Source organism: Phodopus roborovskii, unplaced genomic scaffold (genome assembly GCF_943737965.1).
Source record: "Phodopus roborovskii unplaced genomic scaffold, PHOROB, whole genome shotgun sequence".
Classification (NCBI taxonomy): Eukaryota; Metazoa; Chordata; class Mammalia; order Rodentia; family Cricetidae; genus Phodopus; species Phodopus roborovskii.
The window spans coordinates 22,648,011-22,792,189 of record NW_026126447.1 but is presented as its reverse complement, the minus strand read 5'-3'; the positions used below and the strand labels follow the sequence as shown (position 1 = coordinate 22,792,189).

The 144,179-nt window shown below is 41.0% G+C and overlaps 3 protein-coding genes and 1 long non-coding RNA gene across 4 annotated transcripts; 2 read left to right on the top strand and 2 right to left on the bottom strand.

The window, feature by feature from the left end:
• Window positions 1–48,825: 48,825 nt before the first annotated feature.
• On the bottom strand, window positions 48,826–69,239 carry LOC127224940 (uncharacterized). Its single transcript, XR_007834745.1, has 3 exons — window positions 69,200–69,239; window positions 67,808–67,956; window positions 48,826–48,987 (listed from the first exon to the last, which is right to left on the bottom strand). It is a non-coding gene; the product is annotated as an uncharacterized LOC127224940 (long non-coding RNA).
• On the top strand, window positions 53,038–58,351 carry Cdkn2b (cyclin dependent kinase inhibitor 2B). The gene is made up of 2 exons (XM_051188160.1): window positions 53,038–53,355; window positions 56,821–58,351. The coding sequence occupies exons 1-2, from the start codon at window positions 53,224–53,226 to the stop codon at window positions 57,079–57,081; spliced, it is 393 nt and encodes a 130-aa protein (XP_051044117.1). The 5' UTR covers window positions 53,038–53,223; the 3' UTR covers window positions 57,082–58,351.
• Window positions 69,240–69,761: 522 nt separating the features above from the next.
• On the top strand, window positions 69,762–91,183 carry LOC127224935 (tumor suppressor ARF). The gene is made up of 2 exons (XM_051188159.1): window positions 69,762–70,055; window positions 90,920–91,183. Exons 1-2 carry the CDS (start codon window positions 69,785–69,787, stop codon window positions 91,090–91,092), a joined length of 444 nt encoding a protein of 147 aa, XP_051044116.1. The 5' UTR covers window positions 69,762–69,784; the 3' UTR covers window positions 91,093–91,183.
• A 32,256-nt stretch (window positions 91,184–123,439) lies between these two features.
• On the bottom strand, window positions 123,440–123,931 carry LOC127224938 (NHP2-like protein 1). The gene has a single exon (XM_051188161.1). The coding sequence runs from the start codon at window positions 123,929–123,931 to the stop codon at window positions 123,596–123,598; it is 336 nt and encodes a 111-aa protein (XP_051044118.1). The 3' UTR covers window positions 123,440–123,595.
• Window positions 123,932–144,179: the final 20,248 nt, after the last annotated feature.

Sequence of the window (144,179 nt, the reverse complement as noted above, 5' to 3'; positions counted from 1 at the left end):
TGCACCACCACACATGGTTATGTTATGTGGGTACTGGGACCAAACTTAGGTCCCACCACTTGCAAGACAGGTATGTACCAACTAAGCCATCCCTTTATGCAAACAAAAAAAAATGTTAGTTTTTTCCAAACAGAGTTTCTTTGTGTAGCCCTGGCTGTCCTGGAACTTAGTTTGTAGACCAGGTTGGCCTTGAACTCACAGAGATCCATCTGCCTCTGCCTCTGCCTCTGCCTCTGCCTCTGCCTCCCGAGTTCTGGGATTATAGGTGTACGCCACCACCCACCACCTGGCCACAATAACATTTTTAACTAGATGAGCTTATGTATTTCTTCTTAACTTGGTAGCATGTCTATATTTTGAGTTACAGAGGTAGCTTATGTTGTATTTCCTTTAGATGGCCCTACTCTATGCTATTCTGAAAGAAATCTATTATTTTACTTCTTTGTTTATGTTCAACAAAGGAACAGAAAGTCCTCTAATCTGGTGGCACTAGTATTTGGCTTTTCTAGCAAGTATACCTATCTTAAGAAAGACACAAACTCTCAGAAAACAGCAAGATTGCCATTTCTCCCTGCCTTGACCATTCCCCAGGTACTGTAAAAGGTGGAGCAGAGCCCTGTTCATACAAACACATAAATACCCTGCTCTTAAACACTTCCCAACTATACAATGGAAACGTTTCAGGAATATATTCTCTAAAGACAAACTCCCTTCTCTTTCTGTTTCAGGTGAGTAAAGATTCTCAACTGTTCCTCCTCCTCTGCTGCTGCTGCTGACAGTGGAAAGGGCTGGTCATAGAAGAACCCCCTCAGCCTGTTCCTCCTGGCCTGTCTTCCAGAAGCTACATGCACTGGCAAGCCTGTTTCAGTAACAACATTACCAGTAAGGCTGGTTCTCACCCTCTTCCTACCAAATGGGCTTCTGTTTTTAAGAAACAAGCTTGGAGCATGTCAGTCCTGACTAGCATCTGTTCATCCTCCCAAATGCTGCTAAGAATCCCTGCTTACACGAAACCTTCCGAAAGACCAACTGCTGACACTCAAGACTATTTTCTTCATCATTGTCCTATCCCGTAAATTTCAAGGAAAACAGAATCGTCCAAAAGGCTCATTCCCATTCCCAGTGTTCTGCCAGGTTCCACCTCCCTACAGTGGCATCTATAATAAAAAGTGAGCAGGGATAAAGATGTTAAACAGGTGGTGCTACTAGTCATCCCACTCTGACAAGCTGGGACACAAAGATTTTAGGTTGGAGTCTAGCCTGGGCTACACAGGGAGACCTGGAAAGGAGAGGGGAGGAAGAGAGAAGGAGAGGAAGAAAAGAGAGGGGGTGGAGAGAGGAAAGAAAAGTAGAGGAGGAAAGAGAGGTAGGACACAGTGAACCAGAAGCCAAAGGAAACTGAAACTGGAAGCTTGAGTCCAGTGTGCAGAAACCCAGGGTGACCATATGGCTCTGTGCCAATCCCTCCTCGGAGGTTAGGCTAGGGATAGTTCTAGCATTTTCTTTCAAGTCAGTTTCTTCACACAAGACAAATCTTTCTTGGCTCTTTCTTCTAAATTTGTTTTGTTGCCAGTGTGATATAGGTGCTCATTGACCATGCACACAAAGTGAAACAAAACATCTTCCTTTATAAATAAGTATGACCTTAAAATTTCTAAGACTACAATTTAAAAATCCCCCAGCTACACTCAATGACTACAGACCTATCTTACACTGCATTTTCACTTGCGTGGTCTTATTTCAACCAGTTCTCCAATAGAACAGCCACATGAACATGGGTTTTCAAAACAATTTAAAGTTGACAGACTTTTGTTTAATATAGCCATTGGTGTTTATGCATATAAGATGGTAAGTAGAAAGTTTCTGGTTTGTTTGTTTGTTTTGTTTTTTCACATCAAATAAAACTAATGATGTTAGCCGAGCGTTGGTGGCGCACACCTTTAATCCCAGCACTTGGGAGGCAGAAGCAGGCGGATCTCTGTGAATTTGAGTCCAGACTGGTCTACAGAGCTAGTTCCAGGACAGGCTCCAAAAAAATACAAAGAAACCCTGTCTCAAAAAAAAAAAAAAAAAAAAAAAAAAAAAAAAAAAACTAATGATGTTACAAACAAGTTATTCTGGAGGCTTTCCAAGAACTGCCAATCACTTACTTCCAGTTAACAGAAAATTACACCAGTATATTCTTAGAAATCTCTCTATGTTCTTTCCTGGCTGCACAGTGCTGTGGGGTTGGGGGGGGGCTACTGCTCTTTGAGGTGGTGCATATCAAATACACATGACTTGGTGTGAAAATGTGAGGGGATTTTGGCTAACTCTACATAGTTTCCCAGAAAAAGGCACACAAATTCTTTTAGAAATATTTTTGCAAAGGTATGTAACAGATTTACAATGCCCAGATAACTTTTGCATAAATTATTTTTTGAGATTATAATAAAATTATATCATTTCCTCCTTCCTTTTCCTTCCCAAACTCTCCCTTTTGTTCTCCTTACTCTTTTTCAAATTCATGGGCCCTTTTTTCATTAATTGTTGTTACACACATATATGTATACATATATTTCTAATGTTGCTTGTATGTATATTTTCAGGGCTGGCCTCATCCCTGAAGACTAGCTTTCATGGTACCAGAAGACACTATGCAAGCTTCTGAAGAAGGGAAGCAACCAATAGCCTTACCCAGCTATGACACCTATGGACCACATCAGTGACCAGCATGACACAATAACCTTACAGGTGCAGCAGTGGAACGCATATGTTGGCAGTAACCAATAGCTCTCTAACAAGTCTTCAGGCATGCCCAACATGTCTGGGACTAGAAAACCTGTCAACTACCTGAAGCTCGTGAAGTCACGGATCTTGGAGGAGGACCTACAATCGCCACTTTATTAAACCAGCATAATTCCTAACTACATTCTAAATATCTGTCCTTATACCCACAGATAAGTGTGGTCCTCACCTCTCAAGAAGGAATCCTCTCTTTGCAACAGACCATTACCAAAAAAAAAAAAAAAAAAAAAAAAAAAAAAAAAAAAAACAACCTGCAGACCATCAAAACTGCAGAGTTGTGGAGCCCAGTCTACTCAAGGCTCAAGATGGCTAAGAGCCAGAGAATCATGGAGTTTGCTGTGAGGTGTGTCTCCTAAAAAATGTCAAAAGTTATACCCATAAAGTCTCATGTAAATTTCTTCGAATTATAAAGACACTGTCCTAAATTTTAATGTTTTACAAGGAAAGGATAATTTATTTGGTAAGAAAATAACTGATGCTGACTCTCTGTTTTGCTTTGGGTTTTTTGGCTTTTGTTTTTGTTTTTTGTTTGTTTTAGATTTTATGTGTACCTCTGGGTGCCCTGAAACTTGCTCTGTAGACCAGGCTTCCCTTGAACTCACAGATATCTGTCTTTCCCTGCCTCCCCAGTGCTAGGATTAAAGGTGTGTGCCCGTCTCTGTTTTTAATAGTGAAGGTTTTTTTTTTTTTCTTATACCTTTATCTGAGATTCAGACAGATACTGCTTTCTCGTGTCCTGTACAAAATTTCAAGACAGGCTTAGCCTCACAGAAATTATTAAGAAGAAAAAATATAAGGCTTTAAGAGAGCTATATAAAATAGTTTATAAAAAAGAAAGGCCTGTGACAACACTACTTTTCAATGACAATTATACCATATCACTGCTTATGAACTAAGATAATGACATTATCTATAACTTTACCATAAGGAAATACAAGTCTAGAGAGCTAAATGATGTCTCCAATCACACAAAGTAATATATTAACTAGTGACAAACCCTGCCCCATCACCTTCTGTACAAGGAAGATTATAAATTCATGGTACCTCTTCACGCTGGCTATCAACTTCACAAGTTAGAATGCACTGTGATCCTGATACTTTGATTCTTTGCTACCTAACATAGCAATTGACTGTGGTACAAAGGGAAATTTTACTGAGCATCTGTTGTCTAATAAAATTGACTTAGGTTGTGCTAGAAACAACCCCTGTGTGGGGCAATACTTGGAAGGAGATACCACTATTCTCATGTTACTAAAAGAAAAAATATTAAGGTGTGGAGAACTGAAATTGTCTGTGAAAAATCACCTAGGTAACAATGACCAGAAAGGAAGTTGAGCCTTGGCTCTCCAACTTCAGAGTTCACACCTTAACTAAACTTTCCTAGGGCTTTTCAAGTGATATTGCATCTCACCTTTCAAGCAACAGAACAACTTGAAGGTCAACAGAATAAGTAGACTAGAGCTGCTCTCCACACAGCCAGAGAATTACCTTGCTAATGAAAATTAATTTAAAAATTAAATGCTTGCAATCTCTTTTATAAGACAAAATCAATAACATTGAGGGATAAAATGCCTCTTAGGACAGTTGCATATTCAATACTCAGTTCTGTACTTCCCTACTATGTCTATCTTAGCTTATATGATTATTGAGCTGTTAGGTGTGGTAGAGCACACATAAAAATCCATAGCAGGGGAGGTAGAAGCAGGAAGGTTGTAAGCTGAAGGCCAGCCCGACCCATATAAAGTGTTTCAGACAAGCCTAGACTGCTTAACAAGATGTTGTCTCCAAGTGAGAATATACGAGCTGTTCTGAAGAAGCTTAACACCTCTCTGTTCACCAGAAGCAAATTCTGTTACTCTTTGACTCCCATGCTAGAAGTTTGACACAAACCCAGTGTCTCAGCTCTGCAGAATACAGCTCCATTCATATGCTGTGTGTCACATGTCTCTTGCCTTTGCCTGGGAGGTCTACATCCTTCCTCACTGATCTAAAAAATGTTGGCCCATTGTCCCTTGAAATTTTCCTTCCTCTCTAACCAAATGACTACTCATTTGATTTAGGCCTTCCCACCTGTCTTGACTGGATGCCCTGCCATAAATTATGGCATCTCTGTTGGCATTTGTGGAGCAAGAACCTTGGCATCTTTGTGTCTCTATAGCCAAATACAGCACCTGGAAATGGAAACCATTCAATAAGTTTCAGTGAATGGAACAAACAGATAACCCATGAATTCTAGCTACTCCTAACAAGAACATTATTCTCCTAATCTTTAGCCTAAAACACAATTAAAAGTAATGGGTCACCTTCTTATATCCTAAATGCCTGAAATGATTGACTTACTTTCTTATATTTTCATAAAGTAGAATGATCAAGCTTTCTAAACTATTGTCAGGACAAATCCATCCTAGTTCTGACTATTTAGATTGAGTATGTAACCTATAGTAACCACAGATACAAAGAAAGTAAAAAGGGACTGTGTTGGGGGAGAGGCAGGAACTCTAGAGAAGGGTAGGGAGAAGGAACATGGGTAGGTAACACTAAGGATGTTTTAAAAAGCCATATGGAGTTATATTACTTTATGTGTACTGGAAATTACCTACAATATATATGAATGCATGTGTATACAATTTAAATGAAGTTACACCACTTTGGATGACATTCCCCACAAAAATCCATAGACTTCCTGACAAAATATTCCAGAACCAGGCATAGGTTACAGTTGTTGCTCAGGGGAGTAAAAGGAATTCCCAAAGCCATATAGGCTATTGTCATTTCTCTAGGTGGTATTCCAGAAAATGGAAGTAAAACTCTATTACTGAAGATATTACATGCTTTAGACACAGGATTTAGAGAAACATAACTAGACCTGACCTGGAAGCCTCCCCACTAAGGACTAGCTTTCATGGTAAAAAGTACTAACAGTCCTACTCAGCTGTAACAGATACAAACCACAACAATGGCCCGATAACAAGCTATCCCAAAATGTGCAATAGGAGCCCTTAAATACTAAAGATAGGGCTGGAAAGATAGCACAGCCATTAAAGGCCAGGCTCACAACAAAAATAAAAATACCAGTGATAACAAATAGCCACCTAATTGGATTCAAGGCCTGCTTTATAGAATGGATCTCATGTCTGACCCTGTAAACCTACACAACTATGGATGGCTGGTGAGGCCATGGAACCTACAGAAAAACCTGCTATGTACACCTTCTTAAACCATTATAATTTCTAACTGTGTTTGAAATACTTCTCCTTATACCTACCATATGTGTATTTCTTACCCCTTATCAAAGATGCTTCTTTCTGCAGCCGGTGTAAAGCAACAAGTGGTCAAAATGCAAAGAAAAACTGACTGTGGGGGTACCCGTTCCGATTGACACATCTACAACACACCCCTCACACCTCAGGTTCAGGAAACATTGTGGGAAAGGGGGTCAAAAGGCTGTAAGGGCCATAATATCAGTATATCTGCTGTGAGACAGTATTTCCTATAGAAGACAGAGAAGCTGCACCCATAAAATCTCAACAATATGCTTGCCCAAACAGCAGCTACTGAAATGCCAACACTGATATGGGAAGTCTCACAAGGTCAAATTCCTAGATTAAGAGCTATAGGCAATTAATTAAAGAGGGAGAATTAGTTTTCCCAAGGGGCAAGGTCCCCTGATAGGTTATCCAATCCCAAAGTGATCAGCCCTAAACACATATGCATATGAGCAACAATAAATATATCATCTAGTTGTATTTCTAAATATACAGATGTGAGTAACATTAATAAATAATATGAGGCCGTGAAGTTAAGAAGGAGAAGCAAGAGGAGCAGGAGGAGAAGAAGTTAGAGCAAGGGGGGAAAAGGAAATGAGGCCGATACAGTATTCATATATGGAATTCTCGAAAATTAACAACTATTTATCTGGTTTTCAATGAGAATCCATGAGCATTGAACCTGAGGCACCAGAACATAGAGCAGTACTTCCCATTATCTACTGTACCTCAGACAATCACTGTCTTAGGAGTTCTCTGATGAGAAAACCAGGGTGGATTATATACAGTTAATGGTTTTGCTTGTTTTGGTTTTTGTTTGTTTGTTTGTTTTGAGTGCACAATTTGTACCAGTAAAAGATATTCCCTACCTAGAAGGGGCAATTTGGCTGAAAAGAAAATGCTATGTGCTTCCAGAATTAGATATGTGATCATAATATTCCTTCTCTTCCTCCACTACCAGAGATTTCTCAGAGGCTGTGATGCCAGGGGAGAGATGGGAAAGAACAGTGCTACAGGACAAGGCCTGAGGTGGGGGTTACCACTTTCTATTTCCCATGTGTCTCTTACTTCATCATCTTTAAATGAGGAAAATGGAATCTAAATTTGCCTAAAAGGCCTAGAGAGGTAATAAATGATGAGGAAAGAAAAGAACTTTGCACTTCCCTTTCTTTGGTGTCAGTGGTGTGCATCTGATGGCATCAACTACATACAAGAAAGATCTCCTAAAACACGGGTTCCTGGAATGAAGTCACTGCAGCCTGACCAACTTTGCTTCTAACCTGGCTGTGGCTGCTACCTACCAGAGTCCACCTTACAGGCCACTTAGTAACTTGCCCACCATGTCTCTGCCAATCTTGACTAAAACCATCCATCTTAGTAGAAGATACTTTCTGCTGTGGTTTGAATGTGTCCCCAAAAGTCCATGTATTAAAACTTAATTCCCATTGTGGCATATTTAGAGGGTAGAAACCTCAACCAACTATGTTTCAAGATTCAATCTTTGGAACATGACAGGACTAAATAAGGTCATTAGGGTAAAACCTTCATGATTGAGACCTGATGGCTTTATAGAAATGAGAGAGACCAGAGGAAATAATCATAAAAATACACTACCTGACTCTTGGCAAACGATGTCTTGGCCCACCTTAGAACTCTTGCAGCAAGAAGACCATCATTAGAAGAAGCCTCTTGATCTTGGACCTTCAGAACTAAGAGTGAAAGTAAGTCTCCTTTCATTATTATGCTACCCAACCATAGATATTTTGTTATTTAAAGTAATAAAAATTCCAAGCTGGGTGGTATTTTATTTGGTCGATTATTTATGATTTGAGAAAACAAATTCAGAAATTATGTGTGCTCATTTACTACAAAAGCCCATCCAGTACTCGTATGTTGTTATTACCATTGCAAAACCACAAAGAAACCAGTGGTTATGCCTCTAGAGAAAGCTCAGCACAGGTCCCTGAAGAACAATACCCTTACTTTGCAGCTGTGGAAAAGGTACACTTATAGAGTGCTTTAGTGAACTGTGCTCTCTCAGACCAAAGCTTTGTACATGTGTTACTCAGAGTTCCCTAGAGAGGATATACATAAACACATGAAACAGGATTGAATAGCCTGGCTTCAATAATCCATGCTGGATACTCCCACAACGGCCATTAGCATACCAAGAATCTATAGTGGTTCATTCCAAGATGGAAGCCTTAATAAGGAAAGATCAGGAATGAAGCTGCTGACCAAAACAAGAGACCTGGAAATCCTGTATCACCATGGATCCACATGGAAAAGCTTAGTAAACTAATATTGAATGTCCATAGGGAATGCAAGCAGCATCAAAGGCCTGCTCAGGAAAAATCAAGCCTCCTCATGCTTGCTGGCTTCCTCTTCCTTTTGCTTTTGCTCTGTTCCAGCTTCCCCTCTACCTTAGCTCTGGAAATGCTTAGCTCTGGCACACCCCAGAAGTGTGTTTCCATAACCTCCTAGGCAGACCTTTCCCAGTCCAATCAAGGTGGCAGTTGATTAACCATCACAATACACATTGTCTCATCTGCCTAGGATAACTTCTCCCACTGCCTTGATGATCCCCAGGTGAGCCAGTCAAATGTTGCTTTTCTTTCAGGTACATCTCCGCACAGATACATCCCATGGTCATTAGTTACATCCCTTTGCATCGTGGTGTTTTCCTTATTCCTTAAGGAGTTATTTGTTCAATGTTTTTCTTCCCTGGTGGCTTACCAAGCCCATAAGGTTCAGGGTCCTCTCTATCCTGTGTACTATTGGAGCAGGAAGTACAAATATGGAATAGTCTGATCTCCTTTATTTTATGCAACTTGAGAGAAATGGAGAGATCTTAAGAGGAAGATGCAAAGTAAGATTATTAATTAATATACAAAAAACACAAAAAATTAATATACATTCAGTGATTTAAGTGTCAGGCACTAGGTTAAGATGATTGGCACTGCAAATCATATCAGGATTCAGCTCTGGTTGAAAAACTTACAGTTATTATCTTACTTGAGTCAAAATATAAATGGTTGATAAAGCAGGAACATATTTGGATTCTGAAAATAGAAAAGGGGAAATGAAAGACAAATTGGAGACAAAAGAAATCAACCTTTCTCCTTGACTTCTGTACCTTGTTCACAACCGTAATGCAAAATCTGCTTTTAGATGTGCTTAAACCTGAAAATAGAATATACAGATCTAGGTTTTGGGAATATTGAGATAATTGGGACTTTTTCTATTCCTTCCAAAAGGAATGCAATCGATGGGCCCTGTTGTGTTAGCTGTGAGCTGCATACATTAACAGAGATAATCTATGCCGCCTTCATATCTCAAGCTGCCCACTGGCAGAGATAACTTATGCCACCTTCACATCTCAAGCTCTTCAAAGGTCACAGACATTTAGTTGCTTGTACATGCTCATCTGTTTTATTTTCCTCAAAGTAATGATAGTACCATACTTTAGAGCTGAGTTAGGAAAGGGAAACCAAGGTAGTTGCTTCTGTGACTCATTTTGCTCACACTTTCTGGAGCTTTGTTGTTTGATATCCCACTCTCCTTCTAACCGCACCATCTTGGCCACAGCACCAGGTCCTGAGATGACAAAGATTCAGCCCAGGCTCCTGAATAAGAAATGAAACATTCTAGATTTGTCTTGTTTTGCCAAAAACAAAACAAAACAAAAAAAAAAAGGTAGTCTTTATACTCTGAAAATAACACTCACCAACAAAGAAAAGGGGATTTTAAAAATGTAAAATGTGTTCACTTTTGGAACTTTTAATTTTTTTTTATTTTTGAGATTAAAATATAATTACCCCTTCTCTTCCTGTCTCCTAAACCCTTCCATGTACCTCCCTATGCTCTCTCTCTCAAATTCATAGTCTTCTTATTTTATTTTTTATTCGGAGTTCTTATCACTCAAACTGTTGCAGTTCATAACTCATTAATTCGAAAACTAACTTTGTAGGAGGAGCCAAGGGTGGAGGACACCAAGTGAACACCCACGGACTCAACTAACCAGGGCTCACAGGGGTTCTGGAGACTGACAATCAGAGAGCCTGACAATCACAGAGGCTGATAATCAGAGAGCCTATGTGGGTTCCTAGGTCCTCTGCGTATACCTTATGATCATGCAGCTTGGTGTTCTTGTGGGACTCCTAACAGTAGGAGTGGGAGAAGGTGTCTCTGATTCTTTTTAGCTGAGCTTGGGACTCTTACTCCTACTAGACTGCCACGTTCAGCTATACAGCCCTGATATGAGGATTTGTACCCAGTCTTATTGTATATTGTTGGGTCATGCTCAGTGGATCTCCCTGGAAAGCCTGCTTTTTTTTTTTGGCGGGGGTGGGGTGGGGGGACAGAGAAGGAATTGATCTGGGAAAGAGGGGAGGTGGAAGAGGGGCTGGGAAAAAATTGAAGGAGAGGAAACTGCAGTCAGGATGTAATGAATAAAAGAAGAATAAAAGTGAAAACAAAACAAAAAAAAAAAAAAAAAAAAAACTAGCTTTATAGAGACTCCTCCCCCTTTGGGAACAGAAAATAAGGACTGGTGGCTGGCAAGTAAGAAGAACCAGTTCCATCTGGTTCTCCAACTCTGAATAAAATGAAAGTCATCCTTCCATCAAAAGCCTGCCTACTTCTATTTCTTTCTTCAGTGACTTAACGGTTTTATCAGACAAGCTTTTACTTGCTTGGTTAGAGCAATTCTAGGATATTTTCATGGTTAGTGTGAAATGTACTATTTCCCTGATTTCCTTCTCAGACTATTTGTCATTTGTGTGAAGGAAGGCCACTGAATTTTTGTGTGTTAATTTTGTATCCTGCTGTTTTTCTGAAAGTGTCTTATCAGTTGTAGAAGTTTCCTGATGAGGTTTTTAGGGTCATCTGTGTATACTATCATATTATCTGCTGATAAAGATACTTTGACTTCTGTATCACTTTGATCTCCTTCAGTTGTCTTACTGTTCTAGCTAAAAATTCAAGTGCTCTATTGACTAAGTATGGAGAGAACAGACAACCTTGTCTTGTTCCTGATTTTAGTGGAAATGCTTTGAGTTTCTCTCCTTTTAGGTTGGTTTTGGCTGTGGGCCTGTTGGGTCTTTATTGTGTTGAAGTGTGTATCTTGTTTCCGTGGTCTCTCAAGGACTTTTATCATGAAGAGAGGTTGGATTTTTGTCAAAAGCCTTTTCTGCAGAGTGTGTGTGTGTGTGTGTGTGTGTGTGTGTGTGTGTGTGTGTGTGTCCCTAAATATATAACTACAATCTGCTCAGTTGTGTAATGTAGCTTGTATAATTTATGTTTTTGAGGCTAACCATTTAATATAACATGGGGGGGGCTCATGAAGCCTCATTTCTAGACAAAGAACCACAGGAAACTAAAGAAGGTAGGAAGTGGAAAAATAGTCTTTCCTTGGGAAAAGCACATAAGTTGGCTATTTGATGCCAAATAGTCAGCTCTATATTTTCCATACAGGATCTTACTGTATAGCCACAAACTCTCTAAAACTCATGCTCTAAAACAATCCTGCTTCAACCTGTCAAGTGTGTCAAGTGTTAGGATTACAGGTGTGTGCCACTGTACCAGACTCGAGGGGTTTTTCTAACAGAAGCTGATCCTGAATGAGGAGTGTAATGAAGCTTCTCCCCTTCTGCATCTCTATATTTGTATAAGGACACCTTGTGGAGTCTAGAGTGACATGATAAAGGATAAGCAGGCAGTTTAGGAAATTCTCAGGAGGCCACAGAAGTAGCATTACTGAGAGAAGGAAATGAAACAGAACATGAATTCTAAACCAGCTAATGTTTCCATGGTATGTGTCAACTTTTCATCACCACATGGTAATCACTCTAGAACATGTAAAGGAACTCATGTAAAGGAATATGAAGGGTATCAAAATGGAAAAAATCAGGGAGCTGCACTAAATTCAGACGATTCATTGGAGAAAGATAGTGGTGGGGACAATCAATCTTCTGGGTGATGTTTAGAGCCTCCAAACTAAATTGATGATTGGTCAAATAACTCCTGTGCCCATGGCATACTCCCACCTGGAGCCAAAAAGTGTTCCTTATGTCCAGAATAAAAACCCAGGGACAAAAACACTGAGTAGACATGTATGCATCATGGAGTGTTATAAAGCAAGAGAGTTAAGAAAGCATGCCACATAGGCTTTAATCTCCCCATTAAATAAAAATGTTCTTGTCCTAACAGCTGATGAGGTGTGCTTCACTAAACAATTCATATGGTATATGCCCAATGACTCCAATGAATATGTCTTCTGTAGAACAGATTCTGTGTCCCAAGCATTAAGAGGAAAACACAAGCAACTGACAATAACAGAAAAGGTGATGAAGCTAGTGAAATTGCTTGAGAAGAAAGGAGTCACCATTTACTCCATTGGGGAAGCTTCTTTTCCTTTTCCAAGAAAATTTAACAGCTAAGAATTCGAACACGGTCTGTTAAATTTCAAAGCGGGCACTGTTAAAGGAATGCTCCTTGGATAGGGTCATACTTGCCTCTCCTAAGGAAAATCTGAAACTACTTTAGACAAGCAGAACTGCAATTCCCAGAGTCCAGTGAATACATTTCTGTTAGCACACCAAGGAAGCCTGGAAAACTAGACCACCCTGGCAAACTGCTTAGGGATGTGATTCAGCTCAGTTATTCTATAAAACAATCAGCAACTCTAGGTGCCCTTGGGGCTGGAAAGTGGAACCCGGTGAATGGCCTAGATGACAGTGTGTGCTTTGTACAGACAGACAAAGACATGAAGTCTGAGCCATGAGAAGAACCTGAAGGAGGTGCTCAGCTCCAGGGGAAACTACCAGTCCATATCAAGACTTCAAAATCAACAAAGAGCATTTACCCAGGTGCCAGCTTTGGCTTTGTTACAGGAAAGCCCTAATTGCTTTAGGAAACGTGTTATGATACCCTGAAAAGCACAAACAGAAATGCTTAAATGTGTGAGTAACATTAAAACTTACATATGTAGTGAGTTAAGCTTGTTAAAAGCATTTTGCACAAATGATTGTGTCGAATCTCCATAGCTTCAAGAGCAGAAGTACATATCCTATTATTACTGTTCTGCCCACCTTCCAGGCTTATTATAAGGCTAGATGTGAGATGACTGATAGATGAAAATAGCCTTCTACACCAGCAAGAACTGACCCGGCCCATCTGTTCTGCATACAGAGGTCTTTATGCACGAGAAGCCCATACAGACATGTTGGGAAAGTCGCAGCCTCAGACCCTCAGACATCTCTGTCACCAAATGACTCATTCCATCTTTGTAATATTTGTGGTCACCTAACCCAATTAAAACTCACATCTCTGGAATGCTCATTCACCAGAAGAAAGCAATTGACTTCCCCTGTCCTTAGCTCTATCCTTCCTCTTTGATTGCTCTCTTGAAACAGCCACACCTTAGTCTAGCAGCTTGATCCTTTGGAATTTATGTGCCCTCCCACTGTCACGGAGAGATCTCAGAGGTTTTCATTACCAAGAACTGCTTCACACTCTCCCAACTGATACATCTACAACTCCTGTACCTAAGGCTTAAGGGATAATCTCAAAAGATGGAACAGAAGTATTGTAAGGACCAGAGGACTAGGAAGTTTGCTGTGAGATTTTGTTTAATACAAATGTCAAAAGCTATATCCATAAAGTCTTACCAACACGGCTGTCTAACAACAATTAACAACAACAAAAAGCCATAAATTTCAAAGAAAGCAAGGCAGAATATATGGGAAGGTTGGGCAGGAAAAAGAGGAGGGAGAAACAATGCGATGTAATTATATTTGTAATCTCAAAAATTATTATTGAAAAAATATATATAAAGAATGGCTCTCCACCCAAAATCACAAATAACAAATTACCCCTGCCCTAACCATTTTTTCCAGTGCTTTCCTGACTGTGAATGCCCACACCTACTCTCTAAACTCATGGAGTCCCCCAACTTCCTGTTTCCATTTCCTGAGTCTATCAGCCTTCTAAGTAAGACTACAAGTCATTGGACATTTGATCTAGTCACTCCCCAGCAACCTCAAATCCACCTGTGTTTCTCAATATGGCATTTACACAGCAAACTCCCACCACCAGATCAATGCTATTTTGGAATCTAGAAGGGTTAGCACTGAGTCAACGTTAACCATTCAGATTATTGTCAGAACAAACACACAGTGTCTGACATAAGGACCTCAAGAACTCTCCTCAATCTTTTTATTTGACTAACTCTATTCTCTACTCCCCTGGGTTAAGTGCTGGTTTCAAATAGTCTAAAAATGTGTTTCTCCAAATACCGAGGGACCTTACTAAGGATTACCCCTTGTTTTACATAGACAACATGATTTCTTCTTCATTTCAAAAGCTGATGTTTGAAGAAGAGGAAAATCAGAGGCTTGTGATAAAAGTGATTTTATCCAGATTCCCCCATTCTTGAGACCAGTACATCAAGATGTTCTCAAGACTCGTCCAATGCTCTCTTAGTTACAAAGGTTCACCTCACATTACTCTATTTATACAAGGACTTTGGAAGCTCTGTTAACCTATCCAGATCTCTCTCTAAGCATCATGAAAATTTCAAGTCAACATTTCTACACTGTCTACAAAGCACCTCAAAATCCCATACCAGGATGGAGAGATGAGGAGAGTGCTTGATATACAACCATGAGGACCTGGGTTCAAATCCCCAGAAGCCATGAAAACTCTGCCATGGTAAAGAGCATCTGTGATTTCAATGTTCCTACAGTGAGCTAGAAGGCAAAGACAGAAAATTCCCTGAAAGCTCACAGGCCAAGAAGCCTGGTCTATACAGCAGTGAACAGCAGAGGCTTTGTATCAACAAAGTGGAAGGCAAGGACCAGTATTCATGGTTTTTTTCTGACTACAGCCATGCCATGACTCACTTGGACCCATACACAAATGAAAACCCACATGTGTATATACATACAAATTTTTTAAACTCAAGTCACAATTCGTCTTTCCCTTTCCATCTCTGCCTTTCTGTATCTTACACACACACACACACACACACACACACACACACACACACACACACCTTCTTTTATCGCCCCTGCACTAAAACGCCACCCAAGTTCAAGTCCTTGAGAGAGAAACCTGGTAGTCATCCTTGCTCCCTCCCTTTGCCCAACCCAATCCATCAAGAATATCTACACACATTATCTTCTAATCTTCTCTAAAGTCCAATCCCTTTTTCCTGTTCAAATAATATACAGCAACTGCTCAAATAAGGAAATTAAAGCTGAGAGAGGTCAAGAGATTGCATAATATCACAGAACTAGTAAGTGGCCAAGCCAATTCAGACTCCCATCCGCCTCCAAAACCTATATTTGAAATTAAAGAATTTTACCTCACTGGGGGGAGAGGGGAGAAATTTTTTTTTAAGCCAAAGATACCACTAAGAAATACAAATGAGGCTATTGCAACTGAAGGATGGACAGGAAGGTTCCCTACAGTCAAATAAGGAAGTATCATTTTCATCTAGTGCCAAGTCACATGTAATACAGCCTCACAGTCCAGATGTTTAAAAAAAATATATCAAACAAGAGGATGGCATCACATCCAGACCCAAACATGATGCCAGCATAAATTCACCTCAAATAGATTATTAACTAACTACCTTCCACATGAACTGTGACCAGAAATGAGGTGTTGGGATCTGGTCCCTCCAGGTATCAGAGATACCATGTTCAAGAATGGGATATCTTCAATGTTATCCTAAGGAGCCTTCTTTCTAATCACCAGAAACAAAGAGAAACCCACCCTCAGTGCTAAGAAGGATCCAGCACATTTTATTGTCTGAAAATGATAGAGACAATGACTCTGGCTTTAGAATTGAAGAGAGTGGAAACAAAACGCCAGGCCCTCCTGAACCATCCCTTCATAGGCCTGTTTAACTCAGTACCTATGTGGCCAGTGTCTGCGGACTCCAAGAGGGCTGGTGAGATTGCTTAGTGGGTAAAGGTGTGTGCTCCCACGCCACGCCTGCCTATCTGAGTTTGACCCCTGCAACCCTCTTGGAAATTCTGACCTTCATATGTATGTACCCACATGCATGAACCATGCACACACACAAAGTAAATCAAAATGATTAAAAACTTATAAAGAACCCAAGGAACCCTCCTGAAATTCATTCCCTAGTAAAGTATTCATCTTCATTTACTGACTTCAAAGGTCTTTTTGGAGGGTCTACTAATTAGTTTTTAGTTATCACTATGACAAAAAAAAAATTAGCAGAAGCAATTCAAGAGAGGAGTTGATTGTAGAGTACAGTCCATCCTGGCAGGGAAGGCACAGTGAACAGCTGGGCCTGTGGCAATGAGGACTTGCACTGGTAACTTTTCACAACTTAGCATATCAGGGAGCAGTAGTTATCGCCAAAGTGGTACCACCTCCCAATGCAGCACCCAATGGCTGAGTCAAATTCATGGGGGAGGGGGGCCATTTCACATTCAAATAATAACAAAGAGCTTCGCTGTAAATGCTGAGTATATCCTACAGATCGGAATAATGAAGATGATGCAGTAAGAATAGCTAACACTTTTGAACAGTTGCTAAAGATCTATAGATTTTTTTTTTTTTACCTACTTAAAAAAAACCAGTCTGCACAGCAGTAAAAGTGGGGACTACTATTTCCCATTTTTACAGAGAAAACTAAGACATTAGAGGCAAATGACCATCATCGTACATCTTGTACATATTTAAATGGTTAGGCATACCTAAACTAAAAAAGTGTAGTGAGATATTATTCACTTTGTCCGCAACTGCGGCACTGACCACGCCCACTGGGGGTGGAGACAGGGGCGGAAGTGACCTGGGAACTAGGTCTGAGGAGGAGCCTGGAGTGGCACAAGGACAGGAGAGCATCCTGAGGCATCGTTGGGACCAGGAACCTACTGGTGTTCATCTGTCTATTTTGTAAGTTATTTCTTCCTGAATAAACATCTATTTGGCCTATTTGTTTATCCTGATCCTTATTAAACAACGATAAAAAAGAGCCAAAAATTGTCATTATATGATTTTTTATTCCAAATAAAGAAATAAAGTACCCTTTTAACACAGGACGGCTCTTTGCTTAGTGACAGAAAGGTGCAAACAGGCAATTTTTGTGACTGACAGGCTTAATTAAGCATTATAAAAGCAATTTCATATATATGTTTAAAAACTCCATGTTAATGGCCAAAAAGTCTGTAAATATTTTAAAGACCTCAATTTTTTTCAATGTATTTATTTTATTATATGTGTATGAGTGGTGTTTTGCCTGCATGTATACGTGTATACCATGTGTATACCTGAATGTATGTATTACAGCATTGTGTGCCTGACTGTATGTATGCACACCATGTGCATGCCTGGTGCCTGAGTCAGAAGAAAGTGTCAGATCCCAAAATTATAGATGGTTATGAGCTGCCATGTGGATGTTGCAGACCAAACCTGAATCCTCTGCAAAAACAGAAAGTGCTTTTAACCCCTGAGCCATCTCTCTGACCCACAGAGCTTTATTTTCTGTACTCATAGTGCTGAGCCCTCACTTCCTTATAAATAGAGTTCTTTTCAAACTTAAACATAAAATGAAAGAAAACTGAATTCAAATCTTTATTGATAAGTAGGTTGTTTTCACCAGAGTTCCAGAAATAGGAGGCCTACGAGGGAATGCCAGACTCAGCCTGAATCTCTCTCTGGTCCTCATTAGTGCTGATTGCCAAGTATTTCAGTTTTACCCACCCTTTGTTTGGGGCTCTGTGTCTAGTTCTGACTGACCAATTATATGAAAACATGTTTCAAGGGCTGGAGATATTGTTCTGCAATTAAAGGCATTTACTGATCTTCTATAGGACCTGGGTTCAATTCTCAGCACCCACACTGTGGTATTGAGAATTCAAGGCTCTGACTTCTACAGGCACTGCACACATGTGGTATACAGATATACATGCAGGAAAAACATCCATACACATTAAATAAGATAAATAAGGAAATGTGTTTCACTTCTGTCTTTGGATTTTTACTGGACTTTTCAATGAGGCTACTACATAAACTAAGCTATAAACAAAGTGGTTGAATTAGTCAGGATAAATCATGTTATGCTGTGGTTACAAACAGCCTCAAAATCTTAGTTCATAAAAAAAAAAAATGGAATAGTTCACACTTGTGGCATATGTTCCGCACAGGATCCGCATGGTTTTTGAAGTTGCTATAGTGACCAAAAGATGATTGCTCCATTAGCCTGTGTTCTGGAGAAAGTTCAGCAAGCAGAACCCATGCAGATCCAATGTGAACATGTGCCATTTTTATCAAAATAATCCATGACACCATTACAACCTCCTAATAAAAAGGGCATTCACCTATTTTGGGTTAGGTAGTTATAGAATCAAAATAATTTATCATTTGGGAGGAGTGAGAACAAAGACAAAAATCAAGAACAACTCCTAGTTTGTAGGAAACACTCAACAAAGATTCAACTATAATGGTGAGGGTTGATGACGAACAGGCTTCCAACAGATGGGGATATAATGATTTGGAATAGAAAATTAAACATCAAAGTGAAGATTTTAAGTAGAAACTTTGTTGTGCATTCTCCATGTATTAAGCAATGGAGAGATTTACTCCAAGGTTTGGCAGTCACTAGTGTACAGAGGGTATTCAAAGGTATTGAAAGGCTAGTACCTTAGAACAGAGTTGCTGGCGTCCATCAATGGGGAGAGAGTTCAGGCTAAGAAAAATAAGTCAAGAAAGAGACTGAAGACAGAGAACCAGGAGGGTGTGGAGACAGAAAGACTAGTCAACTGTGCTAATGAGCCTCCTTACTCACCACGTAACCTCAGCTCTCTGTTATTCTTGCCTTGACGGAGATACTCAGGGCTGTCCTCCACTATCTCACTACTCACTCTGCTCCTACTATTCTTTTGCCTGGGAACTTACTCTCCCTATCTGTACTAATTTTTCCTTCAAGACAGAGCAAGAAGGCTTTCATTACACATCGCATGTCCCAGCTCCACTAAGAAAAATGATCTCATACTCCATAGTACTCTACAGACCATTATATGTCGAACTGTATTCTGTTGTATTTCACAGTGGTACATATATCAAGTCATCTGGGAGATACATATATATTCTTTGTGTCCCAATCACACTGTTTTACAGGCCTTGATCTTCATGATATATTCAAATGTATGGTATGCAATAGGTGTTCAGTAGAGATTTTAAATGGATCAAACTAAAACATGTAATTCTCAAATATTCAGAATTATCTTCAAAGGGAAATTACTTTTATCAATTCGGAATTCTGATGATCAGCATGGGATCAGCCATGCCAAATTCAAAGGAACTAGAAGACTCGGGAGACTGGACTGGGAATGTTCTCATGAAAAAAAAAAAAAAAAAACCCACAGTATGTTAATGTGTATGTGAGGTGATGGACTGTTATCTATCCTGCCTTAACTATTTTGTGGTGTCATACATGTATCAGAACATCATACCAGGAACAATAAATATTCAGAATTTTTGTCAACTATGTCTCAATGAAAAATAAGTAAATATTTTAAAGTAACGTGGCAGGGATATGATGAATAACAAATCTGAGTTTAATCACGAGAAGTCAGGGAGCAGAAAGAGTAAGGGCTTTCATCAAGGTCCAACCTGGATTTCATCCTCAGCTGCATCCTGTGCTGTTTACATCATCCCAACCCAATATTACATCATTCCAAACCAATATTTCAGTTTTTCTGCCTTGTTTTTTTCACATAAAACAAGGCAAGAATCTCTCATAACAACTAAATGAGTTATCATAAAAAGAAATTCCCAGCATCAAGTAGGTTTATAATAAGCAGCAGCCACTGGTACTGTGACAAATTCTAGTAGACTGTGTATGGCCTGTTTAACACTGCCCATTGATCATTTAGTCTGATTTAGTATACAGCAAGCCTCTCAGGGATGCCATATGTGCTCTGAATTCACAAAGAACCATCGGTTATCTATGTGGCGAAGAGCATGTACCCTGTAGCCCCATCATGTAGCAGCTGTGTGACCTTGGAGAAATTATTTCCTTGAGCCCAGTTTCTTCATCTGTGAAAAAGAAAGAACAGAAATACCTATCACACAAAACCACTGTGAGGACTGCTAAAGGAACCAATGCCTATCAATTGTTTGCCATAAGCACAAGCACGGGCCAATGTGATGGCTATTGTTTCCAAGGTGTAGCTCTGAACTAAATAAACAAATGAGGGGTTTGCAGGCTGACCAATGTCCAAAGACAAGAATTTGGCCAGATTCTAGGTGTTCTGATGCAAAGACAGCAAGCTCACACCCATGGCCTTCTTCATATAATATGTACCATGGTAATGCTGATGTCTAGACAGGCTGCCCTGGTTCTTCAACTCACCTGTAAGATTCAGCTCTATCACCTGGGGGGGGGGTGTTTCTCAATATTTCTGTAATTGAAAATCTAGACCAAGCCTCTTCTTAAGAAGTGTTAAATATCATTTTAATGGTTAAAAAGGGAAAAAAAAGTATTACACTATAGTCTAGGCTGCTCAGGAATTCACTATGTAGACCAGGCTGGTCTTAAATTCCCACAATCCTCCTGCCTCCATCTCCCAGATGCACCACTAGTTTTTGTTCATCTTACATTGTCATGAAAATGCAACTGTCTCTAACTCCATTCCTTCATTTCATTCACTAACCATTCACTAATTCATTTCATTCAAGGGTATCCTGCTCTAGGGAACATGGAGAGCTCTGAAGATAAAAAAGGAAGCAACTCAGAGAGTCAGACATGATCTATGCCTTCAAGAAGCCACAGTATAACCATAACAATTTCAAGAGCGCTAGAAAAGCACTGAAGTTTGGTTTTTGTAGGAAATAAACTATTATACTCTTCAAGTTTTAATGATAGAAGCAGTAACTCTATTAAGGTCACAAGTACAAATTTATTGGAAAGTCAGAAATAAGAGTAAGGCAGTTCTCTTTATCCAGCTACCAAGGCCTGCCTTGCTTTGTAGACTAAAGACTAAAATAGATCTTATTTCAACATACTACTATGTTTTGAAATAATAATTAAAATCCTATAAGTAGGATTTTAATTAATTCAAAACAAGGTTCCTGAGATTGGCTGATGCACTCCAAAATGTAAGGCTGGTGATGATAGATGGCATGTATGAGCTAAAAATAAAATCCAATGTGAGAATAATTATAACCTGACCTATATTATATGGAAGAAGTTCACTACAGCCACTGACAGTGGCCCTCCATTAAAATCTCCTGAAACACAGTGGTTCTCAACCCGTGGATCAACAAAGATAGAGTTATGGTTGCGGGTTCCTAAGACCATCAGAAATATGTGTTTTTCAATGCTGTGACCCATAGGTTGAGAACTGCTGCCCTACATTTTCCTTGAAATGTATGGGGTGGGTATTGTTTGTGCTAGGGATCAAACACAGCCTCTCCTGAATTAGGGGTTCTTTAAATAATATACACCTAGACTTGCTATAAGAAGACATACTCTCCAGAACTTAGGAGCCTTCCAGAGCCCTAATAGGAAGCTGCCAACTTCAAATTCAGAGCATTAGTTTTAAGAGGCTTTGTACATAATTGCCTTTAGAGAAAGTTCAGACAAATTAACAGATTGTTAAACAAGTTCTTTCACAATAACTACACAGTGGAGTTATGTGAGGTTTACAAAAGTCCCCGAGACAATCCCAAGTTTAACACATTTAAGTTCTTTTAAAACCATAACTCTTTGGGAATGGACTCATTAAAAGCTCGAGTCTGCAAAAGGATCTAACTCTCACTTAACTTGATGAGTGAAAAAAGAGAGCTATAGTAAAACTGGAAAAGATTTCCTTCAGGTTTCAAAGACAGGAAAGGAAAGCCTGAGCTGATACTGGATATTGAGGAGAGAGCAGAAGCACAGAAAGCCTCTTACCCTCAGCCCAGTGTGCCTCTCAAAGGAGGAAGATGAAGCAATTGCAGAGCCCACAAACCAGAGGAAGGAGTGCACAGGAAGGGGGTGGGGAGGAGCATGGGGCTATAGACTCCGAACAGGATGAAGTCAGTCTATGTGAGGTTCAAGAAGCCCAATTAGACAGAATGAACATCCAAGTGTTTCCTGGTGTCATTCACTCGGGACCACATCCTGATTTCAAACGCCATGGAAACAGAGAGAGAAAAGCTGCAAAATGTGAAGGCTTTCAACACTCCCTCTGCTTTTCACTTGTCTGAGCCAATTTGACCCCCTGCCTTGAACTCCTGCAGGGTAGACACTGGACCCAGCTGTAGTGAAGCACTTGGTAGGCAGTACCAGGTTCCCCAGAAAAATTAGACAAGCACATCGACTTGACAAGTTTCATGGAATAGACAGTGCCAGGTAGTTAGGTGCCAACAGCCTGGATTGCTTATTAGAAAAATGGTACCTCCTCCAATTGTCTGACTACAGAGTCTGCGCTGCCAGGAAAACTGCTGCAACAGAATTCAGCTTACTCCCGAGGGGCATCCAGGAGGCTCTCCCTGACAGCCTGCTATTTGCTAAGTGGCTACACTAGGCACTACTGGCAATTTCTATCGACAGCTGGACAGACATTTCCCAACAGGGTTTTCACTTTCAACTGGATTCAAGCCACAATGCATCCACGAACATCTCTTCTTTGGTTATCTAACAATCAGATCTTCTTTAGTAGCCAAGCTCTAGTGTGTGTCACTCTTCTTTCAGAGAATTAGAGAGGAGGAAAACCAGAAAGGCATTGGATAGCTCTAGCTCTGTCTCTAATGAACTGCAAAGCCTTTAGCCAACCAGGTTGCTTTTCTGTTTTCCCTTTGAACCATAAAATGGGATACTCTAAAATGTGACAAGGCTGTAGAAAAAAAATCACAGGAGAAGAGATAGGCAAAATGCTATCGAAGGCGTGTGTGTGTGTGTGTGTGTGTGTGTGTGTGTGTGTGTGTGTGTGTGTGTGTGCGCATATACATATGCTTAAATGTGTATGTGTGGACATTGTGTTTATACAGCAAATTTTAAACACATTTTTGAATGACATAGAAGACACAAACTTGGCAACCATCTGGTTAAGTGCAATCTGAGTATATTTTTTTATTTGCATTAGATTTTTGCCTCTCTCTCTCTCTCTCTCTGTGTGTGTGTGTGTGTGTGTGTGTGTGAGGGTACCAGACTCCCTGGAACTAGAGTTATAGACAATTGTGAGCTGCCATGTGGGTGCTGAGAATTGAAACTTGGTACTCCCGGAAGAGCAGCCAGAGCTCTTGACCCCTGAACCATCACTCCAGCTACTGAATATTAAAAAAATAAATAAAAAATAAATAAATTGTTTTTATGTGTGTGGTTGTATGTCTCAATGTGTGTATCTGTCTCTGTCTCTCTCTCTCTCTTTCTCTCTTATATGTGTATTACATGTGTGTTGGTACCCACAGAGTGCAGAAGAAGGGTACTGAACCCCTGAAACTGGAGTTACAGGTGGCTGTGAGCCACCTGGGTGTTTAGGATGTGGGTGTTGGAAGGGAACTCAGGTCCTCTACAAGAGCAGCAAGAACCCTTAACCACTGAGCAGTCTCTCCAGAACAATCTTGTGTTTTAAAGCATAAATTAATTAATTAATTAATAAAGGTTTAAGGTGTCTCAGTTGTTCAGATTTTTCTTCCCCAAGTTCTAGTCATGGAATCTACATAAGACTGGCTTTTAAATTTCTGTGAGGCCAAAGAAGGTATTTTGAGGAAAAATTAATGACTACGTACATGATATTAACCTGTTTTTAGTGTTGAGCATACACTGTGGAAGCCATGCAGCCTATAAAGAACTTCCAGGCTTTATTTTGTTTCCCCTTCCTCACAATCACATGAGTATGTATTAGTTAACAGACAAGGGGTCCATGCTTCTCTCCTGCCCTTACTCCAGGCTGCAGCACACTTGGCTTGTCAGTAACAGTTGGCCCATGTCTCTGGCTATTGTGAGAGCCAGTCTCAGTGTGGCCTCTTGTGTAAGAACAGATGGTTACTGGTCTGTGGCTTACGGGGGGGGGGGGGGGAAAGGGATGAGGAAGCTTCCTAATTGCAGGGAATCCCAGTGAAAGCACCTTTGGGCCATACATTGAGTTGGAAGGGGTGTGTTTCTAAAGCTAAAGACATTTTAAAGCATAATTTATATGTTGTGAAAATATTAATGAATAGCATATAGTGTAATGTTGATTTCAGTTATCAGAATTTAAAGGGTTAGTCTCCAGGGTATCTTAGATGAACATAGTGACTGTTTGTTGTAAAAAACAAGAAGATAATTTTCTATTTGCATGCAGATTATTTTGTTAGGGATGAAATTGGAAGTCTGGGAAATAGTACTTTATGGGTTGTTTGTTTGTTTTTTATTTGTTTTGCTTATCCAGACAAGTTTTCTTTCCTGGACTATCCTCACTCTGTAGAGCAGGTCTCGAACTCACAGAGATCCACCTGCCTCTGCTTCCTGATTACTTGGATTAAAGGCACACACCACCACCACCCAGCTGGAGGTTTGTACAAAATGGAAGGAACTTTCCCTAAGTCTCCAGCCATCCCACTGAGAATGCTAGTACATTTCATATGTGACAATAAACTGTGTGAGAACTTGCATCCAGTTAAGGTTGTAGTTTCCTGTCTCCCCAAGCTACTACATGTAGTTTCCAAGAAGTCAAACAGATACCCCAGTTGTGTCTAAGGAAGAAGCCCTCTAATCTATTTAACCACAGTGCTTGAGCCTGAAAAGAAGCACGTAGCACACTAGCCCAGACATTAGAAATCATTTAGAAATGCCATTAGGAGAGACTGAAACATCAGAATGGGAATACTAAGACTGCAATAATAGTAGACATATAGACAACCTTTATTGAGCCATTACAGGATAGCAAGCACACTGCTACAACTCTTGCCAAAATTGCTTCCATGGAATCTTATAGCATCTTTATAAAGCAAGTGCTGTTAACATTCCCATTTTCAACTTAGATCACTGTCAAAATAGCCAGCAAAATGACAACAGAGGGTACACTTGAGGTTAGAATAATGGAACATTCTTACATGCCCATGCCTCCCCAGTCTCCTCTCTTCTGAATGCTCTCCTTCCCATCCCACATTTACAAACTCCATTCATTTGTCCTATTGCTGCCTAACATGGGTTGATGACTGGTGAAATACCAAGAAATCACTGAGGAGAAAAAAGGAAGATCTGAAAAAGAAGTGGTCAATGAGATTTAACTTTGAAAATGACCTGTGGCTCTAAGAAAAATGCACACTCAAATGATGAAACTTAGAAATCCCATGAGGAGAGGTAACTGCTAGACCAGCCTTGTGAACAGACACTGGGAAGAGATTATTGCACCAAATGGAAGGAGCAGGGATTTGTGGGAAAACACTGGGTCAGGAGAGGCAGCAAACCAGAGCAGGAGCTTTGGCAGGTGTGAGCACCTTTATCTCTGTGTTCTGTCTGTCCTTTTTTCCCTCCCTCCCTCCCTCCTTCTTTCTCTGTCTCTCTCCCTCTCCCTCTGTCCTGAAGTCTGTTCCTCAAGCTCCATACGAGCATCAGCTTTGAAGGTACACACTGTCTAAGCTGGCTGCTTAGACAAGGGGATGTGTGTATCTGATGACAATACCACGAAAGTTCTACTTTGTAAAACAAGCTTCAGGGCAGGGGTCAGAGTGTTGACACTACCAGAGGATGCAAATTCCACCTGTGCCAGTAACTATCAACATGGAGTTAAATGATCTAACCTCTCGGTTCCACATCCACAAAGTCTAAATGACTGTCTCTCGCTGAGATGAAAGGTTTTGAGGGGGTTAGATATCTGGTGTACAGCATTCAACAGATAGTGGTTTTTCTGTCCTAGAATGCAAACAATCCATGTCTGCCTTATGATTCTACTTATCATTCTCATTTCAAAAATAACTGTTTGGGGCTGGAAAGACAGCTCAGTGGTTGAAAGCATGTGATGCTCCTCCAGAGGACCTGGGTTGGATCCCCAGCAACCTACAAGGCACCTCACAACCATATATAGCTCTAGTTCTAGAGGATAGAGGATCTGATGCCCTCTTTTGACTTCTATGGGCACCAAAGACACACATAGTGTGGACATACATGCAGACAAAATATTCATAAGCATGAGATATGTTCAAATAAAACATATTTTGCCCCACTATTATTATTTACTCTTTTAAAACAAATTATTTGCAGGGGACTAGATAATAAGAAAATATTGGCTAATGTAGGTAAACATCTTTCCAATTAAAACAAAAGGTTTAAAACTGGGACTTGGCATTGAAATGCATACATGAAAGTGGGCCACTTAGTATTCTCTAACTTCAATTCCCAGTGGTGTCCTCAGAAGAATCAAGAAAGTCCAATCAGAGCCCTAAAGAAACTTACACTGGTAACTTTTGCCTTCCAGCTTTTTCCCCAGCCTGGCTAAAAATGTGGGTTAAATGTTTCCTCTCTAACTGACTCACTTGGCAGAAGAAGAAGTCCAGATGCCTGGAAGAATAGAAAGAGGCAAGAAGAAACCCAAACCTGATGGGGAGGGAGACCCAGGAAGAGGGGGTGAGAGCAGCTTGCTGTTTTCTCATTAAGCTGTTTTTTAAGAATGAGGGCAAAAAATGGAAGATGCGCCAGATACATTGACCTTCCCCGTGAATTTGACCTCCAAAATACACTCAAAGTAACCTGCATACCAAGCGGGATTAATAAATAATGCCATGTTTTTAGAATTACTAATAATTCAGATAGATACATGATAATTTTTGTTGGTTTTTTTTCCTTTTATCGAAAATATTTTTTCTCATATAATATATCCTGATTACAGTTTTACCGCCCTATACTAAGTTCCTCCCTACCTCCCTTTACCATCCAGATCCTCCCTTTCTGTCTCTCACTATAAAACCAACAGATAATAATGAAATAAAGTAAGATATAATAAAGTAAAACACAAATTAATACTTTGGAATAGGACAAAACAAACAAAGAAAAGAGCCCTAGAAATGGCACAGGAAATAGATACAATAGACACAGAGACCCACTCAGTCACACACTCGGAAGTCACATAAAACATTAACCTGAAAGCCATAATATACATGCACAGAACCTGTAGGGAATAAAGAGATTGATGTGTGTGAGTGTGTATGTGTGTGTGTATGCATGAAGACAGTAAAAATTAAAATGGTTTTTTTTTTTTTTTTAATAGGAAGAGCTCTGAAATGGCATCATGGGACAAAGAACCTCCAAAGATGCCTTTGAGTTTGTTTTCTGTTGACCAGCTACTTCTGGGCACGTAGCCTACCCTGAAGAGCAGTTTGTTTTCCAATGAGACTGCCTTGGAGGAAACTAAACTCACATTTGCAAGTGGTTATCAATTAGAGACTGCTTCTGTGTTAGGGATGGGTGCATGTGTCCACTTCTCCTTTCAGCTCTGGCGCAGACCCATGCAGGCCCAGTGCAAGCTACCTCAGTCTCTGTGAGTTCGTGTGAGCTTGGAGCATGCCGATTTAAAAGGCCAGTTTTCTTGGTGTCCTCCATCCCCTCTGGTTCTTACAATTTCTCTACCTCCTCTTATGCAGCTGGGTGGAGGGGGGTTGTTTATAGAGTATCCCAGTTAGAGCTTAGTCTCTCACTCTCTGCACATTCTCTTCATATTAGCTGTCTGTGAGTTCTGTATTTGTTCCCATCTGGGCAAGAGGAAACTTCTCTGACGATGGCTGAGCAAGGCACTGATCTATGACTACAGCAGAATGTCATTAGGGGACATTTTATTGCTACATTTTATAGAACAGTAATATTTGGCTTTACCCCAGGTCCCTAGGCTATCTCATGATGGTAACTTTTTTTTCTTATTTTACATATCGACCCCAGTTCCCTCTTCCTCCCTTCCCCCTCCCATAATGGTAATTTTTAAGACATATATACATATATGCATGTGTGTATCAGGAAACCTCAAAAACATTCATTCTCAAGTATATTAACAAATCCAAGGAAAGCTTTGCTTTTGTTAGATCACTCTGAAAAATAAATTGGAGCAATTGCTTGATAAATATGGGAAACAACGTATTTCCTTTTCTTAGGCATTTATAATCTCTGGCTCGCTTAGTTAAGGTTTCTATTGCTGTGTAGAGACACCATGACCTCAGCAACTCTTATAAGGAAAACATTTAATTGGGGTGGCTTCTTACCTTTTTAGAGGTGTAGTTCATTACCATCATGGTGGGGAACATGGTGGTGTGTGGACAGATGTGGTGCTGGAGAAGTAGCTAAGAGTCCTACATCTTGCAGGCAACAGGAAGTTGACTGAGTCACTGGGCAGTATCCTGAGCACAAAAAAAAAAACCTCAAAGCCCACCCCCACAGTAACACACTTCCTCTAATAAGGCCACACCCACTCCAACAAAGCCATACCTCCCAATAATGCCATTCCCTATGAGGTTATGTGTGCCAATTACATTCAAACTCCCATACTAGCTAATGTTTTACAGTTGCTAAGGATAACTATGTCCTGTAACTCCTATCATTTATGCAAATTAAAATATTTAATCAACCTAGTAAATACAACTCTAGATTTTTCATCTTCCCCTTTTTTTGAAGAATTGTTTTATTACTTTTAATTATGTGTGTGGGTCTGTATACGTGCCTGCCAATGCCTGTAGAAGCAAGAGGTGCTGGATCTTCTGGGGCCAGAGTTACAGGCAGTTAAGCACATGCATGTATGTATCAATCATTGTTCTCTGCTCTGCTGTGGATGTAATGTGATGACACACTTCAAGTCCCTGCCATCTTGACTTCCACTGCTATGATGAACTGACTCTACTTGGAGTCAAGAGGCAAATGTTCCCAGCCTCCCCTAAGTTACTCTTGCCAGACTACTCCAGCACAGCAACAGTAAAATAAACCAAGGTGTATGTCTGGAAAGCTCGTGACAAAGAACAGTGAAAAGCAGGGTTTGGGGTCCAGATATGGATATGGTGGTACACAGTGGTAATCCCATCACTCAGGGGGTGAATTAGGAGATTTGGTGCTTAAGACCAGCTGTCAATGAACTCATTGACAGCCTGGGCTAATGTGACCTTGTCTTTACAAAGAATTAAACAAGTTTATGGAGTCCATTATACCATTTAGTAAGTTAAAAAGCAATCAGGCCCCACCAGCCTATGTAAGTAAGACACAGTGCTCAGAAGGAATGCAGTAGAAATCATCTAAGGCATGAGTAGTGCTTACAATTCCCCCTACACTCTAAGGAAAAAAAAATACATATCAAGAAACAAACCCACCACACAACTATCTTGATGGCCATAGCCAAATGACCAAGAAGTAAGTTGCTGTGCAACTCTTAACAATGGTAACACTAACTACAGAACCAGAGGGAAGTTGCCACCAATTTTTCTTGGGGTTCAGATTTTTCCTTTGTAATAATTCTATGTCTCATGACAATGTTTATTAAAATGCTTATTTTTATATTCTCTAAGAAGACTGGAAGATTCTAAAGGCAGGTAGGTGCTGGGTGTGGTGACTCACACATGCAATCCTTAGGAAGCTGAGGTGGGAAGATCACCTCACACTCAAGTCAGTCTGCACCCCATGGTGAATTCCATGTAAACCTGGGCCACAAGTAAGACCATCAAAAGAACAGCAAAAATAATAGTAATAAATTGGCAAGACTGTCTCTGAATGTAGTAAAGACTTCCCAGCAAAGCCCTCAGGGTTCAGCATGAAAAAAGATTCTTGCTGACTAGCAGCAAGGAAGACAAATTAAAAAAAAAAAAAAAAAAAAAAAAAAAAAAAAAAACAGTGGGAAAGGGTGGAAGAAAAAATGTTTTTTATGTTTTATGGTTTTATGCAATCAGTCCAGTGTAACTGGCACCAATCTCTTCATTCTGGGATTATTACTTTGCTTCACAAACAGCAAATGTTGAAAATGTTGAGGACCCCTACTATACCACCATCAGGCATAATTTGCATGTGCTAATCAGGTGTGGAATATCAACTGGCTAAAGGAAAGAGAATTAACCTGAAAACATCATTTCATGTGTGGCTAACAGCTACCCAGTCCTCCCTCCCCTGTCCTCTGCTTCATGCTTCTGAAATGTACGTGCCCAAAGACAGTGTAGACTGAGACTTGCTGGCCCCATGCTCCAGGACCTCTGCATTGGTGGCCAGGGAGGGCAACTTGGAGACTGGGCACAGTGGGGAGATGAATTCCTGAAGAGGTGTGGACCAGATGCCATGTGTTATGTGTTATGCTGGCAGATCCAAGACCATTCTCTGCTAGCCCCTTCCAAGAGCACTAACCCACTTTCTGCTTTGTAAAGACAGGAAGTAATGATTTGAACTGCTGACATCTGTGAATTACAACATTTTCATGACTATTGTAAATACTTGTTACATGCCTATCAAAGCAGAAGAATGCATTGTTCACTCTTCTACATCTAGTGTCGAGTCAGTTCCAGAAGTATTGCCGGTATTCAGCAAATAGTCAGGGAACAAATCAATAAACTTGTGAATGAAGGTTTCTCCCCCAGAGAGATGGGAGATGGAATTTGGAAGAGAAAATAGGAAAAATAAGTTCAGATACTCAAAGTCAGACCATTTATTTCTTGGCTTCTCCCCACCAAGCCCAATAAAACTGAGCTGGTGGTGATCTCACCTCAGAACCTGCTCGACAAGTCCTTTCTCAAGCCAGGCAGGTCAGGCAACTTCTGTACGACACAGCAAACTCATGGATTCCCAGAGCAAATCTGCCCTGCTAAGACAGAGCTGACTGCCCACTGTGGAGTCTGGCCAGTTGTACTGAGATCATAGCATAATGAGCAAGTTGAACTTTAGTCACACATAAATTAAGGCGCAGGGGCAGGGCTACTCCCTACTGCTTCTGGGTGACATTTTTTTTTCCCCTCTGAAAATGAAAAAGTTGCTTTTGAATCTGTGAATTGTTGTAAATAGAGAAAAACATAAGCCAAATGGATTCAGCTTTTTATGGCAAGCAGTCATTAAATGTCATTATTTGGAAGGTTTTGATCTTCTCGGAGAGTCTAGAGTAAGGCTTAGAAGACTTCCTGACTAAGGTGCTTTTAAATTCGTCTCTCAACAAAATCCTGATTTTGAACTTGGGAGAATTTTCTAGGGCCAGTGTCTCTTTTATCCAGCCTTTCTCCCTTTTAAAGGGCAAGTGTCTTTCTGCAGGTTAGCCCTATGGTTTGGAAGACAGCATTTCCTCTGCAGCTTCCCAGCCCAAACACAGAGAGCAATCCCGGGGGATGCAGGTGTTCTGCTCACTCCACCGCCCCCACGCCCAAAAAGAGAGGCTGGCTGGGACTTCTGCTTCAGTTTCATTAATTACAGTGAAGTGTTTCTAAGCTGAAAGATGACATTAAATTTGAGACAGTATGTATGGATTATTTTTGCTTTGTTATAAATGAGAATAACTAACTAGCAAGATTAAATGACTTGGGGGCTTCCCTCCTCTCCTAATGTCTTCCTGACCCAGCCACTAGTAAGACAGGCACAGCTGAAGCTAAAACACAGTAAATTCCAAACATTTGTTATAATTTTACATGAAGGGATGTTAGGAAGTCACCACTATTGATGATCTGACTCACCCTGTGACACAGATTCACCAGCCAAGAACTAAGGTCCAGTTTAGTTAAAATCTTGGATGTGATGCAGGAGCACAAAGACAAGGGAATGTGTTGACTTCACACATGAACAAACCACAGGGCTTCTGTATGTATCTTTACATATATAAATCCCATTATGGAGGGGATACCCTCTTGAAGGAGGGAGCTGTTGTTGCCTTTTTTTTTTTTTTTTTTTTTTTTTATGTCTTTAGACATTTGGCATTTGCGTTACTTTTAACTCAGCAGACAAAGTAACGAGTTTCGTCATTTAATGTTTTTCATTTTTCTGAGTAAAGAGCAGATTGTGTAGCAACTTACTCTTTGAACACATTTTTTCCATGTGATTCAAAGCACAGCAGAACAAGAACAAGACCACACAGCTGAATGCAGCACTGGAGGCCATGCTCCTCCCAGTGACGGAGGACAGGCTACTGTGCTCAGTCACACTATGGCAAACACTTTATGTCCAAGGCTGGAGGAAGAGTGGTACAAGTGCTTTTCTGTTACCAGGGAATGGGCCTAGTAATACAACCTGCCTTCAATTTGGGGCACAGAAGAGTAGAGGGGGATGGGAAGAAATGAAAATCACCCCACATAGTTCCCTTCTCCTCACAGAAAAGAAGCAAGAATGTCTTCCATTGCCCCAGATGAGTTTTTGGTGTTTTACATTACAATCCTACTTCTTATAAAAACATAGGTAACCCCCATTTTTTTTCCTACAAAAAAAAAAAGATAAAATGCATTAAAAGATGAAACCTACAATCCAAATAAAGTTGGGGCAGAAAATATGCAACACAAAGAAGACTGGCATCTGGTATCTTTTTTCAGTCATATTTCAACCGAAGATGTTCAAAGCTCAGAGAAAGCATTATCTATCGCCCTTCACAAGATTTTCCTCGTGCATTATCACAGGCCCTACAGTAGCACCCAAACAAATTTTCTTGTTCTTTTCTAAGTAACATTTCCCAGTACAGAGAATGTGTCCTGTGGCTACAATGCTTGTGTGCTATTGTCAAGGAGTCTTCTGAATACAGTGTGGCAAAGACTTCTCTGTAAATAAACTACAGGACAGTCTGTGTTCTAGCCTGTCTACCATCATCCTCTCTCCTGTCTACCATCATCTCCATTTGCTTTTGGTTTTCACATTGGGTTCTTCCTTAGTAGACACTCATGTCCTGAGAAAGAGGCAGTGCCAGGGAAACACGTAGAGTTGACTAAGAGAAGGCAGAGAAAGCCAAGCTGCTGCTCCTGCCAGTGACAAGATAGAAAGCTGGATTGAAACTGGAAAACCTGGGGAATCCCTACTGGGACCCAGGACTACAGTGTGTGTGGGGAGGTCAGAGGACCTCCTGACCATTTCAGCTTTAAAGAGTTAATATTGGGGGACAGGGAGTGGAGAGGGAGTTAGGAGAAAGAGAAGGAGGGGACAGGAGAACATGTGGGAATAGGAAGACTGAGTCAAGGGAGGAATAGACGAGAGCAAGAAAATAAAGAGAGGGAGAGAGATACCATAATAGAGGGAGCCATTATAGGTTTGAAGAGAAAATCTAGAGAAATGTCCAGAGACCTTCAAGACTGACCCCAACTAACAATCTGAGCAACAGTGTAAAGGCTACCTTAAATGTTCTTCCCTGATAATGAGATTGATGACTACCTTATATGCCATCATAGAGTCCTCATCTTGTAGCTGATGGAAACAGAAGCAGACACCCACAGCTAAACACTGAGCCAAACTCCTGGAATCCAGTTGCAGAGAGGGAGAAGTGATAAGAAAATGGGATCAAGACTAGGCTACAGAAACCCACAAAGACAGCTGACCTGACCAAGGAGGAGCTAATGGACCCCCAGACTGATAGCTGGGAATCCAGCATAGGACTGACTCAAACCTCCTGAACATGGGTCTCAGTTAGAAGGCCTGGGCAGTCTAAGGGACCTCTGACAGTGGAACTAGGATATATCCCTGGTGCACAAAAGAACTTTGGGGGCACATCCCCCATGGAGGGATACTGCCTTAGCCTAGATGCAGGAGGGAGGGCCTAGTCCCTGCTCCAAATAACTTGACAGATTTTGATGATCTCTCCTGGAAGGCATCACCCTCCCTGTGGAGTGGGACGGGGGAGCCGGAGGGCATGGGAGGAAGGAAGGGAAAGGGAACTGGGATTGATATGTAAAATAAGAAAAACTAATAAATATTTTTTAAAAAGTTAATATTGTTCTTGGTTGTCTGACGAAAACATCGCAGGAGGGCTTTGTGTCATAATAATTTACAGTTTACATCTCTACATTCAGGTGAATGTGGATTTGCAGATGTTAAATACCCAGATACAAGGAGGCATACAGATGTGCCAATATCTCTAACTGCCTGTTTCATACTGCATGATAAGGCTAACCGGACTAACAGGCAAATATAGGAATCATGGGTACAGAGAATCCATGTACATAATAAGCAATGCTAATATATTTAGTGTATGATGCATAATTGCTTGGCTTCATAAGGCTTGTCTTGCCCTACTCCTCTGATGATCTGAAATTTTGCCTAGGAGCTCCTCCTCAACATATAGATACCACCCACACCTCCAATTGTAGTCTGGAAGGATGGCAAATCTGGAGTCACTTGGCACCATAAGAAAGCAGCTGCAATACCTTAAACTTGTCGTTTGATTATTCTAAGATTCTGTTTACTAATTTGTACAGATTCCGTTTACTAATTTGTACAGACAAGGCATTATTATCTACACCGAAAGAGCCTCATAAGAATTAAAACATTATTACATGGTTATACAATCCCAGCTTGATCCCCACAGTTTAAATAACATAATTTTTCTAGTGTTACAATAACAAAGGGTAACGAACTGGGTGGCTTAGGAAAGAGAGATCCATTGTATCACCCCGATCTGAAAGCTAAACAGCAGAGTCAAGGAGCCAGCAGCCCAAACTCCCTCTCTAGATTCTGGGGCAGGCTCTCCTCCAGACCACCCTCCTAGTCTGTGGTAATGTCTTGGCTTGTGACATAACTCCAATCTTCAAATAGTATTTTTCTACTTGTGTGTCTCTATGGCCAAAATTCCTCCTCTCACAGGACATTGGTTATATTGAATTTGGGCTTATGCTACCCCAGTATGACCTCATCTTAAGTAATTACATCTGTACTGATCGAGGACCTAGGGACCAGGAATTCAATATGCCAATAGGGAAATAAGAACCACAGTTCAACTCAACAATTAGAGTGAGAAAACTTTGAGAGCCTAAAAATTTGGTAAAATTCATTGAAGTGCTGAGGCCTCAAGGAAACCACACGGTGGGCCATTCCTAAATCATTCAGCTATATTCCTAAGCTGATTTGTTAAGAAAGTATATGAGTTCTCCAAACATCTATGGCAGTCTTCCATTCCGCTTTGATTTCTGTTACCTGTATTTCCTTATTTAGAAAGTGTGGGAAATAATGTGGGCTTCCATTTCTCAGAACCACACAGTGGACAGTTCGTAAAAACACTGCTACCCATACAATTGTACAAAAAAGATCTTGTACAATTGAAACACAATCAAAATAGTGACAGGTTGTTGCTTGTAAGTGGAGATCTGAATCTTATTCCCACATAAAGGTGAGCAGGGCAAAGACAGGGAAAAATCTAAATGGATACAAAGAGTTATACTGAAGGGGGTTGAGCAGGTACTTGCAGAGAAAGAGAGACAGAAACATAGACAGACAGATGGGAGCATGTGTCCAGGTAAGCTGTTAGGTAAGCTAGGCCAGTTATCAGTGATTATCCTCCATTTAGCAAAAGGGTCTAGTCTTTAAGTCTACTTTCAGTGATTCTTGACCTCTACAATTTAGATATGGCTTTAAGTTTTTGCTATTTAAAATATTTTAGTATATTGTCTCCTCAAATTATCTAGCAAAAGAATTATAAATTAAACCCACAATAAATGTTGACAAAGAAGATATTCATGCACTTTCTCAGATAAATCAATGTCTAGAGCTCTTCCAAATCAAGTGCTAGTCCAAAATAATGACATTAGCCATGAGATCACTATTTCTTGAGTACTTAACAGGCAGTCACTATGCCAGACAGTGCTTGTATACTAAAGGAGGAAAACAAATTTTTATCAGCTTTAGAATTAAGTAAAATACAATAAATGGCCTAAGTATTCATATAAACTACCTTTGCCAAATAATGAATTTATTCTAAACATCCTGTCATTTCAAACATTTTAGAATTGAACTTTAGATGTAGGCCAGCTGTAGAATGCTTACTTGGCATACACAAGACCCTGGGGTTAAACCCTAATAAGTAATAAATATATAAATAAAATACACCATCATAAAACCACTCTTGAATCAATATAATATGAAAATAGAAGGGAGACTAGGAGAATGCCAGAGACTCATAGGAGGCAGGAAAGAGGAAGAGAGGGGGAGAATAATAGAACAAGGATATTGTTAAAATATGTTTATATATGACCAAATTGTCCTTGTGAACCTTAATGCTTTGTACAATGAATATAGAGTGGTAAAGAAATTAAAAACAAAGTATTCAGAAGTATTGGCCTTTCTCACTAGACTACTCTCTTGTGGTTTCTTTTTGTTTTGTTTTGATTTGGGTTTTATTTTGTTTTTGTTTTTATGTTGAGACAGGATCTCTGTGCATAGCCCTAGCTGTCCTGGAACTCAAAGAGATCCACCTGTCTCCACCTCCCAAGGGCTGGGATTAAAGGTGTGGGACACCATGCCATGTGTTCTTGTGATTTCTTTAAAGAAGAAATTACATCCTATCCATATCAAACCAGCAGTCATAACATTTGCCTGTCTGTATCAAACTTGTCAAAGACTTAAAAGGAAAAAGTAAAAACATTATTATTTAAAAAAAAAATAATTCCACTATAGCCCCAAACTAAAAGTGACACTCATCGCCAGCAGAGATGCTTAGACTTATCTAATGGTCAGGCTACATGTTCTTCCAAATACAACACTTTAAAGACAGCGCAAAACACGTCACAGACAATTTGAGTTCTATCTTGAAGAGGTTTATCAAGTTTATCATTAAGTCTCATAGATACTTTATGTTTTTGAATAATCATATGTGTAAGTGAGTACATGAAGACACGTTAGTGAATTTAATGAATTTCAGGAACTTGGGAAAAACTTGAATTTCACATCTCTCCTCTAGGTGGCAAACTCAGACCTCCTACACAGTACTGCATTTCCTGTACCCTCCAAAAGTGACATGAAAACTGAAAAGAGACATGTCTTACAGTTATTATAAGCATCTAATTTTTTGTATCTTTAAGCTACCTGTCAAGACAAATCACAGTTAATACGGAAACCATTAAGAAATATGATTGTGTTAGCACCATGAAAAAGAAAACTGTGAAGGGACTGTTTAAAGCACTTATACAGGATTGTTTTTAGTGCTTTCAATTTTCATGCCCCGCTCTTAGGAGAACAGTGCCCAAAGTTCATTATTATTACCCTACCTGTTTGTTTCCTCCCAGCTGTAGAAAAAAATAGTTTTACTAAGTCTGTTGTCTTAAATCAAAGCCCCAAATATGTACTGTTGTCTTTTTTTCCAGACCCACTCTGAAATCAAAGAGCAAAGCTGAATAAGAGCTTATTGTGCTACCCTGCAAGTTGAATATAGAGTAATCATTGAGATAAAAATCCATTCAATACTTTGTTTTTATTTCCTTCCAAACCAGGATATGATTCTCTTCATGATTTAAATAACATCCCTTAATCTCCGCTTCCCTTTGTGGTAAAACAGTCTATATTTTTCTTATACAGGAAGTAAAGGTGGAAAATATCTTGAATGTCATGAAAGCTAAAGAGTGAGCAAGCTAAAATTAATCTAGATGCACATGGAGCAGGAACAGCGTGAATTAAAGATGCCCATCCTGCTTCTAAAAGTGGAGGCAATATGTTAAAAAAAAAGCGGTGACATATTATAGTCTGACAGTTAAATTAAGTGTGTGTAAACAGCTCTTGTTGGAACTAGGAGCCAATGATACAAAGAGTCCTGCCCAAACTTGCCAGGCTAAGAGTCACCTAGCATGGGAAAGGACAGGTGCTGAGCTTGCATGGCAGCTATTACCAGCTATTCCACTTTATAGAATTGTATCTAAGCCCTGTATTTCTTCTTGATCCCACCCAATAAGCTGCAAGTGGATTGTTCAATACAAATCTAATTAAAATTTCTAGCACATTATAGTGATTTCTCTAATACACATTGAGCAATCACCCTGGACCATGCCTTGTACTAGAAGCCATGAATGACACAAAGATGGGTAAGGCATGGTCCACCCCTCCCCTGCCCTTAGAGACAAGTGAGGAGGCCAAATATGTATACAAATAATTGTATGAGAATAGTAGAGAAAGAGAGAGCATCAAACTGCTGCTCTGGATTCTTAGTTTCTTTAAGGGGCTTCCTGCCTTCAAGTCCCTAATGTGGTTTAATGGTAACTTGGCTGAGCAGAATTAGACATGGCATTGCCTTCTTCTGAAATTTTAGTTTCTCTAAGCAACTAGGCCATGGAAATTGAGCCCAAGTAGATATGAACATCTATGATGAAGTCAGAAGAAACACCATCGATTTCTGTTATGAAGAAATCAACCAAAAGCCATTTCAAGTAAACTAAGAAATCACCTAAACAGTCATTAGCAAATAAATGTAAACAAATTACAGAAGAACTATAATTTTGAAAGGATGGAATGTCTGTACCCATCCAGTAGTAAACAAAATGGCCAAAACAAAACCATTTAGGATAGATACTAACCCTGTCATCTGTTGCAACTGAAATACTATCTCATTATACTGTCAGAAATATATTGACCTAAATAAAAATGTATATAATTTGTCTTTTGTTGATATTTGAGTTATTTGTTTTAGCTACTAATTTTCTTATGCTATACATATGTACAGTGTGTAAAAATGCTTAATATTGGCCCTGCCTACGCTATTGGTTGTTTGAGACTCTTTCTCAGAGTCCATTTTTACAAGCACTACCTTCATATTGAAAGTTTTCCATTTAATTATCATATGCACAGTACATTTTAAATGGAAAAATAGCAAAGTTAATGTGGAGCCAATGTGCCTGCTATCAGCCCACAGTAGATCTGCTCTCTCATTTGTCGTTAATACTCATCATAAGAGAAAGAAGAGAAAGCAGAGATGGAAAGGGCTTTTAAAGAGAGGGGGAGAGAGCTGAGCACCTCTTTCACTGGCAGAAATTAATGTTGTAAAGTAAATCAAAGCTTTTACAATTGTTAAATCACTAGCCCAATGCACCCAAAGGATGCCCAACCATACCACAAGGACATCTGTTCAACTATGTTCATAGCAGCATTATTTACAATAGCCAGCACCTGGGAACAACCTAGATGCCCCTCAACTGAAAAATGGATAAACAAAATGTGGTACATTTACACAAAGGAGTTTTACTCAGCTGTGTAAAGAAAAACAAAAACAAAAAAAAAAAAATCATGAAATTCGCAGGCAAATGGATGGGACTAGAAAAAAAAATTATTCTGAGTGAAGTAACCCAGACCCAGAAAGACAAACATAGCACATACTCACTCCGAGGTGGATATTTAGGAGTAAAATATAAGATAATCAACCTACATTCCACAGCCCCAGAGAGGCTAAATAATAATGAGGGCTCAAAGAGAAACTCAAAGATTTCCCTGGGAAGGGGAAATAGATCTCCTAGGTAAACGGGGGGGGGGGGGGGTTAGGGTAAGTGTGGGAGCAAAGGATGATGGGAAGATGAGTAATCAGGCTGGACTGAGGAGTAGAGTAATGAAAGAAACTTCATGATAGGGGTAGGAATTTCGGAGTTAGGGAGAAACCTCATGCCAGGGAAACACCTAGGAATCCACAAGAATGATGGAAGTAGATGCAGAGATCCATATTTAAGCACTGGGCCGAGCTCCAGGAGTCCTCCTGAAGAAAGGGAGAAGGGATTGTATGAAGCGGGGAGGGTCAAGGTCATGACTGGGGAACCCACAGAAGCTGTGGACCTGAGTTCACGGGAGCTCATAGACTCTGAACCAATAGTTAAGGGAGTCTGCATGAGTGTGACAGTTGTGCAGCTTGGTCCATCTGTGAGGCTCCTAACAGTGAGATCATGACCTTTCCCTAGCCCAAGCTTAGCTGGCTTTTGGGAACCTGTTCCCCATGCTGGATTACCTCGCCCAGCTTTGATGCAGAGGGAGGAGCTTGGTCTTGCCTTAACTTGATGTGCCCTGTTTTGTTCACACCCATGGGAGGCCTGCCCCTTTCTGAATGGGGGAGGAGTGAATGGGGAGAGGGCTAGGTGGGAGGGAAAGGGAATATGAGAAGAGGAGGGATGGGGTTAGTATATAAATGAAAAAAAAAAATAATTAAAAAATAAAAAAAAGTAAATCAAGAGCCTCGACCCTGTTCTGTGGCTTCTTTGTCAGAGTGATTGATACAGTTTTCTCTTTTGGCTAAAACTGTCTATTCTAGTAAATTCACATCTATAATGGCCATGACCCACAGGAAAATGTATTAATAAAATAATTTATTTAAAAATAAAAATTTGTTTTATTTTCTTATTCTAAAAAATTTTAATAATAAAATTTTGTTTGTCTTATTAGTGTTTTGCTTGTTTGTTCTGATTTTAGTTTTTGTGTTTTGTGGGGGATGGATTCTTGAAAGAGGAAAAACATACACTGGATGGATAGGGAAATGGGGAGGAGTTGGAGGAAGGGAAAAACATGATCAAATATTGTATGTAAAAAAAAGTTTAATAAAAAAAGTATCACTCACATGAGTCAAATTCATCTCCAGAAATGAGGTGGAATGACACAGTAGACAGCCAGTGTGAGCTATGCAGGATATGGGGCTCAGCCCGAAGGCACAAATAAGCTGGTGGCCTCTCTCAAGAAAAACATAAACAGTCAGGCAGAGGAACAGACACTATGCTAACTAGCAGCAGCACACTACAGATGGACAGGTGTTCCCACCCTCCTGGCACCTCAGACCAAGCTTGACACTCTCAGACTTTCCCACTCAATGCTGCAAATATACAGAAGCAAGAGATAGCAAAATTCACTCTACAACATCTGGAGTATTTTAACTGTGAGCCAGTAAAACAGCCCTAAGTACCCTCAACAGCTCTTGTTAGCTGAATGTAAATGTAAGCAACTTAGTTAGGCAACAACCATCTAAAATCCTTAGAGAAATCAGGATAATAAACTAAGGGTGATAACTACCATAGCTACTGTTGATGATGAACTAACTAAGTACCACTCAGTTCAGTGGGGTTAGACAGGTCACTCTTAGGCAGGTTTCATTAATCTCATTATACAAATAAGATTATGTGGTTAAGTTTTGAAACAAAATAGAACAAAAGAAACAGGTCTAAGGGATCTAGCTCAGATGGTAGTTTGCCACTTACTACGTTGAATAATTTTTGGGGGGAATCCCAGAAAACACTTTAAGCCTCAATATAAATCAAAAACAAAAACAAAATCCATGGATGTAAACAGGAAGTCCTGATAAAACACATTCACTACCTAATGTTGTCTTGGTGCCCTGCAAACAAAATAGGTACTACTGTACCACTGCAGGCTCTTGTTAGACTGATCAGCTGGTATTGATAACTGGAGCGAGAAGCACCTCTCTACTCAAGTACACATGGTAAGCCGAAGTCTGCCTCTTGTGGAGGTGAAACATTCTTACTTGGGAAAGCTTGCTTCTAAGTTTCTAATCAAGTTGAGTTACCAGTTGCAAATAATTGTTATAACATGGGATGCTTTGTGGACAGGCTTGTTTTTAATTATGGGGTTTTTATTGGGGAGGTAAGTTTCAGGGTGAGTCTGCCATCTGGCTTGTCAGCACTTGTTGAGAGCTTCTATGGTGTGTCTCGTTTGCATATGTGCATTTAGAAGTGCTGTTATTAATTTCTGCTGTCATGAGGCCTTAGGTACATGATCCCATTTGTTCAGACACACATTTCCCCCACAGCCTGCTCTATCCTTCCACTTATCAAAGCTTCAGCTTTGCACAGGTGAAATGTGAACATACTCCAAAAGTAAAATATTTTGGGGGTAGTGCAGTGGTTAGAAAACCTGTGGGGGGGTTGGGGAGGGGAAGATGACACAAAGCATAGAAGACTTTTCCCCACAGTCACTGTTAAAGTACCTTCGTAGGGGGAAATACCTGTAGCATGTGGTACTGGTCAGAACCACAAATTTTCCTGCACAGGAAAAGAGAGAACATAAGGGCACAGGCTCTTTAGAGAACAAAGCCACACCCGTGAGAAGATAAAACTCAAAGTGACAGGGACATCGATAGAGCAACTTCAAGATGATTCAACAGCCAAACCCTCGCTAGCACCACCTACATATGCACCTCATGGAACCCGAGCAGGGCATATGCAGAAACAAACTATCGGTGACATTTTATCACTGCAGCAATCTACTCTGTGTCAGCTCCCTTTAAGGATCTGACTGTCCTATTAATTACAAGCGCAGGAAAGAATAGAGCACATAACAAGAGGGAAGAAGAAAAGAGAATGAGAGAACAAGAGAAGCAGCAAAGACGCCCAGTGTCAACTGTAGTTACTGGAACTGTATATGCCTGGGGCCTGGGGCCTGGGGCCAGAGCTGTTCACTTCCCACTTCTACTGGAACACTTCCGACAAGGGTGGGCTAGTATTTTAAAAATGCCCCTTCCCCAAGAATAAACAACAACAACAACAAACCCACCACTACTATCATTAAACATCTGTGAGTTGTTGACAGGGTTCTGAGAATGTCTGCACTGGGGCCAGTGCATCATGGGTGACCTTTCACAGGGCTATAGTCACAGGATCCCATCTGAGGGCAGTTTTAGGGATGGATCACGAGCAGGATTTGTTTCCCTGAGGGATGTGGAGCTGAAGACCTGTGTGCCGCTGTCTGCTGTCCAGACACTGCACTCCTGTTCATGTCAGGTGAACCTCTCCCCCATGGCACCTTGCCTCATCAAAGCCAGAAAGAGTCTTTACAAGAAGGAAATGACAACATTTGTGTAAACTCATCAGGGAAGCGGCGTGTTCTCAAGGCTGTCATGCTCCATTCACAGCACCAAAGTTACTCAAGTGGGGTGCAATTACAGGAGACAAGGCGTTAGGGAGACTGACAAGCACGAACAGCTACAATGTAGAAATTCACACTGTGCGTCACAGTTTGCTCGTGGTCTTATGTCTGGTATATCTTTAATTTAGTACAAAACTCTAAAATTTGGGGGTCTAAAATTTTACTTTTAGTACTGAATTTTCCTGCCTCGATGAAGCTGGTGGTACAGTAGGAGCATTGGGTCCTTGTACAGAAAGCATGATGACATGGGCAATTCCGGTCATTTATTGATTTTTCTCATTTGTGAAGTTAGATAATTATGTCATGCCTGCTTACCTCAAGGAGGCAAACAAGGAAAGTAAGTCAGTATTTTCCAAAGCATAGCAAAGCACTGGAGGTTCCTGAGTCAGTCCTGGGTGATGCATGGAACACTGAGGTGCAAGAGTACAGAGGGGGACAACTTCTCACCCGGGTTGCCTTTGAACTCCAGTACTTCTGCCTCAGCCTCCCAAGTGCTTGGTTACAGGTATCCACCACCACACCCAGCTTATCTGTTGCTTAATATGTGTTGTGGAACACATCATGAAAATATGACACACACAGCAAGCCCATGATCTTCCAGATATTGTTGCTGAAAGTGAGGTAAGAGAGGTTTAAGGAGGTGAATCAGTATGAAGAAAAGTACTTAGAAAATAACATTAAGTTCAGTGTTTGAGATCATGTGTTGCTCTTTCAGGGGACCCAAGTTCAGTTCCAAGCACCCACGTCAGGCAGCTCACAACAGCTCACAACCACTCGGTATTTCCACAGGGATCCCATGCCTCTGGTCTACAGTCACCGGCATTCATGTGCATGCCCACATGTACAGAGGGGGGAAGAGGGAGGGAGAGATAAAGAGGGAGAAAGAGAGGGAGAGGAAGGAGAGAAAGAGAGAGTAAGAGAAAAGGAGGGAGGGAGGGAGAGAGAGAGAGAGAGAGAATTTTAAAATAGTTTAATTTTTAAAAAGTAGCAAGAACAAAAATAACAAATGGTCTGAGAATTTGGCAAACATGGTAGAGCAATACACAACAACTGTGTAAAATAGAAATACACTCCACAAATACACCGATTACTCATTCATTGTGCTTCATGATAGTGGTTTAAAAAAGTATCTGAGCATGTTTTGTTACTGATACAGCAAACCTAACTGCACTTGTGTGCTTAAAAAGTGATCACTTAATGAACTGAGGAGACAGCTCTCAAAAGAAGAGATGAAAATGGCCAGTAAGTACATGTAAAAATATACTATGCTCCTAGCCAGAAAAGAAATGCAATTAAAAACTACATTGGTTCCTTCTCACCCTAGTCTTAATAAGGATCAAGAAACAACAACAACAAATGCTGGAAAATATGCACAGCAAAATGGACACTTCCGCATTGTAGTGGGGAAGGGAAATTAGTCTAGCCACTATTGAAATCTGTACAAAGGTTCCTCCGAAACTTAGAAATCTTTAAAGCTATCTATATGATCTTGCTGTATACCACTCCTGGGTATACACTGCCAGCTCACCATAAAAATACCTGCACACCCACATCTATTGTAGACAAGCTGTGAAGTCAGCCTACATATTCACCAATAAATGAATAAATGATTATTTGCTTTGCTTAGCTTACAAAGAAATGGGTTCCTTATGACTTCTTCATACATATATATCATTATATCTTGTTCTTATCACCCACCTGCCCTTCCACACTATACATCCCCCATTTTGCTGTTCACTTACCCCACCAATAGTCCCCCCTTCTTCTGTTTTCATGTTGCATACCATCCACTATCATTTGTCCCCACTACCACAGTCTCAGGCCTCTTCCCCCTGTCTCAACAGCACTCTTTACACACACACACACACACACACACACACACACACACACACATTTAAATCTAGGTTCCACGTGTGACAGACTTTGACTAATTTCATATAACACAATGATCTTCAGCTGCATCCAATTAACTGTAAATGGAATACCTTCATTCTTCTTTATAGCTGGATAAAATTCCATCATATAAGCACCACTCTGTCTTTACGTGTCTAGTGATGGGCATCGAGGATGGTCCCATATCTTGGCTATTGTAAATGCTGCAGCAAAGCACATATGTGCCATCATCTCTGCTGTGTTCTGACATGGGATCCTTTGGAAATATACCCAAGGGGAGCAAAGCTGGATCATATGGTTGTCTTAGTTTTAATTTTTTTGAGGAACCTCCATTACTGATTTCCGCAGTGGCTGCACTCTTTACACTCCTACAGGCATAGGGTAAGAGTTCAGTTTCTCCACATCCTCATTTGCTGCTTGCTCTATTGATGGCAGCTTTTCTGACTGCGGTAAGAGAGAATACCAATGAGGTTCTCATAGACACGACCCAACATTGAAACTTTAAAACAGATCAGAGAATGAATCGTTCTACTGCAAACACTCAGGCCTGACAAATAAACCAAAAAGACTAAGAAAATCAGTTGCCTCACAGCTCCAACTTCTACCTCACTCCCTCACAAGAAACTAAAAATGAAGTCAGGTGCCCACTACATTTCTCACTCATTTCACTCTGTGACCTCCCTACCAGCAAAATGCTTCACTGAGGTCCCCAAACACTTGATGGCCTCTCGACTGCAAAGTCTCAACATCTCCCTCTTCTTCTGTATGAATGTAGTTTTGACTAAAAGCAGATACACTACAGGGCAGAAATAACTAAAATTCACTAATTCCCCTCCATGAAGAGCTAGATCCATGTCTTGGATCTAGAATTTTAAAGATTTATGTGTGGATTGGCCCAATATAGAAATTAATACTTTCTATATTCAGATTATTCTTAATCCATCTTATAAAAGAATATATTGCAATTTGAACTATGAATCACAATCCGAATCCGAACAGTGTGTTATTAATATCACAACATTTAAACCTGGGTGATTATAAAGTGAACTAAATTAATTAATACAGTGAGCACAATAAAATGGAAATTTGAAGGCACTTGAAAACAGCTCCCTGAACTATTTTCTGAGGGGCACAGACTAAAATAGAAGGGTTACTGTTCCATTGCTCTTCTCAGCCCTGCAAGAAGACCGGTTTCCAAATGGCACAAGCAACAACATTAGGTGTGCACTTCAGTGGTAGATTCACAGTGACATCTACAAAGACATCTACAAAGACGGTCGGGAGATCGAAGACCAGAGGGGAGGTCACACTGTGGCTACCAATATTCCTTACATTCTTTGAAGCATCATAATACTGCAGAGAATCCAGACATAGAAATTCAGAACAGTCCCTTTCTGCCTGGATTTGGATCAAACAATCCATTAAGAATCCTATACAGACAGATTTCAAATTATGTGGTCAAGGTCTCCTCTGTACTGTGTGGTTAACATGATATCCATTCATAAACTCCTTCTCTCATACTCATTCTCTCTCCTCCTTTCTTTCCATCTTGCTTTTATTAATAAACCCAGGGGAGATCATTAGAATATCCTTTTCCCTAACTACAGTCTACCAGTGGTTTTGACACTCCAATGGAAGATTGAGGGAACACAATATGGCAATTTTCTAATTCTAGGATTCATTCTAGGATATCACACTCCTGAAAGATGACATCTTTTGTCAAATTCAACGTAATTTAAATTGCATCATCATTTTTTACATTAAAATTGTCCCAAATTAAGCCAGTTGAAAAGTTCATCACAATCATCCAGATAGTTTCCTAAGTGTACTTAACATATGTTTTTGAGATGAGGTCTCAGTGTGAAGCCTAGACTGGCCTGGAATTTACTGTGTAACCCAAGGGAGGTCTTAAATCAAAGTAGTCCTCCTGCCTCAGCCCCCTGAGTTTTCGGATTATAAGTGTGCACTGTGGCTGACTAATATTTCTTTGATAATTTTTTTCTTTTTTTTTCTTTTTAGAGACAGAGTTTCTGTGTATAACCCTGAATGTCCTGGAATTTGCTATGTAGACCAGGTGGCCTCAAACTCACAGAGATCTTCCTGCCTCTGCCTCCCAAGTGCTAAGATTAAAGGTGTGTGCCACCACCACCCACTGGACTGTTAATTTTCAAGTACAAGTTTAAAAGCACTTGTCAAGTGAAAAATCTTACATTTGTCTCATACACTTTTGTTAACTCTTGACTTTAAGTAACTTGACACTTTCAGTTTAGCACTGTCTAGTTTGATGACCACATCAAAGACTCTGAGACGAGGGTGTCAGAGTTAAAATCTGCTGTCATCATAATGATACTGAACTCTGGCTTACCATGCCCTGTTCAAAGCTTTCACTTCAACTGCATCTTGATTTGTGATGACAACTGGATTTCTCACTACTAAATGCTTGAGTATTTATCTAACTGACAAATGACAAAATCAAAAGAATTTAATGTTGTCTTGATTTTCGTACCAAGTTCCACTTATTGAAAGCTTTAACCCTGCCAATGTCTTTTCAGATGTGCTATCATTTAGCAGTCAACTTAGTAAAGTGTTAGGATAATGGTCTTAGTACTTACTTACTTATATAACACAAATATTTTAATGACTTTACATTAAAACAAGCCAGTTTTAACCTGTTCTATTGTAAGCATAAAACATGGACTGTGTTAAATAATAGATAAACTTTAAATAATGTTTACATTACTAATCTGGAGGGGGGAGTGAAGTGTGGGCCATGCATACCTGCAGAGATTAAAGGACAATTTGCAGGAGTCGGTTCTTTCTTCCCATCATGTGAGTTCAGAGATCAAATTTAGTTATGAGCTTTAACAGCAAGTCTCCTTACCCAGTGAAACATTCCACAGGCCCGATAATCTTTTTTCTTAAAGTGTGACTTTACATTTCTATGTTGTGATTAATTTTGCTGTCCATGCTAGGATGTAAAAGCCAAGGACCTGTGCTGTTTGGCTTGGTGGGGGTGTTGCTTTAAAGACTCAGGAGAATGTCTGGGATGATGGCCACTTAACACACTTGTTGATGATATTAGGTGAAATGAACACACCAACACAGGCCTGTGCCCCATTGTAGGGTGAACTACACTGTAGCTGAACTACATATGCTCACTTTAGAATGAGCTTCATGGCTAAGACATGATGTGATAAAATTAACAAGAAAGTTATTACATGTGTGAGTACAATATACCATGTGCACACTGGAAGGAGTTCAAATCTGCCTAACACGGCTGGGTGGGGTGGGACTGTGCAGGAGGAATGGCCTAAGTGCTAGAGGGAAGCAACCATCCCCTATAGGCAGAAAATTCCTAATTTTACTAAGTAGTTTCTTTTATTCCATCTTTCATTACCAGTACATTATTTAAACATGGCCTTTCAAAGACAGGCACATCGTGGGTTATTTTTGATATTTATCTGATGCTTTTTGTTTGTTTGTTTTGTTTATTTTAGCAATCACTTTGAGGCGATACTTGCCCAAAGGCCTATGCTACTGAATTATTAACTCCCTGGATGTTCATATAGATGAAATTAAATATAATTACCCCAAGTTAAGAACCAACTAAGTAGCCAGGCGGTGGTGCATGCCTTTAATCCCAGCACTCAGGAGGCAGAGTCAGGCAGATCTCTGTGAGATTGAGGCCAGCCTGATCTACAGAGTGAGTTCCAGGACAGCCAGGGCTAAGCAGATAAACTCTGTCTTGTATATAAAGACAAGGACCAAGATATATAGCGATAAGCCTGGAAGCAAAAATGCCCTGCCAACACCCAGTTTGTGGTTTTTAAGTATTATTTTCTACTAAAGGACTGAGCATTCTTGAGAGAAATTGTTGGTTTTATGTGTGTGTGTGTGTAAATATATATATATATATGTGTGTATATATATATGTGTATATATATATGTATGTATATATATATATATGTCAGGAGATGTACAAAGTAACACTAGAACATGCCATTAGAAATCATTAGAAATCAAAGATTTTGAGCTAGACCACTGGCATCATGACAAAAGAATTCAGGAGCCAACTCACAAAAACCACAAACCAAAGACAGAGCCCACACATCAACAAGAATTCTACAGGATTAAAGCACACTATAACAACAGTCTTCAAATCATTAATCATGTTGAGAATATCCTAGAGATGACTCATCAACTTGAGAACTTACAAGTGAATTTGAAAACACTTTAGCGCTTGTCTTGACTTTCCTGTATGATGATGACCAAGCAGTGAAGAGCATGTCCTCTTTTGAGACAGTCCCCCTGGAAAATGAAGACAGTCAAGTCAAGATACCGCTCTTCTTCAACCCCCTAAAGATATGACAAATGATCAAAGAAACCAGTGATGGGTATACGCCTACAATCCTAGCACTTCGGGGGCTGAGACAGGGAGGTCAAATGTCAAAAGGCCAGACTGAGCAACTTTGTGAGACCCTGTCTCAAAAGTCCAGGACAGGAAGGGGAGAGGAGGAGGGAAGAAGAGCATGATAACATAAAAGACACAAAAAGGGATATACTATGAATCCTGTAATAACTATTACCAACTAATGGACTATAGAAAATCAAACCTCCTTGCATATAATTTGAAAAGTCCCATAAATGATTCTCTATTTCTTTCACTCATCACCTGGAAACACTGTACTAGAACATACAAATGACACTTTTATGTCACTACTTCTCTTGGCCTAATTCTATTTGCACTTTTATAGCAAGTCTGCATCTAGTGTCACTAACTATAACATAAATATTCCCAGCAATCTGCATGATATACAATACTGGGACTGATTTTACTCATTCCCTCCTACTGATCTCCAGATTTAAAGCCAGACTACCATTTAGTTTGCCTTTCTCCTCACTTACCAGGATCCACTAGACCAAGGTATAGATGAAACACTTCCGTTGAAGCTATGTTCCAACCCTGCTTCATCTCTCTTTGTGTCTGAGTCACAAACACCAGACTTGCCCTTCATCCTGAAGGCAGCTGGGCTCCAGGAACAGATAAATGCTTAATTACCTCATTCTATTTTTCCAGACAAACGTATTGCCATAACAGTATCACATATGAAATACCATCATTCAGGTCTATTTAAGGGTGTACTATGGTGTGAGCTACCTGAAAAAAAAATGTAGTATAGAAAATAACTGCTTGCCATTTTATTGCATCTTTGTTGTTGAGCCTGCCCCACTGCTGCTATACACTACTTAGTGTGAAGGGCAGAGGTTCTGAAGCCACACAGGAAAGATCCCACCTCCAACTATTAGGTAATATACAGGTTACTTATTTCTCTGATTATTCTGTCTTATCTTTAAAATGACAATATCAATGTATGTTACTTTGGAGATTTATGGAGGTAGAATGTAATAATACTTTGAAAGCATTTGGAACAGGAAACAGAATAAGGGTTTGTTTTGTTTTCCTTCTTTAAAATCAATGGATATTATTCTTTGTAGATGCAATTGCAGATAACACAATAATATCTGGACAACAAGTTGAGCAGGTTTTTTAGGGGGAAAGCCCAATGAGTTTCCTTATGGGGTGTTTCCTGTTATTTTGATTGTGCTTTTAAAACAAGGGCTTGCCATGTAGTCCAGGCTGGCCTCAAACTTGCCACAATCCTCCTGCCTCAGCCTCCCGAATGCTGAGATTCCAGATGGGGGAGAGGAAGGGGTAATAAGCCATCACAATTGGTTTCCCTTGGATTCTGTTCCCTTCCCTTAAGGACCACCCAGAACAGCAGGACAGGTTGTCGCTGTCCTTGGTGCTGGTAGCTGCAATATCTTGCTCCACAAGCATTGCCCCTAACCCAAATGCTTTTCCTTCAGCTTGAGTAAAGCTCCCATTTCATTCTGCTCATTTGCTTTTTCCTTGTACTACTGCGATTTCCTTGTGTTCCCTTCAAGAGAAAACAATTTTGTATTTTCTTATTTATGTTTTAATCCCCAGAAACATTAACTATACACAAAGCAGCTTAGAAATTGGTGCAGAGTACCCTTTACTTAGCAAGTTTCAGAGGAGTTCAAAGCTCATACATTACATGAAGCAATGTGATTGTGGTGAATATTTTAACGACTTCAGGACATGCTGGAGATGCAACCTAGCATGCACCAGGCCCTGGGTTCAGTCGCCAGTACTAAAATAATTAGGCAAACAGATAAAGACTCTCTTCAATAAAACTCCTCTTAAAAATTCTCTGAACTTTCATCCAGAGTTAAACCCCACTCTTCTTTAATACCCAAATATCCAGTAAATATATTTCAGTAAAAATAGCATATTAAAATGTATCTCCATATTAAAAGTTAGAATACAGAACATAGTCAATAAATATACATGGGACTAAATTTAGTTACTGGGTCTATTAGAAAAAAAAAATGGTCCTTGCAGCGTCCTAAAAGACAGACTTCTGGGGCTAGAAAAGATGGTTCAGTGGGTAAAAGAGCTTGTTACATAAACATGAGAATCTGAGCTCAGATCACAGCATCCACATTAAAAAAAAATTGTCCAGCACACAGCTGTCACCACAGTACTAGGGGGAGAGGACAGGCAGAGACAGAATCAGAGAATCTTCCAGGCTCATTGGCCACCAGACTAGCTCAAGGTTCAAAGAGAGACTGCAGTAAGACATGACACTCAGTGTCCTCTTCTGGCCTCTGGTCTCTTCTGGCACACACACATAAATATGCTCATAAATATGCTCATACGTCAAATACACACACACACACACACACACACAAAGCCTTCCGTGTTACATTTAATTGTGGGTTAAATTTCTGAGTAGCAAAGTTTTACTGGTAAAAATATCCTAGACTGAATCTATTTGATTCCATGCATTAATATCAGCCTGCTGGTTTGGTATTTCCACTTGCCAGCAAACACCAATGCCATTCATTCCAGAACCCCCGGCTTCCCATTATCCATCAGTTCTACCTGTGAACACCTGTGACAGCAAATACATTTGGGACTGGTTCCCAAGAAGAAATATAAACAGTTTGTGCACATTTAGCCCAGAAAGAGACTTCATTGCTCTGCTGAAGACTACATGTGAAGTAGTCATCAACAAATAGTTCTACTGTGGGATCTGACAAGGAAGTACCAGAAGATATGTTCCGGAGTTTTTGGTTTGTAAAACAATAAAACACTTGGACTCCCTTGAAGGCTGTCTTCATCAGCACTCTGAACCTATTTTGTAAAGAACTTCCCAGCCATCCTCATGCAGCATCTCCCCAGAGCTGTTTGGCAACATACAACTTGTGGCTCTCTTCCAATTTTTACTGCAGCATCAGTTGTTAACATTTCAAATTTGTAAAACAATATGTTCATCAAACTCCCCAAGGAAGACTAGGGGGAAATGCAACACTTGATCTTTACATCTTCAGAGAAGGGCTTAATGACAGGTTCAGCCTGTTTAACGACAGGCCCAGCACCACGCCCATGTTTTATTGTTTCATTATTCCTGCATAAATACCCCTTATTATACATGATAACTAAAAATCAAATACTTGCTGAAGTGGGTTTAAACAGGTAAGAGGGCAAACTAAGCTATACATATGCAGTGCATATGTGGAACTGGACCTTAGGGGTTTTGGAAGCCTGGCTAGTTATACAATGATTATTGTGGATTCCAGAGACCTTTCCGTTTCTGCCTCCCAAGTAGCTAAGTACAAGCCTGCGTCCAGGGATCTTAAGTTGTTATGATCTAATTTTGTGTATGTGACCTTATCTCTGTCTCTAACACATTATTTTTTAACTTCAGGATTACAAGCACAGCTCAAGGGGGGGGTAAAAAACACGCAAAACAGGATTCTTGGAATGTTTTACTATTTTTTTCTGGCTGGCTAAATGTGAAGACATAGCCAAATATTGCTCTATCTGATGCAAAATACGAAACCCGTTAAATTCAAGTATTGCCTAGAAATGACAGATGTTGTCACTTTCAGACATCTTCAGAAGGTAGGAATTTTTTCCCCTAAACGTTTTCTTTCGACCACTAGATCCCAAGGGAACGATTAACGTCTCTAGAGCGAAACCCGCAGGTCTAGACTAAATAAAGGCCTCTGCTCCGCCTGCTGGGTTTTTTCAAACTTTTCCAAACATCGAAACCCGCTGCGTTGCGTTACCGAGCCCTGACTGAAATCTTCTGCGCATGCCTCTAAGATCTTCCGACGTTGGGTCACCCCGCCCATTCGTGTCTTGACGCCACGAGAGGTGGGCGGTGCCGGTCGATGGGCGTGGTCTGAGGGGGCAGGGCCGACGGCGGTGCCGACCGTCAGCCGCAGCAGCTCATTGCCCTCGGGCTCCCCACCGCGCCCCAGCCTGCTGCGCTCGCGGTGTGGTTCCCAGGCGCTCCGCTCTAGCCGGTGCGCTCCCAAGGATAGACACGGACGCTGCTGGGTCCCCGAGGAGCGGAGGAGCTGCTCACGGACCAGGCTGCGGCAATCTCACGGCCAGCGGAGAACCATCCCTGCCGCTCCGCGTCGGGGCTGCGAGAGGAGGACAAGGGCATGCTGGGCGGCGGCAGTGACGCGGGCCTGGCCACCGCCGCTGCGCGGGGACAGGTGGAGACAGTGCGGCAGCTCCTGGAAGCCGGCGTAGATCCCAACGCCGTCAACCGCTTCGGAAGGCGCCCGATCCAGGTAGCCGGGACCCCAGGGCCTCACCGGCAGGGGGCGCACGAGCGCGGTGCACTCCGCGGCTACAAGTTGTGAATGGGCACCACTTGGGCCGCGGGCTGGTGCTGGTGCTGGACGCACGTACGCCCCAACGTGAGGTTTTGAAAGAGCAAAAATTCTGAAAAGCAATCGGAAGCACTTGCTTAGCTTTTTCTTCCTTTTGAGATGCTGGATCTGGAACCCACGACCCTGTACACGCAGGGCAAGTGTGCTACCCTTAAGCAAATTCCCCAGCCTCCGGATCTTTGTAATGGTGGGAAATTACCAATATTTCTTCTGCCATCTTACAATCATAGTTACAAGGCGGGCCTTCGGGAAGAGAAGAGGGAAAGGAAGGGTCAGATAGAGCGACACGATAAAGATGAGTAGATAGATTACCAGTTACATGGCCTGGAGTAAAGGAATTAACACAAAATTGTAACCTGTGAAGGGAGAGTTTTCGCTGTGAACTTGTAAACAACAGTATGAATCTTTTCTAATTTTTTTTCTCCTCATAAATCAAATCGCATTCACAGAACTAAAGACTTCCCAAACCCAGCACTTAATTCCTTGTAAGCGGGCAGTGATAGTGCATAGTTTTTCACTGTTTAATGCGAACAAGCAAAGGGCTCCCAACAGAACTTTTGGGTCCTTTCAGAATGACAAGTAGGTTCCCTAAATATTCTCTTAATTTGCTCAGTGTTTACTAGTCCTGCTTTAATTAGTATTGGCTTTATTTCTTGAAGATTTGACGCGATGCATTTGTGTTCTGTTGACTATTATGGTTGTCTTTGTTATTCATGTCTCTGTCCCTCTGGAACAAAGGAAATAAGGGCTCTTGTTAATAGTGTGGTTTTTTAAGAAAATAAATATTCATCCCTTTTGAGTTTTTAGAAAAAAGGGGGTGCTTAACAAAAGGATATTTAAATGCAACAAAAATATTGTAAAGTGATTATAAAGACCTTATGAAAATAATTTTTATTTACGATTTTATTTTCTTTACTGAAAACTGTTTTTTTTTTTTTCTTTACTGAAAACTTTTAAATCTTCCTTTGGTGACTGTAAAAATGGCCTTTGTTGTTGTCATATGAATGCCATGTTATATTTCTTGAAGAAAGGAATGTTTCTAATGTTTGTGTGATAAAAACTGACACATGACCACTGCCTCTCACTACATGTAGATTTCAAAGACCGTTGGCCCACAAGAACCAGTGACTGTTTAGGACAATTAGATACCAAAAACTGTTTTACTATTAATTTAGTATTTGCATAGTGCACAAAATAGCTGCTATAGGATTATATCTCCAAAACAACATTTTTCTAAATTATGCATCTTTGTGATTTAATAGCTACCAGCCAAGCTTTTTATTGTATCTTCATATATAAAAATACCACTAAACATCAAATTTTTATACAATGCAAATGAATGTCGATTTCATATGACAAAGTATTGCTCTAAACTTCCCACTGTATGTCACATTAGGTTGAAATGTTAAAAGATGCTCATCATTTACAACAAATAATTTGTTTCTATAATGTATGAGAAGCTTGGAATATGACACCTCTCCTCTGGTCTCCACTTCTAGCTCAAATGATCAGAATACATTAAGTTTTTGAGCACAGGAGTACATGACATTGAAAGAGCGAAACCTTTCTTTTAAACTGACTTGTTTTTTGTTTTCTCCTCTAAAGCACTGTTCTAACTTCTTTAAAAAAATATTTTATTTTGGTATTATATTAATATCCCTTAGAAGGCTGCTTGGTTGTTTTCTAAAAGGATACAGAAAGGGAGTCATTCTGGATGAGGGGAGATAGGGAGGGGCTCGGAGGAGCAAAGGGAGGGGAAACCATAATCAGGATAAATGATGTGAAGGGGAAAAAAGTCTATTTTCAATAAAGGGGGAAAATAAAAGATAAACACCATGACCAAAAGAAACTTGGAGAGAAAGGGGGTTACTTGGCTTAAGGCTTAAATGCTACAGAGTGTGGAAGTGAAGGCTGGAACCTGGAGGGGGTGGAGCTGAAGCAGAGGTCACGGAGGAACACTGCTTACTGGCCTGTTTCTCAGCCTTCTCACACCTGCCAGGACCACCTGGCACACCTACAGTGGACTGGGTCCTCCCACATCCATCATTGGTGGCAATGTCCCACAGATGTGCCTGCACCAGCCCATCTGGAGGAGGCTTTTCTCAGTCCAGATTCCCTTCCCAGATGACTAGCCTTTATCCCCAGAGGGATAAAGAAAGCAGCCTAGAAAACAGTATGAAGTGTTACAAAGTCTGGCTCTGGCATCCTGCCTGCAGTGATGGCACAAAGCTTGTGGGAGTAGCCACCCAATGCCTGGTCTGTTTAAAGGCCCACTCCACAAGATGGAACCCATACACAACACAGCTTGGGCAACCAAGAACCAGAACTAAATATAATAGCCCAGGGTCTTAAGGGAACAGCAAATAGTACTGTTGGGGGTGGCAATAAAAAGACTAATACTGACATCCTACTGTCATATGTCAGTGCCTTGCTCGGCCACCTTCAGAGAAGCTTCCCCCTGTAGCAGATGGGAACAGATACAGAGACCCACAGACAGACATTATGCAGACAGTGAGAGACTTTGGAACACTCAGCCTTAAACTGGAGTTTTCCATCAAGCCCCTCCCTTCGGGGCTCAGGGAACTTAAAGAATGTAGGAGCCAGAGGGGATGGAGGGCACCAAGAAGACAAAGCCCTCTAAATCAGCCTTAGCAGTATGACTGAGGCAGTGTGGCGCACTGGGCCTTCACAGGTCTGCACCAGGTCCTCTGTGTACATATTATGGCTTCCAGCTTAGTTTTTTTTTAAGGGATTCCAGTGTATAAGAGTGGGTCCCTGAGGCTTGTGCCTCCTCTTGGGCTCTTTCCCTCTGTTTTATCCAATTACAGGGTATTAGTTTTTCTTTGTTATATTTTATTTTGGTATTATATCCCTTAGATATTTTGGTATTAATATCCCATAGAAGGCTGCTTGGTTGTTTTCTAAAGGATACAGAAAGGGAGTCATTCCGGATGAGGGGAGATAGGGAGGGGCTCGGAGAAGCAAAGGGAGGGGAAACCATAATCAGGATAAATGATGTGAAGGAGAAAAAAAGTCTATTTTCAATAAAAGGGGGAAAATAAAAGATAAATAAAAAGCCCGGTTCAAAGTGAGCTATAAAATCACTCAAAATAAATCCCTGCTGTCCAATGTTCCATATTACAAATAAGCAATTTGTCTTCCCTTTCCTGTTGCTTCACCTACACAGAGTAAGAGAGATTTTATTTTGAGTTCAGTCTAGGCTTTAACGGTTATGGAGTGGATTACGCAGGCAAATGAGAAACCAGAAGATGGAAACTTTGAGGGCTAGAAACTGCGCTCTATGAAATAGCCCTGCCCCCATCCCTAAAGACACTGAGCGCTCTCTCTTCCTTTCCCCCTCAGGTCATGATGATGGGCAGTACCCAGGTGGCAGAGCTGCTGCTGCTCCACGGAGCGGAACCCAACTGTGCTGACCCCAACACTCTCACCAGACCTGTGCACGATGCGGCTCGGGAGGGCTTCCTGGACACACTAGTGTTGCTGCACAGGGCAGGGGCACGGCTGGATGTGCGTGACACCTGGGGCCGCCTGCCGGTGGACCTGGCTGAAGAGAAGGGTCACCATGATATTGCAATATATCTGCACGCTGCCACTGGAGACTGATGGCAGATTCCCTCAGCTTTCTGTCAGGACTTTTTTTTTTTCTTCACCCCAGCACCATCTAGGCAGACTGGCAAGCACGAAGGGGAGCTGTGTGCAACCTGCAAGTCTTCCCAAACTCAAAGCCTATCCAGGAAGGCTAAGCCAATCAGAAATAACTTCCTAAGTGTTTTCCTGCATCTGGCCCTCTATTCTCACCCTGAAGCCAAAGGGATCACCAATTTGATTTAGTTTTGTGTGATGTTCCAGGGGCCCTTTACTTTTCAGAACTTGGGGTAAAAGAACAAGGGAAGTTCTTGAATCTCCACAATAAGATGTTGCAGTGGGAAGTGGGAATTGGAGAGTGTGGTGCCTGACATCTGGAGGGAGCAGTCAGTACCTTCCCCTGTGAACTGCAAAAGCAGATGACTTACAGGCTAGAGTGAAACCCTGAATCAGAGTAGGTGGGAGGCACTGAAGTGCGCCTGGGGCTTGGAGCCACTGTTACCCGTGGTGGTACACCTGCAAAATGGAATTCTACTGAAACTGGGGTCCCACCCCTGGCTCCCCCTGGAAAATAGTGTTAGAGGACAGCAGATTCCTGCTGTACTCTGTTCAACCTACACAAAGTCCAATGGTGAATGGTAGTATGTAGCAATTTGCTCTATGTGAAACAGTTTAAGAACCCTAAGGGAATTTCCTACATTTGAGCTCTTTAGTAACAGTGTATTGAAGGAATTACATTTTTAACAGTGTATCTTCTGGTCCTCAGCAGAGGTGAGACTGAAGTACTGCTTGTTTTTGTTTGGTTGGGTTTTTGTTTCTTTCCCTTCTTTCCTTCTTTTTCAAGGTCCTGCCTTCTTCTGTAGCTCAAGCTAACCTCAAGTCAGGGTACTCCTGCCTTAGCCTCCTAAGTACTGGGCTTGTAGCAGGCACCCCTTCTGGAGTATGGCTTCATAGTGAAACTATGACAGACACTCCCAGTGGCAATACACAGCCTGCTTTCATCCTTGACCTGTTTACTTCTCTGTTCATTGTTTCCCCTATATAGTGTCTCAGGGGAACTATTCGAGATGTCCTTGGGCTACTTCCTAAAGGTTAGGCAAAAGAGGTTGAGTATGAGCTTACTGAAATTAAATGACAACTTGTGAGCTGCTTTGCTTGTCTACTGAACAAATTGTGAACACACTCTGAGGGGCTTCCATTGTGGCTTGGTTCATTAGAGCATTGAAACAATTGATACATCCTTGTTTTAATAAAGAATAAAACAGTATAGGTAGACTCCAAACTGTGACTAATCTGGCGTTAAGGTATATTTCCAGAGCTGGAGAGATGGCTCAGAGAAACCAAGTTCAGTTCTGAGTAATCTTATCAGGTGGCTCACAACCACCTATAACTCCAACTCCAAGGAAGTTCAATACCTCTGCCTCCACAGGCACCTTCATTCATGTTCACACACACACACACACACACACACACACACACACACACACACACACACACCACTTTTTAAAAAGCTGAAATAAATCTGGGGCTTGGAGTGAGATTCTCAGTGATTAAATGCCTTTGCTGTTATTCTAGACCCATTCAGTGCCCAGCAACCATGTCAGGTCCAGGATATTACAAACCTCTGCAAGCACCCATACATGGCACACATTTGAACATTTACACAACTTTTTTACCAAATTAATGTATTTCTATGGGTTTACCACTAATTCTCCAATGTTAAAAGATTCAAAAGTGCTCACTAGTTCTGTCCTTTATAATATATGAACTCTGGTGGTGATTTCAATAATTTATTTTTAAAATATGCTTAGAGTAAAACATAAGATTTACATTTTATGCTTCTAGGTGTCCAATGTACTGAATATTTGTCTAAGAGAAGAGGAACTAGAAAAGTAATCTGAGAGTAGAGACATAAAATGTTCCCTTTAAACACACAAAACTTTCCTATCAATTCCTTATTTCCCAAATTAATATATTACCAAAGAAAATGAGTTAAGAACTAAACCATATCTTCTTGGGGAAGGGAAACATGATTATTGATACAGTTTACACTGAGCATGTTCTAAAGCTCATTTGTTCCTTCAACACTTAAACCTTTTATGATGTTGCAAAAGTAAGTCAAAAAGCCCCAAAATGTGGGTCTTTTAAAGTTTACAAATAATGGTACTTCTTTGGCTTGAGGAAGAGGAGGCTGGCAAGTCTAGTATCCAGGGTTTTTTGCTTCACCATAATGTGGCAAAAAAGGCAGTATTTGGAAGACCCCGGGAGAGGGCAAGTTTGGCAAGTCCCATTAGTTAACTCATGAGGGTGGAGCCCATATGGGCTAAGCACCTGTTCTAGTCTCATTCTGTTGCTGCAATAAACACTAACCAAAAGCAATTTGGAAAAGGAAGGGGTTTATTTGACTTACAATTTAAGACCTTCAAGGGAAGCTAAGCCAAGAACCCAAAGCAGGAAGTAAAGCAGAGACACCGAGGAAGGCTGCTAATTGGCTTGCTCCTTTGCACTTGCTCATCTTGCTTTCTCCTATAAACCTGGAGTTTCTCCTATATACCTGGAGTAGCACCACCCACAGTGGGCTGGGCCTTCCCTCCTGAACCAATAATCAATAAAATATTCAAAGATTTGCATGCTGGACTGTCTGATGGAGGCATTCCCCGGGTGAGGTTTCCTCTTCTCCAGTGACTCTAATTTATGTTGCACTCACAAAAACTACCCAGCACAGTACCTCCCCTTGGTTTCTACCACCACTCAGCACAGAACCATTGGGGGTTAAGTTGTCAACAAGCTTGAGGCTTGAGGAGACACATTTAAAGGATGGATAGCAGAGGCCCTTTTTACAAATATCACTTCATCACCCTGCTATATTAATTTATATTAACAGGTCATATCCCCTATGTCTTTGCATATGGCTTTCTCTCAGTCTCGTTGTTATGGACCCTGTCATCCTTTATGTGTGCTGCCAAGTTCTGCTTAAAGAACAAATCCTTAAGACTGACACGGTGGCTCAGTGGTTAAAAACACTGGCTGTTCTTCCAAAGGGCATGGGCTGAATTCCCAGTACAAGCACGGCAGCTCTCATGTGTCTAATTCCAGTTCCAGGGGACCTGACACCCTCATCCAGACATACATGCAGGCAAAACACCATAATCATATGCATTTAGAGTACAAAAATGTTAGGATTTCTGAACCCAGTGGGGAATGGTTAAATCAAGCTAGTTAACACATTTATCACTTAAAGCAAGATTATAGTAAGTGAAACAAGAGGCATATCACAAAAATACCAGAGGAGAAGAATGTTTGCTTTTGTCTTTAATTCTAGTGAGTATTGTGGTAAATACAGAAATACATGATCTTTCTTTTATCTTCCAGGGGTGGCTGTTCTCATGTAAAGCCAGAAATACAAACGCTAAATATAGCGTTTAGTAAAACATGATTTTTACTAGTTTTTATAGAATAACTCCTCCCAAAAACTCAAAATTATTATCATAAATCTTTCATCTCTGTCTAAACAGACTTAATTCTAAGTCCTCTAACAAGAGACCCTCCCTGCTCCAGGACTCCACTCCCCAGGATTCTACCTCTTGGTGAGGCCCCAAGAGTCCCCTTAACTCTTTCCTGCCTAGTCTGTCAGCCTTCCCTTCTAGCCCATCTTCATACTTTATGTCAGTCACTGACCTGCAGATACACTTTCTGTCAGGGACCCCCCAGTGGCCACAGTGAGCTGAGACCAGGGTAACCGATGATCACTACCCTCCCTGACATCCATTCTCCCCTCCATAATTACTCTTACTCCAGTCGCAGCCTGCTTGCAGGAGCTCCTCCTTCCATCCTAACCCCCCTCTCTGAAGACTCCATCTCTGGTGCAATCTGTTGCACCCAGCTCCTTCCCACTGCCTCTCTCAGCCTTTTCTCCTAGCCCATCACCATTACTTCTTGTCACTCACCAACCCACACACACTCCACCAGGAAACTCCACAGCCACCACACTTGCCTAAGACCCAGAGTGGATGGTAACATTCCCAGCCAAAGAAGGGAACAATCACACCAATAAAGACCAGACCAGATAGCTATTCCACAGGACACCTCAGACATTATAACGCCAGATGGCTAGACCCAAGCACAAAAGCACAAACATGAACACTGAAGTCAACATGCCTCCAGAAATGCAATTTAGCTGACACAAGGACCTCAAAATATCAATTATGTGTTCAAATACCTTAAATGTTCAAATACCTTAGAGAGGGTGTGAATAAATGCCTTAATGAAGACTGTAAAAACACAAACAGCTGAGTGAATAAAAACATGAAACTAAAAAATGGAATCACTAAAGAAAATTCAAATTGAAATGAAAAATTTAGGGTATGAAACAAATACCTCATAGATATTCCTTCTAGGTGAAGAGTGAGTTATTGCTCTCTCAATGAAACGAAACCCATACCTGACACTGCTAAATGGTCAAGAACCTAAAAGAGAATAAGCCATGGCCAAGGGGAAAACCTACTACTATTCTGCTAAAGGAACATAGCAATAAAACGACTTCTAATGACATACTGCTATACCTATAGATCAGTGCTTCACTCAACACACATCAGTGAAGGTTCTTGCAGTAGATGGGAAATAACACAACAAGGTGCAGAGAGAGATATTTTGAAACACCTGGTCCTAAATGGAGTGTCATCATCAAATTCCTCCCTACAGAGCTCAGGGAGCTATGTGGAAGAGAAGGCAGATTTTAAGAGGAGGGGATAGATGATGTCAAGTGCACTGATGTCCCCGTGAACTCAGGGACTGCGGCAGTATGCACAAGTTCAAGCACTAAGGGTGAAGTCAACAAATGGGTCTCACTCCTAACCAAAAAGCTATCTGCAATTGATTCCTACTAGCAAAGGCAAAAGCCAGTTTTCTTCAATGGAGTCTCACTGGGTTTCTCAGCCACACCTCCAAGGAAAGTCCCCTGCCCAGGAGGCCAATACAACATAAAATCAATGATATTTTTGTGAACTTTGTTTCCTTTCGCTTTGTCATTTTTTTTTTTTTTGTTTGTTTCATTGGTCTTTTGCTTGTTTTGATTTTTGTTTTTGTGGGTTTGGGGGGGTTACTTGTTTTTTGTTTGTTTTTGAGAAAGAAAAAGACAAAGTTGGGTGGGTAGGGAAGTGGGAAGGCTCTGGGAGAAATTAGGGAAGGGAAAAAACATGATCAAAATATATTGTAAGAAAAAAATTGAGCAAAGATTATGGAATGGTCATTTTCATACTGGGCTGTAAGAATGGAAAATACAATTCTAATCATCACTTAAGTAATCAATAGTTGCCAAAAACAGAATGTATAAGAATATATTGTTTTATAATAGCTGCAAAGAAAAAAAATCGCAGAAGTGGTAATATAAACCTCCCATTTGCTTTGTAAAATCCCTTAGCTTCTCCTTTATTGTTTTTGGCCCAAAGTATTTGAATTTGCTGGTTTGATGAGAATGACTCATGAAATTATTTATTTCTTAACACATACATATTTGGCACCTGTTATTTCATTCCCAATTAAAGAAATGGTGGAATAATTCTCAGTGACAACTTAAAATTTAAAAAAAATGACTTTTAAAAATGTATGAATGTTGCACATTGTTTATTAGGTTTTTTTATAAAGCAAAATCAAAGCATTATTAGAAATCAGTTACCACCTGGCTATACTGAAGTGGTGGCTTGTACAAAAAATAATTAGGATAATAAGGCCATCTGACACACAGACAGGTTTGGATGGTGTGTTTGTTGGCAGCACAGGAGCTAAGTTTATCAGGATGTAGTTCTGTTACTTTCAATTGGATTTACAAACCCATGCAAACAAGTGCAGCTAACTATAGTCACAAGCCTTTTTTCCTCATTTCATTATAAAATTACAGAAGAGTAAATAAACCTAACTTCTGTATCTTAGTCAAAATACTACAAACCCTCTCCTCTTAGCTGACTTTCATTCCAAGATGACATGGTAGTTACACTTCAATAACTTAACTCACTTTGGTATCATGGTTTTTCCCCTTTGGGGGAAACGGGTAACTTACTGTAAAAATTTGCAATGACCTAATGATTCTGATTACTTATTTCTGAACTAAGAAATGAAATATATTCAAAATATATTCAAAAGAGAGGTCAAGATTCATAAAATCCCCAAAGACTTTGAACAGCATTACTTAAGAATGGTTTTAGATAAATATTTCTTCTCTGTTATAGCAAACAATGCATTGTCCATTTTATCTTAAGCTAGACTACAGACCTTCAACATGTACTTACCACTAATACATTCCTAACTGCTATTCACAGAAAATATTAAAAACAAGTTATTCATATGTTTATATAATAGTTAACAAAGACTTTAACTGCCTTTATAATTACTCTATTTTTTTAAATGAAAGAACAGCTAATTTCCTTTGATCTTTACCAGAAGATGGTGGATCTTATGGCACGTTAAAAGCTTCACTAGAGCAAATACTTTGCCACTTTAAAAAAAGAAAAAAGCAAAGCAATAAAATTAAATATCCACAAAATTACAGGATACATCTGAAGCAGTCTTGTGTGTAGCAGAAGGCAGTGTCCCCAAATGCAAGGAAGTCTGCTACCATATGTGAATAAGCATCTAGCCACAGCCACATTGTTACTTGATGGGCACATTCCCATCACTAGCATAACTATTGATTCATTTATGAAAACTCAAGTTGGTGTAACTTGCTGTTATTTCAACATTCAATTATTACTACTGATGACTGGATGGACAGATATTATCATATATTTTTAAATTGATTTCAAATTCAGCGATTGCTTGAAGAAACTAACAGCTGAGCCTCAATGGTTTGAAAATATTCTCCCATTCTATTTGTGCTTCTTGCACAGAGAGAGAAGAAAAGCTAGGCAGTGCTTCACATTATTTAATTTAATATGTGGCTGCTAAGCCACATGGCTTTAATTAACAACAATTTCCTTTATATATAAATATGGCAGCTGGATTAAAGTCCTATGCTTTTTGAATCTCTACAAAGCTAACAGTGATGTATGTATGTTGTATGTGTATATATGTCTATATATGAAGAGAGAGAAATTTGTTTATTTGTAAATATTTATTTGCATATCTCAATTAGTAATTATTTTGCCATGAGGTAAGTAAAGATATATAGAGGACACAGGCAAGAGGAAAAACACTGAAATTCTGTGGCCTTGGGGAGAGGAGAATCCTTTATAACATTACAGATCAGTTCATTGAGAATTCTAGCTCTGAACCACCATGCTGCACTGGTTCGCCAAAAACTTAACAGAGAAGTTTGACAAAAGCCAGTACAACAGATACTTGGCTTAATTTTTAATGTCTTTCTCAAGTCTTCTTAGTTCTGATTTTTTTTCCTATTGCTTCTATTGTTTTCGTGTTACTAAGACCCCTAAACCACTTAGTTTCTTCTTTTCTTTCTATGCAGACATGTACAGTAAAGAAAATATTGTAGGGGTTAACTATTCTAAGTTCATATAAGTACACTGAAAATGTGATTTTTGTGATTACATGGCAAGGCTTTCCAATCTATGTTTGTGTAAGAAGTCAAAGAGAAAATGGAAGTTGGAACAGATTCAAATTTCCTATCTGTTCACATATCTGTCTCCTTGCTCTGCCTGAAAACTGTGCCTTCCTGGAGACCTCTTTCTCTTCTGTTCTGATTAAGTAGTACCCAGCTACAGGCAGCAGAGTGGCTGGCCGGGCGCAGCACCTTATGTGGACTTGCGCTAGCTCTCAGGGGACTCCCAAATCAGAGATTAATGTGAAAGGTTTCTGCATCCTCCTGAGAGCTCTAACACTGTTACATCTGGTCTCTTTATCTAATTACGCTGCAAATAATCTCATTGAATGCTACTGCATATTTTATGTTTATAAGAGATAATTAAAAACAAATTAAACTAACAATTTAGTACATTCACAAAAAAAAAAAAAAAAAAAAGACAAGTCAGTAGGTTACCGGTAACAAGATTTTTTTTTCTTCCAAGAAGTATATGCCATGGCTCCTTGTCTGGGGTTTGGCTAAGATGCACTGTGCCTCCTTACTGAAGCACTCCTCAGTGTTCCCCTGCCCACAGGCCACCTGGAGTAGAGCTATTCCCATGCCTGCAAACTATCTGATCATCCTCTACTGCTCCCTAGTCCCTGGACAGCCACTGATATTGTTACCACCACAAGCCTACTGCAGGGTTTGCAGTGACTTTTGATCTATACAAATCTTACAGTAAACAGAAAAAGGGAATGTCTTCTGGGGGAAAGTTCGGATGACACTCCATTCTACTTTCAAGTACTTACTATGTCTATACCATGATGGTGTTGGCCCCATTAGTTATGGAAGGCAACAAGTTTTAAAACCTCTTTCTTTTGAAAAAAAAAATCTGAGCCTTAATCTTGACTCAGAAATCACTGGAAAAATTCATATTTGCTAATAAGCTCCAGGTTTACTCAATGATAACTAACTGATCTATGGTGGTTACTATAATTCTTGTTGATGGCAAACGTTGAAACAGTTAAGAAAAGCAGCAAGTATTAAATAAAACCTAAGACTTTTAAGGGTTTTTGTTTGTTTGTTTGTTTTGTTTTTTCTGTACACCAGGCAGGCCTCACTGGAACTCACAGAAATCCACCTGCCTCTGCTTTTGGAGTGCTAGGATTAAAAGTGTGTGACACAACACGTGGCGTTACTAGCTCAAACTTTCTCAAAAATTTAAAGTATCATTCCATAAACTATACATGTGCTTGTGTGCATGTGTGTAATTTTAAACATGTCTGCCCAGAACATTTAAAATACAAGTAGGATTATGCTGCCCTAATTACTGTCTCCTACTATTGTGGGCTCTTTGACAACTGCTGCCCACACATGTAGAGTAGATGTACTTCACTTTTCACAGCTGTATAGTTCATACTCATGAATGAGTCCTGGTTTTGTTGGTGAGTCATGGTTTTCAGAAAACATAAAATATCACCAATACACCATGTTTTATGTTTATTCTTTTGTCTTTTGGTACTGTATACTATTATAAAGAAACTTTTTTCTGCACTTCCATGATTCACAGAATGAAATAATTTGAAGTGAAACTTCTGCAGCTAAAGAGACATCTGTGTGCTTTCACAATTTTTCTAAATGTGCATATATACATATATATACACACACACACATATATAATTCCCCATGCTTACAGATATGTGTGTATACATATATAACATACATAAACTTTAATACTAGAATTGTTGGTTTAAAGCTTATGTGTTTGTGTATAGAAATACACATATACATCTAACATGCATCTATAAGTATAGTGTGCATGTATGTATATTTTTCACACATTTTAAAAAAATTTCTGGATAGTTACATGAATTACAAGAATGGAACATTTGAATCTAAGAGTACTTGTGTGTATATAATTTTAGTGCATTGTAAAGCTTTTCCAAAATAACTGCAAGTTCTAATAGTATCTGGGAAGACGTTTGCTGACAACATTTGCCACTTACAGTTATATACTTTAAGCATTTCTCCTTCTGTTAATTTACTCCTAACATCTTTTTCATATAGAACATAATTATATTCTTTGCCTATTTTTGCATCTTTTGAGGGCTTAAAGGCATAAAAATTGTTTTTTAAGCTTTGGATGGTTTTGTTTCTTAATCTTTGTGTGTGAGTGTATGTAAGTCCCTGTGTGAGGGCACATATGTGGGGGTCTAGGACAACCTCTAATGTTGGTCTCTTCCACCTTGTTTACTGCTGTATGTATCAAGTTAAGAGGTCCCCAAGGGATTCTCCTGTCTCCACCTACCAGCCAGCTGTACAAAACCAGATTACAGAGGTGGGCTACTATGTCCAGTGTTACATGCGTTCTGGGCATTCAGACTTTGTGCTTGGACTTTTATCTGCTGCACCATCTCCCCAACCCCTATTTTGTGTGTTTTGGGACAATGACTCACAGGCTGGCCTCAAATTCTTGTTCTTCCTGCCTCAGCCTCTAAAACCATCATGCCCAGTTGCTCTGATCAGTTTTGGGTTTTTTTTTTTGTTTGTTTGTTTTGTTTTGTTTTGTTTTTTAACTGTATATGTTCCAAGAGCACATGTATATGCATGTTCCTATGTATAGATGGATGTGTGAGCATGCATAAGTGCCTGTGTGGAGGACAAAGGGTAAAGTCAACCTCTCCACTTTATATATTGAGGTGTGGTTTCTCACTTGAAGCCAGAACTCACTGATTCAGCTTGTCCAGCTAGCCACCTTGCTCAGGGCATCTCCTTTCTTCACCTCTAGCAGTGGGATGACAGGATATGAATCCAATCCTCATGCCTGTGTAACAGCTGCTTTGTCCACTGAACCATTTCCCCAGCCCCATGATGTCTTAGGCTTTGTGGGATTTGAGTTTGAGTGTGAAATGCTAGTTACAGCTCAGTGATGAAGAGTCCACCTGGAACTTTGGGTTCTATTCCCAGAACCCTTCAAAAAAAGGAAAGGGCCCTTACCTGAGGGGGAAAAAATATGTTCCCTAACATTGTATGTTGGGGGGATGTGGTATTTTCTATTCCTCCCTACAGAATGAGTTTGCTAATCCAAAACAATACTGCTTTCTTTTATAAAAGACATAAAGTTGACCAACAGTTTTGGAGTTTTTGTTGTTGTTTATGGTTTTTTAGGATACTGAAAAACAGGAAAGAGAATTTCCAAGTTCCACTGATTGTGTTTGCAAAGTGACTCACAGATAACTCACTGCCAATTGACTCTGCTCTTTGGGGCAACAGACAGACAGCACCACCGAGTCCAATGGTTGGTTCTGCTGAGTCTAGCCTGTACACTTGAAGCCAAGTAGTGTCCAAGGCTTGAGCCTCTTCAGCCTCAGTCTCATCACCTGTAAAATAAGGACAACAATCTTAAATGCAAGGTCAAAATGGGTGATTCGAGTTTGAGTAAAAACATACTATCAGTTCATTACTAACATTTTGAAGAGCACATAGCCAAAAGTCACTTAAGACTCCAACACCTTCATGATTATATCTATACAAATATAAAAATTCACCATTCTTCCACATACAAAACACAGAGAACAAACATCAGGCAACAGGGGATGGAATTTAAAAGTCCAGATTTTTAATTTCACATTCTTCAAAGAAAGGCCATATTCAAGTGGCATTCCTGGAAATGGGAAACTGCCTTATGCCTAGATACCTGGAGGAGGTGAGGAGGGTGGCTGGAGAGTTCGAACTCTCAATGAGGCTTACCCAAGGTGTACATTGTTTTGGGGTTTGCTTTCACCCTACACTGATACTCAGGGGTCCTTACAGGGACCCCTAGAATGTCATTCCATTTAGCCAAGGCATCATTCTTCAGTCCTGGGTTTGAGAGGTTCTACTGCAATACCAGGAAAAAAGCAGCAAGGCCTTAGCTGAGTTGGTTTAGCTGATCCTAAATCTCACTTTCCTCCTGTGTCTAGTGCCGGGACTTGCAGCCTGCTCTATAAAGACCCTGCCAGCTCTCACCCTTATGTGGACTCTACTGCAGCCAGACCACTAGGCCCGAGTTTATAAATGGGAAGCCGAGTCTCGGACCGCAATTCCAGGTTCTGAAAGCTAGACCGGGTCCCACGTCATCTTGCACAGCTGGGCCGCCCAGGCCAGCTAGGATCTCGCCAGTGAACTCGGAACAGGTCCAGACTGATGGCCGTCTGTCCGGTGAGCACCGGACCCCGGGCACCAACGCGCGCGCCTGTTTGGGGCGCCCAGGGCTCGACTTTCCGCTTTCACTAGCGCGGAGCTCCGGACCCGCGACTGACCCAGCGCTTTCCCCGCGTCCCCGACCGCGGCCGGGTCGACTCGGCCCTCCGTTTTACCGCTCCTTCCTCCCCTTCCCCAGCTTTTTCTGTTCTGCGGCTACGGCGGCGGCGGCGGGGGAGGAGGGGAGGGGGTTGGCAGCGGGGAAGGGGGGGGGGACAGCACGGAGAGGGGGAGGGGAGGGACGCGGGGCGGGGAAAGAGGAAGAGCCAGAGCCGCGGATGCTCCTCCGGCGCTCTCTCTTAAAACCGAAAATAAACACGGTCCCCGGGCGGCCGCCTCGTGTCTGCCCGACCACTCGGGGTCCGACAGCGCCGCACCTACCGGTCCGCAGCGGGACGCAGGCCCTGCAAGCCGAAGCTCTTCCTTCAGCGCGGTTCCCACCGGAGGAGCGCAGCTACATGGCGCTCGTGTTCAAAACGCCCGCGAGCGTCCTGATTGGCGGGCTGGCACACGGCAGGCCTCGCTAATCTCCCCTTTTCTCCTTGAAATAGTTGGATTCGGAACCGGGCAGGACTCGCCGAGGGGCGTCAGGCATAGAGGAAGGGGACCGGGACCCGAATCCGAGCGGAGCGACAACGGGCCCGCGCGCGGGGCGTGCCAGGCTGGCCGCTCTGGGTGACGGCTGCAGCCAGGGGCGGGCGGTGCGCACGCGTCCCGCGGCGCCGGCTGTCACCGCGAGGGGTGGCGAGCTCGGCGAGCGGCCGAGGCGGGAGGCGTGCGCTGGGCGGGAGGCAGCGGGACCCCGGATGCGGCCCGCCGGCCCCGCGCGCGCCTCCCTCTGGGCGCCTCTGGGAAGCTTTCCCGCGCGACAGGGGACGGCGGCGCGCAGGGGCCGCGGGGCCGCCAGGGGGCGGGGATGGGCGGCGGGGGGTGGGGCGCGTGGGTCTCGGGGTGCTTCCTAACCGAATGGGCCGGGGGGCGGCGCTTCTCACCTCCCGTGTCACACGGAGGCGACCGCCGGGCGAGTGCAGCGGCTGGAGCATGGGGTGCAGGTTCCTGGTGACTGTGCGGATTCGGCGGCGGCGCGCAGATTGCCCACCTCGAGTGAGGGCTTTCGTGGTGCAGTTCCCGCGATCCTCGCGACACCGGTCAGCGAGCAGCGCACGGGCTGTCGTGGCCCTGCTGTTGATGCTAACGAGGAGCCAGCGCAGAGGGCCGCTGCTGCATCCTGAAGCAGGTAGGAAAGGCCCTCCAAAGCCGCGCGCGCACGGGCTGTGGTTCCGCGTGCTTTCGTGCATCTGCCCAACGAGGTAGAAAAAGAGGACGCGCCCCGGTGCGGACAAGGGGGGGGGGGGTTTCGCTCTTTCCCTTCGGGCGAGTTCCTTGGAGATGGCGCTCTCTCTCCTACATGCTGAGTCTGAAGGGCCCCCGCGCTTCGTAGTCCTCCTCAACCCTGCTTAAAGCTTAGAGTCCTTAAGTTCCTAAACCTGCCGCCTTGGAAATGAGTGGCTCCTGCAGTTCCCCGTTATGCTTTAGTAAACTGCGGGAGTGCGCGCACGCACACACACACACACACACACACACACACACACACACACGCATACATACATATTTACATACATACAAACACATATATACACACTAACGAAGGTTAGGTGGTTTTCTAGCGCTCTTCCACCCCTCCTTGGGGTGGGGGGGGCGGGGAGAATACCTGCTAACGGTCTTGTTTTCTAAGGGTTTGCCTATTCCGCTCCCGTCCACCAGGCCGGCTCACCCATACATGCAAGTGTAGGGGAGGACATGCGAGGGTGGCAGCAGAACATAGGTTGATGTCCAAAAATAGGAGGACAACGCGTCACTGTTTTAAATATAATCAGTAGCTGCTGCAGGAACAAGCAAGCATTTGATTCTCTAAGATTCCTCAGCAAGTATAGACAATGGCTGTCCTTAGAGTTGGAAACTTCTTACTGACTGGTCTAAGTCCCTGAAACTGTTTTGGATAGTGCCTTCATGATCCTCAGACGTAGAATTTAAACGTGCCATCCGGGAGGAATCAGAAGTAGTCATATTTTAAGCTTCCCAGACCACAATTAACATGGGTTTTACTTGAGGCCTACTGCTTGAAAAATAGAATCTGTGGTAGATTTTTCTTTTCCTCACACCTGGTGATCTGGAAGAAAGAAAGAAAGAAAGAAAGAAAGAAAGAAAGAAAGAAAGAAAGAAAGAAAGAAAGGAGAAAGAAAGGAGAAAGAAAGGAGAAAGAAAGGAGAAAGAAAGGAGAAAGAAAGGAGAAAGAAAGAAAGAAAAAGAAAACTATGTAGATACAGTATGCAAAAATCTTAGAGAAACCTGGGTTCCAAAAGTGAAGCTCCCACCCCCTGGGAAAGCTGTTTGTTGCTGTATCAATTGTCTTTTAGGCATGGAAATGTAAAACTATTGACACTACCCAGGAGGGATAGGGTGGCTGGAGCAGTTGCCTTGACCAAAAAGAAAAACAGAAAAGGAAAACTATCAGGTTTGATTTGCTTGGGTTTTGTTTTGTTCTTTGTTTGGGTTTCTCTGTATACTCCTGGCAGTCCTGGAACTTGCTCTGTAGACCAGGCTGGCCTACAACTCACTCAGATATTAAAGGGATGAGAAATTTCATTTCTCCAAAAGTTGGTAGAGAGCATTTATAAAGGATTTCATGACTTTGATTTTATTTAATTTCAAATCACAGGATCCAAGTCATCTTCCTTAATGGTGGGTTTTTTGTTTTGTTTTGGTTTTGGTTTTGCTGGGCATTTTTTCTGTACAGCATATGTTTAGCCTTTGTAATGTGTGGGTTTGAATATAGTTGTTAATGTTATGCTCTATTAAAAAGCAGTTTTATGACTCTAGTTAATATTTCTCCCTCCATAATTATACATATATATATTATTTTTCTTATTTTACATATGGATCCCAGTTCTCCCTCCCTCCATCCCTCCCATGTCCCCCCACCCACCCTCCCATTCCATTTCCCCCACACACTCCACAGGGAGGGTAATGCCCTTCCCTGATAACTAACTTATATGACATCAGCCTTCTGGAAACAGAAGCAGACACCCACAGCTAAACACTGAGCTGAACTCCTAGAATCCAGTTGCAGAGAGGGAGGAGTGATAAGAAAAGGTGTCAAGACCAGGCTACAGAAACTCACAGAGACAGCTGACCATAATTATTTTATATTAATAATTTGGTGCCTTTGGAAATCTGTGGTTAGGAAGTAGAAATTTTTAGCATTTGTAAATGTTGTGATTGTGTATTTTCAGAAATATAAAACACAGTACTGTAGTCACTTAATGTTAAAGTATGGTCTGGAGTTGTATTTTTCTAACAAGCACAAAATCCTGGGAAGACAGAAGTTGTCTTCCCCGTATTTCCAGCACTGGAGAGTGGAATGGCCACGATCAATCCATGGACCAGGGAGCTAACGGGTGTTATAGACAAGGGAACCCAGGACTTAAGGCTGTCTTTTATTTGGACTTGAGTTTTGTGCATGACGATAGACATGGGTCTATCTGCAGTCTTCTACACACCATCATCCAGTTGTGCCAGCACTGTTTGTTGAAGATGCTTTCCTCCTTCTATTGTATACTTTTAGCTGCTTTGTCAAAAATCAGGTGTTCGAGGGTGTGTGGGTTAACATCAGGATTTTCAATTGGCAGAATATGTAAAGTGTAAAAATAGGTTTTTTTTTTTTTGAAAGAAACCATTTATTGTCACAAGTAAAAAACATCAATTTTCAGGAATTATATGTAAAATTACCTAGACATGATTTCATTGTGTAAAAGGCCCAATTATCAATAAGTATCTGATAATGGAACATATGGCATGCATAGAATGTAGGCTAAAAATATGTCCAATTTCCCAACTTTCTATTTGAAACTAAGGATGTAATGGAAATATTTGAAGTGTTAATTGCCAGTGTTGGTGTAATTATGTATTTCATGTTTATATACTCCACTGCAGTTGTACTGTCTTAGGAATATATGTGGTGCTAATGATGTTGAATCACTCAGGTCCTTGGGGTGCAAATGTTTAGACATTTCTCATACAAATTATTGAATATTGCTCCAAAATATGTAAGATGTCAGTACTCTAACATTTTGAAAGTTTCTGTAGATGTGTTCCTTAGAACTTTTTAATTCCTGTGACTGAAAGTGTGTATGATAAACTTCTGTGTGGGAGTGGGGATACAGTTTAGTAGTCTTCTGCAAAAGGGACTGGGCTCAGTTTCCTATACACACAATGCACATTACCATTTACACTACTAAGCTCTACTCTACCCAGTGCCCCTTTATTCATGGCTACTTGAGAACTCTCTACAGCTTCTCCTCCTCCTGTAGCCACCTCAAGGTAAGCGCCTTACAGCTGACTTGAACCAGTATTTCAATATGTACATGATCCCAGTTGATTCTGCTTTCTACATGTAAAACAGGAGAGCCTTACTGTCTGTGTCTCTAACATTTTACAGGTCTGCCGTTCATATTGGTTCATTACTAGACTCACTGTGATGAAAATAAATAACCGCCATTTTCCCTAACTCTTGCTTATAAAGTGATATGAATCATCAAGAAAAAATGTTTTCTAATAGCAAAGCTGAACATTTGGAGCAGTTTTTTCTCTGTCTCATTCTTTCACACAGCAGTACCTTGAGCCACCTCAGACTGAAACCCCACGCTGCTAAAATGCCCTGGACCCTTTGTGTGCTTTACCCCAACCTGGAAGTTTCTGTGATGCTGTGTTTCTGTACTCTGAATTATGTAAATTATGTAAATTATGTAAATTATGTAAATGAGTATTATTTCATTTTCAAAATACAAAAGTTGTGGTATTAAGTATGAATTTTCTCTGACTTTGGAGTCTCACAAAGCTTGTCTCTAATATGGTAAAGATAAACAGTTTTTTAAACATGGTCTCATGTATTTAGCCCAGGAAGGTCCTGAAATAAACATCTGAACACCTTCTGAGTGCTTAGGTTACTAGCAGTGGGCTATCACACCTTGTTTATACAGCTCTGGGGACCAAACCTCAGGCTCCCTCAGTGCTAGCCAGATACTGTGTGAGCTGAGCAGCATCCTCTGCCAACCTCATAGCACAGGATAAGAACTTTACAAATGCCTACCCTTGTATTTAACTGTCCTAAGGGAAGAGATTACCTTCTGGAGAGCGGTACAGGAAGAATGAAAGTTGCCTAAAATTATAACAGTGTGGTGTTAAACTATGGTACAACTATAATCTGGAATGAGATGATGATTAGATTTGGGTATAGAGTTTTCCCCACTTTTCCACTATGTAGCCCTGGCTAACCTGGAACTCACTATGTAGACCAGATTGAGCTCCAACCACAAAGATTTGCTTGCATCTGCCTCCTAAGTGTTCGATTTTTGACACTCAGAGCCCAGATTGAACTGAATTCCCTGTTCTCCCACCTCCTCAGCCACTGGATGATTGTGTGTGTGTGTGTCCCCACTCTGACATATTTTTTTGTGGAACACTCAATATATTTAATACAATGTAAAGTACTTGCCCAAATGTAGGGACTTGGTGAGGGGGTAGATTTTGTTTTTCTCACTATGTAGCCTTTACTGGCCTGGAACTCCCTATGTAAACTGGTCTTGAATTCAGAGACAAGCCTGCCTGTGCCAAGTGATAGAATTAAAGGCCTGTGCCATCATACTCCCCACCCACCCCACTCCTGTCCCCAAACAGGCAATATTTAAAGCAAGACTTGGTGTGGTAAACAAGTTTGCAATTGTTTCCTCAGATTAGGAGGGATGGGGGATATTTATCATCTTCATCATACTTTTGAGTTTTACAAAGTAGTCTCACTTGATATCACTGCTAAACATATTTCATTGTCAAAGCCTCCAGCGCCATAAAATTGCACATCAGGGATGAACTAAGAGTGCCAGATTAGTCAAGAACTGAGTTGTGAGTCTCTCACCTCAATGAAGGTGGCTTTAAAGTTTGGGAAAACTGGCCAGGGCTGTGATTTCTAGTTCCCCAGACTTCAGAAAGGGATACTGCCACTGCTCTCCCCATCTCTAAGGCTCTTGGGTGTTGGGTCCCCTTTCAGCATTGGCATCCTTCCTATTATTCTTTCTCTTTGCTCACTCAGGCTGGGAATCCCTGGTTGGCAGAACTAACCTCATAGAGGTTATCTGGCATCCTGAAAGTCCCAAGAGCACCTGTGGGTAGCCAAGCTCCACATAGCTCAGGTGTCCCTGCCTTCTCCCTCTCAACCCAATCCTAAGAAGTGATGCTAATTTAGCTGGCTGCCAAAGCAAGATCTGCTAGCCAGAATGTAGACCCTGGATCCACTTATCACCCAGGCACTCCTTCAGGTTTCATCTGCTCTGGACTGGTTTCCTCCCCTGAGCTACATCCTCAGATAAGAGTTAATCAGATAGTGTAGGTGTTGGAGGCTTTACAGGAAGGGGAGCATCACTGGACAGCAAGGAGTGGTGTCAGGCAGACTTAGACTCCTCTAGATTTAGACATGATAGGAAGACATTTTATGCCACCAACTCAGCTGTTATTGGATGGTAGGCAAGAGAAAATCAGTTTTATTTGGGAGAACACACACAAGGCAAAGGCATTTCCAAGACACCCCTCCCCCCCAACATACACATACACACACACACACACACACACACACACACACACACACACACACAGACCCTCAGCTTCTGTGTGTCAAGTGCATCCATCCCTTCAAAAGGGCCAGCACTTCTCTTTCTTTTTATAGTGCAAATCTCCCTGCTAGAACGTGCCCCTGAAATAACCAATCAGAAAGGAACATCACTCACTTCTAGGATGGCAAGCAAAATACAGTCCAAGAAAACCTGTAATAAACTTCCTAAAAAATATCCTTCAACTTCAGGCCTTAACAGATCTGCTATGTCAGTGTAATCAGCAAGCCCGAGGGTGGACTTAAAATTGTTGGTGTGACCAAATATCTATGTCACCGTTCTATTTTTTTTTTTTTTTTTTTTTTTTTTTTAAGAGATCAAAGACACTCTCATCAGCTCCTGGCAGTGCATTGCTTCTTTCATGAGCCCCAGGGCAGGCGTTGAATTTCAACAAAACCATGATCAGAAGAAAAAATAGTAAAGTGGGAAGGTTAAGATACAAATCTTGCAAATTCCCAAGGCATCAGAATCCTCATGCTTGATTTTCATGTTAGGAATATCTCATAAGCAAGGAATATTGGCCTTGCTTATGAAAATGAAAACACGGTATCACACAGGACATTTTAATGCTTCTTCAACACATTCAAAGTCTTGTACCTCACCACTGAATCAGTAAATTACTCAAACAGAAATGGGGTGGCTTGGGGATGGAACTCTGAATGCTCAGGTTCAAGCTCCACCCCGGAAAACACTCCCAACCCCCAAGAGGAATTGTGTTCAAGGAAGAGCTACTTTGTAGGAGTTTAGAATTGTCTGGACAAAGCCAGCTAATCTCTTATGCAAATTGAAACTAATAAAACTGCACAGCGTTCTCTTAGGATGTTTGCTTTCTTAATGGAAGCGTGCAAGAAACCAGACATCGGGAGTACAGTGGAGCAGCCTCAGCCTAAAACCTGTTCCTGTGGACCTCTCACTGTCAAATTCTAATCCAGCAGACTTTTGACAGCTCACAAGAATCTGCACTTTGTTTGGGATTCTGTTCCCAAGTGGCCCTTGGATGTGATTTGCAAATGCCAACATTGCTTATTTAAAGCCTCATTTTTGCTTATTTTTAAACTTAGGCAAGGGGTTGAAAGTTCAGAGTTAAGCATACTCTAGACTCCAGGTAGGAGAGTTAACTGAATAATCAAAGAAGGAATTGTTTCACAAAAATGAAAAAGAGACCTTTTGGTATTAGAATTTGCAGGGGTGAGGCTCAGAGGTACCAGATTCGCATGATCAGGGCTTCTGTTAGAGGGGAGGACACAACAGGATATTTTATAAAGCTCACAGCATCAGCAACTTGCATATGGGAAAGCCACAATAAAATTGTTTACTCTAAATACTGTGTCTACTTCACTTTTTCATACCAGGTGAATAAATCTCTCTCCATACACATATGAATAAGGGTTTTATTTTATCTTATTATCTATACCATCTTGGAGTAAAATGAACCTAAAATGCTGCTGTTTAAAAAGGAAGGAAGGAAAGGGTTTCACTGGTTTAAACTGTTTATTTAGAATAAAAAATAAAATAACATGTTACCATAACAGAATGAAGCTGACAAAAGAAAATGTGGGACCTTTGTGTGTCTGTAACAGCCTGTGGTAGGCGAGTGGGAGGGAGGGGGCAGATAACTTGAGCAGGAGGGAAGTGCAGTTTTAAGAAAACTGAAGATGCGATGCCTCCCAAATATCATCATAGTTTTTTCTTAGCCTTACCAGGTGTCTCCTGGTACATTTGTACACTGGTACAACGTTTGTGTTTTACTTTCTCTTCTGAGTGCCACTATTTTCTTGCCTTGTTTCTGTTCAGTTGTCAGATCCTCTGACTAAGCATTCTTGCATCCGATTTAAAGAAACAATAGCCTTCTGACTCAATTCAGTTGAAAATCCTCTCCCATATGAAAAGTAGTGCCTTTTTACTTTGAAATAATTAAGAGCCTGTGTAATGTGAGGTACTTTGAATTTTATATGCTAAGTAGTTGCAGCAAAATATATTCTATGGATATTACATTTCTTAAAAAGAAGCTTATTCAGTCATTCTTCCAAAGCACATACTAAAGGTGTATTTTTTTCCTCAGAGGTGATTATGAGGAGCTTAATAGAGAGATTGTCTCATTTAATTATCTTAGTACTCTTACATTTTTGATGTTTTACTTTCTCTTGTCATGTGTTTAAAGATTAAGGCTCAAGTATATATCACAACCTGTCAAATGCCATTGGTTAATAATGTCTGTATTATTTACCTTGGTTGTCTCTGGAATTAGAACACACGCAACTTCATTTTCATCTCTTCTAGCTATGTGCTATTCTATAAGTTGTTTGGGGGAGAGTTTGGCTGTTATATAACTGAAGTTCTTATGAGTTCCCCAAGTCATTGCATCTCATAAGTTTAAGCTGAAGCCTCATAAATATAAATTACTTGTTCTTGCTTTGATTTAAAAGCAGCAAATGAGAACCTTTGGACAAACACAGGAACAGTTTGAAGCAGAAGAAAGCTCATTCTTGGTATTTACATTGCCTGCCTGCAATCAGATTCTGTTTCTTTCGCTTGCCAGCTGGTGTGGTTTTACAAGGGGGCTCTAGGGTTTCTCTGCTTCCATTTTCTCATCTGGAAGCAGCTTGTGCTATTTATGCATTGAAAAGTAGGTAGAGCATTCAAGACTCACTGCAAATATCCAAATAAGACGTGTATATCAGTCAAGTCAAACATATGTGAAAGCAGTGTAAATTCGCCTACTTTTAAATCTATACCTGGACAGAAGCCCTGTATGAAAGCCTATAGGGTATAATGCTGCTTACTATCTGGATAATATCTATAATTTCCTGTAGTAAAAAAATTGGTGACATTATTAAAGCCAAAAAGTGTGTTATTAGACTGTTTTCTGTCTCAAAAAAAATGTCTGTGACCAGGAACAGTGGTTTCTACAGAATGCACTGGAGGAGATTATTGGATTTCTAATCTCTGCAGTTTACTTAACCTTAGCTTTTAAAGTGTGTGCATGTGTGATGGGATATGTGGAAAGAAATGTTAAAGTCATCTTCAAGACCTTCAAGATGTCTGCAATGTGGAATTCAATATTTTGAATCATTTATTATAACAGTTTGAAGGAGTTATTCAGAATTGGGATTCCAGACATGCAAAATGCACAACATAGCATTCTCCTCATTCTTCCTTCTGGTTATCCTTTCAGAGCAAGGGTGTGTGTGTGTGTGTGTGTGTGAGTGTGTGTGAACTCTACTCCATAAGGAAATTTAAAAAAAGAAGTAGGACATAAACGTTCATCAAAGGTAAATTTTGCATTCCCCTGCTTGCCTAGTTTTCCCTGGGCCAACCTGGAATACAAGGTGAGACTATCTCACAAGTTTCTGCTTGAAATACACAAGGACAAAGTAGTAGGTGACAGCACAGAGGAAACACTGAACACGGTGATCACCCCAGAGTCACTTCCCGTGTTTTAATGACTAACTTTTTCTCTTCAAGTTCTTTTGTGGGAAGACAGGTGCTTCTGTTACCACAAAGCTGTTTTTGGAGAGTTGAATCCCCCCAAAAAGAACTAATCATAACTACTAGAAGGGAGTTGATTTGTTGAATTTTATAGCATCTGCAGCAATATGCAGTTATGAATACGGGAAAATGGAAATTGACTTTGATGGCCTCTGTGAATAACAGGAGAGAACATGTATGTGTTCTGAACTATGTTTTACTTATTGAAAACATTGTATACCTGGATTTTCATGGGTCTAATTTTCTTTACTCCCCACAATGACCTTTACTAAGTAAATTTTATCTTTCCTTTACAGACTTGAGAAAGTTTACATAATTTACTTAAACCTGAGGAGAGAGAGAAAAAAAGGCTCAAAAATTTTTTGCATAATTTATTTAAACTAAACCCAGTTTGCATGGTGCAGGCCTATAATCCCAGTAGTTAGAGAGGCAGGGTCCACCTGGTATATAAGGTAGGAAGGACATTGCTTTTAGGAGAGAGAGAGACAGAGACAGAGATAACATTGGTGAATGATGGATCGGCTTTCTGACTCTGCATTCTCTCTTGATGGGTTTGTCCTGCCATCCAGTACTTCATTTGTATCCCTTCCACAATTATTTGGAGGATATGATTGTCATTCTCACCAGACGCATTTGTCCAAATCAAAGTAATTGTGGCTATCATAGAAAGACTATGGGGAGAGAAAATTATTCAAGAGCTACAGAAAATAGTTCCAAAAAAAAAAAAAAAAAAAAAAAGAAAGAAAGAAAGAAAGAAAGAAAGAAAATAGTTCCAGCACTCAGGAGGCAGAAGCAGGGAGATCCAGAACTGAGTTCCAGAGTAGCCAGTGATAAGTAATGAGACTTGTTTTGCTTTGTTTTTAGTAAAACCTACAAAAATATTCATTAGCTGGGTAGCTGTGACTGTGTACCACCTCTCCAGTTAGTTACAGATCAGTGAATGGTTCCTGAAAAGACAGGTTTGTTATACATGTCAAGAGTCTTATTTCCAGGGCCCTGGGGTAGGGTGGGCAATGGGAAATCATACATATCACTGAAGCATGGCAGTATTATTTATAGCAGCAATTAGAGGCACTCCAAACACATCTAACAGATAGTAAATTGTAACTTGTTGCAAAGTGGTAGAGCTGTTACAACTAGCCTTCATGGTAATCTTTTGGAGAATTGGGAAGGTTTTCATTAGTGGGAGTAAAATCTTTTGAAATTGTACAGAATCTTCAAGGTAAAGACTTAAATGGAAGGGAATATTTTGACATTGTCAATTCTGTGTGGCACAATTTCTTCTTTTCTTCATGCAGCTCATTTCCTGATCTCCCTCCCACCTTCTCTCTCTCTCTCTCTCTCTCTCTCTCTCTCTCTCTCTCTCTCTCTTCCCCTCTCTCTCTCTCCTTCCCTCCCTCCCTCCCCCTCACTCCCTTTCTCCCCCTCTCTTCCCCTCACCCCTTCTCTTCCCCCTCCCTCCCTCTCCTTTCTCTCTCTCTCTCTCTCTCTCTCCCTCCCTCTCTCTCTCTCTCTCTCCTTCCCTCCCTCCTCTCTCTGTTCCCTCCCTCTTTCTCTCCATCCCTCCCTGCCTCCCTCCCTTCCCCTCACTCCCTCTTCCCCCCCCTCTCCCCTCACTTCTCTCTCTCTTCCTCCCTCTCATTCCCTCCCTCTCTCTTGACCCCTCACTCCTTCTCTCCCTCCCTCTCTCCCTTCCTCGTCTCTTATCATTTGAGCTGGAATTTGAGTGTACTGCCACCACCCAGCCCTGATTTTCTATACATGTGAGCTACAATCAGGAAAAAAAAAATTCAAAATGGGCCTATTAAGTGATTTTTGGAGGGACTTGGAGACATAATCTCTGCTGCTGCATTTTTAGTGACAAATATTGTTAAGAAGTACTAGCTTCTTAACAATAGGGATCCTGCTGCATTGGTTCTGGTTCAGCCACTTATCTGAGCCCTTGGTTTCGGGAGAATAACTCTACCACTTTGCTCAGCAAGAACTGCTGAGTTGCACACCACAAGCACTGTACATTAGTCAACAGGAAGGCATATCTGTTTGGGAGGCAGAAGGGGCCTCTCTGAGCTAGAAGCCTGGGGTTTGAACTCCATCATACTGTGCATTGCTATAGAAATACTCTTGGCTTATTTTATTCTCCTTTGTGAGGGATGGATGATAACTTTGTATCCCACAGGAGAGCTGTTAAGTTAGAAATGATGTATATGTAAAACTGGTCGATGTGTATTATGTAATTGAGAATCAATAAATGGTAACCGTTATGATTTTCTTGGCCACTTTGAATGGATTTCTTTCTTCCTTTTTTTATATTTTTGGTTTTGTTTGTTTGTTTTTTAAGAGAGGGTTTCTTTGTGAAACAGTCCTGGCTGTCCTGGAACTCACTCTGTAGACCAGGCTGGCCTCGAACTTCCAGAGATCCATCTACCTTTGCTTCCAGAATACTGGGATTGAAGGTGTGCACCACCACTGCCCAGCTTGAGTAGATTTCTTATTGTCTCTATTTCTGTGTCTTTTCTAATTATATGTCTGGCTACTTATCTTACCATCAGAATAAGGATCCTCATCATTTGTACATATAACCAGATTGTACATGTACACATTATATACATATATACATGTACAATACATACAGTTGTTTTTTTTTTTTTTCATCTTTCTGTTTCCTCCACAATAAGCAGTTTCCCAACAATCAGGATGCATATACATTAAAACAGGTTAGAAAGTGATTATTTTCTTGAACTGAAAAGTTACCCAATGTAACATAAAACCTATTCTTTGAGGTATTTTGATGATAATTTTTTTTATTTTTAATCACACCCCTTTTGTTCACAATTTTAAAAACTCTGCCTATAACATATAACACACTTCTGATTTTTCCTCAAAATGGTCCTGGTATGAGTTGATTATATGTCCAAATTCCAAATCCAGTTAAGAGTTTGGAAACTGAAGTTGAAAATTTGTGACTTACCTACATCATGTCTACAAATGGTGGAATCCTTGCTGTGGTCCTACTTGATTAGGAAGAGAAAATTTATTATAATTTTGAATCAACAGATTAAAAATAATAGTTCCCAAGAATTAACAAGTTTGAGGCTTTTCTCAGAGGTTATCTGTTCTTGGTGTGAAAAATCACATTCCTTGCCAGTTTTCAACTGAGAAAATGTCTCCTTGTCTAAAAGACTTTAACTCAAATTTGACAAAATCACAATAAGAAAGTTCATGAGACACATAGTCATGTATGATTATGATCTTGTCTGCTCTGTTACTTTGATCAAGGGACACTTGCTTCTAGTTGCAATGTCCTCACCTGAGGAAAAGGACAACTGTGTCTCAAAGGGCTACTGTTTTCATTCCAACAAGAAATATGTTTCTCAGTGTGTCCCTGTCAGTGAGCAATGTCACTCTCAGTAAGATTTGTGAGAGGCTTGGATGGTGTCAAATCTGAGTGATAACAGTATTTTAGATGAGAAAGAAACTTCGATCTGAGTACACAGTCACCACTCCAACCAGCTGTATTCATTTCTGCCCTTACTGCATGCTACCATCTGGGTCTCTGGTGAAGGACTAGTCTCTCTTGGTGAGAAAGGACTAGGGAGGTGGGGCTTCCTTACATAGCCACAGAGGAGTCATTGTCCATGCTGGGTCCAGACCTTCCTTGCTTTGGTGGCTCCTTTAGACCCAGGTTCCTGCCCATAACCCTTCACCCATGGTTCAGTGTGTAAATCTAATAAAAGTTATTGGTTCCCCACAGTGAACTTGGTGGAATCTCATGGGTTGTCATTGGACTGTAGGAGAAGGTTGTGTATGTCTCCTCAGAGGAGACATTTTAGGCACACCTCACAACTGCCCCTGCCCTTTCACCTCAATTTCTCCTCAGCGCAGATGCTTTAGTATCTTCCAGAGCCCTATACCTGGTTCACCTGCTTCACTCTGCTTGGCCTTGACCAATCACAGCAGGTTTCTTTGCAGACCCTTCCTCTAGAAATTTGTTCCAGTTTTTGGTTCTCTGGCTGCCCAATACAGCTCAGTGAAATACCCTGTTTTCTTGCATGCCTGTGCCTTTACATATGTTCTCACCTCTGCCTGGAACATCTTTCTCCTTCTCTATCTGAATACACAGAAAAGTCCAGATTTGAACCCACAAGGTCTAACTCCAGAGTTCATTCCTTTAACCTTACCTCCCCTCTTTCTACCTTGAGCCAATACCCTGGTTTTTTATATTTCAGTACATCTGGAGTGTTGCCATCAGGTCCAAGCTGAAATGGTTGAATAAATATGGAGTGTGGTGGATTTGGTTTGTTTTGTTTTCAATAAAAAAGGTTTCTTTTATCACTATCATTTATTCATGATTTATAACAACAGGACCAACTTCCAGAGCAAAGGAGCCATACACAGAGAGTGCTGGATCTTTGATGACATCCAGTTCGAATGCCTGCACTGGTGTATACTTGCCCAAAACCCATTATATTTTCATTATTTAAAAATTTTAAATTTAAATATATTTTGATCATATTCTGACCCTCCCCCAAGTCCTTTCAGATCCTCTTTCCCTCACTACCTCCTCAACTTTAGGTTTATTTTAAAAAATTCAAGAAAACAAAGTAAAACACCACCCCCAAAAGAAAGTAAATGTAACCAAATAAAAGCGAGCACGCACGCGCGCACACACACACACACACACACACACACTTATAGAGTCGATTATATCTTGGTCAACTACTCCTGAACATGAGGAACATGAGATCTACCCTGGAGTGGTTGATATACCTAGAGTGTCATTACATTGTAAAAACTGATTTTTCCCTCCCTTCGAAGGACTAAATTACAGCTCAGTTGTTAACCTTTACCCTAGTGGCTAGGATTTCATTCATTCATTAAAAAATATAACAAAATAAAATATTGTCACATGAATAATAAAAACCCAGATATTAGGATTAAGACTGAAGACCAGAGAAACAAAGCAGCCAGCCACTAGGGAGTTCTCACCCCTACCAATGCTCAGAAGGTGTGATCCACCAAATTCAGATTCAGTTCCAGTCTCCTCATTCATCTCCTGCCTCCTTCTGCCTTACATTCCTCTCTAGTGCTGGGATTAAAAGTGTGTGAGCTCTGTTTATATTTTAGACAGATGCACTGGCATATAGCCCAGGGTGACCTTGAACTAACAAAGATCTCTCTGCCACTGTCTCTAGTGCTGGGATTGAAGGTGTGTGCCACCACTGCCTGACACCTATAGCTAACTAGTGTAGCCAGCTTTGCGCTTTGATCTTCAGGCAAGCTTTATTTGTTAGATCATAAACACCTCTAGAAGTTTGTTCCAGTTTTTGGTTCTCTGGCTGCCCTTCCTCTAGAAGTTTGTTCCACCACAAAATATAAGATAAAACAGCAACTGTCACGTTGAAGTTGGACAAGATAAACCAACAGAAAGAAAGGAGCCCAAGAGAAGAAGAATCAGAGAGACCCACTCATTCACATGCTCAGGAATCCCATAAAAAAAAAACGTGCAACAGGAAGTAACAGTATGAGCACTGCAGACTTGTGCACACTACCTAAGTCTCTGTGAGTTCCCATGAGCATTGATCTGTTGGTTTAGAGGGCCCTGTTTCCTTGGTGTCCCCCATCCCCTCTGGCTCTCACACTCCATCAGCCTCCTCTTCTTCAGGGTCCCCCCCCCCAGACTCTGAGGGGAAGGACATGATAGAGGCACTCCATTTAGGACTGAGTATTCCAAGGTCTCTCACTATCAGCACAGTGTTCAGTTGTTGGTCTCTGTACTTGTTCCCATCTGCTGCAGGAGGAAGCGTCTCTTCTCACCTGACTGAACACGTTCCTGCTGTTTTCAAGGCAGCCCTCTAGGCTTACTCTTTGGTTGCTGTTTGACTTCGTTGTATTAAATGCAGGTGTGAAAGAAAAGACCATCCTGTGGTCAGTGATGGTTGCCATTTTAAATCCTCCATTTTACCTAATATTGCTCGCTCTGCCCATTCACTAAAATGAATAATGCAATAGTGGTGCAACAGGATTGCAGTAGTTCTTAACGTTTGTAGGCATATCAAGTCATTTAAACTCACAGCAGCCCCATAAAACAGGCATCAATTGTGAGCAAGCAGATTGTCCTCCAGTGACTTCACTCCCTCACTTTTGCATTTTGCATACAGAATCCTTCCTTGTCTGTGTCGAATAGAATTAATATTTTTAAGAGCTAGCACCCAATACCCTAACATCAGAAATGTTTCTGAAAAGCCCCCTGGCCCAAGACACTGGTTTCACAGAGCGCGTGGGTCAGAGACTCCAGGCAGGCAGGAGAGTCTCCAGAATGAATTGTTTGAGCTGGCGTTTCAGTGAGATCTTTCTCCTAAATAAAAGAAGACGCAGTCTTTGCCTACGAGGTTAAATACCTTAAGTTTCAATTTGGCGGTGAAAACTACCCGCCCTCGTTTTTTTCTAAGACTGGGCTGTTGCACTGGGGAGGAAGGAAATGGGAGCGATTTCGCGCTGGTGGAGAAAGGACTAGCTCACCAACTCCGGAGACCCACGTGCTTCTCTTTTGCGCGCCCGGAAGGAGTCCAGCGTTAAGGGGTGTCTAGGCACAGTTTGAAGAGTGGGGGTCAGCGTGGGCAGCAGGTGGGGCCCCTCCGATCCTCTCGCACTGCTGCAGCCCCCAACTCTCCTCAAAGTACGCGACGAGTCTTAGGCAGAATCCATCTCCCCACTACCATCCCCTCCCCCGCTGGGGGGGAGGGGGCAGCAACGGTTTCGGGAGTGTTCTATTAGTGTTGTGTACGGGGCGAGTTGCCACCTATAGAGGACTGTGGAGCTACGTCAGGCTCAGTGAGTTTCGTCCCCTAACCTTAAGAGGAAGAAAGAGGGCCCCCGGCTGGTCACGCGAGGATGGGGCGGGCACTGGATCTCCGAGAGGGAGGCGATCGAGAGGGAGGCGATCGAGAAGGGGAGCATTTGGAGCAGCATGGAGTCCTCGGCAGACAGGCTGGCTAGGGCGGCGGCCCAGGGCCGCGAACAAGAGGTTCGGGCTCTGCTGGAAGCAGGGGTTTCACCCAACACCCCGAACTGTTTCGGCCGCACCCCGATTCAGGTAGGCACAGGGTATCTCATCTGCGGTGGGGTGGTAGCTTTTGTTGAAGAAAAGTCAACATTTCTGGTGAGTTTGCAGTGTGACCCTGACTGCAATGGCCTTTCAGTTACCATTTGGCGTGCAAACGCTATTTTTGCTGCCGCCATCCTTTAAACTACCTTGGTATAGTGTACCACTTTGGCATCAGGTTTTCAATTTCTCGTGATTGAGTTATTATTTGTTCCCATATATTGTCAGTAAATTATTTCTGGGTTTGCTTTCTGCTAACTTACTATAAGCTTCAACCTAAAGGGGGAATTATTTCCATCACCGCCCAGTAATATTCACCCATAACCATTATTTCTAGTTCTAACAAAATTCCTGTGAAACAAGTATAATTCTAAAAGCCTGTGCATAACAGGGTAAAGGAAAGTAACACCAGTTGTAACTATGTAATATAGAATACATTTATACAGTTTAAAACATAATAAAAGTGGGACCTTGAGACTATTTACAAGTCAAGTGTGGAGACATTTTGAGACTAGACAGATTGAGTGGTTGTACAAAATAGGTATGAGCCTTTAAAAATAATGGGGTTATAGCTTACAGTTTAAAGCATCTGAAGCTGAAAATATATAAGAGAAGACCTTATTTATTGTATGCAGAAAAGGGGGAAAATCAGGTTGATAGTTTTCACAGCAGTTTAGTAAGGGGAAGAGAAAATCAGTTTGGTTGAGAACCTTAACCAACTTGGTGTTTGAGACAGAAATGCTTTGTTTATAAAAAGAAAAAAATCAGCCAGGTAGTGTCAGCCCCATACCCTTAACCCCAGCACTCAGGAGGCAGAGACTGATCTACAGATCGAGTTCCAGGACAGCCAGAACTACACAGAAAAACCCTGTCTCAAAAAATAAAATAAAACTGAACAACCAAAAAAGAAAGAAAAGAAAAAACAATGACTGAATTGCAGGTATTTTCTTAAAAGGATTTAGGCACACTCTGAGTATTCATTTTAAATTTGATATTTTCAACTTTTCCTTACCATAAAAGATATGAGCAATCTTTAAACCCAAATTTATGAGCAAGGTGGAGGACTTCGATATACACATAGAGCACAGAGTATTTTTTCCTCTTTGTCAAGTTCACTTATAGTTTTCCTGAAAACTAAATTAGTTCCACTTTCTTCAGGGAAAGATTCAACAATACAATGCAACCCACACTAGTCCTGCCACTGTGGTTGTTCTCAATAAGAAAAGTTTGAGGTTGTAAAACAGTCTGTGGCCATCAAATGTTAGTATAGCTCTCTCTCTCTCTCTCTCTCTCTCTCTCTCTCTCTCTCTCACACACACACACACACACACACACACACACACACACACGCGCGCGCGCACACACGCACCACGCACGCACACCGGAGGGGGGGGGTTATCAACAATGAATCCAAAAGGATGACACAGCTTTCTGCAAGTTTCCAGAGCACAGAACAGCAAATTGATTAGATCTTCCTGAGGGGAGCTAAAAACTCCCTGAAGATTTTCAAGCTTATTCTGATGGCCAACTTCATGGATATCCAGTGGGTTTGTTTGCTTGTTTGTTTGTTTTGTTTTTGTTTGGTTTGGTTTTTGGTGACATCACATGCAAGGCAGTTGCTAATATGATTCTCAGGAAGAGTCCTGAGGTTAGAAAAAACTTTCAACAGAAGAGGAGGCAGCTGCATGTAGAGGCGGGTAAACACACAGGTGGGTAAATGGGAGCAGGGGAGCAGGGGTATGAAGCAAAGGGACCTGTGCCTGACTTTGTAGTGATAGGAATAGGTCCAGAGGCTGGTTACCAGTGCTCAGTTTATAATTGTTATTAGACCCATTGTAGGTAAATGCAACAGCACATCAATACATAACTTTGTCCTTAACTTCTTGTAGTCTGTGTGCAGATTCCAAACCTATGGCCAAGTTTATTCTAGTGTGAGCAAGTTTCTTTATTCTATACTCCAGATCAAATTGAACTGTGGCTTCTCTCTACAAAGTGGTATTTGGGGGTTTTCTCTAGGGCAATTTCTGCCTAGTTTTCTATTTTCCCCCAATTAACTTTACAGCACTTTAATTTTCTTATGGCCCTGATTTGTTTATTTAGTTGAGGGAGGGTTGCATGTGGAGGACAGAGGACACTTGTGGGAAATGATTCTCTCTTTCCATCATGAGTCTGGAAAATGGAAGGTCAGGCTTGATAGCAAAACATTTTACCTGCTGAGCCATCTTGCTTACCCTAAAGAGCTTAAAGTTGCCATTGCAAGTAAAAGCAATTTGGGGGAAAGTCTGATGTGACAGCTAATATAACTTTTATTCCTACCTCAAAATTGCAAATAGGTGACCTGAAGTTAACATTCCGAATTGGAGTTGTTAGCATACCTTCCAGCCTCAAGCCAAGTTTGTAGTTTAGCAGCTTATGTCTGGCTGGGTTCTTTATTATTATTTTATTGTTTGTGAAGAGGTATTTTTCCTGAATGTATATCTACACCACATACTGCCATGCCCACCTGAGGCCAGAAAAAGTTGTGGGATCCCAGAACTCACAACTACAACAAAATACTTGTTTTTGTGATGGTCATGGATTCCTTTCTGGTGGATGGAGGGAACTAGATGGTAGAACTCTTTGCTTGGTGTTCACAAAGCCTTGGTTTGAGTCCAGTGCATCCTCTATGGGAATCCTTAATCATCATCATTATTTATTAGTATTATTTTGTGACAGGGTTTCTCTATGTAGCCTTGACTATCCTGGAACTCACTCTGTAGACCAAGCTGGCCTTGAACTCACAGAGATCTACCTGCCTCTGCCTCCTGAGTGCTGGGATTATAGGCATGGGCCACCTGGTTTAGGAATGGTTTTATTTACAAGGCAATTTAAAAATTAAGAGCAGGCCTGTAACACAGTTTCTTTGGAAGGAAGGGGATTGTGCCAGGAGGATTGTTAGTTCAAAGCTAGTCTTTCAAACTTTAAACTTGAGAAGTGGTTTTGTTGTATTACTATTCTAACAAATTACATTTTTTTCTTCTATTGGAGATTTTCTTCTCATATACAGTTTCCTTCCCCATTCTTCCCCATCTTCCCTCCTTTGGTTTGTGTGTGTGTGTGTGTGTGTGTGTGTGTGTGTGTGTGAGAGAGAGAGAGAGAGAGAGAGAGAGAGAGAGAGCTCAGAGGCTAGCTTCGAACTTGGTAAGTAGGCTAAAGTTCTGGTCCCTCTCCTCTATTCACTGGATCTCAAGAATGCAGGTAGACAGGGTTTATGCAGTGTTGGAGTTTGAACCCAGAGTTTCCTTCACATGCAAGGTCTTATAGTTGCTTTAATGACAATAAAGAGTACTTTTATTTAATTGAGAAAAGTTTCCATAAGATTGGCCTGTAGGCAACTGTTTGGGGGCATTTTCTTGGTTTCTGATGTGGGCAGTGCCATCCTGGGCAGATGGTTTCCGTGGCATAAAAAAGAACAAACCAAATAACAAAAAAAAAAAAAACCAGCTGGGCATTGGTGGGTGCACACCTTTAATCCCAGCACTCAGGAGGCAGAGGCAGGTGGATCTCTGTGAGTTCGAGGCCAGCTGATGCACAGAGCTAGTTTCAGGACAAGCACTAAAGCAATACAGAGAAACCCTGTCTAGAAAAAACAAACAAAAACCAAGCTGAGCATACCAATGAGTACATTCTTCATTAGCTCTGCTTTAGCTCCCCCTTGCAGCTTACTGGCTTGGCTTCCCCCCTCAGTGATGAACTATGATACCCTTTCTTCCCCAAGATGCTCTTGGTCATGGTCTTCATCACACCAACAGAAAGCAAACTAAAACACTAGGCAAGCATTTCTCCAATGGACCTAGTTAGCACACATTTAATGACTAAAACACAAAATTATCGTTATGTAACTACAAGAGCTGGAAGTCTAAAACCAGTCCATAGGGCTTTATTCCTTTAGAAGGCTATAAGCCAGAATCTGCTTTCTTTTTCCTAGATTTGGTGGCTCTTGGCCCAGGACTCCTGCACCTTTTCTCTGACCCCTGCATCTCTGCTTATTTCTTCTTTTTGGCAGGATATTTGTGATATCATTGAGCCTACTCTGGTAGTCCAGGACAAAGTATCTCAGGCTCCTAAATATAGTGGTGTCTACAAAGTCTCTCTGCAACATCTTCACAATTTAGGGGATTAATAATTTAAGATAGGAAGGGGACAGTAATATTTTAGGGACATTTTAGACTTCAAGAAATCCAAGTATTCCAGGAAGACAAGGCTAACAAAATTTTGTGAGAATGCTGGCTTTTTTTTTCTTTTTTTAGATTTATGTATTTCTATTATGTATATGAGTGCTCTGCTGGTTTTATGCCAGGAGAGGGCATCAGATCTCATTGCAGATAGTTGTTAGTCACCATATGGTTGCTGAGAATCAAACTCAGGACCTCTGGAAGAACAGCTAGTGCTCTTAACCACTGAGCTATTTCTCCAGCCTCACTGGGTGCATCTTTTGCCAACCACTTATAGTAATTACCACACAATCATTGATGTCTCAAATGAGGCAAGTGCAGTCTTTGCCCCTGGTGATGCTCTACAAGGGTTTCAGAGCCATGAAAGCGTGAGGGAATACCCTTTTATCCTGTGTGTAAGAAGAATGGAATGGAGAGGACAGGAGCAGCTAGCTGGTACAGGAAGCCCTTAAGGGGTAGAACCTTGTGCTTGGTTGTCACCACCGGGTAGTTAGTGTTGAGGCTTCTTAAATAGAGCTTCTATCTCGGGTCCTCCCCGCACTCTGCCTTCACTCCTCTACTCTTCCTTCTTTTTCAGGTGATGATGATGGGCAACACCCAAGTGGCCAGACTGCTGCTGCTCTACGGTGCGGAACCGAACTGCAAGGACCCAGCCACCCTCTCCCGTCCTGTGCACGATGCAGCACGGGAGGGGTTCTTGCAAACTCTGGTGATACTGCACCAGGCGGGGGCGCGGCTGGATGTGTTTGATGCCCGGGGTCGCCTGCCAATGGACCTGGCCCAGGAGGGGGGCCATCGCGATGTCGTACAATATCTACGTGCGGCTGGGCGCAACCCCCAAGGCAGCGGGCCAGCAGGCATAACTTGCGCTCAAACACCCCCAGGTGAGCACGGCTGGTTCAAGAGCTTGAAATCTGAGCGCTTCTAAAACTCATTTACAGATGGAAAAGATGGGCAGGGTCTTCTGGCTGTCTTCAACTCACAGAGCCAAGTTGTGTGACAACCTAAGAAGATGCAATCCAAATGAGCCTGAGAACATGGACTCTGTCCGTAAATCCCAGCTTCACACATCGACTTAACCCCAGTCAAAGCCTTAGCTGCGAGGCAGGAGGGCCAGAGGTCTAGAGTTCGGCTCTGTTTCGGGGAGCCACAGCAGGGCCTCGCTGCTACTCACAGGGCCTCTGTTTCTCGCTGCTTTGCAAACCTGCCAGGAGGACTGATTTCCAAACTTCTAGGCCCTGTCCTTCAGCTGGCAACTTAGTCAACCTTGCTCCTTGGCCTTCTCAGTGGAAAAATTCCTAGCTCGCACCCCCAGTGTTTTGAGGGTATTTGATACGGAGATCTTCTTTCCCGTCTTTTTAAGCTTTCCAATTCATGGTTCAGCTGTTAAGAGCGCACTGCTCTGCCTGAGACAGAGTTTGATACCCAGCACCCACATCAGGCAGTTTACAACAGCCTGGAATTCCAGCTCTAGAGGATTCGATTCCTCTGGCCACAGACCGCACCCAGACCGCGCGTGCGCGCATATACGCATATACACAATTAAACATAAAATTTAAGCTTTCCACTTCTTGGAGACATGGCTAAACCACAAATGAGTATAAATCTTTGCCTTTCAAAGCCTTCAGCAACCGCGAAGCCTTTCTTTCTTGGATATCATCCCTCTATCCCCACACATGAAATTTCATGTTTAAAGTCTATTTGCTAAAGAGAAAATGTTTTTAATTAAAATAAGATATATAAAGCAATACATGGAAATAACACAAATATTTAGTGTGAAACGTGACTTAGAAGACACTACAATATATCCTAGAACAAGAGCGCGGAGAAGTCTCACTCTGGCCCGCTGTAAGTGACGGTGTTGACTGCAGCGTACAGAATCCAAGCTGCCAGCAGGAGGAGGGAGGGAGGCTTTGGGTGATTCCTAATTTGGTGGGTACGATCCCTTCCAGTGCGGACTTCTTCCAGGCAGCATGTGGTTGGAAACTTGTGTTCTGTGTTGAGTAGGTTCAATGAGTAGGTTTCCAGAGGAGTGTGATCAGAATAACGTGATTAGAGAAGCTACAAGAAGAATTCCGGAGTGAGGCTCATTTATGCAAAGGCCGCAGCGGGAACAGATGGGGAGGAGAACTAGTGAGCGTAGGCGGGTCTGATGGGAGCCACGAAGATCTTAAAAGAAGGAAAGTCCATTTTGTCCAACAAGTGACAAGAAGCCGTTAATAGGTTTGGAGGAGGAAGACCAGATGGAAACAACCTGTGAGCGCGCACGTGGGGTGGGGGTGTCCTATGCCTTCCAGAGCCCCTTGTGGTGTGCTCCCGGGATCGAAGGCACCTTGGCAGGGAGGTGATTCTTCACGGGTGCCTGAAGTCTGGTAGGATTCGCCACCCTCTTTCCTAGAGCCCTGGTTTTGCAGCAGAAAAGACACTAGCTCTCAGGACTGCTCCGGCCGCTGACTTAGAGCGGATGAGAAAACCCGGGACTGGGCGGAGGTACGGGGTGGAGAGGAGAGACTGTTGCGGGAGACTAGCGAGGTCCTGGGCTGGGGGACCGTACTGCACACAGCCCTGGGCACGGCAGAGGCAGGGCAGCACTGGCTCCTAGGGCTGCTTTCTAAAGCGGGTCTTTTCTCTTTTGTTTGCAGGTGTCTCGGATTTCGCGGACCACCCCTAGAGTCCTGCTAAGCCCCTCTCTGCCTGCCCCGGTCAGTCTCCACCTTAGATCCACCTCTGGAAAAAAGAACAGCGCTTGGCTGGTCCCGATTCGCGTCTGTGATTCTAGTACGTGGGAGGCTGAGGCGGGAGCAGCTGGAGGCCAGCTTGCTTTACAAGAAAATAAAAGGAAATAATGTTTTTAAAAACGTCAACTGTTTATTTTTAAAACATAGATTTGTCTTCCCCTGTCCCCAAATCCCGTTTCAGCTTCTTCTATTTCTAGATCATTTTACAAAAAGTGTTTTGAAATCAGCTCCGTTTCTTGTGAGCAGCTCTCTGGTGCCCCGCCCCACCCTCTACCCGGTACTGTTGACTTAATAACAGCCGTTTAGCGAAATAAGAAAGTTCAAAAGGGTTATTGACTCTTCTAAAAGTTCCGGCAAATTTGTAGACCCAAGGCTCTTAGCGGGGGAAAAAAAAAAAGTTTTTATCCGTTCATTCCGTCAACCTTTCTTATTAGGACACTGTGCCAGAGACTAACGAATCCTCACACAAAACAGAAGACTAGACATTTTAACAATTTCACTGAGTCACAGACATTATTTCTGATACTTTTGTTTCGTATACTTCCTACTATACACAGATATGCCCGCATCTGAGAAACAAGATTTGTCAAACAAAGTTTGTCTTAAGAAAGATGAGGTGTGCTTAAGATGGTGGAAGGGAATTCCAGGGAGTCTGGGTTTGCACGGTTGTACTTTGGTCATTAACTGACCAGAGGTAGCAAAGTGGTTCGAGTTGTTTTGTTTTTCTTGTTTTGCTTAAGTAGCAAAGCAGACCCCCCTCATCTCACATCTCTTTTGCAGGCTGGGTACAGAGGACTATGGGAATCCTAGCTGGGCTGGGTTCCCTGGCATGATCTATGGTGAGGTTGCCAGCTCTCTACTCCATACACACCCCAGAATGCAATGCACCTCCAGAGCAGGAATAGTGCTGCACTGCTACTCAGGCTCATCAGATCATGGTTGCTACGCTTTTATATAGTATCTGCATCATGTAAACCTATTTTTAAAATGTACAATAAGCGAGTCAAGGTGTCCCACATTTATACTCACTATACCCTAGTCCATTTGAATCCCGAGGCAGGAGATGTGTGAGTTTCAGGCCAACCTGGGCTACACAGTGAAACTCCAAGATGTCATGGAGGAAGATCACAAATGACATTGTTGTCATTTAGTCTCATCTAGTCCCAACATATTCCCGTGACCACTTGATGATCCCTTTCCACACCTGTAGGGTTCTCCCTCCCCACTTCTGCCCCAGAGGTGGAGGTTCCTTGTCCACAGCCTCCGGAAGTGTACAAGGAGCTCCACCTCACTTCGTAGGCCTGGAGCTCTGGGCTCAGCACAGCTGCCCACCGGAACCAGGAACCCAGCAGTAGAAACCAGCTTCGAGCCTCCTGCCCCCTCAGAGCTCAACACACTCACCTGGGAGCAGCTGCTAGGCGAGCAGGGAAAGGCTAGCGTTAACTAGAGGGCTGGGCAGGGAGAGGCAGCTCACAGACCCAGGAAAACTTCAGAACCAGTAGGACTCAGCAAAGGCTGTACCTTGGGAAAAGCCACCCGAGAAAGCAGAATCCTCTGGAGCTTTTCCAGCTGTGAGTTGGCGACCCTGGAAGGGTCCTTCCACCTCCACGTAGCCTTGCTGGAGCCATGCCGGCAGCTTCACTCCCTTCCAGATGAGAAATCGCTTTGCATACAACTACTTATGAAGGAACTTTTAGGTTCTTATAGCTGTAACTTTGTAAGCCAACACACACACACACACACACACACACACACACACACACACACGTTTATTCGGTTTCAGGAGTTGCCAAACCAATGGAAATAGTAAGGACAGATAGATTTAGCTTTAGAAACCAAGACATCAGTCTTTACAGACAGTCAGATCTCATTATAGATGGTTTTGAGCCATCATGTGGTTCTGGGAATTGAACTCAGAACCTGGGAGAGTAGCCAGTGTGCTTAACCCTAAGCCTTCTCTCCAGCCCCCTGTATCTGTTTTGCTACCAATTTTTAAACCAAGTACATAAATTAGCTAATAAAAAATAACACAGGTGAAACAGTGCTGAAAGGGAGATTTTTCTAGAGATGACTACTACATTCCATTTGGTGAGATTTCTGTAACTGTCAAATTGCATAAACAGGAAAAGAAAGAGAAAACGACCCTCAAATTCTGACACACCCAAACCTCAGGCTCCTCATTTGAAAAATGGGTACAAAGCAACTACTTTGCAAGGTAGATGTTTAGGTTGGATACACAGTGTTAATTCATTTTGGAGAAGTACACATACAGACATCTGTGACAGACTTTGAATGGGAAGAATTTAGAATACCTGTAACATCTGCCTTGATGAAACACCATGACCAATGGCAAATTGGGGAGGAAAGGATTTTTATTTGGTTCACACATCTACATCATAGTCCATCATTGAAGGAAATCAGGGCAAGACCTCAAACTGGGCAGGAACCTGGAGGCAGGAGCTTATTCAGAGTCCATGGAGGGGTGCTGCTTACTGGCATGCTCTCCATGGCTTTCAGCCTGCTTTCTTACCCAGGACCACCAGACCACCATACACAATAAGCCCTACCCTATCAACCACTAGTTAAGAACACACCCTACAGGCTTGCCTGCAGCCCAATCTTACGGAGGCATTTTCTCATTTGAGGGTCCCTCCTTTCTGATAACTATAGGATGTGTCAACTTCATATAAAACTGGCCAGCACACTGACTAAAACCCCCAATATGTCTTGGAGACTTTCTTTTCAATGATTTTTCAGAAAAAAATTCATTTTTAAAACTTTATTAGAAAAGTTGTCATCGTCTTTCTGTTGTGGAATCATCTATTTTCCTTTTATAAATACTGTTTTCCAATTACAAGGACATTTCTAATCAAATTTAGAGCTTATAATATAGGATAACATTCTTATCTCATGATCCATGGCTTAATTACATCATTGGAAACCTCTTTATCCATACAGTCACTGGTTTCAGGGATTTAGATGCAGATACATTTGAAGTCTGAAATATTAGAAGATTATCCAGGTTGCCAGGTGAACCCAAAGCCATCACAACAATCCTTAGATGTAGGAGAGAAAGACAATCAGAAAGAATAATACAAGACAAACTCAGCCAACATAGCTGGATTTAAAAATGTAAGAAGAAGGGTGTAAGCTGAAGAACACATGCAGCTTATAAAATATGAAAAAATAACTACTCCCAGACCCTCCAGAAAGAATGTGTGCTGGTTATACATAGATTTGCAGCCCAGTAAGATCTATTTTGCACTTGTGATCTCCAGAACTATAACACAATTACATTTGCTTTGTCTTAAATGTTTTCATATTTTAGAATGTTCATTGTGGTCACCGCAGGAAACTAACACAGAGGAGAAGGGTTCTATGCTGATCATTATGTAATAGTCATCTCCAGTAACTTCCCTTCTATCATCTCCTATTTGAATGTATGGGAACATCATTAATCATTAGGCAATTGGTAAATACAACAGCTAGTTACTGTCTCATATACATTAGAATAGCCCAACTCTAAAACCCCATCAAACGTCACATCTTGAGTACATGTGCAGCATTCAACACTGATGAGAACACAGAACCCATAGCTACTTTGGAAGGCAGGTTGACAGTCTAACAATTACACATATCTGTAAATAATTGCCAAATATTAACAGCAACCAAGATTTCCTCGTTTAACAGACAAATTGATGCATCCATTCATTGGAATACAAAGAAACAAGCTGCTAACCCACAAAAAAGTGTGGAAGAGCTTTTGTGGCTTATGATAAATGAACGAGGCCACTCTGCAGAGGCTGCCAGAAGGAAGAATTGCTGGTGTTGGAAATTTGGACTCCAGAACATAAAAAAGGCAACCTTGAGAGCCATGCTGAGTAATAGCCACAAGTCAGTAAACAGTGTGTGTTTTGTTTGTTCTAGGGTTTGTTGTTGTTGTTGATTCCTCATATTGTCAAGGTTGACTTTGAACTCCGTATTCTTCCTTAACTTTCCATGCTCTGAGATTTCAGTTCTGCACTAGCTTGCCCATTAGAAATACCATTTCTAGCATTTAGGCCTAATGGTTCACATGGAAAGCACTAAGAAAGGGAGCCCAAGAAAATGTCTGCCTTCCTTCTGAGGACTTCTTTATCCCTGGTTTTCTAGCTTTGTGTTAACCCTCACTTAGATTCTCTAAGGTATCTCTCATTAGAAGAAAAATGCCCCATTCTGGGAAATTTCCCAAAGAAACCAGAAATCTAGCTGAGTCATCACAGCATTTGTGAATTTGAGATATGGGCTTTAGACATGCAGCCATTGCAATAAAATCCTTCCACCATTTAAATAGCTGTACAATAAGACCAGTGAAACCAGATCTACATAGTAAGATGGAGAAAAAGGAATTGTGTATATTGTCCTAAGGCATATGTAGTCTGATATGGGAGACTAGTTTTAAATGCTGAAAAATCTACACAAGCAGTACATCAGGGTCTGAGACCATGTGAACTGATCCATGTGTTACAGGATGCTAAGGACCAGGCATGGGAATGGGGACGCTGCAGACAGGAAGGAAAGAACATAGTCGCCATATTAGAGTCATGGAGGCAGGACTGAATAGACATGAGGAAAGTTGGAGTCAGTTAAAACTCTACTACTATCATCATCATCATTACTCAAGTTGTGGTTCTGTGGAGCGACCCTAGGACTTTGCACAGAGAGTTACCACACTGCCCAGTCTCTAAGGGCTTTCCACATATAACACATTTTTGTCTCCATTTTGGTTACTGTTGTCTTTTATAAATATGTCATTGTGCTTTTACTCTTGGTTGACAGTCCATTTTGTAACTACACCACCATTTCTGTATCCTTTCTTTTATTGATGTGCATGTGCACTTGAGCTCACTATCAGTTGGACACTTACATAGATATGTGCTATACCACATTATGCTAACTAAATCATAGAAAGTATGCCCAAGGTTTCTTTGTTATTAGTTTGTTTTTTAAATATTTTCTTTACTTTTTAAAAAATAGCTCACTTTTATGTGCATCGTTATTTTGTTCAAATGTTTCTCTGTGTGAGGGTGTCAGATCTTGGAGTCACAGGTAGTTTTGAGTCACCATGTGAGTACTGAGAATTGAACCCAGGTCCTCTGGAAGAGCAATCAGTGGTCTTTACCACTGAGCCACCTCTCCAGCCCTGTTTGTTTGCTTGTTTTTTGAGACATGGTCTTAGTATGTATGTCAGACTGACTGTGAACTTAAGATGCCTCTTGCTTTCACCATTTCTTGACAACTAGGGTCCCAAGGATATACTGCTAGGCATGTCTCCCTCCGTGCATATTGTTAATATCTAAAAATCTTTGTAAATAATTTCTGTGAATTCCCATACATGTTGGCACTACGTGGTATATTTTTAAAATTGTTATGAACTTTGTAAAATGTTGCAGTCTTTAAAAATTTATTTGTACAAATAGCTAGAGGACTACTAGAAAGCTGCTTGTAAGTGCTCTTCTCACTCAGGACTAGCTCAAGTGAGTTTTGCTTCAGGCATCCTATGACTCACTGGATGAAGTGGATCTGGGTTGCAGATATCTGGACAGGCCAATTTGTTTCTAACTCCAACTTGCCTGGAGGGTACAGTTTAGCTGTCCTGTACTGGAAGAACAAGAAAGCCTCTTAGCAGACATCTTGCCTGAACCTGGTTTTGGCTTTAGCTTCACCTCTTTTCTTCTCAAGGCCACTGATAGAAATGTGAATGGCAGACTGAAGCACTAAGATTGCAGTAAGTTCTAGGCCAGCCTGGGCTGCTATGACTGCAGCAAGGCCCATGGTAAGGCCACAAAGATAGCCTGTCATACAAAAGAAGAAAGGAAAGAAGGAAGGAGGCAAAGAAGTAAGGGAAGGCGAGGAAGAGAGGAAGACTCCACTAAAGAAAAGAAAAAGGAAGAAAAGAGAAAGGAAGGGAAGAGGAGAGGAGAGGAGAAAAGGGAAGGGGAGGGGAGGGAAGAAGAGAAGAGAAGAGAAAAACAAAGAAAAGCAAAGCAGGTTTTGAAGTTCTTACTTGTCTGGTTCCTAGTTTTTCTTTGGCATTTGCCTTTGTCATGGCTTATTAGCTTATTGGTATTTCAACACATTTTTAAATGAGTTTTTAAAATTATTCAGAGTTATTACTCACTTGCTTTCTTGCTGGAGGAATGCTGGAAGTCAGTGGACTCATATTTTCTGTAAACAAAACCCAACCTAGGTAGTTATTACATAATTCTTGAGCTGTGGTAAGAAGAAAGAGTAAATCTAAGTTTGATCTGCCTTCTAGGCATGAAGTACACACTTCTGCCAGTCAATAACCTAGCTTTTTTGTTAGATTCTGGTTCTATTCTGTCCATATTTGTCTACATACCCATTGGAATCATTCTAGCTGGAAAGTAATGGCCCTGGTTTCTAACAACATGTTCTATATTTCTTCTTCCAATTCAATGGTTCCATATAATATTAGTTCTTTTCTTGTAAACTCCTGACTTGTAATCCATGCCAAAATCCAAAATCTTCCTATACAAATATTCTTAGCATCATCCTTCTGTTGACTCATTTTTAGTAATTGAAGAAAGTGTTTGTCAATGTTTGGTTTCTGTTGCTGTGGTAAACACCATGACCAAGAGCAGCATAGGGAGGAAAAGGTTTATTTAGATTTAGATTAGGTCTCAGCAGAGAGCATTCATTTTCCAGCCACACTGAGGATAGGAAGACAATCAGTCTCAGAATTCTCCAGCCACACAGAGGAGAGGCAGCAGGATCAGTCCTTTCAGCCTGTGGTAGTGGCTCACTACTTTGCTTTTCTGATTTTCAGCTTGAAGCTTGAACCCCAATATCAGTCTCTGGGTCTTTAGTGTATTCATGTTACAGTCAGGGACCACCAACCCCAGAATGGCACCACTCACACGAGCTGAACTCAGAGAGCAATCACTAATTAAGAAAAGGCCTTTCAGGCCCCACTACAACCCTATCTTATGGAGGGGTTTTCTTTCTTTCTTTCTTTCTTTCTTTTTTTAATTTTTATTTATTTATTTTTATTTTACATCTCGAACCCAGTTCCCTTTCCTTCCCTCCCTCCCTCCCTTTCCCCCTCTCTCCTACCCTCACATGCACCCCAACAACCCTCCCCTCCCACCTACCGCCCCACTCTACATGTAGGGTGATATCCTCTAGGAGGGGTCATCTAAATCTGTCAAATCATTTGGAGTATGGGTTAGGCCCTCCCTCCTGTCTCTAGGTTAAGGGTTAGAATCTCTCTATGGGGCATGTGCCCCCAAAGTCCTTTTGTACACCAGGAATACATCCTGGTTCCACTGTCTGAGGTCCCTTAGACTGCCCAGTCCTTCTGGCTGAGACACATGTTCAGGGGGTCTGAGTCAGTCCCATGCTGGGTTCCCAGCTATCAGTCTGGGGGTCCATTAGCTCCTCCTTGTTCAGGTCAGCTGTCTCTATGTGTTTCTATAGTCTGGTCTTGTCCTCCATTTCTGCATCTGGATTCTAGTTTGGCTCAGTGTTTAGTTATGGGTGTCTGCTTCTGTTTCCATCAGGTATTAAATGAGGGCTCCATGATGGTGGATAAGTTAGTTGTTGATCTCATTATCAGGGAAGAGCATTTATGGTAGCCTTTCCACTGTTGCTCAAATTGTTAGTTGGGGTTAGTCTTGTAGGTCTCTGAACATTTCTCTAGGTTCAGTTTTCTCTTCAAACCTATAATGGCTCCCTCTGTTATGCTCTCTCTCTCTCTCTCTCTCTCTCTCTCTCTCTCTCTCTCTCCTATTCCTCCTCTGACTCAGTCTTCCTAGTCCCATGTGCTTTCCTCTCCTCCCCTTCTCTTTCTACTAGTATCCTCTCCATTCACTGCCCCCTCCACTCCCCATGTTCTCTGGAGAAGTTGTCCCATCCCCCTTCTGTGAGGGACCTTATATGAATCTCTTAGAATCCACTCTGTATCCTAGTTCATCTGGCGGTGTGAATTATAGGCTGATAATCCTTTGCTCTATGTCTAAAATCCATATATGAGCGGGTACATACCATGCTCCCGCTTTCTTAATTGAGGTTCCCTCCTCTCAGATGACCCTAGCTTGTGTCAAGTTGACATAAATATACAACCAAACTACAATCTATAGAACCATATTGTTTAGGTAGAAAGCGAAATTGTTTAGGAAAGCAAAATAGACTAGATAGTTACAGATGGATGGGGGTGGTGACTGGAATGGGAGGATCAAGTGGAAAGAGGGAAGGAAGAAGGAGGAAAATAGCTAAAATTAAGGGCCATTTGAGGGGTAGTATGGAAACCTAATATAGTAGAAGTTTTCTAAAATATACACACATTTGAAAGCAATCTAATTAAAATTGCCAAATAATGGGGGAGACAGAGGCCCAGTTGGCCCACATTTGTCACCAAATGAAGCTTCCAGTATCAGGACTGGATTACATCTAATTGAGCTGTTGGCCAAAGAGGTTCCATGGGAACCTCAACAACCCAGGCTGTTGCCAAGATTATAGACTGGTTTCCACAAATTGAGGCAAGGACCCGTAGCTAAAGACAATACCTACTCAACTCATTGAACATAGAGAAGTCAAGCTGCTGTCTATACCCACACTTGCTAGCCTCTTTGGTACACTTTTGCACACTACCAAAGGAGAAACACAAGCACCAATCTAGCCACAAATTCCTCTTTAATTTACAATGGTGTCCTGCCTGCAAAATATGTTAGTGTAATGGTAGCATAAAGGTTGTGGGAGTAACAAACCAATATATGATTTGACTGAAGGCCCATTCCATGAGACACAACCCATATTTGACATTGTTTGGATGACCAAGAACTAGAGACTAGATAGCTCAGGAACCTGGACTAAAACCTAATACTGCTGTTCTAAAAACAAAGAAAAGAAGGAAGGAAAGAGGGAGGAAGAGAAGGAAAGAAAAAAGGGAGGGAGGGAGGAAGTTCTATGTAGCAATAAAATGACCCCTAATGACATTTTGCTATACTCATAAATCAGTGCCTTGCTCAGCCATCAGCAGAGAAACTTCTTCCTGCAGCAAATGGGAACAAATACAGAGACCCACAGCCAGATGTTATGCAGAGAGTGAGACCTTGGAACACTCAACCTTAAATGGAATATCACCATCAAATTCCTCTCCTCAGAGCTCAGGGAAGAGGAGGGAAAAAGAGTGTAAGAACCAGATCAGATGGAGGATACCAAGAAAACAAGGTCCTCTAAATCAGCATGATCAAAGCTCAGATGAACTCATAGAGACTGACACAGTGTGCACTGGGTCTGCATGGGTCTGCGCCAGAGCTGAAAGGAAAAGTGGACACATGCACCCATCCCTAACCCAGAAGTTATCTCTAACTGATAACCACTTGCAAATGTAAATTTAGTTTCTTCCAAGGGAATCTCACAGTAGATGGCCAGCAGAAAATTAACTCAATGGTGTCTTGGGAAGTTTCTTGTCTCATAATGTCATGTCAGGGCTCTTCCTTTTTCCCCCATGTTGTTTGTTTGGTTTTGATTTCTATTTTTCAAGTTTTATTTTACTTTTTATGTTATTTTTATTTAATTGTTTTTCTTCTTTCTTTTTATCCTACAAGTCCTTTATGTACATGTTATAACTTCCAGTTTAGTGTTTTTATGGATGAGATTGCTGTGTGTGAGCAAGTGGTTCTCTGTTTCTTATGCCTTCTCTTAGGATCTCCTTTTTATTTTTTTGTTTTTTTAATCCAATTACAACCTGTTAGGGTTTTTAAAATCATTACATTAATTATATAATGTTATATAATATTATTATTACATTGATATCCCATAGAACCCTGTTCGTTTTCAAATGAGATAGACCCCAGTTGAATGGACCCAGATGGGAAAGGAGTAGGGAGGAGCTGGGAGGAGTAGAGGAAAGGGAAACCATAATCATGATATATCATGTGAGAGAAAAATCTGTTCTCAATTAAAAGCAGAGGAAGAAACATAAAAAATGCCTGTAAAAACAAAAAGAAAAACATATGTGAGCTTTAAAAAAAAGCCATAAAAGTAAGGGATTCAGGGGCCTGAATGAGTCTCTGGTAGTGGCATCTAACCCACAGCTGTCTGTGATGATGGAAACATGCTGTGCCATCTGTAAAATACTGTGCCCCAACCCATGTGGGGCTATTTGGCATTAGAAAGTGTTTTGTAGTGTTTTTGTCTGGGTTGGATATGACCACTGGCACCTAGAATCACAGAAGTTGTGATCCCTCACAAGAGAGACTTGGGAGAGGGAGCCTCAGGAGACCCAGGCCCTTCCTTGATGTTATAGAAGCACTGAATAGCCCCTGCTTGTGTGTTAGCTTCTCACAGGAGTTCAGAAAATTTTCCAGTGACACAGCAGCCTTGTAAACTTCCACACTTAAGTAAGTAACCTTATTGGCTCACGAAGCTTGACTTGGACTGAGTTCTTTCTTTGGCCTATTGGTGTCCTCTCTGAAATGAATAGAGGTTTCTTTAAGCTGTCCCAGGAAGAGTCATGCAGAAAAAAAGGTTTGCAGGTGACCAAGTAAGTGAGTATATATTGACATTAAATTAACACGGTCCCCGGTACAGTGTGATTATACAGTAAAGATGTGAAGAACAGATAGAGTATAGCAGAAAGGAAATTAGAATAAGAGGACAAGTTGGATTTCCCATGGTCCTCAACTTCTCAGTTGTTAATTTATAAGCATTCTTGTCTTCTAAAAGCTGTGCTCTCTCTAGAATTGATTTCTATTATTCACAACCAAAGATTCTGTATTGGATTCCTAGGGTTGCCGGAACAAGTTCCTACAGAGGCAGTGTTTATTTCGTCATAGTTCTGGAGGCTGGAAGGTCAAGGCTGTAGTAGGTATTATTCTTCTATGGCCTCTCTCCTTTTTACTGTGCTTTCAGATGGGCCCTCTGTCTAACACCCTTGTTGTACCTTCTTGTCATTAAAGGGCATCTATATGACTAGATTAGGTTCTGAACCCTTAATTAAAAATGTTTTAAAAATATATTTAGGATGAGGGGAAGATGCCCCCTGGCCCTGTCCTCTGTGGTGGGTGAGGGAGCTGACCCTCCTCCCCCTTATCAGCTGTAGCACTTGGACCCTGCTCTTCCCCTGGTCAGAACAGCAGAGCTGACCCTATCGATGGGGGAGGTGGACACAAGGGAACTAGCTGCCCAGAGAAGGTGAGCATGGAAGATCTGTCCCCACAACTCATCTCCCAGATGATGGGTGGGTGTGTGGGGAGGAGGGGAGGTACCCCCCCCACACACACACATTGCTGCCTATAGCAGGTAGGAGAGCTGTCCCAGACCCTCACCAGCTGCAGCATTTGGGAGAGTGGCTCCTACACCTCACATGGGCAATACAGTAGAGCTGGCCCTGAAGGTGTAGGTGTGGGAGAGCCAGCCCAACCCTGAGGATGTGAAAGTAGAACTGGCCTCACCCCTTGCTCACAGCTGCAAGGGGTGAACTGGTGAGGACAGTGCTGGAGAAATCACCCTGATGGTGAAGACAGGAGAGAGCTGGCTAACCCAGGCCCAGTACCAGGGTTATGAGTGGGCCCACCCCATCTATGATCTGCTGGAGCATGTGAAGGAGGTGATCCCGCAGACCCAAAGCTACAGGGTCTCCACAATGGAGGGAGACAACAGGAAATCCAAGCGGAGTCCCACTGAGGACCCAACATCAGTAGTATAGCAGAAACCAGAGTTCTCAGACAAGACTAAGGACTCTTTGCAATGAATACTTGCAAATAAAGTTATATGGATGAAAGGGTTTACTGTGTCACTCACTATGTCACTCCACAGCTTCCATGGTGAGATTTTCCTTTTTTTTTCCTCTTAAATTTTATTATATTTTATCTGGGTGAGGGAGGTTGTAAGGGCAGAGGGCAGGCACAAAGGGATGGGAAATGAATGGGATTGAGATGCATGATGTGAAAGACAGAAAGAATAAATGAAAAGAAAATTTAAAAAAATAAAAAAAGTGTTTTTAATTATGTGTGCTTGTGAGTGTGTTTACTTGTGACTTCTGCAAGTGAGGCACTGTACCTGCTGGAACTGGAGTTATAGACAGTTGTTAGCCACCTGATATGAGTTCTAGGAGCCCAACTCTTGTCCTCTGGAAGAACAGCAAGTTAGGAACTGCTGGGCCACCATTCAGACCAAGAACCCATAATTTAACCTTTTCTTATTTAGCCACAGTGATGTATTTGAACAACCTAGACCAAATACAATTACATGGGGGAATCTAACTTTTAACATAAGAATCCTAGGGGAATGCAGTACAGTCCATAACAGATTGCAATGACTAAATCTAACCGAATTTCCTCTTACTGTTTTCAACATCTTCATACTTAAGTGGATGAAGAAACCCTGGTAACATATTGGGTGTGTAGAAGCTCATAGTGAAAAGTTCTGTTTTCAACAGAATTTGTCTCGATACTCATATGGAATAGGAAGGGAAATCTGTGTGTGAGTTTCTGGGATTCAAAGGCAGGCTCTGAAACATGGTAGGTAGTCACTGTACCACTGAGCTGTATTCTACACCCAGTAGCTCCTGATTTGTGTTCCTTTAATCCCATGACATATATATATATATATACTGCAGCCATGGCTTATTTTAGCCTTTCAGTTGAGTGACATCATCAAATATAGTTGTAAAGCAGCACACCATTTCTGCCTTACAGAAAAAATAGACAAAAGATCAAAAGGGCATTTAATAGCTTAATTATTGGGAAGTAATGGGAAGTATTTGCTGTTTTTGTTTCTACTTATTTAATTAAATTTTGTATGACTTAAATTTTAGCTGGGTCTGGTTGTGTAGGTTCTTTAATCCCAGCATTTAGCAGGCAGAGGCAGGCATATCTCTGAGTTCAAGACCAGCCTGGTTCACAAAGGAAATTCCAGAACAGCCAGGGCTACACAGAGGAACCCTGTTTAGTAAACAAAAACAAAACAAAAAATTTAAAATTATGTATGTTTTTAACTTCTGGGTTGAAACCCTCCTTAAACTTAACATTTGCATCTCACTATCTGGTTTGTTTGTTCCAGCATACTTGTGTAGCTAGTCCCTCTAAATCAAAACATTATTTTTGGAGGGAGAAGAGAGACCCCAAAGACTCAGGAAGTTCACCACATTTATAAGATTGATGAGTACCCCCCAACATCATACAAAGCAGTCAATCTCATCAGTGCTGGGAAAGACTCCCCAGTAGAACTGATTTCCAGTTGCAATGAACACCTGTGATGTAGTTTTCTAGGCTGTTGAAAGGACTTTGGGCTGGGCAAAGGAGACCTTCTGTCTCCTCATAGTTTCTGTATTTTCATTACAACCCCCCAGGCAGGCTGTATTCTGTCCTATTCACTGCCCTAATAAGGATAGGCCACCCTTCAGGTTCCCATCTTGCCCAACATTTGTGTCCTCAGGCAAGACTTGCCAACAGTGGTATGCAGGGTGTGCCTCAACAATACTTCCACTCCCAGAATGTTTTCTTGCAGTAGAGAGATGCACAGCATATATTATCAGAGGTATGGAAGAGAATTGCCTACCAGACAAACTTCATGTTTTTTACACATACCGTTCTATCTCTGTTCCATCCTTTGATACCCATATTCTCCAGTGCTTTAGGGAGTCACCATGAGTCAAGGTACCCATGCCTTCAGAATCCACCAAAGCCTAAGTATTTTGAACATTAGTAGGGGACTCAAAGATTTGACATTGGATCTGTGGTCACTATGTATGTGTGGTCTGTTTGTAGGCAGCCTTGGCCACTCCACCAGAGGAGCAGCTGAGTTGGTTCCCATTCCCCAGAAGACATTCTTTCTCTGTAGCAGTAGCTGCAGTGGGGATCTCTTGCATGTTCCCACCCCTTTTCTTTGTCCCTTTACCCCCTCTTCTGCTCCCTTTACCCCTTTACAGCTGGTCTGGCTGAAAAGCCTTCCAGATGCTCACAGACACAGACTTTGTCTTTCCGTCAATTCTTTCCCTGGATATTGCAGGTGAGCACCAATCTTGCTCTATTTGTTTCTGAGTAACACAGAGAGGGGCCCATGGTCTGCTTTCTTTTTCTCTCCACCCCTCTGGTGTGCTTTAATACTTTATGAATCCAATTTATATGTGCATATAGATAATGTAGTTCTGGCAAAGTCTCTCATAACTCATAAAGATCTCGTCACCAGGAGACCCAACAATGCCACGAAAGCCTCACAGCAATCCTGCATAAATATGAATACAATCTCTGTCAAATCCCTTCCTTTCCCAGTGAAATATGCACACAGCTTTGCCAGTCTAATTCCTTCCGTAGGCCTGCTCTTACTCTGTTGTTTTCTAGTATCTGATCTTTAGAGGTGGAGAGATGTCAGATGATAACAGAGCTAGTGGTGGTGGGAGGGCTGATTTCCTTCTACAGTCTGTGTCTTAGGGTAGATGGACGGTTACTTATTGTTTCTCCACTTTCACAGCACAGGTTCTTTCATTAAGTCTTTTCCAATTCAAACCTTCGCAGTCCAAGTACTGAACACTCCCTGAGTTTCTGAGGTTTCTTGTATAGAGCTATTCCTTAAGGCCCCGTCTGTAATGGTGATCCTGGGTTTTCTCTTCAGAATTAAAGGTTGGACCTGAGGGGTATCTTGGATCCCTCACTTCTATCTTGCTCTCTTTCTTCTCAATGTATGACTCTTCACAGGTTCTACATGTTTGGATCCAGGAAGGGCATTTTTGAGCACAGATCTTACTTGTTCTCCCACAGTTGAAGGGATTGCAAGCGACTGCAAGCAGGAGAGGGGATGGATGACTCAAAGGCAGCTGAATACCAAAAAGCCCACCCCAGCACTGGCGATGACTCAAGAAGGCCATCAGCCTGAAGTTTCCTGTAACTTGCAGGCAGCTCAACAGGTGGAGAGACTCTTGCAGGCCGTTCAGTCAGTCCACCAGCCTCCACCCCCAACAAATGCTGACATGGACATCTTCTATAACCTTGGGGTGAGGCCTCATGGATGCTGCAAGATTCAGCTTTCCTGAACTTTCAAGGTTTATTTACTTAGTCTCCTGGGCCTTCTTCCTCCCTCCAGAAGGGAATGTTTCAATTCAGAGGAAATGACTGTACTGCAGTTGGCTATTAGGAGTCTTTTACCTCTTGACATAAAAACTCTGAGAGTTACTTACTTGTAAATATAACAAAATGTTTCACTTGGGTTTTCTTTGCTACTTTATTGTATTTATAATCAAGTTGAGAAACATTGATGTTTTGAGCATATTAAGTCTTCTTAGGCATGAAATAAATGTGGAATACTCTTGGTTTGCACTGCTTTAATATTTCTAAAGGTTTTGTATTTCTCTCTCTGTGTGTGTGTGTGTTTGTGAGAGAGAGAGAGAGACAGAGAGAGAGAAAGAGAGAGACAGAGAGAGAGAAAGAGAGAGAGAGAGACGTGAGTGCAGACAAGCACATTTCATAGTGCACATGTGGAGGGTATATTCTCTCCCTGCACCTTGTTGAGGGCAGGACCCTCTTGTCACATCTGCTATGTTGTTTACTCCAGGCTATCTGTCCCTTGAGCTTCCTTCCATGTGATGCCCTGTCTCTGCCTCTACTCTTTCTGTAGGAATTACATGTGGGATTGCACATGTACATCCAGCTTTAAACAAACAAAATAACACTGTGTTCACAAGCCTAGTTCACAAACTAGGCTGTCAGGCTTGTGTGATAGGTATTTGTATCTGCTGACTCACCTCACTGACACCCGCTTCTCTCATATTTTATTAATTATGTTATATTTTATTACATATTTGTCTCTCTCACTTTTTAAGGGTGCTAGTGTAGATGTTAGTATGTTTTTTTTTTCATATTTCCAGTTGTTAATTGGTAGTACCTAGGAAATCCTGACTTTCACACATTAATTCTGCATCCTACAGCTTTACTATACCATTCAACTTCCATTTCTTGGCTTATCTTTTCGGATTTTCTACATTAGTTAGTTAATTATGCTGTCTGCGAGCAAACATGTTTCCCCTTCCCCTATCACTATATATTCTATCTATTTTACTTATCTCCTTGGATTTCCTAAAATTTCTATTATGATGTTTAAAAATAATGACAAGAATGACCTTCTAGAGACCCCCTCACTCTTCACTCGCGTTGACTACTTTTCTCATGGACATTTTCCTTTTTAAAAACAAAATCTGAAGTTTAAAATTTTTCTTATTTGCTGCATTTTACTTTACTATGATTGACACAGCTATACAAATGGAATACACTGTGATACCTCTATACGTGGATACAAAGTTCGTTAATTGTGTCTTCCCAACCTTCCGTAGTGCCCCTGCTTCCCTTTGGCTCCCTTTCTGGTCTTTAGCGTTACTCTTTTCTTTTTAAATATTGTTTCCTGTAATTCAACATTATTTTCTCTCTTTTCAAATTTCGTATTAGATGTGAGTGAGTGTTTTGCCTTCATGGGTGAAAGTGTACCACATGCTTTCTTGATGCTTGAGGAGTTCAGAAGAGTCATTAGATCCCCCTTGAAGTGGAGTAACAGATGGCTACGAGCCACCATGTGAGTGCCGGGAATTGAACCTGGCTCCTCTGAAAGAGCAGCCAGGCTCCCAACTGCTGAGCAATCTCTCCAGCCCAATAGCACCTCTTTTAAAAAGTATTTCTTTCATTTTGAGAGATTGTAATTGCATCATTTCCTTTTTTTTTCCTTTCCTTTCATACAAACCTCTTATACAAACTTTCTCTGTTTTCTTTCAAATTCATGGCCTCTTTATTCATTAATTGTTGTTTTACACACACACACACACACACATACACAATTAGATACTAAGTGCAACCTGCTCAGTCTGTATAATGTCAATGTATGTACATTTTCAGGGCTGACAATTTGGTACTGGCACTGATAACCAATTAGTGAACTATTCCCTAGGCAAGATTATTTCTCCTTTTCTCAACATTCCTTAGTTACCCTGTAGTTCTTTGTGTAGGACTGAGGTCTTGTGGGCTTTCTCCCATCTACTTTAGTATGTCTACTGTTGCTGGCCTTTTCCACTTTTGGACATTCATGTTGGACATTCACGATCTCAGAGCAAACTCTCTAATCCTCTGGCTCTTACAATCTTTTCATCCCCTCTTCAGCAATGTTCCTTGAACTTTAGGTGCAGGAGTTGTATTGTAGATGTAGCCACTGGGACTGAACTCCACAACTATGCATTTTGATTGGTTCTGTTTCTCTGTGATGGTCACTGTCTGTTGCAAAGAGAAGTGTTCTTGATGTGGAAAAAGGATGATACTTATCTTTGTGTAATGAGATATCCACTCTGCCCACACCTGTTGCACTGATCACACCCATTGGGGGAACCTGACCTGGGGGAACTAAGTCTGAGGTTGGGGACCCCAGCAGCTCTCTCTTGCTTCCTGGTCAGAGACAGAGAGCATCCAGTGTCAACCTTGGGACGGGAACCTGCAGGCAGTCATCTGTTTCTCTTTTAAGTGATTTCTCCCTGAACAAACACCCATCAGCCTATTTTCCCAGATTTTTATTCATCCATGATATCTGTGGGTAGAAGGACAAATATTTAGAATGGAATTAGAGAGTATTCTGGTTAAGTAAAGCATCAGTGATAGTTTCTCCTCTGAGATCTATGACACCTCACTAGCCCTAGCTAATCAGCTATGTTTCCAGCACCAGTCATGATTTCTCTCTTGTGAGCAGGCCTTAAGTCCAATTAGATGGTTGTTTGTTACCACATTAGGGTTACTGTGCCATGCTGGCTGTGGTACATGGCATCATAGTTGGGTGGGATTACTGGTTGTTTCTCTCCTTTGGAAGCTTGCCTGGCACTTTCTAGTACCTTGAAAGATGATCCTTAGGAAAGAAGCTTTCAAGTCTGTTGCAGCTTAGGGACCTCTGGGCCTGTGACTGAAGTGCATGTTATCTTTAACAATAGGAATTTACTTTTTCTCTTGGGTGCAACCAAGAGCAATAGCAATAGCCTGTAGTATTTTGGGAGTCTCTTAGACAACTCTGACTAACAATTCAAAAGAAGGTTTCTCATACTTGGTATTGGTGTTTTTGTTAGACTGGCTTTGGCTCTTAGAGGGAGCATTGTCAGCCCAGATGGGAACATCTCATTTAAACTATATACATATATATTTTATACCAACTTACACATATTATAGATATTTTCTGTAGGTGGATTTTCTGTCCCTCCTACAAGCTCCCAAATAACCACACAGAGATTTCTTATTAATTATGAAAGCTTGGCCAATAGACTAGGCTTGTTTATAACTAGCTCTTATAACTTAAACTAAACCATTCTATTAATTTACTTTCTACCTTGTGGCTTTATTACCTTTACTCTGCCCATGTGCTTTCCTGATTCCTCCATGTCTGGCTGGAGACTCCTTGAGACTCTGACCGTCTTCTTTCCAGCATTGTCTCTTTCCTGAAAATCCTGCCTAGCTATTAGCCATTTAACTCTTTATTAAATCAATCACAGTAAATTATCTTCACACAGAGTAAAGGAACATTCCACAACAGTTTTCTTTGTCACTCTTCTATTGTTATGAAGAGGCACCATGACTCAGGCTACTCTTATAAAAGAAAGCATTTAATGGGGACTTGCTTACAGTTTCAAAGGACAAGGAGTGTGGTGGCATACGGGCAGGCATGGTGCTGGAGATGCAGCAGAGAGCTACATTCTAATCTGCAGGCAGCAGGGAGAGAGTGAGAAAGAGAGAGAAAGAGACTAGACCTGGTGCAGGCTTTTGACCTCAGAGCCCAACCCCAGGGACACACCTCCTCCAACAAGACCATACCTCCTAATCCCTCCCTAACAGTGAAAACTAAGCATGCTCATTCAAACTATAGTGAATAGTATGATTCCTTATGCTTTTTTCAGATGTCCATGCTATTAGTTCACCTTCTCCCCTCATTCTTCTCTATCTCCCTTCTTCTTCCCTAAATTAGAGCCTCCCTCCCATCAGACATTTGTATCCTGTGTTTCCCCTCCTTAGTGTTGCCCCCATCCACTCTCTCCTCAGCAATGGCCCCTTTTATTATTTTCCTGGTTTCTGCAGTTACTCCAGGACATGTACTCACATCTGAAGATTTGAAGCTAGAAGCCTCAATTGAGAGAGAACATTCAACATTAGTTTTGCTGGGTCTAGGTTACCTCATTCAATATAATCCATTTCTTGCAAATTTCATTTCATTTTCTTTTACAACTGGTTAGTTTTCCACAGTGTATATGTACTACATTTCATTATCTATTCATTAATTAAAGGACATTTGTTTCTATTTCCTAACTTTGTAAATAGAGCAGCAATGAATATGACTGTGCAAATATCCATGGAGAAGTATGTTGAGACCTTTGGGTATGTGATAAGGACTGTGGTATAGTTGAAGACGTCTTGATAGTACTTCACAATGATTCCCATAATGACTGTACCAGCTTGCAATCCCATGAACATGAGCAAAGTTTCCCCCTTCCACATCTTCCAGAATTTCTTGTCAATTGTTTTGTTGATCTTTGCTATTCTGAATAGAGTAAGATGAGATCTCAAGGTACCTCTTTTAATTTTAGGTCTTCTTGTTTCTATTTATGGATACAAATACAGAGAACTTGTAATTACCTTATTTAACATGATATCTTTAACTTCCATCTGTTACCTCTTGGACAGGATCTTACTCTTCATGGCTGAATAATATTGTTGTTTTCATACCATTTTGTGATGGCTATTTTGGTTGTCAACTTGACTACATCTGGAATTAATTAAAACTCCAAATGGAAGGGCACATCTGTGAGGGGTTAATTTGAAGATCTGCTTAATTGGGAAGATCCTCTTCTAATCTAGATTTTTGAATGGGAAAACACACCTTTAATTCAGGCCATTTGAGGTGGAATGACCCACCTATAATCTGGACCAGTCCTGCTGGAAGCCTCTATAAGGACATGAAAGATGGAAGCTTTTGCTCTTTGCTGCCTTGCTCTTGTCTTATCAGAAAGTCAGTTCCTTCACTGACATTATAGTCTATTTCTTCTTTGGGATCCCATCATATACTGAAGACCAGCTGAGGCATCCAGCATCTTGAACTGAACAACTACCAGATTCTTGGAACTTCCATTCATAGGCAGCCATTGTTGGATTAGTAGGGCCACAGCCTAAAGCAATAATAATAAATCTCATATATATTGTAATAAATCCCATTATATATATGCATATCTATATATCTATATCTATATATATATTCATTCTATATGTTCTGTTGCTCTAGAGAACCCTGATCAATACACATATTTTTCATTATCTGTTGACTGGCATTTGTGCTGATCATAACTTTGCACTGTGAATAATACCAAAATGAACAGATGCACATACAAAAAAGAAGAAATGAACAAAATATATCAAAATATTCAATAAGTGAGAATTAAATATAATAAAATCATATGCTCCAAATACTATAATACTTTACTATAATACTATAATAAGGTTGGGAAGTGCCCAACCTTATTAAAACAGAGCAAAACACTACTGGACATGAAAAAGTGATTGAGATGCCAACATAACAATGGGTGACTAATATCAAGAGTAAGTTTGTGGAATTAGGAAAAACCCTCAAATCATGTGAGAGCACAAAGGATTTTAAGTAGCCATGGATATCCAATCAAAAACATTTCCAGGGCATTGTAACCAAAGGAATTGCTATTGGCATAAAAGCAGATATGAACCAAAGAATACAAGTATATTCATATCAATATCTCTTCAGCCGACTGATTCTTAATATTAGATGTTAAAATATACAGTGGATAAGGACAGTTTCTTTAATAACTGCTGATGGGAAAGCTGGATGTAGGAGATTGAAACTAGATTTTTATCTCACTTTATTAAAAAGTGGACAGGAGACTTTAAACTTTTTAGTTGTTTTTTAGTTGTTTGTGTTTGTTTATTTTTATTTATTTATTTATTTATTTATTTATTTTTTGTTTTTCAAGACAGGATTTCTCCGTATTGCTTTGGAGCCTGTCCTGGAACTAGCTCTGTAGACCAGGCTGGACTCGAACTCACAGAGATTCACCTGCCTCTGCCTCCTGAGTGCTGGGACTAAAGGCATGCACCACCAATGCCCAGCTAAACTTAGTTTTAAACAAATGGAATAAGACATAAAAGAAATACTTCAGGATGTTGGCACAGACAGATTTCCTGGATAAAAAAATAATTCAAAAGTAGAGAAAACAAACAAGAGTTGACAACTGGAACTATGCCCAAAAGTTCTACACACCAAAGCAGATTTAGGGAAGATTCACCTACAGAATTGAAGTAAATAAAGTTTTGAAATTTTGTGTGTATGTGTATATGTGATAGATGTGTGTAGTACATGCAGAAGTATGCACAAGTGTGTGCATCTATATGCAGACAACAGGAGACTACCAAGTGTCCTGCTTTGTTATTCATCACTTTATTCCCTAGAGGCAGGATCTCTCATTGAACCCGGATCTAAGCTGGTAGTCAGCAAATACCAGTGACACCCATCTCAACCCACAACAATATTAGGGTTACAGACACAAACAGCCACTCCATTCTACAGATCATGTGAGTCACTTTAGCTCTTAACCTCAGTCTCTCTGTGAAGCTCTTCCGGTCTTACACTCAGTTTGTCAGTAGATGACATTCCTTGATTTTTCCTGCCTCAAAAGTCTATCCCCTGAGTACCTTTTCCCCTACTCTATGTCATTTGTATTCTTATACCCTATATCACCATGACATACAACTACAAGTATCATAATCCCTATTTCATTCATCTTACCTTCTGAGCTCCTATGCTGGCTCATTTCCTTTTTACTTTATCACATTTTTACTATCTTCCACCTAATCAGTGTCACCCCTCCTCATCTTACACAGTTGAAAGTCATACATACATACGTACGTTCATATATACATACATGCATATATTCTTTCAAGACAAGGTCTCACTATGTAGCTCTGTTCTAGTATCCAAAGTGTAGAACAGGCTGGCCTTAGTCTTACTTACTACACTTACTTTTATACTTTTATACTTGTCAAAATTCACATCCCCAATTAAATGCAGCCCTCTCTCTAGTTTACACTTGAACTCACACAAGTGAGTGAACTTACATGATCCTTCCTTAACCCTTCCTTTACCTGCAAATACCATCTGCCCCTTTACTCCTTTTACAGGAAAACAACAACAAAAACACAAAAACCCTTGGCACTCTCAAAATTGATAAATTAATTTTAAAAATTTATTTTATGTGTGTGAATGTTTTATCTTTGTGTATATCTGTGCACTATGTTCATGTCTGATACCCGTGGAGGCTGGAAGAGAACATTAAATCTCTTGAGATTGGAGTTACAAATAGTTGTGAATCACGATGAAGGCGCTAGGAATTGAATCCTGGTCCTCTGGTAGAGCAGTCAGTTCTCTTAACCTCTGAGTCATCTCTTTAACCCCAAAGATGCATTTTTATGAGTAAAATTAAATGATGCCTCCAGCAGGCAGAAAGCATGTGAAAAAATAAATGAACAAGATTAGTCACAGGTTAAATTTGCTTGAATCTGAGTGATGGGTAAATGCATTTCTATTCAATTAATCCTTAAATTCTTATATACTTGAAATACAATTCTTATTTTAAAAGTCTATAATTACTGTACCCACTTTCCTTTTTCAGTTCTAGGCCCTCTATGATTAGACTTTTATTTTCAATACTGTTGAAAGTGCTCGTCATAGCCATGACGATTTCCTAACGCTAAAATTGGGGATTAATTCATGGTCCACATCTTTTCTTATTTCCAATGTTAAAATCCCAGTGTTGCACTTTGATGCCTCCCATCATGTCTTCCTTTTCTTCAAGAGGATTTTGAGGTATGCATTAGTGTCATCCTTCTTTCTCACCTGTTATTCCTTCCTTTGCTCGACAGCCCTCCTTGCCAGTGTATCCCCTGGTCTTGCTATCCTCTCTGCACTTCATTCCTTGGTGACACCCTATAGTTTGATGCCACATTATGGCAAAAAATACCTTCCTTATGTGAAGCAAAAAATACCTTCCTTATGTGAACTGCACACTAATTTCTGTCTTTAGCCCATACTTGCATGTGTGACTGCCTACTTGACATTTCCATGTGGATATTAATAGGGCATCTGTCTCAGTTACTGTTCTATTGCTGTGAAGAGACAGCATGACCACGGCAACTCTTATGAAGAAAAACATTAAATTTGGGCTGGCTTACAGTTCAGAGGTTTAGTCTATTGTCATCATGACACACGGATAGACATTGGACTAGAGAAGTAGCTGAAAAGATATAAGATAAACATATAAAAGTCAATTTTATTTCTATATATGACCAATGAGCACTGATTGACAATAAAATAAAAAATATATTAATACTTTTAGTTATGTAGAAGTAACACGTCTAGTTATAAATCCAGTAAAAACATGCATGTGGGCTTTTATGATAAATATTAAACAATACCAAGTAAAGAAGATTGAAAGAACTGAAGAGAGAGACTATGTTCATACATGAAAAGATTTACTAAGATACCAAGATAGGAGTAGATAAGATTGTTCTAAAGGTTATATGGACATTGTAGGAAATGTCAAACCACAAGAAACAATCTTGAGCTGGGAGGTGGTGGCAAACACCTTTAATCTCAGCACCTGAGAGGCAAAGGCAGGCAGATCTCTGTGAGTTTGAGGTCAGTTGGTCTACAAAGTGAGTTCCAGGACAGAGTTGTTATACACAGAAACCCTGTCTTGAACTGTCTCCTCCCCACCAAAACAAAACAAAACAAAAAAAGCAAAACACAAAAACAAAAAACAAAACAAGAAACCACCACCAACAACAAAAACAATCTTAATAGAATTGAAGAGATGGCTCAGTGGTTAAGAGCACTTGCCTCTATTGCTGAGGACCTGGGTTTGATTCCCCACATGGTAGCTCACAAACTACCTGTAATTCCAGTTCTAGAAACCAAATACCTTCCTCTGTCCTCTGTAGGCACAACACACACACGGTACACATATACAATGCAGGCAAACACTAACACACATAAAATAAAATAAATATTGAGAAATTAAAAAATAAGAGTTAAGTGGTGTGGGTCTGTCTACCTAATTTTAAGGTAATTATACCACTGTGAGACTAAAGGACAGATGGTGTAAGAAAGATTGAAACATAGATAAATGGAACAGAACAACAAGCCTAGAAATAGACCTTCATGTAAATATTCTCAATTTATCTAAAACAAAAGTGCGAAATTTGAAGAAGGCAAGATAGTTTTTCAGCAAATGGTGCTAGAAAAATTATCTATCCATAGACAGAAAAACGAGGATGAACTCAAGTTTTATACATTACACACTAATTCAGTTAAAATGGATCATGTTTTTAATAATAAAATGAAAAGCAATGTCTTAGTTAGGGTTTCTGTGTGAAAAGACACCATGACCACAGGAACACTTATAAAGGAAATATTTAATTGAAGTGGCAGTTTACAGTTTCAGAGGTTTAGTATGTTATGGCCATGGCAGGAAGCATGGCAGCATACAGGCAGACACAGTGCTGGATAAGTTGTTGAGACTTCTGCATCATGCATAAGCAACAGGAAGTGATCTCTCTCACTGGGCATGGCTTGAGCATTTATGAGGCCTCAACGCCTGCCTTCACACAGTGACACACTTACTTCTTCCAACAAGACCACACCTACTCCAACAAGGCCACACCTCCTAATAGTGCCATTCCCTTTGGAGGGCCATTTTCTTTCAAATCACCACAAGAATGCTATACTGATAAATTGTTATATGTTGTTTGAGAAACTGGCAATGGAGGCAGGTTGCCACCTCTATCCCTCTTTTTGAACCTAACCATGTTTGTCTCAGAGTGTTGTCCAAGACTGTTTAGCTGGGAATGGGATTCCTCTCTAGGTCTGCAATGAGGAGGGAGGACCATAACAAAACAGCCCAAGAATACAACATCGTGTGCTTGAGACAGCTAGAAGGTAAACCATTTCTAACAGCAGTTACTGCAGTTAGTCCCATAGCATGAAAGGACCTATGGCCCTATGGGGGAAAAGAGTTCAGTCATGGAAGGCTCATCCATACTAGGTGACTCCCTTTACTTCCCCAGTCAGTTTCCACAGGATGTTGTGAGCACTTAATATCTGTCGCTATTTATTCTTTTTCTTAGAAGCCTCACCCAACAGAACATTGCTCTGTTCAGGTCTCCTTCTGTTGGGAACTCAGATGGCTTCCTTAAAGGAGCTTTCTCATGCACTACTTTCTTTTTTCTTTGCCATATTTAATCTTACTCTTTTAAACTTTGTTAAAATTTGTTTTCTTCTTCTTCCTTTTTTTTTTTTTAAGACAGGGTTTCTCTGTATTGCTTTGGAAACTAGCTTTGTAGACCAGACTGGCCTAGAACTCACAGAGACCCACCTGCCTCTGCCTCCCGAATGCTGGGACTAAAGGTGTGCACCACCAACCCACCACCGCCAGGCTTAAAATTTGTTTTATTCTTGAGGATTCCATGCATTTATGTAATTAAATATGAACAAATATATCACTAGTTCCTCCCTTCAAGCTCCTCCACATACCCCTAACATGTCTCCTCCCAACTTTATATCTTAAAAAAAAAAATAACCCATTAAGTTCAGTGTTGCCCATATGTGCATAGGTGTGGGTTTTCCACTGGAATACCCCATTTGACTTCTAGTAGGTGTCTGCAAGTCCTGTAATTGATTTCTACCATCTTACTGTAATTTATTATTTTACATGGAAGCCTCACCAGGGGACACACTGTCTGGAACTCTCGGTATCAGGAAACTGTAACAATAGCCTTAAAGGGGTTTTCCTAGTCTATTTCTCAAGCACATTTTGGGTGCCTGATTTGATATTTTGCATTCCTGTTCTCTCCATCTCTTTTGCTATTTTTTTTAAACTTGGGCTAGTTATGTACATGATAAATTCACTCCTTCAAAACTGAAAGTATGATAATCATAGATTATTTTATGGAACAAAATTTTAAGTAAAATAACTTGAAAAATGTTTAAGACCTAGGATCAAGCAAAGAGTTCCTATATTTGACACCAAAACAATATCCTTAAAACTTCATTGAAATTTAAAAGAGTTGCCATGAGATACACGTTTCATCAAGTAAGGTGATGAGACAAGCTGTAGAACGGGTGGGGTGGGGGAGGAAGAAAATAACTTCCAAACTCCATGTTTGACTCTAGAATAGACAAAGAACTTTCAAAGCACAACAGTGAAAACATGTAAAATCTAACCACAACATGGACAAAACAGAGATATTTCATTGAAGATTATGTGCAATGCACCAGCTATATCCGTCAATATCACAAGCAACAAAACCCGTGACTTAAACAATGAGATGCCAACATACACCTATCATGATACCTAAACAAATAAAGATCATGGTGACACACATGAAAAGCTGGTAAGATGTGGGAAAATATTATTATATTATTAGCGGGAGTGTAAAAATGGTACAGATACTCAGATAACATTTTGGTAGTCACTAAAGAAACTAAAATTAAAATGATTATATTGCCCAACAAGTGATGTCCGTAGCAAAGAAGGTATATACCACATGCAGTTGTACATGAGTATTGCAGAGCTTTATTGTAAGTGATCAGTAACTAGAGGCCAGTCAGATGACCTAATGAAATCATACCACATGATGTTTTTATTTAGCAATGAAAAGGAACAGAAGTATTGACTCACTCAACATCCTGGGTGAATCTCCAAAGCACTATGAATAAAAAGTCAATCGAGAAAGATTATATATTGTATGATTACATTTAAGTAATAATGAAATGATGAAATTATAGAAATGTAAGATATATTATTAGTGGTTGTTGGGGGAATTAAAAGACAGGAGGGCAGTGGGAATGACTGTGAAAGAAAGAATAACTCAGGGGATACTTTTAATAAGTGGAATGAATGAATGGTCTGTGGACTCATGAGTGTGTCAACACTGATATCCTCACTATTGTGTTGTAGTATTGCTTTCTAAGAGGTCACCATTGTTGATGTCAGTTGTGGTGGCACACGTTGGTAGAATTTGTTGAAGGATAGACTTTTTGATTGATTAATATTCCTCCTCATCATTTATGGCAACATAAATATTCTCCTCTCCCTTTGCAAACTTTTCTAGACCTTGCTAGTCATATTCATAGCACTTAGAAAAATTTACTTCTGTGCGGAGAATTCAATTCTGATCTCCAGACTTATCTGTATCAAAGTCTTTTCTACATCAGTGAGCTACTAGAAAACTCATTTTGAGTCTTTGTAACAGAAACTTCTCACTTCTGTTTTATGGCTCAGTTCTTCCTTATTTCTGGAACCTTTAGAAATTCTCCACTTTGTTGAAACCTCGTCTATGCAGTTATAAGAATTTTGTACCCTGACCATCAAGCCCACATCAGATCCAACCTCTTTGTTCAGCCAGACCCTGCACATCTCTTGCCAGGCTCTAGCTGGTTGACTCTGACTAATCCAGTGACCCAGCCTAGCCCAGACAGCCCTGCTGATGTGGTTCACAGATTCCAGGCTCGGACCAGGACCTGTATTAGCCACTCCAACCTACAGGCTTTTCATGCACCACATCCAACTTCTCTGTCCAGCCAGGTCCTGAATATTTTTTGTGCCAGAATCTAGCTGAGCGAGTTCATTGAATCATTCCATTCATGCACCCTTCTCAACCTTCAGATCTACTTCCCAAATGCCATAAATTGCATGCCAGCCCAGGCCTCTCTGTCCATCTAACTTCATTCCACCTAAGCTATGTCCAATATTAGGCTCAACCCTGACTGTATATCCTGTGTTCTGATGCAACCTGCTTTGTCCATATTAGACACAGAACACATAAAAACATCTATACAGTGAAATACAAACAATATGAAAGATAAAGGAAGTATTTCTTCCCCCGAATTCACCAGTCCAATAGGAATGCTTGCCAATAAGAATTACCCAGAAAAAAAAAAACCTATAGTCAGAATTTAAAGGAACAATCATAAATTTCATCAAAGAATTGATGGAGTTTAAAGAAATAGTTTCATGAACTTAAAGAGATTACATATTGGAGTTATACCCAAGAAAATATAAATACAAGGCTGATGGAAATGACAAATGCAATCCATGATTTAAAAATGGAATTCAAAGGCTTTTCAGCACCTAATGAGATGTTCATTTTTTTCTTTCAGTTTCTTTATATGGTGAATTTCATTGACAAATTTTCGTTTGTTGAACTACTATTCCTGCATCTGTGGGGTGAAGCCTACTTGGTCATGGTGGATGATTTTCTTGATGTATTCTTGGATTCAGTTTGCCAGTATTTTGTTGAGTATTTTTGCATCAAAATTCATGAGGGAGATTGGTTTGTAATTTGATTTCTTTGTTCCATCTGTGTTCGGTTTGGGTATTAGGATAGCAGTGGCCTCATAAAAAGAATTTGGCAATATTCCTTTTGTATTGGTATTAGCTGTCCTTTGATATTCTGATAGAATTCTGTGCTGAAACCATCTGGTCCTGGGCTATTTTAGTTGGGAGAGTTTTAATGACTGTTTCTATTTCCTTAGGGGTTATAGGTCTGTTTAAATTGCTTATCTGGTCTTGATATAATTTTGGTATATGGTACATATCAATCATTAGATGCTGAAAAATCCTTTGACGAAATTCAACATCCCTTCATGATAAAGGTTCTGGAGAGAACAGGGATACAAGGAACATACCTAAATATAATAAAGGCCGATAGCCTACATCAAATTAAATGTGGAGAAACTCAAAGTGATTTCACTAAAATCAGGAACAAGAGAAGGCTGTCCACTCTCTCCATATCTATTCAATATAGTACTTGAGGTTCTAGCTAGAGCATTGAGGCAATGAGAGCAAAGGGATACAAATTGGAAAGGAATAAGTCAAACATTCACTATTTGCAGATGATATGATAGTATACATACGTGACCCAAAAATTCCAACAGCTGATAAACACATTCAGTAATGTGGCTGAATACAAGATTTAAAAAAATCAGTAGCCTTCTTCTATACAAATGATAAATGGGCTGAGAAAGAAATCAGAGAAACTACACCCTTTACAATAGCCACAAATATCCTGGGGTAACTCTAATCAAACAAGTGAAGGACCTATATGACAAGAATTTTAAGCATTTGAACAAAGAAATTAAGGAAGAGAACAGAACATGGAAAGATCTTCCATGCTCATGAATCAGTAGGATTAACGTAGTAAAAATGGTAATGTTACTAAACTCAGTCTATAGATGCAATGCAATCTCCATCAAAATCCCAACACAGTTCTTCACAGACCTCAAAAGAACAATACTCAACTTTATATGGAAAAACAAACAAACAAAAGAAAGAATAGCCAAAAAAATCCTGTACAATAAAGGAATTTCTGGAAGTATCACTATCCTTGACTTCAAGCTCTACTATAGAGTTATAGTAATAAAAAGTTTGGTATCCACACAAAAATAGAGAGGTGGATCAATGGAACTGAATTCAAGAGCCTGACATCAACCTACATACCTATGAATATCTAACTTTTTTAAAGAAATGAAATATGAACATATTTCTTTATTAGTATGCTCAAGAGTAAACATTATTTTCTCTCTCTTCATGTGATAGACAATACATTTTACCCATGTTGTGGGAGGAAAAGGATAGGGGCTCCCAAAGTGAGTGTCAAACAGCTTCACAAGAAATCCCCATTCAACCAAGGACAGGATGTTCCTGATAGCACTGTCTCTGCTGTAAGCTCCAGCCATGAAATCCTTTGTTCCAGCATGAATTGACTATTTTGTTCTTGCTACTCTTCAAGATCCAAACAGTCAAACTCACCCAGGCTGCCTCTGAGTCTGCAGGCCATCCCTTTGGATTGTTACTGCCTTGATACCTCAGTAGGGAATGGGATGAGAATAAAAGGTTACACATATCAAAAACACATTAATAAATGACACTTAGGTATAGGCTTAATATTATCAAACTTCCTCTTCAAATGATGGTGGGCCAGAGGACTTCTACCCAAAGAAAGATCTTCAATCACGGTAATATTTATGGAAATTTTGTATGCAAAAGCATAAGGGGACTAGTGTTAACGTCCTGCACAGAGGAATGAGTTCGAAGATGAAAGTAGATACTATACCTGGTTTGAGTTTTTCCTGTTCTAAAATAGTGACATTCTGCTTCTCACCTATCTTAGGTATCATTTCTTTTCTTTTCTTTCTTTCTTTTTTTTTTGAAGATGAAAAAATGGTATAAGTTGAGGACAAAGTAACCCTGTAAGACAATAAAACTACAAAAACCAGATGTAGTACAATATTTATAATAGAAACTGGCTGAAAACACTACATGCTAACAGACAACATGATACACAAGTAGGATGGGCACAGACAGGAAAGGGCAGAGGCCTACACCAAGAGCCTTTCAATGGACTGCTGAATGGACTGGATCTTCTGCTTTAGCTGAAGCCTTCTTTGATGGTAACAGAACAGGTGATGACAGGTCTGGATACCCCACAGGCCCGTCCTAGGGCCTGCTTGGAGTGCACAAATACACAGGGGACATTCTTGTCTTCACACTGTAATGGGAGGTGCAGGATGATTTCCAAGGGCTCAGCGTTTGCTGCAATCAAAATGAACTCAGAGATGCCCCCATTGAGGGTTTTGGTAGTTTCATTGGCTCCTTTCCGAAGCTGCTTGTAGTTACAGGACTGCTGAACAAGGTCTAGCAGCTTCTTGGTGAGGTGGGCATCTGCTAGGGTATGGGCTTGCGGATTCACACCAGCCTCCATCATGGCTGTGGTGTGCTGGCCTCGCCATCATTCAAGAACAGCTCACCTCAGTCAGACTGAAACGCCGTACAGAAAGAGGAGTGGAAATCGAATACCTAATTTTTAACAAAGAGGCTAAAATTGTGCAATGGAATAAAGAAAGCATCTTCAACAAATGGATAACTATATGGTGGCATGTAGAAGAATGAAAATAGATCCATATCTATCACCCTGCACAACACTCAAGTCCAAGTGGATCAAAGATCTCAAAAAAATCCAGCTACACTGAAACTGATAGAAGAGAAAGTGGAAAACAGCCTTGAACACATTGGCATAAGAGAACACTTCCTGAATATAACACCAATACCATAGACACTGAGATCAACAATTAATAAATGGATCTCCTGAAACTGAAAAGATTCTGTAGGGGGAAAGGACATGGTCAATAAGACAAAACAGTAGCCTACAGAAAGGGAAAAGATATTCACCATCGACGGAGGACTGATATCCAAAATATATAAAGAACTCAAGAAACTAGACAACAAAATACCTAATAATTCCATTTAAAAATGGAATACAGATTTAGACAGAGAATTCTCAACAGAAGAATCTTGAACAGCTGAGATATATTTTAAGAAGTGTTCAATATCTTTAGCCATTAAGAAAATGCAAATCAAAATGACTCTGAAATACTATCTTATGCTTGTCACAATGGCCAAGATCAAATACACTAATGACAGCTTATGTTAGAGCGGATGAGGAGTAAGGGGAGCACTTCTCCATTGCTGGTGGGAGTGCAAACTTTGGAACTCAGTATGGTGGTTTCTCAGAAAGCTGGAAATGGTATAAGTGGTATAAGTCTTGGGCAAATACCCAAAGGATGTTCAACCATATCAGAAGGACACTTGCTCAACTATGTTCATAGAAGCATTATTTGTAATAGCCAGAACCTGGAAACAAGATAGATGCCCCTCAGCAGAAGAATGGATAAAGAAAATGTGGTATATCTACAAAATAAAGTATTTCTCAGCAGAAAAAAACAAAACCAAAACCAAAAACAAACAAACAAACAAACAAACCAATGACATCATGGAATTTGCAGGCAAATGGATAGAACTTAATAAAATCATCCTGAGTGAGGTAACCCAGACCCAGAAAGACAAACATGATATATACTCACTCATAAGTGGATATTAGATGTAAAGCAAAGGTTACTAGGCTACAATCCTCAGCCCCAGAGAAGCTAAGTAACAAGGAGGACCCTAAGAGGGATGTATGGATCTCCCTGGGAAGAGGAAGTAGATGAGATGTCCTGGGTAAATTTGGGGTGGGGAGATGATGGATAAGAACATGATGGCCAAGTTGTCGGTGGAACAGAGGGGGATAATGATGGGGGACAAACCTTGATAGAGAGAACCATTATGGGGTTATGGAGAAGCTTGGTGCCTGGGAACCCACAAGGATGACTTCAGCTAAGATTCCTAGCAATAGTGGAGAGGGTGCCTGAACTGGAATCAGATTGGTAACTGCCCTAGTTGTCTTCACAGAGCCTTCATCTAGTACCTAATGGAAGCAGATGCAGAAACAAGGAGCAGCAGCCAAGCACTGGGTCAAGCTCTGGAGGTCCAGTTGAAGAGAGGGTGGAGGGATTGTGTGAGCAAGGGGGGTGGAGGGTTGAGGGTGAGTGGGTCAAGATTATGATGGGAAAACCTGTAGAGATAGCTGATCTGAACTTCTGGGAGTTCACAGACACTGGAAAGTTGGCTAGGGAGCCAAAACGGAACTGACCTAGGCCCTCTGTATCTGGGTGACAATTGTGTATCAATCATGGTCTTTTTGTGTGGCCCTACTGGTGGGACCAGGAGCTGTTCCTTATGCATGAGCTGGCTCTTTGGAACCTATTCCCTATAGTGGGGTGCCTTGTTCAGCCTTGACACAGGGTCCTCATCTTGATGTGCCATGCTTAGTCGATTACCACAGGATGCCTTATCTCATCTGAGTGGAGGTGGAGGAGAAGTGAATGGGCAATAGTACTGGAAACCGACTAACTAATCAGTGCAAATGAAGTGATGCTTATTGGAGAAGACTCTACAAGCACTAACTACTAAACTAGCATAATACCTAACGACCATACATGAATATTTGTCTTTATTTCCACAGGTAAGCATAGTCTTTACTCCTGATTAAGGAAACAGATGGGGACCATTACAGAAGACCATAACCAAATAAAGTGCAGAGTTGTGGAACCCAGTCCCTGTGAATACATCTACAAAACACTCCCACATTTATGGTAATGTCAGAAGCTACAACCATAAAGTCTTACCAATATGACTGCCCCCAAATGAACTGAACAAGGACAACACCAGCGGACATGCCAAAGTAGAGAAGAAAAAGTCCACAAGGCCTCATTTCTACACAAAGAACTACTAGAAAATGAATAAAGCCCAAAGTGAGAGAGGTGGTCTTCACTGGGAAGAACATACCAATTGGCTATTCAGTGACAGTCAGTCATGAAAACATACATACAAATAACATCCTATGGACTGAGCAGATTATATTTAGGAATATATACATATACATATATTTATACCATAACAATTAATGAAAAAGGATGCTATGAGTTTGAAGGAAAGCACAGAAGAGCATATGGTAGGGTTTGAAGGGAATAAAGGGAAGAGGGAAATATTGTAGTTATAATCTCAAAAATTAAAAAATATTGCATGAACATTTCAAAGAATAAAAGCACTATTTAAAAAATATTACTGAGCAGTAATGTTATATGACATATTTTTCCCAGAGTGACACCACACACACACACACACACACACACACACACACACACACACACACACTGTATTCATTCAGAAAGGGTGTCTATGATAGACCAAAGAAGTAATACTTGCAGCAATGTCCTCAAGAACCTTTCAGGTTTTTGTTCTTTCAGACATGTGACCTTTAATTTACCTCCTGTTTACCACCAGAGGCTCATGGGCCTCACTTTCCCTCCTGGAGGAAACGTTTTAAATTGGAGAGAATGCTGAAATTTGAAGGAACACCGCACACAGTTGGTGACTAAGCAATCTCATGATTCTGATAACTCTGTTAACCATGACAGTTTCTTCACATTGTTGAACAGTTACTAAAGGATGTAGGTATTAATATTAGACAGTGACTCACATGCAATGCCTGGGGTTCCTGTAGCAAGAGCAATGGAGAGGTATGTTTTTCCATTTTTTTAAAAATTTAATTTCACTTTACATTCCAACCACAGTTTCCCCTCCCACCCCCAACTTCCTCCCACTCCCCTGCCTCACCCCCCTCCCCAAGCTTACCCCCAATCCACTCCTCCTCACAGGTAAGGGCTCCCATGAGGAATTAACATAGTCTGGCACAATAGGTTGGGCCAGGGTCAGACCCCTCTCCCATGCATTAAGACTGGCATCCTACCATAGGGAATGGGATTCAACAAACTAGTTCATGTACTGGGATAATATGGTGGTCCTACTGCCAAGGAGCATGGCATCCCATCCTAAGGAGTGGACTTTAATAAGCTAGCTCATGATCCAGGTTTGTATCATGATCCTACTACCAGGGGCCCCTCTGATAGTTCAAGCTTCACAATTGTCTCCCACATATGGAGGGCCTAGTTTCATCCCCTGGAGTCCCCACAGTTATAGGTCTAGAGTTCATGAGTTTCCATGAGCTTGGTTCAGCTGTCTCTGTAGATTTCTCCATCATGATCTTGACCTCCCTTGCTCATATGTTCCCTCCTCCCTCTCTTCACATGAATTCCCAGAGTTCAGCCTGATTCTTGGTTGTGGATCTCTGATTCTGGTTCCATCAATTATTGGATGAGGGCTCTCTGATAATAGTTGGGGTATTCATCAATCTGATTACAGGGATAGGACACTTCAGGCATCTCTCTACTATTGCTGGGAGCCTTAGCTAGGGTCTTCCTTGTGGATTCTTGGGAGTTACCTTAGCAGCAGGTTTCTCTCTAAGCCCATAGTAGCTCTCTCTATTAAGATATGTCTTTCATTGCTCTCCCACTGCATCCCTCCCCACCTCAGCATCTCGTTCTCTCCTGTTCTCATTTTCCCTCCCCTTGCCCCTTGCCACTCCCTGCCCCCAGCTTGTCCTGTAGATATTATCTAATTTTCCTTCCATAGGGTGATCTATGTGTCATCCCTCTTAGGGTCCTCCTTGTTACCTACCTTCTATGGAGCTGTGAATTTTAGTCTGGTTTTCCTTTGTTTTACATCTAATATCCACTTATGAGTGAATACACATCTTGTTTGTCTTTCTGAGTCTTGGTTACCTCATTCAGGATGTTTTTTCTAGTTCCATCCATTTGCCTGAAAATTTCATGAGGTCATCATTCTCTCTCTCTCTCTTTTTTTAACAGCTGACTAGTACTCCATTGTGTAATTGTACCACATTTTCCTTATCCATTCTTTGGTTGAGGGGCAGCTAGGTTGTTTCTAGGTACTGGCTATTAAGAATAATGTTGCTATGAACATTGCTGAGCAAATGTCCTTGTGGTATGATTGAGCATCCTTTGGGTAAATGCCCAAGAGCGGTATTGCTGGGTTTTGAGGTAGACCAATTCCTATTTTCCCGAGAACCCACCGTACTGATTTCCAAATAGCTGTACAAGTATGCATCCGACCAGCAGTGGAGGAAGGAGTGTTCCCTAGAGAGTTGTTTTTGAGGAAGGTGCAAAGAGGAGTCCAGAGGGTCCTGCAAAGTTGGCAGCAATGAGCACAACTGTAAGGTTGTTTCTACTCAGTGTTCTTCACATCTTCCCTATCCAGTTACTCATCTAGGATCAGTTTTTAAATTCCATGTCTCACATTATCCTCAAGAATATTCTAGATACTGGTGCAAAATCGGAGCTGAGATATATCATTCTCTCTCTGACTCACATGTTTCAGACTAACAACCATAACACCCAAGGATCATCATTGTGAAGCAAGCCTACACATGCCTTCCTTACCCATGATATCTGGCAACAGTTCTTGAAACATAATTGAAAGGGATTTTCCAGCATCTTGGCAGTTTGGAGCCAAGCAATACCAGAAAATTACCCCACACTACAAACTTGACACACAAATTTATTGAAGAGAAACAAAGAATGACAACTGCCTCCAAGGCAGAAGAGAGACAACAGTGGGCTGGGCAGAGGGGAGGGCTTTTATAGGCTCTTCAGAGCATGTGCAGTGAGCTACTGGAAAACTACCACATGTATACAAGTATTAGTTGGCCATTAATGCTGAATCACAGGGGCAAGGGTTCCCAAGTCTCAGGTTAAGGGGCAGGCCTGTTTCCCTACAATAATACGTTCTAATATGCTGTATGATAGAAATCTAAGAAACCTGGAAGCACCCAGCACCTAAGAAATAGGCACTCCTTAAAGCCACCTTCCTTACTTTCAGTCACTGTACTTGGGGGAGAAAGTAGTAGAATCCTGACTGATGACATTTGGTTATTTCAGTGAATTTATCTTCATCATAGCTTATTATCGTGTTTGCAGTTTACCATTTTAATTATTTTCCATATGCACTTCTAGCACTTAAATGTTTATGTTTTGGGGCCTGAGAGATGACTCAGTGGTTAAGAGCACAGCTGCTCTTCCAGGCATCCTAGTTAGGTTCCTGGCAACCATATGGCATCTGACAATAGTCTCTAACTTCAGTTCCAGGGTTCCCAATGCCCTCTTCTGGCCTCTGTGGACATCAGGCATATATGTGGTGCATAGACATAGGTGCAGGCAAGTTACCTATCATACAGCTTTGTTTCTGTGAAGAGACAGCCATGACCAAAGCAACTCTTATAAAGGAAAACATTTCATTGAGTCTGGCTTACAGTTTGGAGGTTAATTCCATTTCTCTCATGGTGGGAAACATGGTGCTGGTGCACAGGCAGACATGGTGCTGGTGAAGGAGCTGAAAGTTCTTCATCTGAATCTGTAGGTAGCAGGAAGAGACAGCTTCTAGTCTTGAGCTTGAGCCTCTGAGACCTCAAAGCCCACCCCCCACAGTGACACACTTCCTCCAACAATGCCACATCTGCTCCAACAAGGCCATACCTCCTAATAGTGCACTCCCTATGGAACAACAATACATAAAGATTAGGAAATATTTAGGAATTTAAATTTTTACTCATGTAATGGATAGTTTATTTTAAAGTAAGTAGGGTGTGTCATGTGTGTTTTCTTAGCCCTAATCATTTGCTGTTCTAGATGATGAATTTGGAAAGGAGTTTTACTCTATCTGCTCATGCAAGCACTTGGGGTTTTATTAGTGATGAAGTTAAACAGATCCCAGAAACCTGTCTTAAATACTCTTATTAAAACTAGTAGATGAATACAAGGTTATGAATATGTGATTGGGTGAAATACAATTAGGTTCAAAAGTCCATATTTGTACAAGTAGCAATTTGCAATCCTAATTTACTTCATTGATTATATAGCAAACCTAGAAGTGTATTATGTATGTATGGTAATCATCAGGACATTTTTCATGCATTTTGACCACTCTGTAATAACTACATTACATATCTGGAAAATTTCTCAGAGTAGGTAAGAGTTAGGTCTGACCCTGATTAGCTTTTGAGGTCAGATGAGGTCAGGTGCATTCAGACCTTAGACAAATTTATTAAACCTTACAAATATTGGTACGTATAGTAGGGGATTATCTGATATAACAGCTGTCCTTTGTAGGCTTCGGTGTTGAACATCTGGTCCCAGCTGATGGTGCTGTTTGGGAAGATTGTGGAATCTTTAGGCGTGGAGCCTAACAGGAAGAAGTGAGTCACTGGGTGGGTCTTGAGGCTTTATAGTCTGACCCCGTGTCCTGGTCACTCTGTTTCCTGAGTATGGATAAAATGTGACCAGTTAACTTCCTGCCATTACCACTATGCCTGCCTTCCACAGTGGCTGCCATGATGAACTCTATCCCTTAGGTAGCGTGAGCTCCAAACACCCATGTCGCTTAAGTTGCTTTTGTCAGGGTAATTTATCATAGCTAATACAGATATCAGCACATGGTCTAGTCTTACCTGTCAGAAACTGCCAGGTAGGACTTAACTGTCCAGCAACATGAAAAAGATTTTGAAAATATATCAGTTATAGCAATTGGGAATGGCAGTTTCTGTTAGCACCCAAGGGACTAATTTTAGCTCAAGACCAACTCTGAAATAGGTTTCAGTGAATTTCCCCACTGACGTAACCTTAAATCTGTATGTTTCTCCTGTTGAAGCATGTAAAATTTCAAATGAGAAAGTTTTTTTTTTTCATTTTTAAAGTTTAGTTTCTTTTGTGATTAGAGGATAAAGTCTCAACTATAATTACTTTGAAATCTGTGGAGCATAACACACACTATACATTTTTTGAAAAGAATGGTTATTTCCTAACTATTACATAGAAAACATGACTTAGGTTGTGGCAGAACCCACATAGTGTAAATTTCTTCTATTTTCAGTGCTGGGGTTTGATTCTTACATCTTATACAGGCTAGGCAAGTGCTCTATCTCTGAACAGTGTCTCCAGCCCCCAAGTATACCATCTTAATCATATTCAATTTAGCAGAGCTAACTGTTGTACACTGTACATTGCAATGTGTTACTCTTTAATCTTGTGATGGTTAATTTAGATTATCATCTTGACTGGATTAAAGGTGGGTTAAACAAAACTTTTGGTATTTCTATGGTGATATTTCCAGAAAGATTAGCTGAGAGGGGAGACACCCCTGAATGTTTGTCTGCATTGTCCTATGGGCTGAGTTTTTTGATTGTCTAAGGCCATCTGAGCATCAAAGTTCAGCTCTGTTTTCTGCTGCACCCAGGTGTAAGCAAGCTCATCCTTCCACTGACAGACCTTCCCCACCTCCATGGTCTGTATTCTCAAGCCATGAGGCAAAATGAATCCTCCCTTAAGCTGTTTTTTTTGTCAGGTATTTGGTCACATCAATGAGAAATATGACTAACACACTGTGTTACAGACCTTTCTCAAGACTGTCTCTGCAAATCTGGTTATAATACTCCAGCTACTCCATTTAAGTGAAATAATGTAGTATTTTTCTTCTTTCAAATAATGCCCCATATTACAAATCCACCAAGAATCAATCTATCCATTGATTAGTCTTGATACAGTTGTATCTATATACACCTTCACAGTTACACCCCGTACGGTGGTTAACTAATGTACTGGCTGGTTATGTGTGCCAACTCAACACAAGATAGTGTCATCAGAGAGGAATGTGCTTCATCTGAGGAAATACCTACATGATATCCAGCTGGCAGGAAGGCCTGTAGGACATTTTCTTAATTGGTGATTAATGGGAGAGGACCTAGCCCATTGTGGGTGGTGGCATCTCTGGGCTGATGGTCCTGGGTTCTATAAACTAGCCAGGGGAAGCAAGCCAGTAAGCAGCATCCCTCCAAGGCCTTTGCATCAGCTTCTGCCTGCAGGTTCCTGTCCTGTTTGAGTTCCTGTCCTGACTTTCTTTGGAAGTAAACCTGAAAGTATAACCTGAATAAACCCTTTCCTCCTTAACTTGCTTTAAGGTCATGGTGTTTCTTCATGGCAATAGAAATCCTAAAATGACTAACATCATAGGATTAAAAAAAAATCAAACCAAGATTAGCCATCATGCCATCTTTTCAAAAAAGATCTACTTTATTTATGTGTCTGTGTGTGTATACCATATTGGGCAGGTGTCCGTAGATCTCTCAAGGGGGTGTCACATCCCCTGGAAGTAGAGTTACAGGAGGCTGTGAGCCACCTGACATGCATGCTGGGAACCAAACTCTTAACTAATACTTTCTCCAGCCCCATTTTCCCCGTCCCCTTTAAAGTGATTTTAATTAAATTAGAAAAAAGAAAAAGGAATAGGGTTGCATTTCTTTCTCTCCTCCTTTTTCTCTCTCTACCCCCTCTTAGATGCCCTTCCTCCAATCTCCACATTCCCCTCCCATTCTCAAGTTCATGGCCTCCTTTCCTCTTATTGCTATTGCTACATATGATACAGGTATGTGTATGCACAAGTATATATAAACACAGGGTGTTGAGTCCATTTTTGTTGTTTGAGGATATTGTGGTTTCAGAGTTCATCCGTGCGAGAGGCTAATTCTCCCTCCCTCAGTAGTCATTAGCTGCCTGTAGGTCTTTGTCTAGGGCTGGGATCCCTCCACAGATTTTCTTCCTTCCACATTGATGTGTCTGTTGATGTTGACACTGTTCTGTTTTGGTTTGTTTTAAGAGAGACTGTTTCACAGCAGACTTCCTGGCATTTTGGTTTTCATAATCTTTCCACCTGTGTTGGCTAGTTCAGCATCAACTTGACACAACCTATAGTCATGCAAGAGTCGAGAACCTCAGTTGGGAAACTCCCTCCATAATATCTGGCTGGAGGGGCCATCCTGGTGCCACCTGACTCAGGCAGGTAAAAGACACCCATGAGCCAGCCTGGGTCCTCACAGTCCGGGCTGGCTGAAGGCATCCACGGGTCCTGACCTGTTATGAGTGGGGTTTTCCCACTGGCCTGGACCCAGAGCTGCACCAGCCCCAAATAACACACTGAGACACAGTATTTGATATAAAGCTGTAGGCCAGTTACTAATTTCTTATCGGCTAGATCTGTCTTAAATATTAACCCATTTCTATTAGTCTAAGTACTTCCACATGGTCTTACCGGAGAGAGGGGCTGGTGTTCTTTTCTCTCTGTCCTCCATCTTGGAACTGCTCCCTCCTACTTCCTCTCTCCTCTTAGCCTCCTCATCCTGCCTATTTTGCTTTCCTATTGGCCAATAGTGCTTTATTCATTAACCAATACGAAAAACATATTTACAGAATGACATCTCCCATCACTGACCAGCACCTTGTGTCCCTGCGTGGTAGATGCCATTATAATGAGTAAATATATGGTGGAGAAATGGAGAGAAAGGAGCGGAACAGTTCACATGCTGTAGAAAGAGGAGGAACTCAAGTGAGGCTGGGAAGGAACAGACTGATGCAAGTGGCCTCTTTGCCACCGAGGGTCAAGATGCTGTCTGATCCTGGGCTCCATCTAAGGGCTATGTCTAGGTCTTTGGTCCTACTGCAGCCAGGGTCTGTGTTGACATCCATGACCCACCACACGGATGCCCGGGTTTGGGGGTGCTACCGGTAGCAATGTTGGTGGCAATTCAAGGGCCAAGCTGATATGAGTGGCCTGTGCTACCACCAAGGGCCTTGATGACATCATGGCCTGAGCTGCTGCCAAGGGCCATGTCTGGGTCCATGGCCTTAATGTAGCCAGGGTCTGTGTTGATATATCTGGCTCCTGTGACCACCAAAGGCTGTGAAAATACCTGGTGTCTGTGCAATCACCTGAGGCCAAATGGATATCTGAGGGTCATGATGTAGCCGGGGCCATACAGATGTGAGTGGTCTGCACTACCACAGGTACCATGGTGATATCCAGACCTGGGCTGCAGCTGAGGGCCTGTTGATATCCATGGCCCATGTATCCACCAAAAGGCACACAGATGTCCAGGGTCTAGGCTATAACCCATAGCAATGTTGATATCCAAGAACTGGCCACCTCCAGAGCCATGAAAATCATAGTGGCCTGCACTGCCACCCAGGGTCATGGTGTTGTCTGGGCCTGAGTTGCTGCCCAGAACCTTGTCTGGGTCTGTGACCTTTCCACAGCCAGGGTCTGTGGCTCCTGATACCATCAAAGGCCATGCTGATGCTAGAGGTCTGGTCAACCACCTGAGATCATGTTGGTGTCCAAAGGCCATGCTGCTGCTGGGGCCATACTGATCTGGGTGACCTGTACTGTCACCGGGGCCATGCTGACACTAGAACCTGAGCTGTTGCCAAGGGTCATGTCTGGGTCTGTGGTCCTGCTGCAGCTGGTGTCTGTGTTGCTGTCCATGGCCTGTGTTACCACAGTGAGTTAATCATAGGAACCATGAATGTTGAAATCTGAGAGCTGGGCTGGGCTGGCTCTGCCCTTCATTGGCTCTGAAGTAGCTAGCCCTGCTCTGAAGTAGCTGACCCTGGCCCTCAATGGATACTGCAGCAGAAGAGCTCTAGCCCTGCCTCTCATGGGGGAACTCCCTCCACTCCCTGCAGTCATGAGATATGGCCCTACCCTTTGCCATGGTTGTGGAAGAGCTGGCTCAACTAGTTTTTTATACGGCCCAGGCCCAGCTGCCCAGGGGTAGCAGTACCCATGGTAGGATGCACCCTCCTACATTAGACAGAAATAAAGTAAAAGCTCCACAGACATGCCCACATGCTTTGTGGTGTGTGGGAAGACATTGGCCATACCTGGCACTAGCCTTGTTTGATAGCCTACAATGTCTGGAGGAGGTGTTGAACCCTGTTATAGAGTGATATTACTGTTTACTTTTAAAAACTTCATTTATTGAAGTCATTTATTGAAGAGATTTTGGAGGAGTCTTGAAACCCTTGTTGAAGGTCATTCATGATATTGCTATGATTTTTTGATTTCTATAGCTTTAGAATGTTTTGAAGTATATGAATATCTGAAATATATATGTATACACACACACACATATATATATATAGACATATGACTATTTTTTCTATCATTTCTATCATATTCCCTGCCATTTCAAGATTATTTTCCCCATTTCAGGTCCTCAGAGATGTTGGGTGGATTTTTTTTTTTTTTTTGTTCTTTTAAAAAGAATGTTGAAATTTTGATAGGGAATTCTTTTTAATTAAAAAATTATACATATATATATTGTATCTTCCAGTCTAAGAACACAGGTACTTCTATTTCATTTGCATATTATTTAACTTATTTCAGCAATGTTTTTGGTTTTCAGTGGGCATCATATTCTAAACTTTGCAGTTTTTATGGGGGGGCCTCTGTGGGGGGGCGCCTTGAGGGTGGTTTGGGGGGCGAGGTTTTTTTTTTTTGTTTTTTGTTTGGTGGTTTCCAACATTATATTACATTTGATAGTATTTATTTGAAAGAAAATTACTTCCATAATTTCCTTTTGGATTATTCAGTGGAAACATGGTAGCATTGGCGTTTGTAAATAGATGTTGAATCTTACCACCTCAGTGGATTTATTTGTTCTAACTGATGTTTGGAGCATTCTGTAGTATTTTCTCCATATAAAATCATGTTGTATAGGAATGAAAATGGTTTTACTTAATTCTCAATGTAGATTTTTATTTCTTTTTCTTACCAAATTGTTCTTGCAATCAGTATTCAGTGTTGTGCTGAACAGAAATAATGTGACCAAATACCTTTATCGTTTGCTTGACCTTAGGGGGAAGCATCCAGTTTCCCACCATCTCCCCTGACAGCGCTACCAACTGGGAATCAAGTGTCCAGATTCTTACAGGGACATTTCTCATTAGCCCTGCCAGTTTCCATTCGATTTCTTCTCTGACCTAATGGCTATTTAGGAGTGTGTTAAATAAGTTAAAACCTTTTCCTTCTGCTGCTAATGATTTCTAATTCTCCCATGTGTTCTTATACTACTCCCATTCCTTTAATGTTTTAGTCACTTCTTTTGCAATTTAAATTTATTAAGCTTTATTTTATAGTCTGAATTCTTTGTGTACTTGAGAGTGTGCATTCTGACCTTATTCCATATAATGTGCTATTAAACCAGTTATATATTGTTGATTTACAATTTTTTATGTCATTACGTGGACCTGGCTAATTGTTCACTGTATCCATTATTGAATATTTGTCCTTTCATTTCTGTCAGTTTTCCCCATGTATTTTTATGCTTTCTTATTGGGCACAAATATATTTACAGTTGTTATCCCTTTCTCTTAGTTTGACACTTATTATTACCAGATGGTCCCAAGGGCTAGGGAGATGACTCAGCAGTGAAGAGCACTTGTCAAACTTGCAGATTTGGTTCCTAGTGCCCACATGGTGATTTACAACCATCCCCAGTTCATTTTCAGTGGATCCTCCATCCTTCTCTATGGTTATACACGGTTCACATATATACATGCAGGCAAAATACACGTAAAACTAAATGTTCCTAATTGTTTCTAGTTATATTTCAATGTTCCCCACTCCTGATAATATAGCCACTTTAGCTTTTTAGTAGTTGATGTTTATATAACATATTATTGTACACCATATCTTTATATATCCTCATTTTGCCTACTAGCGTTTTTAATCTATAGAATGCTTCTGGTAGACACCTTTGCATTGCTGGGGCCAATGTCTGGCAGAAACAACTAAGAGAACAAAGGTTCATTTTGTTTATGGAGCAAAGCCATCAGGGGTGGTGAAGGTAAGGCAGAGGTTACTTTGTCTGTGGCAGTGGATTCATAATTGCCTATGAGAAATAGAATAGTCTAGAAGTGAAGGTAGGTATTCCAAAGGTTACTTCCACCAGCTAGCTCTTATCTTCTGCAGGTCCCTCAGTCTTCAGTCAACCCACACACTAGAGCAAGAACTCGAAAACCAGCCCATAAGGGACTTTACAGGTATGAAACACAAAGCTGAGATAGTTAAGAAGTTAGGGAATTGGAACGTGAGACAGATTCTCAAAGGATCAACTTAAAACTTCCAAATGCTAACCCTGTTAACTAGCAAAACTGCTAGTTTTGCTTGTTAGAAAACAGACAACCAGTTGGCAACACAGTTTGTGATTATTATGCTAAAGATGGACCAAGAGCTGGGACTTTAACCTGGCCACAAAGCCAAAGGGTACACGAATGACTGAAGATAACTTCCTGTTTTTCCCAGGTCATATGTAGTTGCTAGTATATCTTTTTCCACGTGCGTGCATGGAGAGGCCAGTGCCTGAAATACAGAGTTGTCTTCAATGGCTCATCTACCTGAGTCAGTCAGGGTCTTTCCATAAACCTCACTGACATGACTAGTTTTACTAGCCAGCTTGCTCTAGGGACCATTTTTTTTTTTTTTTTTTTTTTTTTTTTTTTTTGGTACCCCAGTCTGGAGTTACAGGCTACCATGCCCACTTCGAATTATATGGATTTCTGGAAATACCTGTTCTCACCCTCATCTTGTGCACTTTAATGGCTTAAGCATCTTCCTAGGTCCTGGCTAGCTTTCTTTTACCTCAAACATTCATCCTGAGTTTAGAACCACACAGAATAATAGCCTGTATCCGACCGCAACGCTGAAGCTTACAGAACTAGGATGAGTTAATCATTTCTTCCTCGGCTGTCCCAAGAAAGTCATTCTTGGTCTGAAGCTCACAAAACCCTGGGCCAAATGCAGTTCTCCTGCACACCTCAATAAAGGCCTCAACGGACAAGACATCAGTTTTTGGTGCTTTCCTGGTGTGCCCATCTGAACTCTCCAGTGTGTTTGTTTTTAATGCTACTTTCATAAATAATTACTTATCTATACTTCTGGCCTCTGCAGCATACTTGGGAAAAGATACTTTAGGGGAGTGCCCCCCCACCCCTGAATCTCAGGATGACTTACTCAAGACTGGGGAGTTTCTAGTTCTCCAGTAAGAAAAATGCTGTACTTAGTTTAATCTTTTTTTTTCCCCATTCAGCTTGATTGACATGGACCTTTTTGATTGGTGGTTTGACATGATAATTAGATATTGTTGCTATGCTTGGATTTCTGTTGTTTTCCTTGCTCCCCATGTCGGGTTCCTCTATCACTCCTTTACTGTTTTGTTCTAGTGCTGGCTACTATTTTGACAACCTGACACAAGATAAGGTCTTTTGGGAAGAGGAAATCTCAATTGAGAAAATGCCTCTATCAGATTGGCCTGCAGGCAAATATGAGGTAAATGATTGATGAAGGACAGCCTTCTATGGGTGGTACCACCCGTAGGCAGGCGGTCCTGGGCTGTTTAAAAAAGCCAACCAATCAAATAAAATAGCCCAAACATCACTCTACTCCATCTTCTGATTAAACACATTGATTACAAAACAGCTCTTCCTCAAAAGGAAGAGTTTAAAGCACCAGTTCTCAACCTGTGTGGGTCCTGAGCCCTTGGGGGCAGGGAGGGGGTCAAATCCTTTCAGAGGTCATGTATCAGATAAACTGCACAGCAATCAGATATTTACATTGTGATTCATTAAGAGCAAACTTAGTTATGAAGTAGCAACAAAATTTTGTGACTGGGCTCACCACAACATGAAGGACTATATTAAACAGTCACAGCATTAGGAAGGCTGAGAACCGGTGGTTTAGGGAAAATATGAGTGACCATGGCTGTGACCTAGGCACATGGATTCTGGTTACCCTGACATGGTTCAACTGTGGGAGAGGGTTCGTGAACTTTTATAGTGTCTGAAAAAAGTCATATCAACCCGTTTATCAAACAATGGTGGGCACATCAGTGGGCAGGTCACAGGAAGCAGGGAAAACCCTGCCACAGGTTTCAGGCATTATCTGATAATTATCGGTAAACACCTCAGTTCTCCAGTCATGAACCTCTCATTGGTCAATTGGCTCACAAATCAACATAGACATGACTTTCATAGGGAAATTAATGTTACAAATTAAACAATACATTTTAGAATCATTCATGGCACATCTTTCAAGCTGGCTGTGAGGAGAGGACGTTTACATTTATACTTTTTTGTTGTATTAACTTTGTGTTTCTCATTTCTGTGGTCTCCATTTGTTCTTAAGGATATGGGTTAGCATCAGGAGCATTAATTTCCTTAGCGCAGAGAACTTTATTCCTGCCCAGTTTCCTTATGTTACCAGCAAATACACGACATGTGTACATGGCATAGGTCCAAGAATATACCATATTTTTCCTGCTGTTCATTTTAAATTGGCTGCATTTTATGCTGGTTTATAATTACATGATTATCTTCATCTGTGTTCTTTAGTGGAGGGTAAGAGAAAATTACTTTCTGGGTCACCGACTTTCAACCTGAATGATATTTTAGAATGCCTTACAAGGAGGCTCTGGAAGCAATACAATTTCTGTTTTTATCTGAGAATATCTTTAATTTCCAGGAGACAGATTAGCTGAGCACAGGAATCTCAGCTAACAATCTCTTCCTTTGATCAGTAAAACAGATTATCTCAATATTCCCAACTCTATTATATAGAAAGGAACATGACATATTTTACTCTGCAGCCAAATACAAATAAACACAGTCCAGAAATACAGATGCAGGTTGCTGAAAATACCATATTCTGAGAACTGGGGTGTGTGTGTGTGACATAGATATCCCATTTATGAGCTGAGCACTCCGGTCTTATTCTCTGCTCCTTGATCCACTGTCTGTTTACTGCCACCTACTGCAAGAAGCCCTTCTCTGATAAGGGCTGGGAGAGAACTAATAGTGTGTTCATTAAACAAAGTAATAGTAACTTTGCCTTTGGGAACTAGAAATTGACTATCCACAAAACCACATCCAGGTAACATACCAGGGTATGGTTTTGTCTTGTGGAGTAGGCAGTAAATCCAGTCAGTGTGGGGTGTGCCTGTCATGGTTGTGCCACTATTGCATCCGTGGCCATATCTTGCCCGGCAGGGTTCATTGTGTCATAAGATTGATTACTTTTCTCTTCTGGTAGTGTGCACAGCCCATATGGAACTTTGAAAGGTAGCCATTAGGGATGTAGCTTCTAGGAGAGTGAGTACCAGATTCATTTCTGCATTTATGACTCAAGGATGTAGTGTCTTTAGCAATAAAATATAACCATAAAGTTCTGAAGGGCAACGAAAAGCATTGGCAATAGTCTGTGATGTTGGTGTGAGGCATAAGAGGAGGAAAAAGTTACATGGAAACATACTACCACAGATGATTCCTAAACTATAAGGAATTTAAGATGGCTGTGGTGGAGCAGGCTTTTAATCCCAGCACTAGGGAGGCAGAGGTAGGCTTTTAAGCCTTACAGCTCAGACAGAAAGTTATGTTGGCAATCAGGAACCAAGGAATAACACAAAAATCACACTGCACAAGAAACCTCACACAAAAGGTACTGGGAGGGGAAAAACGGGAGCGTGAGCTTATATATGGTTTCTTTCCGGCAGAGCTTTCCAGAGTGGGGATTGGTAGGCTATCACACTGAGAATCTCTTACCTATAGTAATGGTTCCTATTCATTTACTGCCTTCAAATATGTAAAAGCAGTAGAAAAAAAAAAAGGGTTTAATACTCAATGTATACTGCACAGGACAGCTTTTGATAGCACTTGCGTATTTCAGTTTGCCTTTCCTTCCTTAGATTAATGACCAAAGGAAACCAAACAAAACATTCCATAAACAAAGAGTCTTTCTTGAGTAATTACCTAAGAGCTGGCTCATAAGTAAAAAATGACAGGAGTGAGGTCTGTGAATAACATATGGTGATAAATTGAAGACAGAGATTTTCTCTGTATCATAAGGACAGATAATTAAATGAAGTTTAACATACATGTGAAGGGCCAGTGAGACACTTGTTTGCCATGTCTGACCACCTGAGTCTGATCCCCAGAATCCACATGATAGAACTGACAGTTGTTCTCTGACTTCTACACACTTGCTGTGGTATGTGCACACTTGCCCACCCCCTCCCACATACCCACCCACCATTCTGGTGGTCAACTATGGGGAAACAAGGCAAATAAGGCCTTCAAGAAGTAGTTTTTCTCTTTTAAAAATAATGATTAAAACATATAACCAAAGGATTAAGAACAATTTTAAATACTCATATTTTAAAAATAAGTGTTTCATTCATTGACTGGAAATTCATTTACTGGAATTCATTTACAGGAAAATATTACTAAGTAGTAAACCAAATCAGGAAAGAAAATAACTCATTGGGTTTTTATTACCTAACACTTAAACCGTTTTCTTTTTCAGGATCCATTTTCCCCATTTTTCATTACCTATTTAGGAGACAGAATATGTACATAGCTTTATGTTGAACATTATGACAAATGGTCTGTGGGTAACACAGACTTTAGGTGGTCTGAAAATACACAGGATGGACTATTTACTCTAGTGCAGCTAATAAGGTTCTATGGAACCAGTGATTCCAGCTGGGAATGAAAAGATGGCTGAAATTTCATAGACTCACACAATTTTTTAAAATTTATTTATTTATTATGTACACAGTGTTCTGTCTGCACGTACAACTGCATAACAGAAGAGGGCACCAGACCTCATTACAGATGGTGGTGAGCCACCACCTGGTTGCTGGGAATTGAACTCAGGACCTCTGGAAGAGCAGCCGATGCTCTTAACCCCTGAGCCATCTCTCCAGCCCCCTCACACAATTTTTTAAGAAGTACAAACAGTACCTCTTCTGTGTTAGTCACTATGTCAAGAATCTGTAGACACAAAAGTTAATACAACCACACCAGTGGACAATGGAACAGGACATTATAACAGTGTGACAAGAGAACAAACTGCAGAGGCTGAGCTGTCAGTGAGTTGATTAGATTAAGGGGAAGAAGGTGGTACCAGAGGTGGGATGGTGTCAAAATCATAACTGAATTGAGCTAAAGAATAGAGATCAGGTATAGCTGTTATGTTTAATGTTGGTTGTCAAATGATTAGAAATCTAGAGTCGCCTAGGAGATGTACTTTGGGCATGCCTGTTAAAGACTATTGACTGGGATTACTGGAGTGGGAAGACCCACCCACTTTGGGTGGCACCGGCCCTGTTAGCATTCTGGACTTTATAAAAATGATAAAGTGAGCTGAGCCCAGCATCCATCACTTTCTACTTCTTCACTATAGATGCAGTTGTGTGTAGAAATGACCTAATGAAGAGCGAGGAACAGTTGAAATAAAAGCACAATGGACTAGGTCCAAGGTCTGGAATTTGTCTAAAGGACAATCTGACAGAAATGGTTCAGATAGCAGTTCTCAAAGTGGAGTTTCTATACTAGCAGCAATAGCCAAGACCCAACCCAAGACCAGGAGCATACTTTGGTCATTTGAGAAGTCTTGAGAAACACGTGTTTATTGAAACGCTATTCAGAAAAGCCAAAATGAGAAGATTTGGTATGTCTTCTCAGTGGGATTTTATTTAGTCAGAAAAAAGGAGTGGAATTATGTAACCTGTAGGAAAATGTATGGAGCTGGAGAGGGTCATATTAAGTAGTCCAGACTTAGAAAGGCACATTTCTCTCATATACAGAATATAGATAGATGACTTTAAAGTAGAAGGAGCATTATTTGGGAGAAGGAAGGAGGTAGGGGAGCATAAGAAAAAAATCATGTGGGATAAATGATGATGTACACATGGATAAGAAAATGACAGAATACCCATTGTTTTGTAGTGAACACACACTAAAGAAAAAACAGTATAAATATATTTTAAATGTCACTTAAAATAGCTAAGAAGGTATATCTTATAAGAGATTATATGCAATTTTTATCACAAGGAAAAAGAAAAGATGCCTGCATATGACAATTCTAACTAGAAAAGGCCACTGAAGAAAATTACTTTTCCACATTGTAGAGAACTGCATTTTCTAAAGGCAATAAGACAAGTGCCCACTCCCCAGCTTGACACTAGCAGACGACTCCTAAGAGTGAAGTACTGTCCACACTGCAGTGAAGCAAAAACAACCAAGAGCCCTGGTCAGGACCAGTGTAGTCTCCGTAGATCGCTAATAACCAGAGCTCTATGGCCAGAAGTTATAACCACCAACTAGTTACCCATGGGCTCAGCATGGAATCAGCAACTGCTTACAATCAGAAGCTTACTTTCTTGAAGTCAACCTCAGACATGAGCACACTCACCTCACACACTCTTTACAAGAACCCCAGTAACTGGAGGAAAACACTACGACTGCCCATGGCAGACAACAAAAAGCATTCTATAACAAAATGCTAGGTTTCTGGGGTTCTTCCTCCCTTCCTTCCCCTGCCCCCCTCCGCAAAATAAAACATTGCCAACTGATAATGTGTCAACTCTTAAAAAGGAGTAGAAACAAATGGTAGTTTAAAAAATATCTGATATATGATAATGAATCACACTAATCATCCTTGAAGCAGTCTGACTTTGACACACCTTAGCATTGAACAATGGCCTCCTCGTTACAGTCCCAAGTAGCTGTAATGTATGGTGACCCAGGATCTTTTTTTAAGCAAAGATACAAGTTTCTCAGACAGTGCATTGTTTGCTGTTGTTGCTGTGGAGTGCATGCATGTGGGAGTGTGCAATTTGGCTTCCACATCCCGAATCACACACAGATTCTTTTATATTGCCATCTTTGTTTCACCAACTGGTGTTTTCAAGAACTTGAATTCTCTAAGTCCACTTTAATTTTACACCTTTATTATTTGATTATACTTACTTTTTTAAAAAAAGTAGAGAAAAGATG

Coding starts and splice junctions, on each gene's coding strand:
- Cdkn2b (XM_051188160.1), top strand. CDS start 53,224: ATGCTGGGCGGCGGCAGTGACGCGGGCCTGGCCACCGCCGCTGCGCGG. Junction 53,356..56,820: donor TCGGAAGGCGCCCGATCCAG/GTAGCCGGGACC, acceptor TTTCCCCCTCAG/GTCATGATGATGGGCAGTAC.
- LOC127224938 (XM_051188161.1), bottom strand. CDS start 123,931: ATGATGGAGGCTGGTGTGAATCCGCAAGCCCATACCCTAGCAGATGCC.
- LOC127224935 (XM_051188159.1), top strand. CDS start 69,785: ATGGGCCGGGGGGCGGCGCTTCTCACCTCCCGTGTCACACGGAGGCGA. Junction 70,056..90,919: donor GCTGCTGCATCCTGAAGCAG/GTAGGAAAGGCC, acceptor CTTCTTTTTCAG/GTGATGATGATGGGCAACAC.